This window comes from Diceros bicornis, chromosome 10 (assembly GCF_020826845.1).
Source record: "Diceros bicornis minor isolate mBicDic1 chromosome 10, mDicBic1.mat.cur, whole genome shotgun sequence".
NCBI lineage: Eukaryota > Metazoa > Chordata > Mammalia > Perissodactyla > Rhinocerotidae > Diceros > Diceros bicornis.
The window spans coordinates 23,875,961-24,020,139 of record NC_080749.1 but is presented as its reverse complement, the minus strand read 5'-3'; the positions used below and the strand labels follow the sequence as shown (position 1 = coordinate 24,020,139).

At 38.9% G+C, this 144,179-nt stretch overlaps 1 protein-coding gene and 1 long non-coding RNA gene across 5 annotated transcripts; one reads left to right on the top strand and one right to left on the bottom strand.

Annotated features, from left to right (window-relative positions):
* The first annotated feature begins 26,854 nt into the window (after positions 1-26,854).
* NXPH2 (neurexophilin 2) lies at positions 26,855-138,082 on the top strand. Of its 2 annotated transcripts, XM_058548896.1 has the most exons (3): positions 77,666-82,376; positions 83,295-83,380; positions 135,590-138,082. In XM_058548896.1, the coding sequence occupies exons 2-3, from the start codon at positions 83,375-83,377 to the stop codon at positions 136,331-136,333; spliced, it is 750 nt and encodes a 249-aa protein (XP_058404879.1). In that variant the 5' UTR covers positions 77,666-82,376; positions 83,295-83,374; the 3' UTR covers positions 136,334-138,082. The 2 variants fall into 2 exon arrangements, with proteins under 2 accessions (XP_058404878.1, XP_058404879.1); XM_058548895.1 differs by lacking the exons at positions 77,666-82,376; positions 83,295-83,380 and adding an exon at positions 26,855-27,006.
* On the bottom strand, positions 33,743-54,777 carry LOC131410695 (uncharacterized). Of its 3 annotated transcripts, none has more exons than XR_009221389.1 (4): positions 54,622-54,777; positions 46,688-46,802; positions 44,660-44,913; positions 33,743-34,224 (listed from the first exon to the last, which is right to left on the bottom strand). It is a non-coding gene; the product is annotated as an uncharacterized LOC131410695 (long non-coding RNA). The 3 variants fall into 3 exon arrangements; XR_009221388.1 differs by lacking the exon at positions 33,743-34,224 and adding an exon at positions 45,286-45,433 and having other exon boundaries at positions 41,732-44,913; XR_009221387.1 differs by lacking the exon at positions 33,743-34,224 and having other exon boundaries at positions 41,732-44,913.
* Positions 138,083-144,179: the final 6,097 nt, after the last annotated feature.

Here is a 144,179-nt window from a genome sequence, read left to right as displayed (position 1 = left end):
AGAGAGTGAGAATTGAAGTGAAATGGGTGTTTTAAAATCCCTTCCTCCAGTCCCATCAATAATCCTCTGTACGTTATCTCCTAAAAATAGCAATGTTATCAATCCAATTGAGATTAAGTAAATTAGCAAGATTATACATCATATTAAAAACTTTATATATATGGTGTCCATTCAAAGTGAACAAATAGGAGTTTAATATACGGAGTCAGAATTTTATTCATAACCTTTATTTAATTATATTACAGAATGACCAAAAGATGGGAGTATAATAGTGATTGTCTATGTTACTCATCTTATATGTACACTTTTAAAGAATAAAGTGGACAGTTTTTAAATTTACTTTCTTATGTTGCTTTTTCTAATTATATTTATTAAATTACAATTTTGCCTGTAAAATCTAATAATAAAAAAAATTAGGACTTGTATTTTGCCTGTCTGATTTATTTCATTATTCTAGTAAATCACTTTTAGTTTATTTTACAAAAGCACCTGTAAAATCGATAATGACATAAAGAAATGGAAAGACATCCCATGCACATGGATTGGAAGAACAAACATAGTTAAAATGTCTATATTACCTAAAGCAATCTACGGATTCAACGCAATCCCCATCAGAATCCCAATGACATTCTTCACGGAAATAGAAAAAAGAATACTAAAATTCATTTGGGGCAACAAAAGACCCAAATAGCTAAAGCAATCCTAAGAAAAAAGAACAAAGCTGGAGGCATCACAATCCCTGACTTCAAAACATACTACAAAGCAATAGTAATCAAACCAGCATGGTACTGGTACAAAAACAGACACGCAGATCAATGGAACAGAATTGAAAGTCCAGAAATAAAACCACACATACACAGACAGCTAATTTTCGACAAAGGAGCTAAGAACATACAATGGAGAAAAGAAAGTCTCTTCAATAAGTGGTATTGGGAAAACTGGACAGCCATATGCAAAAGAATGAAAGTGGATCATCTGCTATCGCCATTCACAAAAATTAAATCAAAATGGATCAAAGACCTGAAGGTGAGACCTGAAACTATAAAACTCATAGAAGAAAATATAGGCAACACATTATTTGACATTAGTCATAACGGAATCTTTTCAGATGCCATGCCTAGTCAGACTAGGAAAGCTAAAGAAAAAATAAACAAGTGGGACTTCATCAGATTAAAGAGCCTCTACAAGACAAACAAAACCAGGATCAAAATCAATAGACAACCCACCAGCTGGGAGAAAATATTTGCAAAACATATATCTGACAAGGGGTTAATCTCCATAATATATAAAGAACTCACACAACTGAACAACAAAAAAACAAACAACCCTATCAAAAAATGGGCAGAGGAAATGAACAGACACTTCTCCAAAGAAGATATACAGATGGCCAATAGGCACATGAAAAGGTGTTCAACATTACTAATCATCAGGGAAATGCAAATCAAAACAACACTAAGATATCACCTCATGCCCGTTAGAATGGCTATAATCGCCAAGACAAAAAACAACAAATGTTGGAGAGGATGTGGAGAAACAGGAACCCTCATACACAGCTGGTGGGAATGCAAACTGGTGCAGCCTCTATGGAAAATGGTATGGAGATTCCTCAAAAAATTAAAAATATAAATACCCTATGATCCAGCTATCCCACTACTGGGAATCTATCCAACAAACCTGAAATCAACAATCCAAAGAGGCTATGCACCCCTATGTTCATTGCAGCATTATTCACCATAGCCAAGAAGTGGAAGCAACCCAATTGTCCCTCGACTGATGATTGGATCAAGATGTGTGGGGCCAGCCCCGTGGCTTAGCGGTTAAGTGTGCATGCTCCGCTACTGGCGGCCCGGGTTCGGATCCTGGGCGCACACCGAGGCACTGCTTGTCCGGCCATGCTGAGGTGGCATCCCACATACAGCAACTAGAAGGATGTGCAGCTATGACATACAACTATCTACTGGGGCTTTGGGGGGAAAAAAAAAAAGGAGGAGGATTGGCAATAGATGTTAGCTCAGGGCCAGTCTTCCTCAGCAAAAAAAAAAAAAAAAAAAAAGAGGAGGACTGGCAGATGTTAGCTCCGGGTTGATCTTCCTCACAAAAAAAAAAAAAGAAGATGTGGTATATATATACAGTGGAATACTACTCAGCCATAAAAAAAGACAAATTGTCCCATTTGCAACAACATGCATGGACCTGGAGGGTATTATGTTAAGTGAAATAAGCCAGAAAGAGAACGACAAACACTGCATGATTTCACTCATATGTGGAATATAAACCAACCCATGGTCAGAAAGAACTATATTGTGGTTACCAGGGGCAAAGGGGGTGGGGGGTGGGCACAAGGGGTAAAGGGAGACATGTATGTGGTGATAGACAAACAAAAATGTACAACCAAAAGTTCACAATGTTATAAACTATTAAGACATCAATTAAAAAAAAAAAAGTACCTGTAATGGCTTAAGTGGGGAAAAGCTGATGCTTCACCAGAGATAATTAGAGAAATACTGCTGTTGGACATAGAAAGTGAGTTAGACCAAGAATTTTCCTGCAACAGAGTCTAATGGGCCTAACAATTAAGGTAAAGTTTATTTGCATGTGAACAAAACCAAAATAATTGTGTTTTAACAAAAATAGATCTCAAGGTCATTTCCTGGCCCCAAATGGCTGGTGCATTTCAGCTATTGCTTGCATTCTAGGCCGCTCAAATGAAGAAGTGACAAAGAACGGTTTGCCTCCCAGCTTTTATGGAGATTCCCAGATGTCTCACACAAGTTTCTGTGTATGCGTCTTTGGACAAAACCTAGTCAAACGACCAGTTACAGCAAAAGAGGACTGTCAATAATATGGGGTTCTATTACTAAGAAGAAGGGCGGCAGGGAAGAGATGTTGGGATAGGAAATTAACAATCTCTGCCACTTTAAGCGAGGTACAAATTGTACATTAACAAAATTAACATGCAATCTAAAAGCCATGAATGAAGTACAGACAAAATGCTCAGGGAGCTAAGGAGATAATTCCTTCTACTTGGAAACCCCCATCGTAAAGGAAAAGAAGGTAACACTTGCGAACACCACTATATATCAAGTACTGTGCTGGGAGAATTACACACATTACCTCCTTCTTTCCCATAACAACCCTACCAGATAGGATAGGTTTGCAAAATTACATAGTTGGTAAGTGGTAGAATCCTGATTATTAAAGAAGGGATAAGACTATTCTAGCCAAAGGGAGCATGAAAAAATGAGCAAAGATAGGAAATTGAAGGACTTGTGCACCAATGGAAACTAATTCAGTTTCTCTAGAAGACAGAGATCCTGAAAAGGGAATAAGGCTTCGGAGTTAGCCTGAGGCTGGACCATGCCTAGGATGGATACCAGCCTCCAGAATTAGAAGTTCAGTCTGTCACATGATAGGATTGTGGAAAATACCACAGATTTAAGCCTAGGAGACTAAGAGGATTGGGAATGAGAAGTAATCACTTATAAAAATAGAGAGTTGAGGAGAATGAGAGCAAATCAAGACTATGTTAGAAGACGTCTTATTCAACATGGTCCAGAACAATACTTAGTCACGTTTTAAAAGTGGTCATGGCAGGGAATTATATAATGTGATACATATATGCATTAAACATTTGTCGCAATATATATATATAAAAGGAAATAGATGCGTTATCTTTTGATATAAGGACAAAGAGTGTTAGAATTCTTCATTCTTTCTTGCATAAACTACCTCATAGTGCATCATCTATAATTTCCAGGCTTTTCATAGATCTTAATAACGTTGTGAAGCAAACTGAGTACAGAATCCTTGTAGATTTTTACAGTTCCCCCAAAAACTTTTAGACATAACTTGACACCATATTTTGGCAACTTGGTATTATTGATTCCAAAGCACTAAACTGATTTTTCATAGAAATGAGTCTTTTTCACTCTTACATTTCATCGATTACTTAGTGTCTTATTAAGTTATATAATTACAGTAATAAGTACAGCTGGCATAAACAGGTTTGGGAACCAACACAAGGGACCCCTGGTAAGTTAATGAGTCAATTGATGGGTACATAACTTCTGGGCACCTGATTAACCCTGAGATAAGTAAGTAGCACACTTGCGATCCTCAGCCAGTATACGTTTTGTAGAAAAAAATGGCGCTTGTCAGTTAATCAAGCTAGTAAGAGAGCATTTTACTATATTAGATATGAAGTATCACTATTCATTTTTTTTCTCACATTTTTCCCCCATAATTTTCCTTAAATTATTTTCAAATAGTTTCCTCAGGTAGTTTCAAGCACGTACGCAAAGTTACATTATTTCTATTCCTCAAAACTTAACCATGGGTTGTTTGTGCACTAACTCCAAAATGATATGTTCCAACCTTATTCTATCTTACAGCATGACACATTGTTAATATGCTCTTCTAGATTCATAGAATGGTTGAGTTAGAAGGATTTTAGAGATTATTAAGTTAAACACTTACATCCTCTAAATTAATGTCCAATGGAAATATGATGCAATTCACATGTGTAAATTTAAATTTTCTAGTTGTCATATTAAAAAGTTAAAAAGTATGTAGAATTAATTTTTAAATATATTATTTAACCCAATATATCCAGAATATTATCATTTCAACATGTAGGTAATACAAAAACAATTATGAATAAAACACTACATTTTTTTTGTACTAAGTCTTTGAAACCCAATGTGTATCTTACACTTACGACACATCTCAGTTCAGACTAGGCACATAGCGAGTGTTCACTGGCCACATGTGACTAGTGTCTACTGTACAGGACAGCACAGCTCTAGGTAATTTGATGTGATGACTCTCTGGTTCAGGAGTTTAAATGACTTGCCCAGGTCATCGAACCACAATTAGTCTTAGCTTAGTGCCCACTCCCCACCCCAACATCATGGGTGCTAATGTAGATTGCCAAACCTAACAGAAGTTTTACCGATCTGACGACTTACCTACTGTTGCATTTTCCTCATTATAAAATATGATCTTATTATAGAGAATGTGAAAAAAATCTAGAAATATATGTTGGAGAAAATAAAAACCACTGCTGAGAACAACCACAAATATTTTTTAAAACTATGAACAATACCACACTCATGAAAAATAATTAAATATTCTAAACATTGTTTTGAGGTTTATTCCCTTCCTTTTCTAGTCTTTGGCATTTGTTTCCATGTTCTTAAAGCTTTCTTTTTTTATTATAAGATATTCTATTTCTCTCTGCATTTAAAATGTTGTGTAATTTTTTAATCCTAGTATCAAAAGAGTAGCAGCTGTCTGAAATATCAGTTTATTAGCATGGGGGCAGAGAAGCACAACCAGGACTGGCATCATTTTTATTTAAATACTTCTAATGATCCAAAAGTAGGTCTGCCAGAGTTTTCCAGCTGTTAAGGAAGGTAGATGCCAGGTTTATGAATTCATCTATCCCAAATCAACTTATTCTTAGAGTAAAACAATTTTTTTCAATAAAATAAAATACCCTTCTTCGGGATACACTCTGAAATGTGTCACTGAGGCTGTGGCATCTTGTATTTTAAACATATTATATTCCCTATGTTTAGTTTTACATGACAACTCAACCAAGGTCTAGATATAATAGAAAGTCAGAATGTTCTACATAAGAATCACTTTCTGTAACTCGCACATAAAGAGCCAGTCTAGGCACTTATGCACGTGAATGAAGTTATGATTTAAAAATAAAGACAAAAAAGGATATAGAATGAAGAGAATCTAGAAGCACATGGTGTCTAGGAGAAAACTCAGGACATCAAATCACAGCAGAGAAATAAAAAGGAAATTAAAAAAGTGCATTAGAGGAGGTGAGGGGATAATTGAGTTATTTCCAGCTAATATCACAGAAATTAGATTGCACCTAATTGTGGCCAATCCACACGATACCAAATGCTTATGTTAACTGGCCCTTGTTGAGCTGGGGAATAACGCAGTGTACATGGAACAGTTATTGGTCATATTTGTAGGAGGGATAGAGTTCTGTTTTTCAAATGCACCCAACAATCAACAAGCAAACCACCTCCAACCGATGTGTGGTGAAGCACGCAGAGCCAAATTCTCTCACAGCCAACTACTGGCCACAATTTATCATATTTGGCTTCACATTTCTCAGTCTGTTCTGGAACGCATTTGACCTGGCTTAGATTGCGCATTTAAAGGCGATCTGTTCTGACTAGGGCTCCCCAGCCGGGCAGGAAGACTTCCTGGCATCAGGCCACGCAAAACAGGCAGCATGTCTGCATCTCTGCTCACAGACCTTCAGCAGTTGTTCTACAATGTAAATGAGGGCAGCGGAACCCTTAGAGGGAGATTTCTCCTATACGTAGAGGGTGGCTTCTAGAGTTTGAGGGGGTTGTTGTCGATAAGAGCAGTTTTAAAGGGTAATTTTTGCTACCCACGCACTTAGCTAGAAAAACAACCCCGGCACCCAAAGCTCTCTGAAATTTACCCAAAATATCCACTAGTCTTATCTCCTCATAAATATTAATATAAACCTCTTCTCGTCAAATTGGTTTATTTAATACCACCTCAATAAATGATACTATTCTAACTTTTGCATCCTAGTTTATGCTTGAAATGCCATTCCGCCACCTGCTTTGGCTCTTTAAATTCCACCTGTTTTTCAAGTTGCCTCGTCTATGAAGCCTTCTTGGGTTTCCTTAGCCTGTTTGCCCTGCCTGCATTCCAAAGGCGGCAAGAGGAGATAACACATAACTGGTGCTTTATGAATTCTCACATTGTTTTATTGTCCAAAGGCATTGACTGAACACCTGCCATGAGCCAGGCCCTAGCTGGATGCCGGAGATGCAATGGTGAGCAAACCAGAGCAGGACTCCACTTTTATGGGGCTTACAGACTTGCATGGGAGAGACACATCAACCCAATCAAACTATAGGTTTCTCTCCCCTCTGAAGTCTTAGCTATACCTCTTATTTTACACCTAGTACAGAGTATATTTTTATTTTTTGTACATATGTCTACTCTGCCCAATTAGATTTAAAATCTTTGTTTAAAAAAAACCAACAAGAACATCCATTGACCATTGCTGCAGTCCAGGTACTGTGATATGCCACTTATACATGTTCTTTCTAATCCTCACAACGATTCTGAAATTCTGGCATTATTCACCTGCTTTGCACATGAGAGATCCAAGGCCCAAGACAACCAACGCCTGGCCTGTGGTACCAGCCCAAGACCATGCACTCCTTAAGTATTTGTTGAATGAATGGTTGGTTGAGCGTGGTTGAAAACCAGAGGTAGTAATATTCTGGCAATTCATAAGTATACTATCACACCAATGGAAATTAAAAAATACATATCGGCTTATAACCTTTAAAGGTAACTATAAGAACACACAACAAACAAAACAAATTCTTGTCTCTTTTATCTCTCCAATGTTTTTAGAAGTTTAACTTTCTCTTTTTCATTTCACAAAATTCTCCATTCTTTAATATACAAATACACACTTTTATTCCTTCTCAGTGTATTTTGCCAGGATGATTTGAAGAAGTCCACCGACTGCACACAGTAACTCCAGAACATATAGTGTGTCTTGAGGGAGCCCTCAAATCCATGAGAATGTGTTTAGAGGAGATGGCTGTGACATGCCCTTCAAAGCACACATAGCATGTCATCTGATAGTGCATCGTTGTAAAGGGATCTATTCCTTTATCTTTAAATTAGAGTTTAAGGACTACTTAGGAATTAGCAGAAATCCTACCTTAAAGCCTGGTATCTGTCTTTCGTTTTATGCTGGAGTTTGATCCACCTGCAACGCTAAAAAGGAGAATCCTAAAGACTCTGTTGGGCTTCAGGCATAACAAATTCAGAAGGAAAAAAATCAACTCGCTTTATAATATAAAGCAGAGATATCTGTTTTTATTTGTTTGGGTGTTTTCTAGTTGTTTGTTTGTTTGGGGTTTTCAGGGCTGAAAAGTCATCAATAATTAGCTGGTTTTAGCAATAAGTCCCATCCTAAGGCAGTGTGGTAAGATGGAACTTCACCAGATTTAAGTCAAAGTAGGTAATGAGAATCATTTGAGAGGCAGGAAGCAGAGTTTGAGGTTGGAGAATATAGTATTCTACTTTCTGTCTTTTCCTCTAAGTGGAAAAACAACAGTTAAAATCAGACAGAAATGGTGGCAAAGGCAAGTCACTGTAGGACAGAGAACAGAAGAAGAGGAGGGAAGGTATACTGAAGTGAAGAAAATGAGAGAAAAGGCCTCATCTTCCTCATCTGTAAAATGCGGGAAATAATAGTACCAACCTCAGGACCACCACATTGCAAAACTCCAGAGGATACCCACCATTCACATCAGGACCAGCTGCGCACTGTGGCCCCAATCTCCCTCATAGAGTTTCTGCAAAGATTAAATAAGAAAATACGTTAAGTGTATAGAAGAGTGCCTGGCACATAGATCATGTTCAAAAGACTGCTGGTCATTCCATCTCCCCAGTTGTTTCTTTTCTACTGCCCAGTTGCATAGTGATCAGTTTCCCCTTTCATCCACCAATTTTCTTAGCAATTCCATTTGTTACTGAAGCCATAATTCTCCAAAATGTCTTCCCTAAGGCCTAGATCACCAAAAAATTCCCAAAGAACAGTCTAATTCCTCACTCAGATTACCTTCTCTACTGGAGTTGTGCCAATTGCTGGTCAGTGGGTTTAGAGCAATCATCCACCTAGACCTGCACTGTCCAATATGGAAGCCACTAGTGACATTCAACTATTGAGCAGTTGACACGGGGTGAGTCCAAATTGAGATGTGCTGTCAGTGTAAAATACACACTGGATTTCAAAGAAAGACTTTGCATGAAGGAAGAATGTAAAATAGCTCATTAATAATTTTTCATATTGATTAACTTTTAAAGTGATAATACTCATGATATATTATGGGTTAAATAAAATATATTATTAAATTAACTCTGCCCATGTCTTCCTTTTTTAAATGTACCTACTGGAGGGCCAGCCCCATGGCTTAGCGGTTAAGTGCCCGCGCTCCGCTGCTGGCGGCCCGGGTTCGGATCCCGGGCATGCACCCGACGCACCGCTTCTCTGGCCATGCTGAGGCTGCGTCCCACATACAGCAACTAGAAGGACGTACAGCTATCACATACAACTATCTACTGGAGCTTTGGGGGAAAATAAATAAATAAATAAAATTATAAAATAAATAAATAAATAAATGTACCTACTGGAAAATTTAAAGTGTATATGTGCCTCACATTATGTTTCTATTTGACGGCATTGGCCTAGACCTTTTTTTTAAAGACATACTAAATCGACACTTTGATAGAGTCATTTACTAAAGGTATTTGTATGCTTTCTCTCTATTCCCACTATGAACTGAGCACTCCATTTTTGTCCTGTTAATCTGAACATGCCTAGTTCAGCCTTCATCCAACTCTCAGGCCCCCCAGGAAGCCCTGACATAGCCCCCTCTCGCCAGGCTCACTCTGCTGCCCAGGGTCTCCCAACCCTGAGGGCCCAGCACAATCACTCATGTCTGGAGCTTTTCAGAACCTCTAGGGGCAGAGCCCAGGCACGTCAAGTTTTCAAATCTGCCACCCATGATTCTGAGGTGCAGCCAACTACAAATTACTGCTTTAAGGCCAAGTTCCCCAAACGTTGATGTTTGAGAGAAATATAACTGCGACACACTTGTTCAGCAGAAAAAAATATAACAGCCAGTTAGCCATTTCTGTGTTACTCCTTCACAAGTAATGGAAGAAAGAGCATGTTTACCACTGGAGGAGCCCATGCCTGTGCTGGCAGAACAATAAAAGCAGCAACACACACCAAGCCTGCTCCCTAACATCCTCAGACCAAAATGTACTGAACTCCGAAGTATCTTGCTATTTTAGTTTTTTAGGGGAAGGTGATCATTTGAATATCAAGATAGTGCACAAATTTAAGAATATAAACAGCTGATAACATTGCAAGGTAGTTGGTTTTCTTTCATACTAAATATTGAATTTTTTTATTGTTTGTTTTCCTTTCAACTTATGTCTTTTCTCCCATTACATATCCTAGTGAGCTGCTTGTTGATTTTTCAGTGGTGACTACAGACAATGATTTGGAACAAGTGCTGTTACAGCTGGGAATCAGCCAAAAACTTGTTGATTTAAGATATCTGTTTGATTTCCTAAGCCAGACCTCGCTGGTAATTTATAATAGTGCCTGCTGGTAGAATGCCCATCACGAGCTTGCAAGACTAGGGAGACTGAAAAACTAATTGCCTCCCAGTGTCACAGCTGAGGGAACTAAAATACCCCCAGCTCTTGGCATTTCAGAATCTCTCTCGAGTAGAAAAGGCAAAGATGAACCAATATTGCAAATCCAAAATGAGAAAATCAAGAATTTCTCATCCTAAAATTCTCATTTGTTCGCCAATGATTGCCCAACTCCTAGCAAAGAGTCTGGAACATAGTTTGTGCTTATGTAATATCTGTTGGATGTTGAATTAATTCATAAGTTAACTACCTCTGAGAAAATGCTCACTGATACTACAATAAACTTGGAACTTGACTATCAGTAAGACCAAAAGAAAATAATTTAAATTTATTTTTATAATAATTTATATATAATAACATTTACATGGTTCTTTTGTTGCTTAAGTTAATAAAATAGTATAGCACAGTAATTAATAGCATGGATGTGAGTGAGAATACTGGATTTGACACCAGTTAAATGTACGACTTTGGGCAAATTACTTAACCTTACTGAATTTCGTGTTTCACAATGAATATACATCAACTTCGTAATTAGAAAAATATTCATAAGTTTTAAAAGTTAAAACCGTGCTTTATGTAAAGGGCTGGGTACTTATCTCTAAAAACAGTATCTAAATATGGTAAAGTATTAGAATTACAAAAGATATAATTATGTGAAAAATGAGATATTGACCAGAAATGAAAGGACAGCATTAGAAAGGGTTTTTTTCCCCAAAAAAATAAAAAAGAAAAAAATTTAAAGAAAGAAATGTGGCCCAGTGGAAAACACCTTCCTAGAATTGCAAATGGTAACCCTAGTAATTATGTAAGTAATTATGAAGACGTCACAGATGAAAATTACTTACCTAATAAGATCTCAGCTGGGTGGAGATGAGATTCTCTGGGGCTGAGCTCAACATAGTGGGGAAATGTAAACCCACATTAAGGGGCACATCATGATGAAATGCCGGAGAGAAATAGAAAAACTTAAAGCCTCCGGGAATGCACACCATAATAAGTCACAAATAAAAAATTAAAATTCTCAACCACAACACAGTTAGCTAGAAGACAGTAGACCAATGTCTAAGTGCTGAGAAGAAATGACTTACAACTTAGACTTCTACATTCAGATAAACTATCAATGCATTGTGATGGTTAAAAGAAAAAAGACAGTTCCAGATATTCAACGTGACCAATATTTTATGTCCCACACACATTTTCTAGGAAGCTACTGGAAAACAGGCTCCATTAGTAAAGGACAGTAAACCAAGAAAAAGGAAGGCATAGCACATAGGAAAGAGGAGGACCAACACAAGAAGGAGGTGAAGCAGTTCCCAGTCTGATAGGAACGGAGATCCCAGGATGCACTCTGTACGGCAGGAGAAGAGGAAGGAACCGGAGCAGACTGGAGCAGGTCAGAAGACTCCGGGACAGACACCCTCACGAAAATGACATTGAATGACTACTCATTGTCTTTGCACAGAGAGAAGATGTAAACAATGGGGGGAAAGTGTGTGGTTGCACTGCTAATAAGTACATAGAAATTTAAACTAATAAAAATATGAGATAATTATTAATTCTAGGAAAAAACAAAATGTGTAGGAAAGAAAAAGGAATCAGGGTCTTTCACATAACTTATCTATGAAAATCATTTATAATAGTCATAATAGTGTAAAAATGGAATATGTAACCAAGGCTTTGATGTAACTATGTTAAAGGGGTAAGGAAATGAGAAATAACAAAAGAAAGCTTTAGCTTTCTCTTCCATAGTGGGAAGTCAGTAGAAAATGCCTACCATAGAAAAATTGAGGAAGGGCAATACAATCATTTTATTTAGGAAAAATGAGATGGGAAAAAATAAAAATAGAGAAAAATAGTAAAATAGAAAATAAATAAAAATAAATACCAAATGAATCAAATAAAATAGATTGGAATGGTTGATTGTGGGGATCTGGATATGTAACAGGGCCACAAGTAAGCATGAGACTACCATTTTTAATAAGAAATCTTATATAACAATAAGCTTTTTAAATTATGTGTCTCCTTGAGGGGGAAAAGAAAACTAAACTTAAAAAGAAGTAGAAGGAGAAGGAGAAGAAAGTGGAGAAGGAGTGAGCTATGTCGTTAGGAACCCCCACTGCACTGCTCTGAAAATCATGGATGAAAGTTGGTCACAAGAAGCAAAAATCATTTCCCTGCTGGTTAGAGAAGGAGACAGACCCTTCAGAAATGGCCAGTAGCTCAGCAGCTGTAATGGTCTGTGGGAAGCACAGCCACAGTGGTCACTGAAAGGAATAGAACCCAGCAGGGGACAGATGCAGAAGTTCAGGCAGTAGCTCTGAATGTGAGCAGTCAAGTCCTTTCCTACAACCTCCAGCTCCACCATAACTAGAAGAAGGGTGGACTTCTTTCTAATCAAGCTGGGCCGTATCTAAAGTGTCAATGGAAATAACACCAGTGACAGCGTTATGAAAGACTTCATAGTGCTTCTGATTAACTGGCTATAAGGACTCAGGGTAGAAAAAAAGTCCAACAGAGTGCTATGAATAAATAAATATATTTTGCCCAGAAAAATATATTTAATAAATTACAAATGGATGTTACAGGTAACTGCTTCTTGTGCGATGGTCTGAAGCGCAGTTGAAAAATTCACCCAACTTAAAATGTATCTCCCACAAGCTTGTTAGATGTTGAATGTTCGCCATTCTTCGCCCTACACATGAACTTTCTAAGGAGACATAGTGCATATAACTAGCAAGACATGGTATAGTAAGTAAGAGCCCATTAGAAGTAATCAGATTGAGGTTCAAATGTCAACTTCTCTACTTCCTTATTTTATGATCTTACAAAATGTCCTTTAAACTAAGTCTTTGCTTGTTCGTGTGAAAAACGGTATAGTAATACCAAAAAGTTAGATTGCTTTAAGGATTATGAGAAAATGTGTGTAAATCACTTAGCACTGCGTCTGGCATACAGAAAATGTTAAATAAATAATAGCTAATACTGTATTCTCAGGAAAGGATTATCAAAAAACAGGAACAAAGAAACTAATGTATGTGGCGCTCCTGGTATTCTAGAAATGCTATATGTGCTTTTATTTAAACTTCACAATTCACCCAAGGTCACAAAGATGGTAACTGGTAGAGTTTGGATTTGAATGTAGGCCTATCTAACTTCAATGGCCATGCACTTTTCACTAAAATTCCTAACCTGAATTCTGTTAGTGTGTCATCAAAGATTAACCCATCAGATCAAAATCTCTTCTCTCTTTCTCATCTCTACACATCACTTAGAAAGGAAGAGACCTATGTGGACACGAGTTAAGAGAAAATGTTTGATCAGAAGAAAGAAACAAGCAAAGCCCCAGAAAATTTGGCCCTACATAGAGGATCTAACACAGGGGACCCCCAAGTCCCAAGTGAGCTTACCCAGATGCCAAGGGAATGGGGGAGATGAAGAGGAATGTGGAGCAAATATAAGAGACAATTTAGAACCACGGAGATGAACTACATAAGCCACCATATCCAAATCTCAACACTTCCCAGGCCAAATATTTAAATGTGGAGTCATATTAGAAGTCTTAATATTTTATCATCAGTGTATCAAACATTGAAAGTTAGTTTTTTCTCATTAATCAATACTTACGTATATCAGTCATGTACACCACGTACTCTCATGTTCTGCAAAGCCTGAAAAGAACATAAATACAATCTCTACCTTCAGGGAATTTAGCAGGTGGTGCTTCTGATAAGACATTCTCAGATAAAAATGACGCTAACAATACGCCACAATGTTTAAGAAACATCTAAGGATTGGTACTCACAAGATCTACAGAAGGAACTCAGAAACCAAGATACAACTGTCAGTTGGATAAACAAGGAAAAGTTTCACTTGAGTTAAACCTTGAAAGTGAATTTGAAATAAAGGAGGAGGCAGGAATTTGGAGGAGGCAAAGGAGTGAATTAATGGACCTGAGGATACCACTGTATGTTGGAGGGGCAGTGATTTGCTTTGGCTGGAGATAAGAATCTAGGCTGAAAAGTTATTAAATATAAGGCTGGGAAGAATAGGTTGTCACTGAATGATAAAGAACTTTGAGTGTCAGGCTACCTGTGTTTGAGTTTTACTTTCTAAGAGGAAGGAGCCATTAAGGTTAAGTTTTGTTTGTTTGTTGTTTTAGTCAAGAAATGAGGATCCAAATTCCATTCCTCATCTTTTCTCCCCAGTTTGATCTATAGATTTAAAATGCAATCCCAATATAAATCCCAGAAAGCATTTTTTTGTAGATACTGACATGCTGATTCTAAAATTTACATAGAAAGGCAAAGAACTAGAATATCCAATTCTGAAATTCTGAAAAAGAAAAGAACAAAGTCAGAAGCCTCACATTACTGAATTGCAAGATTTACTCTAAGCTACAGCAATCAAGGAATGTTGTATTGTCGAAAGGATAGACATATAGCTCTATCAAACAGAATAGAGCCCAAAAATAGATGATGCAAATATAGTCAATGGATTTTTGACAAAAGTTCAAAGGTCATTCAATGGAGAAAGTCTTTTCAACAAATGGTGGTGGAATAATTGGACATCCAGGCAGAAAAAGAAGAAAAAGAATTTTGAGCCATACTTCACACTATACTTTTTTTAAAAGTGACTTAAAATGGTCATAGACTTAAAGGTGACATGTAAAAGTATAAAAAACTCTTCTAGGAGAAATCTGCATTACATTGGGTTTGTCAAAGAGTTTTTAGATACAACACCAAAAGCACAATCCATAAAAGAAAATACTAATTATCTGGACTCCCAAAATTTTAAACTTTTCCTCTATGAAATACACTTGTTGATGCAAATAATCCATAATCAATCTATAAATCAAAATTACAGTGAGCTTATTATGAGCTAGATCTCAGTACTAGCCCAGAGCCCTTCCTTCCCTAAGGGAGGAAGGCATCGAAGAAGTGGGGTGTACAGAGTGGTTGTGTACTGTCTTGGAACAAAGAGAGTACATCACATATGATAGGAATGTCCCTTTTACAATTGTCATCAGATGCTTAGCTGGTACAGCAGATCAGCGGTCAGCAGGTAGGTGGTCACAAGATGAGTGTCACAAGGTGAGCATAGCAGGCCAGTAATTAATCCTTAATTTAGTTTCCCCTATCCTAAAGGAAATGCTGATTTGGGGGAGGTTACATCCCTATCTTTAGGGACATCATTCTCGTCTTTGGGACATAGTAAATATTTAAAGCAGATGTACAATGCATGCTCAACACGCCAGGTCAGGCCCTTTTGGAAAAACAAGGTCAGACCAAATTAGTTTTAAACAAATGTCTTTCACAAATACTCCAATATATCCTATTGCTTTTCATTTATTTACCACAGTGTTAAAAGGACGAAAAGACAACCTACAGAATAGCAGAAAATATTTGTAAATCACATATCTGATAAAAAGCTTGTATTGAGAATATATAAACACTTCTCAAAGTCAATATTCAAAAAAAAAAACAATAGAAAATAGCCAAAACATTTAAAAAGACACTTACCAAAGAAGATATATGGATAGCAAATAAACACATGAAAGTATGCTCAACATCATTAGTTTTTAGGGAAATGCAAATTAAAAACACAACATGTCACTACAAACCTATTAAAATGGTTTAAGGTTTTAAAATCGGACGATATCAAATGGGGATGAGGATGTGGAGCAACGGTAACTCATACACCTCTTGTGGTAATTCAAAATGGCGCAGACACTTTGGAAAACAGTTTGTTGGTTTAAAAGAAAGAAAGATAAACATACACTTAAGATATGACCCAGTAATCCCACTACTAGGTATTCATCCAAGTGAATTGAAAAACGAATCTTCACACAACTTTATTCATACCTGCAAAAAACTAGAAAGAACCTAGACATCCTCCAACAGAAGAATGGATAAACAAACTCCCAAACATCTGTACGATGCAATATAGAAACTATCTATTGATTTGTGCAACAACATAGAGGAAACATAAAGGCATTTCGCTAAGTGAAAGAAGCCAGATCCCAAAGGCTACATATTTTTTGATGTCCAGGAAAAGGGAAACAATTGAGATGGAAAATAAGTCAGTGGTTGCAGGGTTTGGGACTGTGGGGATGTGTTGACTACAAAGGGATAGCATAAGAAAATTGTGAGGGAATTGAAACTATATGCATTTGCCAAAACCAATGAAACTATACACAATAAAGAGAGCGTTTTACTGTATGCAAAAAACAAAACAAAACAAAAAAAACCACAAACCATCCACTTCTATTCCACGCTGATTTTAATTTTCTCAAAGCACAAATATGCTAACCATAATTAAAGGATAAAATCAAATATTATAAAAGCTGATTTGTTTTTTACCAGCTCAAGTATGTAAGTCTAACCCACAACCTTTGTTCTCACTTTTTCCTTCCCCATGTTCAACACAGAGACAAAAATCCAGACACATTTGACTTTGCCCATGATCCCACTCAATCTCTCCTGTGTGCAGGAAGACATGGCTACTATGTGGTTCTCTGCGTCCCTTAAAGTATATTTTTGATCACACTAGTCCCAAAAAGGCACTTGAAAAGTTCTAAGAGAAAGATTAAGGGCTTTAAATAGTCCTTGAATAAATCAATCTGTTTAACTTTGTTTCATCTAGTGTTTCCCAAACTTGGTTGAACTCAGAATTCTTCCCTCATGTAAATATCTATTAAATTTCCTTGGAGGTGGTTTAGTAAAATATACTTTAGAAACACTTATAGATGTTGAAATATACTTTTGCACTGTGGATAATACTTAAAAGATTAATTTTGGATTCAGACAAAGTATTGAAGTCTTGAAAAATTTGAGAGATTTGAGTGAATTGTTTTTACTGCCAATTTAGAGAGTGTATGATATTCATGAAGTCTACTTATATACATATAACCCTCACAAACCTTACACAGCCTGTCCCAGAAAAGGGTCACAACTTGAAGAACCCAATTCATGCAACTAAAACTAATTTCAAAATAACTCAAGTTCTTAACTTAATTTTTTGAATACCATGAAAAGACTATATAGTCCCTGAAATATTTTTTAGAATCCTCCTTTTTCCCTTTCCACTACATTTATATACTAAAACAACTTCCAATTCTCTCTTTTTAACCACTCCTGAAACGCTCCTCCCACCCTCACTACCTCACCAAAGTCTCTTTCACTTCTGCTTCACTCCCCATGTACCCCTGAATCGCCGCCGCTGAGGTCCAAGAAGTCTGACAAGGTACTACTCCCCTTAGGGAGGAAAAGAGAGAGAAACAATCAGCAGGCCCAGGCAGAATCCTCTTTAGGCAGAGGAAGGGAAAGCCAGGAAATACTCGATGGTGATATTTATTCCATTATACACTAGAAGGGGGCATAGTCCTCCCTGAGGAAGGCATTTTAGCCACAAATGATCAGGCAATCGACATTAGGGGAACTGAGGGCCTCGGGGCTTATTGACCAGCTGTGACCGTTGTGGCCAATATTCAGCTGGCTAAATAAAAAAAGAGAGGCTACAACTTAGGGATGACGTCAGTCAAGGCTCAGTCAGGATATTCTGAGAAGCCGAATGGGAACGTGAAGGGGAACCCATGGGGTGATCTAAGGGAAGATGCCTGTGTGACCACCACTCCTGTGGATCCACATCAGGCATCCAGCGGTGGGCCTGCAGCAGTTGTTGGCAGCAGGCACAGCACTTGGGAAGAAGAGCAAGATGCAGATGGAGGAGAGCGAGGACAGCCTGGAACTACGGGGCACAAGCCGTGTCTATCTGTTACAAGTCAAAGACCTTGAGAGAGGAATGGCTGCCTGGAGCTTCAGCCTTCTACATCTGATGCAGATCTTGAGCTCTTCGGCCAATTCTAACACAGAACTATACAGGGAAAAGGATGCTGGGAAACGTGGTTCCCAGCTTGAGGGAGTTAGAGCAATCCATCACAGGCGTTATTAGTGAAATGAAAAAAATAAAACATATCTCCTTTCTGGTTGAAAACAACATTCACATGATTCAGATTTAACAAGCTTTGGGGGAGATTCCCACTCAGGCATTGTGCCAGATATTTTCTCACACACACACACACACACACACACACACACACACACACATTACATGCTGCTATTTTTTCCCATTTCTGCTGGTCACAATGAGAGAAATATGAAGAGGAGTTTGTCTGGGCATATCTGGAACTTTACTCACTGTCACAGTTGGAGACAATGTTGTGTTATGGTTAGGAGAGAAAGCTCCAGAAACTCTGGGTCCAAATCCTGGGTCCTGTCACATGAGAGCTGAGTGATCTTGGGTGAAATACTTAATTCCTCTATTCCTCAGATTTGCCATTGCAAACTTCAGATAATACCCACCTTACAAGATGGTTGTAATGATTATATGTGATAATATATGTACAGCACCTGGAGTTAAAAAAAGTAGAAAGCTCAATTTAGGAATGATTGAAAATAAGTATGAGTGAGATTCCTGCTTGTGCCTATAAATATAATTTTTAAAATATGCTATTGTTGAAACAGAATGGTTTTAAATTATACATTTTTAACTTATGTTCTCTCTTCTTCATTATCAATCAAAATGTTTATATCAATCATTATTTAATAACACACAGATAACTGAATACATTACATACATCATACAGTCCCAGAATCTAGGATATTCAATTTTTTAAATTATAATTTGAAGTAGAATACATAGGTATGAACTGACATAAATAACTCCAAATTACTGAATAAATAATTCAAAATAATTGAGTTAAAGGCAGCATAAGTTGCACTCTAATAACCTAAAAATTAAGATAGGACATTCTATTTCCCTATATATTGTTAAATCTATATGTCTGTGTGAAGTTCTTGTTAACTACAGCTTCATAATCTGGATCTCAGCCTAAGTTAATGCCAACACATTAGGCCTTTCTCTTCATTATTTCCTGATAATCAATAGTGATCTCCTGTCCTTGGTTCTTCCTTTATAACTAGTTGTCCCAAATGGGACAATTTTATTTTGCTACAATAAGTAAGATCCCGTGGCTCTGTGATCCCGTCTCCCAAATCACTTGGCATTGACTCTCAGTTACTCACTGTTTTGTGCTCCCTTCTCTTCTCTGCAGTCCTGACTAATGCATAATGTACTTCTCTGGATAATTTACAAGATGCTTATAAAGGAAAGATCCTGGCAAGTAATACGGTTTGATTAGCATAAATTGGATGAACTTGAACTCATACTGAATATTGGTTACCTGTTACCTTTCAAGTATTCTGATCAATACTCTTAGTATTGGCGTGTGCTTTTTACCTATTGAGTGCAAATGAACTAAAAAGGATTTTTTTTTAACTTCTCTGTTCTTCCTTTATGTACATGCAAAAGACACAGGATTATTGATTGATTCTGTATAGCTCATTTAAAATTTATGGCTTATTTTTATCCATCCACATTACTCAGCAAAATACAAATCAGATTTAGGCTATTCATAGTCATCCATTTCAAGGAAGGACAAGCAGACAGCTGCCCATCCATTACATTTCACTTATACTACAACTTGTATGACTCCTAATCAAGGGGTCTTCCAATCTAGAAGGCAATGAATGATCCCTAGCAGTGATACCGTTCAAAAATGCAGGTCAGTGAGTACACGTCAGTATAGGCTAAAATATATGGCATATATTCAGCCCCTAGACAACGTTATCCTTAAAAGAGCCATGACAATTCCTGAGGTTCACACTTGATGAGGCAATGCCACGTTTGGCCAGTAGATAGCACTCAAGATATTCCAATAAATGGAGAGAAGGAATCTCAGTGTGATTATTACTCTGCCAGGGTAACACTAGACAAGTTTATTTTAGATCAGTAGAGGGGGAAAATAGATGCCCCCAAATGCTTAGCAATTGAGATTTTTGTACAAACCCCAGTGGCCTCTTAACGTAAATCTATACTTTATCAGGATAGGAAAATTAGCCTACTTGTTTCCTAACACAATTTCTGTTTGAAGGCAAGGAAAGTACCACTCATTTGATACAGATTGAAATAAAACATGCAAGTAGCACTTGACTGGTAATTTGAGGTCCAGAGAGACCACAAGTGGAACATGCCAGTTCTATTTCACAAAAAGACTCAAAATGCAACACCTTGTAGGACTCATCCATCCTGCTAAAGGGCACAGTTCAAAAGCCACATGTATTTCAGAATGCAGTGTTTAAATAACTAAGAATCTGGCTGTAAACAAAAAATGAATCACAAGTGCTTGAAGTTGGTGATTGGTGCCTTGGTGTGTGAACCTACAAGTATGTGTAGCTGCTCCTACACTTTGATAAGTGATGGCTTCCATGGTGCATAAGGAGCAATTTGTTCCTTTAAAGGCAGGGAGTGGTAAAGCGACCTGCTCCTGTGGTTTTGAACCGTCTTCCCCATGCCGCAACCTCACTTCATCTGATGCAGCAAGGATGGGTCTGTGCTAAGCAAGGTGATGGGTATTAAGGTGCCGTCAAAGCAGATTCAGCAAGCCGGAGTGTGAGAAGTTAGGAGATGAGAGTCATTCAAACACCTACCACAGAAAAACTGGAGACACCTGAGAAAGGAAAGACTATGTCGAGGGAAAAAGACATCTGAAAAAGAATCCATGAAAACACTAAAGAAACAATTTCAAATTCCTTCTGCAGAAAATTGGTAGTGGTTTCAAGGTGGTCAGGCTCTTATAGAAGTCAGCTCCTAGGAGGATAGGTTTTCATTCCCTGCACTCCAGGGCCTGACCTCAAGCTTTCTACATCTGCTGCCCCCAGCCCACTTTAATGGACTTACACACTCAGGATGGCTCACCCTATATCCTGCTCAAAAATTCCTTAATTTAGCCTTAAATTGCCTGAAACTACCTTCAGCCTTTGAACTTCCTATCATGTGAGCCATTAAATGCCTTTCTGTTGTAGTTGTTTGCTTGTTTGAGTTGTGTTTGGACACTTGCAAAAAAGTGCCCTACTAATATACTGGGGAGGTGTGGGGTTCACTCCAATCTCTTTTCTTCCCAGATTTCTGTTTTCTCGCTTCCAGGAACTCTAAGCAGATTGGAAAATTTCCATTTGATTCACTAACATAGTGTTCTGTAAATGTGTTTTTCCCTCGCTGCCCCTTTCATAATCATTGTGAATCAGGCAGTAGGCATTCCACAGCTCCACCCTACCCCAGAGTAAGACTAGCACAGTCAAAAAAGCCACTGATCCTGGAGTCTAGTCTTCTGCCATGATCTGCCTGTGTGACCTTGGGAACATCACTTTCCCTCTCTGGGCTTCAGTTTCTTCATCTGTAAATTGAGAGGTTAAGAAGATGTTCCAATTCTAACCTATGGCTCTGTTCTCCTGCCTTCTCTCTATATATGAAACAACATCCAAAGCAAGTTAAATGAGTTCCTAATAATGACACCCATCATATTTGATGTTCAAGTAGAAAAGGTGATTATTCAGTCAAATAATCACACTTATATGGACAATGCATGGAAACACACATGGAAAGATGATGACAGGTTTATAAAAATCAGTCTGATTTGGTGGAGATGTAATATTAGCTCTCAGAGAGAAGCTCTGTCCTGCCTTGTCAATCTTGAGTGATGTTCTCTTCACCCAGTCACCCTGTCATCACAGGCCCCGCGGGAACCAGGCTGCCTCTCTTCCCCTCCCTCTAGCCTCTCCTCTTGACTGCTGACAGCGGCATCAACCACCAGCATGCTAACATCCAAGTGGAAAGATGGTGAAGAGATAGCGTTGTGGTCACCAAAGGTGGAGAAAAAATAATTTCACTCCAGAGGAATCCTTTGAACCTGAAGTAACTGATAAGTTTATATGATGAAATTTTATAAATCCCCCCAATCATGCCCACACCCAAATATCTACAAAGAAAATGTCCAGTTCTTTCCTGAAACACCGTGTAGAACTAAGAGTGTAAACAGGTTCCAATGAGATTCTGTTAAAGCCTTAGTGCATTCCAAATGCGGGGGCTACAGCTCTGTAGGGGAAGGGAGGGAGAGAGGGAAAGAAGAAAGGAGAAAAAGATAAATTTCTTGTAGAGCAGTACTTCTCAACCATGGCTGTATAGTGAAATCTCCTGGGTGAAAAATAACAACGCTCAAGCCCACTGTTAGAGATGCTATCCCTCATACATACATATGCATTATTCCACGTGCAATCGGGGTTGAGAGTCAATGTAATACAGAATCATATTTTATTAAATAGTGACTCAAGAATATTCAAGTCCTCAACAAGAGTGGAAACACAAAAGGATTTTAGTTGTTAAGACGTGCTGCCAAAAACCTCACCAGCTTCTTATTACGGAGGTCTAAGAGGTCCAAAGGCTTCCCGAGAATTCCCTATATCCTTGGGGTAAGTACTACCATGTTCTTGAGTCTGGAATGCCACTTCTCTGAGCCTGCACAGTAGCCCTATGCCATGTAATCCTTCTTATCGCTCACCCTTCTAAAATTATGACCAGATCAATGCTTCAGGCTCAGTACGGTCAAACCTCTTTCCCTGATAATAAGATAGACTCTGGGGCTTTTACCATCCATAGATCATTCCCACAACTCTTATTAGCTAAAGGTTCATTCATTCACTACATCAAAACTTTTATAACTGCTGGCCAGTTGAAAAATACCTGAGGCAGAATGATGAATTGGAAGGAGCAGCGCACTGAGAAACTGAAGGCCTTGAATCAAGTTTCAGATTTGCCCACGCCTCTCCACATGACATGAAGCAAGTCACATAACCTTTTAAGCTTCCGTTTCCTTAAATGTAAAGTGAGAAAATTGGTTAATATCCAAAATTGGTCTAATATCCACTGCAACTCTGAAATGCTATACTGCATATTATGTTTTTATCCACTTCCTGGTAAAGATGCTAATGAACGGTAAAGGGAGAGAAAGTAGAGAGGAGAAGCAAAAAAAGAAAGCGGGTGGTCCAGATGGGCCACAAGTTGACAAATCTGTTCTCAAAGCATTGGCCATATCCCTACAAGTTGCCTTTTTAAAAGACTACAATGGATTCATATGGCAGTAAAATTTGGTAGGTTCCACTTTCTGCTACTTGTCTATATGCAAAGACCATTTCCACTCCTCTCACACTGCAAAAACCACCCTTGCAAAATGAAAAGGCAATGATCTGATTCTCTAGTTGTTAAGTTGCCTCTAAGAGAGAAAATGGTGATGTAAAAAAAAAAAAAAAATCCTCTAATATGCCAGGAACACTTTAAAATATTCCGACATCAACTTCAGTTCACCGTTCCTTTATGATAGCTCTTGGATGCACATCTTGCCAATCTTTTCTTTCCAACTACCATGACCATCTCCTCATGTGACCTCTTCCTCAAGACCATCCTGCATGTTACCACCGCATGTATCTTTATACCACTTGATGTATGACTTTTCTACTCCCCCCAATTTTAAGATTCCTTATTTCCTGCAGATTAAACTAAACTGTTTAGCTTGATCTCTACAGTCTAGCCCATATCCCATCTTTCCTCACACTTTTCCTCAACACATTTCCTCCAGCCAGTCTGGTCCATCCCTCAATTACATCACACGAAGGCCCTCCACTCTGTCTTTGCTCATGCTGTTCCTCCCACATGGAATGGCTTTTCCTATTTTCTCTCACACAGACTAATCTTGGCCATTCTTGGAAGCTGAGCCAGCTCACATTTCACCTCTGCCATGAAGCATTCATGTTGGCCTATAATGATTTTTCCTTCCTCCAAAGGTACTAGGTAGCGCTGAAATGTATATTTGTCCGTATTGTCTACTGTATTTTGTTTCTTGCATGTTTCCTGGTTAACTGTATGTTCTGAAGGACAGAGTCAATGTATTAAACACTTCTATCTATCTTTCTCCCTTCCTTCCTCCCTCCCTTCCTTCCTTCCTTCCTTCCATTTTCCCATAGTATGTACACCAACATTTGGGGAATACAGTAAATTATCAGTAGTCACCTTATAAATGAACACAGTAATACCAGCCTTTAATCAGTGGGGTTCTTGGTGCTACTCTATTACACAGCCTGATCAACAGGATACAAAAGTTCTCTTGTGCCCCTTAGTTTTTGGCTTGGAATTTAACACACTTCAGCATGTTTCTTTGTGAGAATACTTAGTATTACTAGAACATATGTCAAGTTTCGGTTCCATTTAAAATTTTATGTATGTTTCCCAAAAGTGCAGAAAATGTCTAAGAAATATGAACAAATATAAAAAATAGAGTGAAGTATTCCAGTAATTAAATCATTTAATTATTTATTTCAATAGTGTGTTAAGTCACACACTCCTCGTTTAAGGGGCCAGTGATAACAGGATTGGAAATACTAAATCAAGAAGGGACCTCACCTTCTGGTTTTACAGATGAGTCAGCTGAGCCTCAGGAAGAGACACTGAGTCTAAGCTAGGTACTGCATCTTGCAAAGCTGTTTGTCCTCCTTCCTCTTACAGCAGTGCCTCTCCAAAAACGGGTTCCTCTATGTCTGCCAAACCCTTTTCCATTAAGTCCTTCTCATCTCCCAAAGATTGTTTGTAAAGAAAATGCAGCCCTCTCCAGGAACCTAAAGCTGGACAAGAAGATCCACCCATAGAGGTCTCTTCCAATTTTTGAAATTATCTTATTTATGATTCTAGGATAGAATAACTTTCTAGAAGTGGGTTCAAAGCCTTGATAAGGAGAGAATTTTTATGGAGGTGAGGGGTAGTTGCAGAGGGTGAGTTATAGATTTAGACATGTAAACAGTGATTCTGTTTGTTTTTAAGAGTCTGTTGCAAGGAATAGGAAGAGTCTGAGGACAAGGAGAAGGGGGACAGAGCTGGTGCATCCTTTGTCATAGGGCCCTAGAACCCCCCAGTCAGGCTTGACAAGGGGTTAGGAAGGATATATGGCCATCGCTAGCCTCTCTCCCTCCATACAGGGAACGGAGTTGTATTAGGGAGACACCCTACCTGTAGCTTCAGGAACAACACCTCTCAAAGTCACACTGGGATCCCAGAACATTCTGGAATAACTTCCTTCCCATCTGCACAATCTTGGCACACATAGTGAAAGGTAGGGTGGTACCTTGCCCTACCCAAGTCAATCCTCCTGCTCTTGGGACCCAGGAGGAAGGCTGCTCTGCTGCATGCGTGGTCCTAGACCATTCAAAGACTTACAGATTCCCCCTTCATTTCTATGTTGGGGTGGGGCATAGTAAGAGGAGGAGAAGGAAACATTTTTTTTCCCTAAAATCCCAATCCAAATGTCACTTTTTTTTGTGTTTTATATGTTAAAGACTGGAAATCAACCACAGTTCTACTCCCTTGCCTCAACATGGTTTTCTTCTAAGAGCTTTGCGTTTCTGGATGTAGGAAGTAATCTTGCCTTGCGTACCCTGTGGAAGCAGCTGCCCAGAGACTCATCCCTGGAGAAGTGACTTTATCTGTCTGGACTTTAGATTTTCCAGCTGTTCAACAAAGGGGTTGATGGATGATGTCTAAATTCTCATCCACCGTAGACCTCGTGGGAGTCTGTGAGCCCCATTGTCCTTTGATAGTTAAAGGTTAAGGATCTCTCCCATGGAGTTGTTAACATGGGGGTGAGGCTCACAGCGGCTGCAGGTTTGCAGCCTCGCCCGCCCCGGAAGATACCCCTCTCCAAGATTTCCCGAGTGGGAAGCTGCGGCGGAATCTCCTCTCTTTATGCCTCTCCTCCCGCGCCAGGGCAGGAGGTCGGCGCGGCGCAGCTCTGTCGGTCTCTTGGACACCCAGCTGTCTGTACCATCCTCCAAGCCCAATAAGCCGGGACCGTTAAACCTAGCTCGGTTTCTCACAGCCCTGCCGCTACCCCTCCTCGATGTGTCTCTCAGATCCCACTACTTTCCACCTCCAGAAATCCTTCCAGCCGCCCCAGCCACACTTTGCACCCCTTGCTTGGGGCTCTTCGAGCGAAGCGGTGCCTCGGAGTAGGGCGCTCACGCGCGCGCCCCGGGTTCCAGTCCGCCCCGCCCCAGCCTGTCTGGTTCTTAGCCCCCCACGCCCCGCCCCAGGACCCTGCAATCGCCTTCCCCTCAAACTCCCTGGGTGCTCTCCCGGCGTACTCCTTCTTGCATCCACGCAGAGGGACCACCGTCCCCCGGCCCCCTCTCCCATCTCCTCAGCAAAACGACAGGGGGTAGGTGGGCAGGGTGCCTGGCCCAGCCGAGTACCCGGACCGGCCCTCTGCTGGGCGGGGGCGGAGTAGGCCCTGGACCTCGCCGGGCTCCCGGGTGCGCTCAGCTCTACCCGGCAGCCGCACGGCGGGTCCGGATCGCTAGATCAGCCTCGCGCGGGAACCCGGCAGCACAGCGCCCGAGACGCAGTCTCCGGCCCGCGGGCCAACCCCGCGCCCACACTGACCCTGGGACGCCGGAGCCCCGGGCGTCACTGGAGCCCGGCGCGTTGTGCCAGAGCTCGAGCGGCCCCGCACGCTCCTTTTCCGGCCCGCTCCAAGGAGGGGCGCGCGGGGGCCCCAGAAGCGCCTCCCGCCTGTCCGCCCGCCCTCCCCCTTTCCCGCCCGCCCACCCGGCCCGCGCGGCGCGGCGCTGCGCTCGGATTCCGGGAGGGAAGCGCCGCGCTGTATCCCCGGCGTCCTCAGTCCTGCCCCCCGAAGTGGAGATGCGCGAGAGGCAGGCGAGGGCGCGCAGCTCGTGAGACGCCGCGCCAGCCGGCACCATGCGCCTGCGGCCGCTGCCCCTCGTGGTGGTCCCCGGCTTGCTGCAGCTGGTGAGTGCCCGGCCCGCCGCGCGCCCCACGCGCTGGGGACGCGTTTCGGCGGGAAAACCGCGCCCGTGGCCGACTCGGAAGCGGAGCCTGGGGCTACTTGGGATGTGGGGCTGGGGGCGCGCGAAGTGCAGGGAGTTTGGGGTTCCCTTAGGGGTTGGAGAAGAATCGGGGAATGGAATAGAGGGAGCTTGAGGCGGGTGAGGGGCTTAGCAAGGATTGGGACCAGGGCCGGGGTAAAGTAGGCAGGAAGTGGCCGGGAAGAAGGTGCGGGAGAAGGAAGAGGTTTGAGAAGCGGTTGAAGAGGGGACGAAGGTAGAGGGACGTGATGAGGATGGGCTGAAAGACCTGCCTCCAGCCCAGAGTTTGAGGGGCTTGATGGTTTTGATTTTTCACGTGGTATTTTGCCCAGATGCCCGGAGACACTTCTTACGAACCACTGCATCGTGCATCCTTGTTCGCGGGGCTAGTTAGTGGCGCCTTGCTGGGGGAAAACTTAGGCTGAAGACTGATTTTAGGGGCAGATTGGATTTCTCTTCGTTTTCCGTCTGGCGCTGGGGACCGAGATGGGTTTTTTTTGCCGGCGGGGTACGCAGGATGTAACTTTCACGCCCAACTCCATGTGGGATCTTCGCATGTCCCCGAAGACCTCCGCCGCCGGGTCTGGGCGGCTCAGGGGGCGCTGAGGACTATGAAGGGTATTTAGAAGGTGGTTCAGGGTTCGCCAGCGAGGCTCTAGGCGACCGTTCGCGTTGTAACTCTCATCTCTTCTCGCTTTTCCCGCGTGGCGCCACGCTCTCATTCCGAAGTATACCCGTATACCCTATGTATTGCTAGTTAATTATATTTAAGGGAGATCCCAAGTAAGACCTTCAAGACAACTTTTAAAGTAAAATTATAAAAGGGGACTGCTTTGGCTCAGTCCGCCTCTGTGATGGATTTCTTCTGCTCTCTTACACTTATCTTGATACGCTGCTATTAAGAGAGCTTTCTCCAGATGCCACGGTTTCTTTGGTCCTCATACTTCAGATATTTTTACCCCGTTAGCTGCGGGCTGTTAAGACAAGGTTAAGGAAACCAACTACTTAGAGAATGATTCCTTCCTTCCTTCCTTCCTTCCTTCCTTCCTTCCTTCCCTCCCTCCCTCCCTCCCTCCTTCCTTCCTTCCTTCCTCCCTCCCTCCCTTCTCTATTTTTGTTACTACCTTTTAGAGGGAGAGATCAAGTAACTTATGAAAGTTTCTCTGTGATACGTATGATATTGTAGAGGCAGAGGTACTTAGCAAGTTTTAAGGATGGAAGACCTTCAAAGGTCTTAGTGAAGGGGAGAAGGCACGGAAGGGCCTGTCCATTCTTGTCACAGCAGAGATTAGCTTCACCTGCACGGCGTTAACTAAGAAATTCTTCAGTGGCATCAAGAAGAAAATGCAGTGATATTCCCAAATGTCCTTGAATGAGCCAGCACATACTGGTTATATACAATACTGCATGTTAAAATAAATTTTACACCTAAAGTATTATGCATGCAACATATATGCCACATTACTCTTTGGTATCACGTGCTTTTTAAAATATTTAATCTGGATTCCAATAAAAGGTGATCTAACAAAGCAGCATTTGTATGGTGTGTGTAAGTAAAACTCTAAAAGCCTGGGGAAATCAGGTACTCAGGTAGGGTCTCCAGAGTATGTTCGTGAATCTCTTAGTTCATTAATTTAATTTTGCATTCAGTGATCATGAACTGTGTCTCTGTTTCACTGTGTTAGACTCTTAAAGATGAGGAAATATATTTGAGCATACACTGGGAAAAAGTTCTCCTATCAGCTACTATATTGGAAATGTTAGATTTTTTTTTTTTTCACACCACCATAGTCAATAGGGACTAGGAAACACATCTTGAAGGGATTCTATACCCTCCATAAGAGCTAGATTCTAATATTACAGCATGGATTGATTGATTAGTTTTTAAGAAAGCTTATGTCAAATTCTAATCTGTTTTTGGATTGTGCTTGGGTTGTAATGTTTTTTTCCTGGAGCACTTTATCATGGTAAGTGAGGTGGGAGCTGCAGCTGTGTGATAAGCCACATTCCTTACACTGCCATCTTTTTGGACAATAAAAGCCTGTTTGCATTCTCTACATTCTTAGAGCTGTTTCCAGCCTTATAGGACAAGGGGGTTAGGATGTGAAAGGAAAACAGAGTGGCTGAGCAGGGTAGACCTAAATTAAAACATCTCCCAACCCCACCACACGCCCCACCCCAGCAGGTATGCAGAAGGACAGATCAAATCAAAAGTTGGCCTTTTGGATGGCTTATGGTTTTCTTCTGCCTTTTTCAGCTGATATTGAACTTCTTTGCTAAATCCCAACAGCAAGTAGACAAAATATTTTCTAGATTTGAAAACTAGTCTTTTAATTTTCTAGGAACCATATGTACTTAGTAAATCAGCGCTTGATGGTCGGGGGGGGGGTCAAAGTTGGGTTATTGTTGGAACTTGATTTTACTTTTCCATTCACACTGCCATCCTGAAGAATACTTTTTTCAAATGCGAAATATTTAAATGAGTAGTGGGAATATTTGGGAATGTTGAAAATTTAATTTTAAGAAAATTGCTTGTTTCCTCTGAAAGCAGTCACGGGGAGTTGGGCCCAAATAAGTCACTAGCCACATAATACTTTGACAATAACTAGAATGTTTTTACTTATTTTTGCGATATTTAAAATTTTTAAGAAAACAATAAGCTGAATTGATTGATAAATATTGCAGGTAGCCTATGAAGTATGTGTATATGTGACCTGTCCTTGCCCAATTTTCCTGGCTTGTGTGCAGTGTCTTTAACAGATTTCTATACTTAATTAATAGGATTACTAGGCATTTGCAAAATTTAAATATCAATCCTGAATGTATTATTTTCTTTGAAATTCTTATTCAGCAACATATCCGTTATAAAAATATTAACAGCAGATTATTTTTTTCTGCCATCTAGCGAAGAGAAAATTAGCATTTGAAATTAATATTATAATAAAATGAGTGTTGTTTCATGACATGATACAAGGTAAAGACTTTGCCAGTTGACAACTTCTTACAGATTTGCATGATAATTTATAACTCATAATAAGTGTGAATTTTGCCTTTAAGTAAAATGCAGATTGTAAAAGATTAAATTTGAATTTAAATGGATGATCAGCTTGAGAAAAATTTAGCGATGATTTTAAAAATAAGTTTGTTACACGTTTCAACTTGCTGTTCTGATATAATGATGACTTTCTAAAAGTAAAATATAAATTAAAAGTGATGCCAGTTACCAAATTTTTAGAATCCTATAAAATCAGAATACTTCAGAATACATCAGAATACAGATGTAAGGTGTTACATTTTAAGTTCATCCTCGTTGTATAGTATGGACCCACATGCACTTATTAAAGGTATTTTTGTTTATCTTAAATTAATAATTATAATATTTGTTTAATGTGATATTCATAACATATATTTATCCCAATTCTGTATTTATAAGAAGTGATAACTCATGATAGTCTTCCATTAAAAAATCACAATTTCCCTCATATAGTTTTGATCAATAAACATCAACTCAGTGTTTCCCAGTGTAGGATCAATAGTCGTCTGTTGGCTAGATGACAATGCGGAGGAGAAAAAACACCTATATCATGGTTAAGACTTAGGGTTGGCTGGGCTTTAAAATTATCTCCTCATTAAAAGCATCATTATCTTAGAGATTTTTAAATATGAGAATTAGGATTAGACAATTAAGTGCTCTATTCCAGCCATGCACCTCCCAGTGTAAATTGTATTACCTTGGCCTATTCTGAGATTATGTTATCTGGTTCAGTTTTATATGCTTTCCACATAGGAAACTGACTCCTCTTGGGAACTTATTTTATCATTTAATAGATTTCCGAATGGAAAAGAAAAGCTTTCTTCATCTTTGTTCTGTAATGTTTTTTAATTTTCTTTTTTATTGTTTCTGATTTGTGGTCAAAATGCTAAATAAGGCAGAAAGCTTTTCTGAAAAACCTTTTAGAGGTTTTACATTGTCAGCTTAAAACGTGTAGCTCTTGTAAATCGAATGAATTAAGAAATGTTGATTTTTATAATACACTGCCCACCTTTTATCTATTAAAAAGCTAATCAATACATTTGGAATGGATTTAGTCATGTAGTAGTCACAATCAAAGACGAATATAAATGTATCACAGGTTTGTGATTTTGTAAAATCTCCAGGACTGTTTCTCACTGTTTACATATTCTGCGGACTCCTTTACCTGAAGCTTTGCTGGGTAAGATTTGAAAAAAGAATTATAGCCGCACACTCAAGTGCCTACAGTTAGGGCTGTGTCAGCGTTTCTGTAAAGAATCTCATTTGTATCTTAGCCATAAGCATTATTGCCCGTTAGAAGTTGGCATTTAATATCTTGATTTGGGAGTCAGTTATTTTAAAGCTGCTTTAAAAAATTGGCCCAAATGATTTTGAGCATTCATCCATGTGAGGTTACTTTCTAGGTATTCTTAGAGTATGCAGGATGATGATTTAACAAACTAATTTCTGTATTTTTCTTGCACAGTGGTTATAATTTAAATTATAATATGTTTAAATTATTTGAGATAATCTTTTCTCAATTAACCTGTTTATTGCACCGTTAAGATTTTGTAACACTATTTCATCATGAGTATTTTTAATTGTGCCAAATTCTGATGCTCTAGTCAGTGTTTTTATGAGTCTTTATTTACTAACAATCTATTTGACTTTGTTATTACTTGTGAAATGACCAATGGTGTTGATGACAACTCCATTCTTTATTTCAAAATCCTGCTCAAGATAAAAGGATCTAAAGCAATTTGCAGTATAGATTTTCATAGTATAGAAAGAATTCTAACATATGATTGACTGAAAACTTCCATTTTATGTTATTTTTACTTGATGAAAATCTAGATAAAAACCTTCAAATAACTGTTTGAAGATTAGTATATAATAAGGAATTCTGTTTCTTTGTAGAACTACCATTAAAAATAAAAGTTTTGTTATTTAAACCCAAAACTTGCAGGAAGTATTTTCCTTTTTCCTAGCCAGATCATTCAAAAAATTAAAATAGTTGTATTAAAATTGCCATTCTTGTAAATTTTGCCTTTCTTAGATTTATGGACCTATGGTAAGAGAATTGAGAAGTTTTATCAATTTAAACTATGGTGATGATAATGTTGTCTTAGATTTGCATATACTTACCTGTTTTCAAGTTTCTTTCACACAGTTTATCACATTCTATTCTCCTAATAAAACCACAAGAGAGAGAAGGACATTTTAAATGTTTCCATTTGTGTATTGGAGAGAACAATGCATTTGGTGTCAAAAGACTTGGGTTCTGTTTCTAAATAAATTGCACATTCAACAAATATTTACTAACTGTTTTGACCTGACTTTACCCTGATAGCAGACCTTGAGGACACAGCAGTAAAAATAGAGCTGGTTTGAGAGTGTGAGTGCGTGTGTACACACGCGTGTATATATGTGTCTTGGGAAGGTCATTTAATAGCCTCAGACCCCTCATCTGTAAAATGAAATCATTAATGATAAAGTGGATGAAAAATGATTTCTAACATCTCTTTCCTGTTTTTATATATAGTAACAGTATTTCTGGATTTTTCTTTTTATGAATTACATCTTTAGTTACTGTGCAATTTCAAATATGTCTTACGTACAAACATAATTGTTTTAAATATAAATTTTACATGAAGTTTATGCTGTTAACCACATCACAAATGATACATATATTTAATATGAGTGGATTTAAAACACTACAAGACTGATTAATGTTATCCCTGCTTATGGAAAAGGAAAATTTAGTGAAACTAGGCAAAGGGAATTGATGAGCACTTAACGTAACACGTATAATCAACAAAATCAATAAAATTTAAATTAAAATGGTGCATTCAGGACTTTATTCTCTGTATACCATTTTTAAATTGTAAATTACGAACATCTAGTCATTGCTTTAATTTAAATAGAAAGTAAATTGACTCTCAGTTAAATTCTAATTATTAAGATAAGCGACATTACAGTTTAATACTGCACTTCAACCAGAAAACTAGCGTGTGACTTTTGTACGCCTCAATAGAATCCAACCTATTTAAATCAGGAATACTTTTAACTAACTCCAAAGGTTTCAGGAGTTCAGATGTAAATGGTTTAAAGTTTTTAAAAGAAAACCAACAAAGAATTGGCACATGAGCCCTGTCAAAGACGGAGAAAATTGGTAATGGTCTTAACATTAGGAGACAAGCCAACTGAAACAGACTGACCAGTCCTGGAGTTCAGTAAACAACATAAATGTCTTTAAAATGAATCTTAACTTGGTGATATTGCTGTTTGGGGCCAAATAAAGTAGTTCTACAGTCTAAAGCAAGATTGTGCTTTTCAAGCATTGTCGTATATACTGACAATTTTAAAATCTCATCAGTTTTACTTTAAGTTACATAGCACGTGTATTTATTCACTCAAGACAGTAAGTAATTTAAGGAATAGTCCAGATTATTTGAAGAGAGAGACCACATGTGTAATTTATATGGCTGTTAAAAGTCCGTGTGATTTCTGTTCCAGAGTTCTATCCCTTGTTTGTGTGTGTAGACTTATCCAGTGAAAGTGGTTGATTGAGTATGAGAATATGCACAATATTTTGAATGGATAATGTATACAATAAGAGAATAAGGACTCTAAAGAACCATTTAACATTTGGTAGTAATGGTAACAATAATTTTTATTAATAAAGTTTTGCATTTGGATAATCCCAACAGCAGACAATTGGAATCAGCATAAGGAATGCGGCTACAGAAATGAAAAGAGAGGTGACCTTTTCAAAGGCATGTTTTCCACAGTCCTGGATTCACCTGTTGCCCCCATATTGATCACTTCCAAATTCGTACCTCAGTTCCTACCCTATTGCTCAGGCCCCCCGGCCATATCTCCATAGCTTACTGTTCATTTTGACTTGGATGTTTTACTACCAACTCACATTCAACATGTCCAAAGCCACACACGTTCTTCCTGAACCAAGTGCCTTCCAACATTCATGGATTCAGATCTTGAAGTCACCACTTCCCACTCTTTAATGTCTGGTGTCTTTGTGTTCAGACAAGTGGCTTTGTATAAACACTGCATGGTTTACAAGTTTCTTTCACGTATGTGATCTCTTGGTTCATCTTCACGTCAGCTCTGAAAGGTAAACAGAGCAAGAGTTATTGCATCCTTTTTACAGCTAAAGAAACAAAAGCATTGAAGATTTCAGAGACGGACTGTAGACCACACAAAAGGTAAAACTTGAATTGCCCACCCAGTCCAGCTCTTAGGTCACGGAAGCATCCATTTGTAGCAGAAGGTTGTGAGATCCCTCATTGACACCAAGAATCAGGGGCTTGAGGGACATTTCTAGGAAACGTCCCATTCTGCTCAGTGACCATGCTGAGGTAGAAACCTCAACTCATTCATTTTAGGAATGTTTTAAACAAGTTTGTCATAAGGTCAAACAAGTTAAACAGAACAAATGGATTCTTGGATCCTGTTCCTTAATCAGGAGTTCTGTTTATAATTTAGCCTCACAGAGTTTAGTTGCGAAGTGCTCCAGCTTTTACATAGCTTTAGGGTTAAGTTGATGGCCAAGTAATGTGGTTCCAGTTAGACTGAGCAGAGGATTTGAGAGTTTCTCTAATTTCTCAAGATCTCAATGTGTACCACTTCAGATGGAAAAAATGAACAAGACAAGAGAGAAAGTCTTTAATTTTTATTAAGGGCTACTTAATGCTGGTTTTCTAAAGGACGTGGGAATATAAGGAGCCAGTATTTGGGGGAGGCTATCTATTAGATGCTCACACTTAGGCAGAACTTTAGAGCATTCATATATAATTTTGCTTTGCTGATAGCATACTTGCTCTCTCTCCTTTTCTTACTTTTTAGCAAAATATGTTTTTTATTAGAAAGGTAATATATCATAGTGGATGTTGCTGGCTCTCCACCCAGATCCCTTTGGACCTCTTTTTAGCATTTCTATGCAACACCCCCTTCCTTTTTGGTTTCCATTCTAACACTTGGCATCTGTAACCCTATAAGTCTCCCTCAGAGGATTCCCTGGGTGTCGGATGCACCTTGCCAGAAAGCACTCAGAGCCAGATGCCAGGGTGTGAAAAGCCCACTCCCTTGCTCTGAGGTGAAACAAATACCCTGGAGTGTCCCTGTGGGAGCAGGCTGAAGCTACCCTCAAGGGGACTGTGCCTGAACTCACGCACTTCTGTGGCTTCCTCTCATCCCCTACCTGCCGCCCCACTCCTTACCAGACTTCCCAGGAAGTGCTTCATTATAAATCATTTGCTCTCAGACACTTATCTTGGCGTCTGCTTCTAAGATTTCTGTTTACGTTGTTTTTAATATTCAGAAAGTTTTAAAGTAGTCGTTCTCACCCCTGCCTGCTTTCTGCCGTCTCACACTAAGAGGTAATCACTATTAATAATTTAATGTGTGTATCTTTTCAGAAATTATGGATATGTATGCTTTTATCATATCAACACAACATTTTCTGTAATGTATTTTTAACACAGTAATATATTGTGGCCACTTTTATACAATATAGGACAACTTACATTTTTGTGGGTTCGTGGTATTTCATGGCATTGATGTGCCATAATGTATTTATTAATTAATTACATTACATACGTTAATTACAGTCTCTTATTAATTAATATTTTGATTGTTTTGAATATTTTGAATACACTTGTGAGTAGATCTATAAAGTGAATTCCTAGAATTGAAAATACTAGTTCGATGTTCAGAATGTACCATATGAATTTTGATAAATTTAAATTTTTCTCTAAATGACTACCAAAATACAGTGCCACTCAGTGTATGGGCATGCCTATATCCTTATCTGGATAGTGGTATTTTTCTTTTAACCTTTGCCAGTCTATTATAGGAAAACACCTCTTTTATAGGAAAACACATTTTGAAATGTGTTGTATATTACTTATTAGGAAGGTGAAGTGTGTTTTCATATTTAAGAACCATTTGTATTTCTTATTTTGTGAATTTCCTTTTAAATAATTTTCCATTTTTCAATTACTTTTTTTCTACAGCCTTTAAACTTTTATAGTTTCTTTTTTATATTGTTCTTGCACAATTTGTTATTTTATTATTCCTGGATTTTTTATATATTATGGGGTTGTTGTGGATACCATTCCTATGCCCGGATTTTAAAATTGTTTTTTTTGGGGGGCCGGCCCCGTGGCTTAGCGGTTAAGTGCGCGCGCTCTGCTGCTGGCGGCCCGGGTTCGGATCCCGGGCGCGCACCAACTCACTGCTTCTCCGGCCACGCTGAGGCTGCGTCCCACATGCAGCAACTAGAAGGACGTGCAGCTATGAGATACAACTATCTACTGGGGCTTTGGGGAAAAAAATAAATAAATAAAATTATAAAATTGTTTTTTGCTGGAATATAGGAAAGCTATTTATTTTAGTATATTTATGTTTGAATTAATTCTATTTCTGAACTGGATTATTAGTTCTAATAATTTTTAATTTGATTCTCATGGATTTTATGTATAGACAATTAGATTACCTGTGAATAATCTTATATTTAGCTCTTTCTATTTAACATTTATGTCTCTTAAATTAAAATTTATTCTCCTAGTGTACTGGATAGAACCTTCAGAGTATTGTTGAATACTACTGTGAAAGTGGATATTTTTTCATGTTTCAAACATTAATGTAAACTTTACTAAATATGATGTTTGCTTTTAGTTTCTGATAATCTATCTAGTTAAGAATGTACTTTTATATTCCATGTTAAAATACATTTATGTCAAGAATAGAGGTTCATTTCAAATACATTTTTAGCATTCCTCAAAAAGATCATATATTTAAAAAATGTTAACCTGTTTATGTTTCTTATTTATGAATGGGTTTCTTAGTATTAAGCTGTTTAAACAAAGTTGAATTATCTAGATTTTAATACATGGATATGTATGTTTTTATGTTGTTAGTATTTTATTTAGGAACACTGATTCTAAATTCATAAGTGAAATATAGCAAAAGTGAAACATGTCAGGTTTTGCATCAAGATTATTCTAGGATAATAATTAGGAGGACTTCTATTTTTTTCCTCTCTGTTCTGGGAGAAATTAAAATAGTTGAGAATTGTTTTTCCCTTGGAAGTTTGTTGGGAATCGTTTTAATCCATTTGAGCTTTTTCGTTTTAGGAGAGATTTTTTAATAAGTTTTTCATTTCTTTTATGGCTACTTATCCATTCAGGTTTTTTTCCAACTCTTATTGAATCCCTTTTATTAATTTTGCATTTTGCAAAATAAATGCATTTTTTGTGTGTCTTTAAATTTATTTCATAAAATTATATATGCTGTTAACCTTAATTTTTAGAAATCTCCTCCATACCTGTGAATTTACACCCTATTTTTTCCCCAAGTTTGAATTAGTTGTTTTGGAACAGTCATGGCTAGGGCACTGCCTTCATTCTCTCTTTAGGTCTGCCAGTGTAAATAGAGGCCTTCTGTGGCAGATTTCATAGTTAATTTACTAAGCGGTCCAAGCTGAATGAAGACTCGGGTTAAGGGGTGAGCGTGCAGAAAACTCCATCCCTCTTTCTGCTCCATGTAGCTGCCCTAATACCCCCTTGTGCTCCCAGCTCCTCCTGCACCAAGCTTGGTGGTGGGAAAGGGGTACTCTGGGCGGGGGGGTGGTAAACCCCGGTTTCCTGCTCAGGTGCTGTTGTCGTTTGCCCTTGCTTGGTTACTGGCTGCTCAGCACACTTACTCTTCCATTATTCTGATTCACTCTTCTTTATATCTTCTAGAGATTCTCAAATTTTGTGGACTCTTAGTGCCGTTTCCTCTTTCTAGCACCAATATGCGTTCATTCTTGTTTTGGCATTCCTAGTTCGTTTCATTTGGAATTTGAGAGTGAGGCAAGGTAAATACATTCCCTCAGCGTTCCTCATTGTGACTAGAAATCTTCTAGTCACTTTTGGCTCATCTTTCTTCATCCCTTACAATATCCATTCAGTCACAAAATCCTATGAAATTTCCTTCCAAATCCCTCTGTAAACTGTCTCTTTCTCTCCACCTGCTGCCATTTCATCACTGTGGCAGTCTCCTAGCTGGTCTACTTTATTCCAACATGAGCCTTCTAAGTTCATTCCACATGTCACAGGATCATCTTTCTTAAATTCTCCTTTGATTTACTGTGCCACTCCACGATTAAGAATGAGATTGTGACTCCCGTTTTCGTAACACGTTGAGTCTGAATTTCTCTTCCTGGTTTTCCAGCCTTAAATCTCTCATTCAATATTCATTACATTTTCTTAACTGCAAGTCTGTATTCTTAATACTCCATGAATACTTCAGAGTAAAAGGAAAGCATAGGTTTTGATGTCAGACTGACTTGGATTCCAGTGCTTTCTCTGGTGTCTTGGACAAGCCAATAATTCTACATAATTTCAGTTTCTTTCCTGATAAAATCATGGTAATTATAAGCTTTCTCATAGGTTATGATGATTATATACAAAAACATAAAATGCCTCGTACCTGGGATTAGCTTAACAAAGGTCAGTTTTCCTTTCCACCTGAACAGCTTAGGTCCTTTGTGTGCAAGCAACAGAAACTGACTCTGACAAACTTAAGCAGAGAAGAAATTCGTAAAAACAGGGCAGCTTACAGGAAAAGTTGGGGAACCAGGTGTGTCTAAAGCAGAATCAGGGATCTAGATATCAGGAAAATATCAGTTAGCTAAGATGATGAATAAATGTCAATCTTTTTTTTCTCCAGTCCTTGTTTCACTTCATTTAAGATGTTGTGTTCTGGTTGAGAGAGCCTGGTTAGCTTGCGTCACATGTCTTGGCTTGAGAAGGGTGGAACATTTTGATGAACAGTTGCACACATCCCAGGGAATCAATACTGTATGCTTCCGTTAGAGAACTTGTGATCAGCACTCCCACTTAAGGAAGAGCTCTCTGTTAGAGGAAGAGACCCAGACACCTGCAGAGAAGACCCGTTGCAGGTCTTCATACCAGTCAACATGGTCTTTCACCCATAAATAGACACAGACAACCAAAGATCACCAGATATTTAAGAGTAATCATTTGCAAAAGAAAAAGAAGGACAAAGAGAAATGAACAGAACCTACCTTGGAGGAAACAAATAATACAAGGGACAGATTTCAATTTTAAAGATTTCTAAATATTCTCAGAGATTCAAGAAGATGTTGCATCCTGAAAATAAGAGCAGCTTCTATGAAGAAAGATCAACTGGGTAATGAGAAAGAATCCTTGGAAGTGAAATATATAACTTACCAAATCAAAAAGTTGGGGAAAAGATGGAAAAAAACGGGGCTAAAGACCACGCTGGTGAACTAGAAGGTGAAGTCACGGAAATCTGCCAAGACAGAGCCAAAAGACCAAAAATGAGAAATAGGAGAAACAGTGAAGAGACACAGAGGATAAGTCCAGAAAATCCAGTGAGGAGCCCCAGAAACAGGTAACAGAGGCTGTGAGGACAGGGAACATAGTCAAAGAAACAGTGTTGAATGGGCTGATTAAAAAAAAAACATCCTGGTGAAATTTCTGAACTTGAAGGAAAAAATAGAAAATCCTAAGAGCTTTCAGAGAAACAAGATTACTGACAAAAGAAGCACATGTTTCATTAACCACACTGGTTATTAGAAGCAATGGAATAATGCCTTCAAAGTTCTGAGGGGAAAGGGATATTGAACCGATGTTCAAATTATCAATTAAATATGAAGGAGAAAGGAGGAGGAAGAAAAGAAAGAGAAAATCAGAGAAAATTTAAAATGACATTTGGGGCATGTAAGGATCTCAGGAGAGTTACCACTCACTCCATATGGAAAAATCCTCAAAGAGGTACTTCAGCAAACAAGAAAGAATATAGGACAAGGGAATGATGTGGGATACAGTGGAGTCTGAAGAGGTGAAGGAAGCTAGAGAAGGATCCGTTAGCCTCCGAGCCTGGGAAGGTGTGGGGTTCCATTTCCTTATCTGTGGTTCAGTCACACTGTGGCTCTAACAAGGAATTCTATTTAAATCATTTCAGTTTTATAAATGCTATTTATTAGTTTGCTGTGTTTGAAATGGACTTATACACAAAGCATGAATGGTTTAAGTATAGTTTAAGAATGGAATGTAACTGTAGTAAATATTAATGAACTAAAATAATATATAATAAAAATATGGAGGTAGGGAATACAAGAGGTGAAGACAGGTGAACCTGCCAGTTTCCTTATCTTTCATAGTAAGAAGTTAAGAGAAGCTGTCGAATGTTAATAAATTAAGAAATAGACCTCAAGTCTTAAAAGCTATCAAATAATAGAAGAATTAAAAATAATACAACCAACAAAAATTCAGTATGTAAATTTAATTATTTGCTGTGTGCTTTCATTTCTTCTATCATTTAAATAGATTAGGAAAATAAATTTAATATTAACATCTGGAAAAGGCATTTAGACCTTAAAATGTAATTTTCCATCTGTGCACTTCTTTTCCTGTAGTGCTTTTGACAGATATTATTACTCTGTGAATTTCAAAATGAAAGAGGTCTTTTTAGTGGCAGGAGCTGCCCAGCAGTTGTAAAGGCATGCTTATGAGGCCCTGAGTATATCTTCACTATGAGACGATGGATATGTCTATGGCATAGATTGCAGTGATGGTTTCATGAGTGTATACTTATCTCCAAACTCACTGAGTTGTATACATTAAATATGTATAGCTTTTTGTATGTCAGTCATACCTCAATAAAGTTAACAAAAAATGGGTAAGCAGAGGCTATCTGTTGGGTCATGGTATAGGGTAGAGTTTCTCCATCTCAGCACTGTTGACATCTTGGGCTGAATAATTACTTGTGTTGGGGATAGGGGTAGGGGAAAAGGGGATGTCCTGTGCCTCTGTGTAGGACATTTAGCAGCATTCCTGGTCTCTACCCACAGATGCCAGTAGCACACTCTCCCAGTTGTGACAACCAAAAATGTTTCCGGATATTGACAGATGTCCCCTGGGGAGCAAACATACCCAGATTGAGAACCACCGCTGTAGGGGATTCCTGGCTGTGAGAAGCTGAACCACAGCTGAATTTTGGCCTCTCCCAGTTAGTTTGATCCAGTGCTTTGTCTTTGAACTGTTGGGAATGGGACAGCATTTTGCATAGACCTCGTTTCTTTCTTAACCCTTTTTTCCATCTTAGGCAAACTTCCTTCAGTTCAGTTCAATTCAACCAATATTTTTTGAATGCCAACTGCCAGGTACTGTGCCCAGTGCACACATCTCTATTTGACAGATTTTCCTTTTTAAGGGAAATGAATGATCAGTGATCCCCCTATATTCTTCTCCTGGATAAGTTTTCCCACTCTAGTAGAGAGTCACACATTTCATTTTGCCTCAGGTACAGATCTTACCAGTTGTTAGGGCTGGCTCAGAGAGTTTTAGTAAAGCCTTCGAATTTCCATATTTTAGAATGCAGTAGTGAGAAAAAATTTTTTTGTAGAAGACAGCTTATAAAACAGAAAATGATAGTCATAAATAATAGTTGGTTAATAAAAATGTGAAATAAATCACACTTGACATGCGTATTTGTTACAATTAAAATATAGTGGGATTACATTCTTCAGAGTTTATCACAAACCCAGATTATCTTACGGATATTAAATAGTGCTGGAGGGCAGCACTATTGAGTGTAAAATTTGATCCTGTGTTTTTGAGATTTTAAAAAGTAGCTTAAAACTATTAAAAACTATTAAATTGAACTCTTAGGAGCTAGAATGCATTTCCTTTTGATTTAAAAATTGGGTATTTTCAGGTTCACTGAAATGTAAACTGTGAATTACTCTATTTTAATAAATGGTATGAATCACTTTCTTCTACATTGAAATGCATTTTTAATTAAGTTTCTCCTTTAAGGCAATTCTCATTTTAAAAAAATGTATCTGTGAAAGTATACTGTGAGAGTTGCATCTTGTCCCCCAGAGATAAACATGGTGATAAAAAAGTAAACAGAATCCCTCTTGGTGTTAAAATTTGAAATATAATATATTTTCATGAAATTATAGCTATGCATATATAATGACCTTACTTACTGGGATAAAGTGAGAGCCACAGTGGACCACAGCTGGGCTGTCACTCTATCCCTTTACATCGTGCAGGATGAGCCTTGGCATAGGCTCCTGTAGCCTTCAGAGTGAATGTGTTACGGACGCACTGGGCAGGCCAGAGCCTTCCTGCTCCTGCCTTTATACATCCACACATACCTGCACACAGGTAACACCCTCCTACTAAACTTTCCCCACTGCCTCAAAGTGGTATCTTTTGTTTGCTGAGGAAGAGTCACCCTGAGCTAATATCTGTTGCCAATCTTCCTCTTTTTGTTTGAGGAAGATTGTCCCTGAGCTAACGTCTGTGCCAATCTTCCTCTATTTTGTATGTGGGTCACTGCCACAGCATGACCGCCAACGAGTGGTGTAGGTCCATGCCTGGGATCCAAACCCGGGCTGCCAAAGCAGAGCATGCCGAACTTAACCACTAGGCCACAGGGCCAGCTCTAAAGTGGTATCTTTTCATTGGCAGAAGAATGTCTTGTCTCTACCTTGAAAGTTATAAACCTATATCATGCTACTGTGGCTCTCTGTACAAATGCCTAAACAAGCCATTATTTACTTAGCTTCCATCCAAGATTAATATAGGAACTGGCCACAGAAAACCATTTTTTGGTAACACTTACATTCATATTTTCATTCATTCCTTCGTTCAACAGTTTAAGTGTCTGCGTAGGCCTGGCACTATGCTAAGCTTTTCCTTAGAATCTATTCCTGGACAACAATCTTTTTTTCTGATAAATCAAGTAGCCTTATTTAAAGAATGAGAGTTTCAACTCACTGTTTCCTTTTTGACTTTTCCTACCAGGAAGAGCAGAGCTAATTTATAGCTCAGTTGCAACAAGTACCTGAACTAAACTCAATTTTCTTGAAGTTTTCTCTTCCCTTATATATAGTCCTTAATTTTGAATTCATCTACGAATGGTCCTATTATATATGACTTATATGCCTTGGAAATACTTTTTGAAAGTATTTGGGCTAAAAATTTCTTTGCCAGATGTTTTACCATTGCTGTCCTAATGTGGTCTCTTAGATGTCCTTTGCCTTTATGAATTTCTGATGCTGGTGGAGCCCTTGCACCTGCTGGGTGGAATATAAGCCAGCCCCTCGGGAAGGAGCTGCAGCCATCCTGATTACACTGCCAGTGACGCCGGAGGGAGAATGCCTCAGGTCACGAAGGTTTGCTCAGCTTTTGCAGACCTCCCCTCCAAAGCTGTGTTAAGTGCTTCTCTCTGGGCTCCTGCACCTTCTGTGCACACCTCCACCAAAGCATTTATCTCATGGCATTGTATTTGCAGGTGCACATCTTTGTATATTAACTTAAGTGGAATCTATGAACATAGAGAATGTGGATATCAATCTCGTAACACCACAGCTAACCACACAGTAGGCATCCAATAAATGCTCCAATGAAAGAATGAATGAACTGTTGAGAGAAATCACTCAGTAAGATAGGCTATGCTTCAAAGCCAATGGAAAACTACCTGTGAGGGATTACAGGGAAGAAGTTTGGATGGCAAAATAAATCTAAGCCTTTAGTCTGCTGGTTCAGTGTCACTGACCTCCTTCAGAGGTCAAAGGTGCCTGAAGCCCCTTTGTTTTGGAACTCTGGATTTATATGGGAAAAGGCCATTGGTTTTTCTTGTTCTTAATGGTATCATCATAAGGATCCTTTGGGACAAAACTTCTACACCTAGGTTAAAGTGCCGTACTAAAATACATCGACGTTTGCTCTGTCCGAGTCTCTGAAGACCAAGTCTGTTTTGTTCTATTAGGACAAGGAAAGGATATTCTCAGTAGCCAAGGAACTGGTTGATTTCATTGTTTGCCCTTTTAGAAATAAATACAAATAGCCACAAATAAAATTTGATGTTCATTTACAAACATCCACTTTATAATGTTTTATAATCTCTTCCTGTCATTATTATTGACTCATGTTTCTAATACAGTATGCCATGCTGTTGTCCTTTTTTAAATATATTGATATTTATGTAATTAGAAAAATAAAAAATTAGTATAGGAAAAAATTTTATTTCTAAAGTTGAGTCAATCATTTGATAGAAAAATACCATGAAAATAAGTATTTAGACATTCCACAATTTTAACTTGATGATCAAAATTTCTGATCTGGTTTTTAATTCTGATATTTTAGCGCTTTTCTACATTAATCTCCTTGTTTCATTTATTTATTTTTTTGTGAGGTAATAGGTTTAATTTGCTGATTTTATATACTAAGGGCTCTTTCTTAGTATAGCTTAATTTACTCTCCTTTCGAACTATAATCACCATGTATCAGATTTTTATTTAGTGTTAATTAAGGTGATTGTTTCATGATTGAGACTTGGAAAATTTCAAAGACCAGATATGGTTTTAACAATCATCACTTTACCTACCAAGTTGTAACTTTCTTATAACAACGAGGTATCCCAAACTCTCCCACATTATATATAAGTAGATGTAATGTAACAAAATGGTGCATGTAAGTAGGCGTGGCCTCACCTGAGGAACCAATCTGACTCTGTAGGGAATGGTGTCTCTTCTCATTATACTAAGCAAGCATATTTCCAGCAGATAAGGGAGCCGATCCACTTTCAGTTGAAGAGTATTATCTGCAGACAGTTATGGTTTAAGCAGGACAGAGCCCACAAGCTCCCATGTGATAAAGGCGTCCTCTCTTTATCCACAGCATCCCCATAGAGGCCGTCAGGGAAGATACTTGCATTTTCATCCAGGAACAGCTTTTCTTCCAGGTTCTGCACGACAAAAATAATAGGGTGTAATAAGCGCTTCTTGTATGTTGTATAACATTTAAGTCAGTAGAACAAAATTAACACGGTGAAGGCATTTGACCAAGGAATCAAGCAGTTGCTTTCTGTAGTATTTGGTTTTGATTTGTTTGTTTGTCTTTGGATTTATTTTGGGGAGATGTAGAACCAAAAGCAACTGTATCCAAGTTGTTATTAAATGAAATGCCTGCACTGGAAGGACAGTATTTTATGAGTGCCTGCAGAGAGCAAGAGCTGTCATCTTTGAATGCTATTAATGAGAGATTTGAAGTTTTTATTAAGAATTCTGAGATGCTAGAGGCTTCTGGGTAAACTGTGAAATCATGGAGAGAGATGTACCAGCATTGGCACGAGATCTGGTTCCTTTGGTGATGTAACAAATGTCATAGCTTGTGGACTCCCATCATCTCAAGTTGACTTTGTTGATGATATTATATAGCTCAAGGCTCTCATCTCCAGATAGCTCAGGGATAGGCTAGAGGGTACACTATAAAAGAAGCAAAAGTCATGATTTTTGTCCTCACAAAAAATATCTGCTCCCTTCTCCCACCTTCCGGACACTCAGCTTTGAAGTTGCTTAATATGCTTTCCGACAGAAACTCCTGCTAGGCTCCTTCTCTGGGGACCCATGTTGTCCTGACTATTTCCCAGTTCTGTTGGTACCATCATTCTCTAATCCAGCAAAGAAACTCTCTAGGTTTCAGTTGTGCCTGACCGTTATGCTACTCTGGATTTAACAAGCCTAATCCAGGATTTCCACCTTTATCACCCTATTCTCTCTGAAATGTGATGACGTTTGTGTATTTAGCACTACTCCTGTGACACCCTCTTTGAACACCCACAAGCACTTTAAATGGTTAGCTTTAGACACCTGGCTTTTAATTTTCTAAATCTCAGAGCTCCTAGGTTTCTCTTTAGCTGAATCTGCCAGCCACCTTTTTTATCTTCAGATAATACATACATTTGAATGCACACGATGAAACGCATTTTGCTTTAGATATGTACTTCAATCAGAATCTTTGAAAGTTAAATATTCTTATATCTGCAAGCGGCCGGAAAACCACTTTTCCAACTTTATTTTAGTGAACTTTGGGGGTGGAGGAAGATGTACTTGGGTACTAAAGCCCAAGCCAGGATCCTCCTTTCTCAGCTTCAAATGGCACAGGAAACCCCCTTCAGATTTCCAACATGCTGTCTCAGAATAGCACTCATTTCTCTGCCACAGAACATGCTTCTGCTTCTTGCTGAAAACCAACAGGAGGCACAGCAGATGTATTAGTAAATCACAGAAATTTCAAAACTATAAAGAAATACAGCCACATAACATGGAAAGGCTCTGATGCATAAATGTGACGGGGAGCGTACTGTGGCCCCTGACTACTGGGGACCTGGCCAAGAAACTCGGTGTCAAGGTTGCCCTATCGCTAGAGCAATTGACAGCCGTAGGTGATTGGTGAGACCAGGTAATACAGATCAGAGAAAATGTTTGGCATAGGAGTTAGCCATGGGCAACCAGAGAACATTTTAGAGACTGCTCTGGTGAAATAAATAATTGAGCTTAAGCAGAGCACAGGCAGCGAAGACTGCAATGACCTGGATAGGCTCAGATGGAGAGGAGGGTTGGGGCAGATGACAGCAGTAGGTCAGGAACAAAGACAAAAGCTTTAGACCTTTATGGATCTCTGGCTTCAGGTAGAGCTAGCTCCAGCACCCTGAAAATCCCCTTAGGATAGACGTTTACCTGGCAGCGGTATTGGAGGCTTCTATGTGCAGAGCCTGGTTTGGTCAGGTGGCTGCTCTTGCCCTGGATATTGGCTTGGCAAAGGGAGCTTGGGTCTTTGTCCTGAGCTTGGTTCCTGTAAAGAATTGAAATTATTATTCTCCAACATTTGGTTTCAGAAAGAAGGTCCACGTCTGGTCTGACTGAGAACTCTGTCAGCCTGTCCACTCAGTCCATGAGTCTGGTATATTAATCTAAGAAACTAGTTCTCAACTTTTAGTACCTAACAGCCTGGGAAGATTGCTAAAAGTGCAGGTTTTTGGGCCGCTGCTCAGGAGATAGACACCAGGTATTTAAGGCAGGCCCAGGATCCTGAATTTTAAGCAACACCTGAAGGGCTTCTAATGCAGGTTTTCGAGACGATTTGAGAAACGCTAGCCTAAAGAGAGCTGATTCTACTTTGTTTTAGAAAATATTCCTCTAGGGACATTATAGCTTTTAATGACAGACCATTACCTGAGGATCCTGATGGCATTTCTCCAAAGTAGGGACTTTTGTGCAGTGACCGAGATGTGGTTCCTCATACTCTCTCTGTAAAACTTCTCAGGATGTCACCATTGGTAAGCACATTCCTAACAGAGTTCTTTCTGCTTCAAAGAGCCAGGCAGAGTGCTCTTAAAACTTTAGCAGATATTGAGTATGGGGACCTACTAAGAATATGCAACAGGGAAAAAAGGAGAATAGTTTGTGGGTGAGTTTATTATTGCCCACTAGTGGTTGGGGAGTGGATAGCCCATTTATATTACTGCTGTGTCACTTACATATATGGGTACTGGTCCAATGTAGGGTTTGGGTTTGTTAATTTCCCCAGTTGTCTTTGAGAATGAACAAATTGTGGGTAAGTTTTAACTTTTTGATTTGGGAAAAAAAAAGTTTTAGAATACACTGTGAATTTGAAGCCTTTTTCAGAGTGATGGTTAACGTAAACACTTTATAGAATAGTGGCATAGGAGTCTGAGGCAGACGCTTTTGGCTAGCTGCCACAATAACCATCTACAACCTCTTTGTTCTTTGTAACATTCTAGCACAAGGTGGCGTATGAGACATAGGTATGGCCAATGGCATATGAGTAGAAATTTGCTGAGTGCTATCTCCAGGAAACCTTTTGCTTTTTTGAATAAAATAAGGATAAATTTGGCTGGAATGCCTTTTGCCCTTTGGCACTTTGTCCCCTTTTCTACCTTCCCACCTGGATTATAGACTTGTAACTAGGGGATGCAGCAGCCATCCTGTGAACATGAGGCAGCAAGCATGGGCAGATGGCTACATCTGGAGGATGGCAGAGAGGAATGATGACAAAGCCTGGGTCTCTTGTGGTTTTGTCGAGTGTCTGTGCCAGCCCTAGCCTGCCTGTCTCAGGACTTCTTGTTTTGTGAGTCCCAGCCTATTTAAGCCACTGTGGTATTTAAGCTTTTGTTATCTGAAACCACATAGTACCCTAACTGATAAGGATACTAAAATATTTTGTGAAATGTGCCACCTTAATAAAAAAAGCCATTATCAAAGACAGTTGTGAACCATTATGAAAGGAACATATTAGTTAAAAAAAAAGTAAGAAAGAAAAATCTCCTTTTGATCTTTAACAAATAGCCAGTTATTTCTCCAGGAAAAATGGGTTTATTCAGGATCAGCAAAGAATTGCAATTTGGGGTGTGCAACCATGGTGAGCAACGTGCAAGTCCCCATAGAAAAGGAAAGAGAAATGCTTTTATAGAGGGGAAGGGGAAGTTGGTAGGGCTATTGTAAAGAAAGAGTCCATTGAAGGAATTGAAAGTTCCATGTATAGTGGCTGTTGATTGGCTGAATTGTGACAGTCTCTCATTGGCTGAGTTTCACGCAGGTCAAGAAGGGGACGTCTTTCTCTTTTCTGTTGGCCTCTGCTATCAACGTGGGGCATGAGAGCTCCCCCTTTTGGCTTTCCAACTCCATTTTAGTGAGGTTTCTGTTTATTAATTTCCACATTTTCCCCTTTTGATTGAGATCTTTCTCTGAAAGCATTGCTGATCAAGAGTCAGATTTTTCCAGTTTTAGCAGACTTTTGTCCTTCGATGCCAGGAAGGACCTCTTCTGGGTGTCGTGCCACATGTCGGAGGGAAAGTGCACAGATCAGAAACCTACTGTGGCCACATTTAAGTAACAAGAAGGGGTAGAAGGGAGAACTCTCAGGCACCATTCTTTTCTCAAGTCCATATGTTAGTAAGCTCAAAGGCATTGGATATGTTATGTCATCATCAAAGGTTTGGCAGACAAACTTCCAACAGACCTGGTCCGGACATCTTGGGAAAGCTGTCTCATCAGATCCCGTCTGCTTCAACTCTGGGAAATTTTTACTTTTAAGTCACCAGATGATGTGCAGATCCAGTCTGGGTTGGGTGCATTCTTTAGGTGTGTGACGTGAATCCAAGAGTACATTCCCTGAAGTTTTGTGGCACAAGGGTTAGTTAGCAGTACCTAATAGGGGCCTTTCCAGCGAGGTTGAAGAGAGTCTTTCTGGTAGTTTCTTTTCCAATAGATGAAATCTCCAGGTTGCAAGTTGTGATGCTTAAGGTATTCATCTCCCTGGAGCACTCTGTGGGAAGATTGCTCTACCAAAACATGGTTATTTTTAATAGAAGCAGTTAGGCCTTTGCAACATTGGAGTATGTCTCCTTTATCAGCTGTGGGTCAAAAGAGGCAGGAGCCAAATGCACTGTGCATCCTGTGACTGTCTCAAAGGGTGAGAGTTTATGAGTTCCAGAGCGGGTGGATCTGAGATTTAGAAGGATCAACGGCAGTGCTTTTGGCCAAGGTATTTGGAGGGTCTCTAAAAATTTTGCCAATTGAGTCTTAATAATGCCATTAGTGCATTCAACTAAATCAGAGATTAAGAGTGGTAAGCTCAGCGAAAGTGTTGTAAAACTGGCCAAACTGTCAAAGTACCTGCCCAGTAAAATGGGGTCCTCGATCACTATGAAACTCCAGGGGAGTTCCCCAGGTATGGATCATCTTTTCCAAAAGGACCTTAGTCACAGAAGAGGCAGTAGCCTGACTGTAAACGAAGGCTTCAGTCCAGTAAGAAAACATACAGACCATGACTAACACGTATTTATATCCACGAGATGGGGGAAGTTGTATGAAATCCATTTGCTGAACCTCAAATGGTCTGTTAGCCAGTTTAAAATGTCCAGGGGCAGTACGAACAGGCTTCCCGTGTTTCTATTTTAGAAAAGTGGGGCAAATGAGGTAGGCACCTTGGGGGGCCTTGTTAATATTTCCCCACCAATATTGATTCATGAGTGCTATCATTTTTTCAGTAGACCAATGGTTAAATGCATGTACAGCAGAGCAGTTAGAAGTGGGAATTTTAGAGTCTCCGGTAAGACTCGGTTGTTATTTGGCCTGAACCAGAGCTTTCTCTTTTTATCAAACCAACAATTGTTGAATTTCCAATCTTGTTTTTCCTTTTCTGAGGCCAATTGTTGGGATTCTTCAGTCAGTTTTCTGTGTTATCATTTGGGGAAATATCCCTTTGGACCATGACAGAGGCTTGGCTGCCGTTGGTTCCTTTAAGGGCAGCATTCCTTGCAAAAGTGTCAGCAAGGTGATTTCCTTTAGCCTCCAAAGAGTCAAGTTTCTAATGCCCTGGGATCTTAATTAAAGCTGAAGCGTCAGGTAAAAGTATAGCATCTAATAATTTCTGAACAAAGGAGCCATTTTTAATTTTATTTCCACTGGAATAAGGAAGCCACATTGCTTCCACAGCATTTCAAAATCGTGAGCTACTCCGAAAGCATATAAATGTTGACAGTTTTGCCCTTGGCTAAAATACAAGCACACATAAGAGCGTATAATTCAGCCTGTTGGTCCGAAGCAGCCACAGGTAAAGGTGCTGCCTCAACAATATCAAAAGGAGTTGCAATATCATAACCAGCACAGTATTTGCTATTGTCGCCTTTAAAATAAGAACCATCAATGAACCAGGAGAAGTTGGTGTTACTCAAAGAGTTGCCTGCAGATCATCTTGAGGAGTCACGAGGTGATCCGTCTGCATTAAGCAGTCGTAAGGGACTTCATCAGTGACAGGGGAGTAGAGTAGCAGGGTTAAGGTTATTCCAGCGTAATGAGTTATGTGAGGAGCAGTTAACAAAAAGGTTTCATAGGAGGTGAAATGGCTGACTGAAAATTGTTGAGTGTGATGAGAATTCAGGAGGGCTTCTACTGCATGAGAAGTAATGGTTCTACAAAATGGTTAAAGGGGATCCCACAACCATTTTCTCAGTGGCCTTAACCAAAAGGGCAGTGGCAGTGATGGCTCTAAGGCAAGGGGAGTATCCCCATGCCACAGGGGATATAGTCCAGTTGCTGGGTATAATACCCTATGAGTCCATGGTGGTCCCCGTGTTTTTGAGTGAGTACCTCAAGGACATTCCCTTCCTTTTCATATACAAAGGAAAAAGGGAATCTGATAATTGGGATATCCAAGGACAGGTGAGTTCATCACACTCTCCTCTAAGGCCTTAAAGGCTATGTCATCCACTTCTTCTCATTAAATTGGGTTAGGGTTATTGTTCTTTAGTAAAACATACAGAGGTTTGGCCATAAGAGAGAAATTTGGAATCCAATTTTGGCAATAACCAGCTAGCCCGAGAAAATCTTGCAGTTAGCCCTTAGTTTTCAGTTTGGGGAAATTTAGGACACCATGAAGCCCATCTGGATCTAGGTGTAGCCCTTGTTCTGATATAAGATGCCCCAAGAGTTTGAGCAAACTGCAATTTCTCCTTGGTGACCTTCTGTCCCTTTAAGGTTAAAAGCTTTAGCAAGTGGATGCTGTCTTCTGTGAGGAGACTTAGGAGGGAGGAGCAAAGAAGTAAATCATTCATATATTGTAACAAAGTTGAACCCCTAGGGAACTTTATATCATCTAGATCAGCCTTCAGGATTTGTGAGAAATAAGGACTCTCTATAAAATTCTGAGGCATTACTGCCCAGGTGAACTGTTTTTCTTCCCAAGTGAGGACGAAAAGGTATTGGCTAGCTTCATCAACTGGAATGCTAAAGAATGCACTGCATGAATCAATTACAGTAAAGAATTTGCTCCCAGTGAGCATGGATGTTAGTAGTGTATGAGGATTAGGAACAACAGGGTGTTGAGGGATAATAATGTTGTTTATTGCTCAGAGGTCCAGCACAAGCCTCCACCATTGAGCCTTGGGTTTTCTCACAGGTAAAATAGGAGTATTACAGGGACTAGTGAAGGGATAATGAAGCCTTGAGCCTTGTAATCTTCTATTATGGGCTTTATACCTTGAAGGCCTTTTTCACTTATAGGATATTGATTAATTCTGGACAGAGGTTTTGCAGGATCTATTTCAATCTTGATGGGAGGGGCACTGTGAATTTTACCAATATCAGTTGAAGATTTTGCCTGTAAGGAGGGTTGTAGCTGACTCATTAGGGACAAATGATCAGTGTTTCCAGAATCAGCTCTAGTACCATCAGAGACGGAGCAAAAAAAAAATGTCAAAGGTCATTGAATTCACCTGGTTGGCTGTTTCCATGGCTACTGTCAAATTCTAGATTATTTCTCCGTTTAGGAGAAAGAAATTTTGGCATGACACTTTTCTAAGAAGTCTTGGCCCAATAATTGTACAGGGACAGAGGAACTAAGGAGAAAAGAGTGTGTGTCTCTCAAAGGACCTAAACAAAAGGGAATAGGTTCAGAGACAGAAACGTTTTGAGGTTTATTAGACATGCCCACTCTTTGAACTGTTTTAGTACTCCAGAGCAGGGGCTGCTTTATAGTAGTGGGGTTGAGCACTGACAGTGTGGCTCCAGTGTCAATTAGGACACAGGGAGATTCATCTCCAATCTGGAGAAATGCTTCTCCAGGCCAATTAAGAGAGAGGATTGGGAAGAGCCCCTACAGTTCCTTGAAGCCCGGTAATTGGGAATTTGAAGGACCTTGGAAAGACTGGTTAGAGGGCTGAAGGCGCTTGAAGTACTTAAAGTTGTAATAATCTTTTCCAGTGTCCTGGTTCTTTACAATAATAGCAGAAACGGGGAAGTTTTTTGGTTTTGTTTAGGGGCCTTCATTCGCTGGAGTTAAAGATTAAGAATTTTAGCAGTCTTTCTTTTCGGTGACTCATCTAGAGTTCAAGAGAGTTGGTTTGCCAGATTAACTAAATCTGGAGTAGACACAGTTTCCCATTCCATCCTGGTCCTTTTTACTAGAAGGGAAATGTTTTGGTTCAGCTCATTAGTAAACAGAGTTAAAAGCTACCTGGGCATGACCAAATCTGAAGGAAGACCAGCATTTTCTTTAAGAACAATCTGAAGTTGATTGTAATACTCATGAACAGGTTTGTCAGGTTTTTCTGCACAAGCCTGAATTTTGTTCCAATCAACAGGCTTTGGGAAAGCCCTAGGAATTGCCTGATGAAGTCATCTAGAAATTGCCTGAGGCTTGTCAGCCGGTTGGTCTCCTGGTTGTAATTCTAGAGATCTTTCAGGGTTTTCCCAGTTAGCAGTTTTCATCCAATGCTGGGCCTGGCCTTCACCGACAAGCGAATAAATTAGCTGATATAAGTCAGAAAAACCAGGTTGATAAATTTGAATGACTGTATTACATGCCTCAGCAAATCTGTGAGGATCTTCAGTTACTTTAGGAAAATCTTTGACTATGGCTCACAGTTCGGCTTCAGTCCAGGAGATATAAGAAATAAAGGGTTTAGCCTTTGGATCCTCAGAAGGCTTAATTTTAAAGGGACAGGTTTTGATAGGTTCAGAGGAAGAGGGTACAGGTAAAAGGGGAAGAGGTTCAGGGAAAAGGGGAAGTTCGGTGAGAGAGTTAGTATGGGGGAACTGAGGGTATAGAGGAGCTGGAGAGGATATAGAAGGGAAGGAGGAAGATGGCGCCAGAGGCAGGGCGTGAGCATGAGGAGCTAGGGGAGAGGAACATGATGGCACTAGAAGCAGAGCCTGAGACAAAGAAGCCTGAGAAGAGGAACATGAGGCTTTGGGAACCATTTTATCTTTTTTTAATTGTTTGTTTGCCTCAGTTAATCTTAAAATTTTATTTTTCAAAGAGGCAATCTTACACTTCTGATAACATTTGGAAGCCTCAAAATACCAATCGAAATAGGCATTCCATTCAATTTTGGAAATTACAGAGCTATGATTGTCCAATTTGGTTCTAAGAAAAGTAAGTTTGGGGAGTTCGAAAGTGCCCCATAATGGCCATTGGTATTCTAAATTGCCTTTGGTTCAGTCAGTCCACTTAGTTAGGAATGCACAAGAAGAAGGGCCACAGTTTTTAAACATAAAATTGGCTGGGCTCCCGGGTGGGGGGTGACTTCAAAATATTTAGATAACTGAGATCTCATTTCTCAGAGGTTGTTCTCTAGAGTAAAAGAATAATTTTCAAACAGCCTACACAGCTTGAACAGCTTGCAACTCAAACAGCTTGAACAGCTCAAACAGCCTGCAGGCTTAATACCAGCACAGTTCTAAGGGAATAGCCTAATCCTGAAGGAGTTAGGCTGACAGCTAAACACCAAAGTTCTAAGAACAGCCTATTCCTGAAGGAGTTAGGCTGAAGGCTGAAAGCACAGTTCCACTGGAATAGCCCAGTCCTAAAGGAGTTAAGCCGAAGGCTGAACAGCACAGTTCCAATGTAACAGTCTGATTCAGAAGAGTCAGGCTAAAGTGCCAACCGAGTACTCACAGACAAAACAAGGCCTTAACCAGAAAAGGATCAGGCCTTAAAATAGATCCTGAACAGAGCCTGGAGAGCCTCAAAATACAGCGAGAGTGGAAGCTCAGATCCATGAGAAAGATTTACCCTCTAACTCCAGGGTTGATGAGAAAATCAGTGAGCTCAATGGGCTCTTTTGTGGGTACCGCACCCTATTGCTTACCAGCCTCAGAATCATCAGGGGTGTTCTCTGCATCTTCACATGGGCCACCAAAATGTTGACCTTAAACAAACAGACAGCCAGTTATCTCTCCAGCAAAAATGGGTTTATTCGGGATCAGCAAAGAATAGCAATTTGGGGTCTGCAACCATGGTGAGCCACATGCAAGTCCCCAGCAGAAACGGAGAGGAAGTTGGGAGGACTGTTGTAAACAAAGAGTTTGAGATGTAGTGACTTTTCATTGGCTGAGCTTCTTGCTGGTCAAGAAGAGGAAGTCTTTCTTCTTCCTTTTGGGCTCTGCTATTGACATAGTGTGGGACAGCTCCCCCTTCTGGTCTCCTGACTCCATTTTAATAAGGTTTCTGTTTATTAATTTCCACAGTCCTTAACGACCATGCACCAGAGTCTTATGGGGTTTAGAAGGAGTTACAAGGAGTTTCAAATGGCAGTCTCTTCCTCTCCTAGCATATATGACCATAAGTTGCTTTACAACTTTAAGTGGTGACCACAAAGTGTCTCAGGACTTGAAATGGTGAGTTCTGTGTCTTTTAAGGTAGGCAGAGGAAACACTGTCTTGACATAAATGTATTGTGATTGTAAGAACTGAACTAGCTCTCATCCCCTCAGAATGGGAGACTAAGAATGGAATGTTCTGGAAACACTTTTGGGTGAACTTTTTGCTGGTGTTTTTTGGTGGAGTACAACTGGTGTAAGCTAAGTCTGTTGACTTCGGAATTCTCCAGACGTGGTAAACTAGTCAGAGAACTAGATCTACAAGTCCACAGTCTCTAATTATAAGTCTTTCCATTTTGAGAACTGGAATTTGCAAATGAAAGTATATAACTTACACCTAGGACATTTGATAGTGGGCAGGGCATGTTTCAGGCAGAAGGCTTATTTGACTTATTTGGAGTTCACAGGGCTCGATTAGGTGGAGACCGGAGTCAGGCTTAGAAACAGTATTGTCTAGGGAACTCTGGACTGGGGCACGAAATTGAACTTGAAAATTGAACTCTTCATGTTGACTAGCTGTGTGACTCTGAGCAAGTATATCACTAAACCTCAGTGTTCTTCCCTGTAAATATTATATGAACTTTAAAGTTATGCTCAGACCTAAAATTCTATGATTCTTAGTAATTTCACAAGGAGAGAGGAATATGGTCCTTTGGGTTAGAGCATATTTCAAGCAGAGGACTCCTAGGTCCCTGGATAGCTCCTGGTAATAACATTTAATATTATTGTAGATAGAACCCAGGTGATAATATTTAAAAGCAGCAACCAGCTTTTTCAAAAGAGGTACAGTCTTATTCAATTATGATTTTTCATTTTTCTGGAGTTCTCTGTCTTAAAAGGATTTTGGCCTCTTTTATGAGATTTAGTCTGTGGATTTAGGAGATAGAAATTTCCCTAAAAACTTGAGTCTATCTCAGCGTCAAACAGACTCATGCCTGATTCATCCTTGTGCCTCTCCTTTCTCTCATCACACAGCTTGTTGAAAGCCACATTGTAACAATAGTACACCTTGGGGCGCCACTCCTGTCACTCAGAAACATGATTCTGGGAGAAAGTTCATTGGTGTGTGTATTACTCAGGGTTCAGCTAGGCAAGCAGAACCAATGGGAGATCAGATAGATAGACAGACATATATACACATACGTATACACATATATATCCATCCATTCGTGTGTGTGTGTGTGTGTATACACACATACATATATACACATAAATAGATTTATTATGGGGACTTGGCCATATGCAGTTTGGGGGCTGGTTAAGCGTTTCTATAAGGCTAGTATCTCTGCATCAGATGCTGGAACTTGAAGTCCACAGGACAGGCAGTCAGGAAGACGAGATCACAAGCAGACTAGAACCAGCAATCGTGAGCTGCAGCCCCGGAACTGTGGACTGAAACCTATGTCAGCCCTCGTGAACTCTGACCTTTGTGACGAGGGTATCCCACAGAAGCCAGGGCTCTTCGGCACAGAGCCAAACACACACACCTGGCCCAGGAGGAGAGAAGGTGGAGGAGGATCCGAGGGAAGGTGCAGCGATTACAGGCCCACTTGTTGCTTCATGTCAACACAGCAGATCAACAACAACACGTGTGAGCTACAGAATGGCTGTTTCCTTCCTTCCGCCTTCCCAGTCTCTCAAGAATCTCTTTTGTGGCCTGCCTAACCTAACTTAAAAGAAAGAAGATTCTGAGAAATGTAGTTCAGCTTAGCCAAATTGACCCATTACAAAGCCAACACGGTGGGGAATATGAGGAAGTGTAAAGCGTTTTCTTGCCCCATAGAACTTAACGGCTTGCTTAAATTAGTGGAGATCTCTGTGTAAAGCACTCAGCATAATTCCTGTAAACTGCTACTTCCCTTTTCCAAGTAGCCTTATATTGTGGTGGATTTAAACCCATGTTCAGTCTTTACTGTTAGAGTCATACTGCTTATAGATGGTCACACTTCCACAAAATAAAAAAGACTGGGTCACATCACTTTTTGAGAGTTTAGTTATTAAAATGAGTGGGTCACATACCTGCTAAGTGTTGCCTCATTTGTTCATTGACCCAAAATTAAGGCTATAATTTAATAATACAATAAATTATCTTTTAATCTACTTAACTGATCTGCCAGCCTAACTAGTGGCTTTGACTCTCTCTGTCAAACATACTGACTAATCCTACAAAACACTGAGAGTGTGAGGCCATTAGATTCCTTTCTGAGCACTTTCTGAATACAGTAGAGTTGCTGCTATCGTCAGTTTTCTCTTGTACCCAACTTATTCAAGCCACCTTTAATTGTTGTTGTGATTCTGTAATTTAATTATTATTGTGAATTGATAAAAATTGATTCTGAGGAGAAACATTTTCATTTATAAAAATTTAGTTAAAAGCCTTTGAAAGATTAAATAAAGGCTAATCATTATTATTTTTTAAATTGCTGGAAAATTAGGCATGGGCAAAGCAACTGGAAAAAAGGGAAAAAAAATTTCCTAAAACTTCAGGCAGTTCTGCACCCAGATTACTTTGCAAGCGTGTTCATTTTGGGGGTACTTAAAAGAATTGACACTGGAAATCTTAGAGAAAGTGTGGTTTTTGTAAGAAATATGACCCATAACTCCCATCTTTGGGCCCATTCTCAGAGAAAAGGTCTTGGCCTTACAGTGAAAGATTGGCGTGCTTATATGTTTTGATCAAAATAAAAAATATTTATATTAAAAGTCCTAGCTAGTGCATTAAGACAAGGAAAAGAAATAAATGGTGTTCACATTAGAAAGGAATGAATAAAATTTTCTTTATTTACAGATGACGTAATTGTATAGCTAGAAAATCCTGAAGAATCAAGAACAACAAAAACTCCTGGAACTAATAAGTAGTATAGCAAAGTCTCAGGATATAAGGTTAATACACAAAAGTCAATTTCTTTGCTATATACCAACAAAGAACAATAGGAATTTGAAATTTAAAAAAAGAACGTTTGCACACCACCAAAAATAATGAAATGTTTAGGTATAAATCTAAGAAAATACATCGGGATCTATATATGAAAAGCTACAAAAACACCGATGAAGGAAAACAAGGAAGATCTAAATAAATGGAGACATATGCTATGTTCATGGATTGGAAGTCTCAATATTAAGATGTCATTTCTTCCTAACTTGATTTATAGATTCAACGCAATACCGATTAAAAACCCTAGCAAGCTATTTTGTAGATATTGACAAACTGGTCCAAAAGTTTATATGGAAAGGCAAAAAGCTAGAATAACCAACACAGAACAGAAGAAGAAAAAAGTTGGAGGACTCACACTACCCAATTTTAAGACTTACTCTTAGGCTGTAGTAATCAAGACAGTGTGGAATTGGTAAAAAGAATAGACACATAGATCAATGGAACAGAATAGAGTCCAGAAATAGACTTGCACAAATATAGTCAGCTGATCTGTGACAAAGGAGCAAAGGCAATTCAATGGAGAAAGGACAATCTCTTTAACAAGTGGTGCTGGAACAATTGGACATATATATGCAAAATATGTACCTAGATACAAACCCTACATCTTTCACAAAACTACCTCAAAATGCATCATAAACCTAAACGTAAAATGCAAAACTATAAAACTTCTAGAAGAAAACATATGAGAAAATCTAAGTGACCTTGGGTTTGTTGATAAGTTTTTAAATACAAAACCAAAAGCACAATCCGTGAAAGAAAAAATTGATAGTTTGGTCTTTATTAAATGTTAAAATTAAAAACGTCTCTGTGAAGCACTAATAGAGAATGAAAAGACAGGTCACAAACTGGAAGTAAATATTTGCTGAATACATATCAGATAAGGAACTTGTATCCAAAATATACAAAGAATTCTTAAAACTCAACAATAAAAAACAATTTAAAAACGGACAAAAGACCTGAGTCTCATCATAGAAGACATACAAATGGCAAATAAGCATATGAAAAGATGCTCAACATCATTTGTTAGGGAATTGCAAATTAAAACAGTTATGAGATACCACTACACACCAATTAAAATGCCTAAAATCCAAATAACTTTCAATACCAATTGCTGACAAGGATGTAGAGCAGCAAGAGCTCTCATTCATTGCTGATGGAAATGCAAAATAGTACAGACACTTTGGAAAACAGTTTGGCAGTTTCTTACAAAGTTAAACATAGTTTTATCATAGGATTCAGCAGTTGAGCCTCCAGGTATTTATCCAACAGATTTAAAAACCTATTTGCACACAAAAACCTGCATGCAAATGTTTATAGCACCTTTATCCATAACACCAAAAACTGGAAACACACAAGATGTGTGCAGACAGCACAAGGTGAGCAGATAAACAAACTATGGTACATCCATGTAACAGAATATTATTCAATGGTAAAAAATTTGAGTTATCAAGCTGTGAAAATGTATGGATTAATCTTAAATGCATATTACTAAGTGAAAGAAGCCAGGCTAAATGGCCACATACTTTATGATTCCAATTATATGCCAGTCTGGAAAAGGCGAAACCATAGAGGTGGTAAAAAGATCAGTGATTGCCAAGGGTTCAGGGGGCAGGGGAGGGTTTGAATGGTAAAGCACAGGAGATGTTTTAGAGCAGTGAAACTATTCTGTATGATACTGTAATGACGGATACCTGACTATGCATTTGTTAAAGCCCATACAGTTTTGCAGCACAAAGAGAAAATTATCGTCTATATAAATTAAAAAAATATATTTAGGAGGTCTAGGATTCCGGGATAGAGCGCAGAATATGACAAAACAATCTAACTGTGTTACAAATCTATGAAGAAACCTCACTGAAGAGGATGCAGAGGGGAGTTGCTGACCTAAGTAACTTTATAAATGAGTGGGGTCTGCAAAACTAAAGGCAAGATTCTATACATAAACACTGTACTCTAGTTGATAAAATTATTTCCCATAGGGGTACAGATTAACAATTCTTTTACCACTATACATCTATACTGGAATAGATCAGTTAAGGAAATGTGTGGTGAGTGGTGGGAGCTAGATTTCTCACTTTGAAATTGAAATTTACAGATAAGCAAGGAGAGGAGGCTGGAATGATCCATGTGGTAACGGATTAGAGCTGAAGACATCAGTATGAACTCATGTTTAACTTAATACAGATATAGATGGTTACACATGGGAACGTTTATAGATTTGTAGATATAGAAATATTTATAGATATAGGATAGTTAGTATACACACATGTATTTCCTTGCTTTGCCAGCTTCAAGGGCCTAGAAGCAACAACACCCCAGTAGCAATGAGCACACGTAGCAACCAGATCTTTTAGTTTCTAATACCATTTTTCAATAAAAGGGACCAGGGCTCCTTGGAGAAATGCCTGATTCTAGAACTGAGGCAAGAAATATACAACATGAGCCTGGAGCATCTTGTAGTGCCAGAGAGTAAGGAAGTGTTAAAAATAATTCTCGATGATGGGGTATGTCAAAAGGACACAAGAGCCAACTGAAAGAGCTTCCAGTGGTCAAAACTGGACAGTGTGAGAAACAAAATAAATTAGTACTGAATTATAACCCAAAGTTTAATATAAATATCTATGAGTTCTTACTGATATAAGATATTGACTTCAAAAATGGGGGAGAATAAACAAATCTCCTGTGCAGGAGAATTCCAACTGATTTATACAGATACTCCACCTTCAAGGAGGGGGACCATAACTCTCCACTTCTTAAGGTCGGGCTGCGTATAGTGACTTCCTTCCAAACAGTACTGTACGGAAAATTGAAAAAATTAATTTGTAGGGGGGAAACCTGACAAATACTACCCCAGCCAGATAATCAAAGTTAAAATCAACAGTGATGTCATGTTGATAGTATATTTCCTTGATATGATGGGATGTAAAATGACACTGTGGCTCCATAGTCTTCCTCCTAAAAACACAGTCTAGTCATGAGAAAAACATCAGACAAATCCCAGTGGAGGGACATTCCACAAAATACCTGACCAGTACTCCTAAAAACTGCTAAGGTCTTCAAAAACAAAGTCTGAGAAACTGTCACAGCCAAGAGAAGCCTAAGGAGAACTGACAACTAAATGTACTGTGCATCCTGGATGGGATCCTGGAACAGAAAAATGACATTAGGGAAAAGCTAAGGAAATCTGAACAAAGTATGGGCTTTAGTTAATAATAATGCATCAATATTGTTTTATTAGTTACAGCAAATATACCACACTGATGTAAGACGTTAAAAACAGAGGAAATCAGGTATTGGTAAACGGGACTTTGTACTATCTTCACAATTTTCTGTAAATTTAAAACTGTTCTAAAATAAAAAAGTTTCTTTAAAACAGGTTGAAGGTGTGCATGATGTATAAGGTACATGTTTCATAAAATGTCTCTTTTGAACTGGCCGAGTGCCAGGGCTAATCTCATCTGATAAGAGGTCTGCCCCTGAAACCTCTGCCATTATTCAGGACCAGCAATTCCGCTTGATACTTTACTTTTATTTTCTCATCCAGTCCCCACCACAACTCCACAGGGATAGTGTTTTTCTTCAAATTTGTGAATAAGGAGACTGATGCTGAGAGAAAATGGAGGGCTTGTCAGAATTCTATATCTAGTAAATAAGATTTGAGTGGAAAAGAAATCTTATGTGGACTTTTTCTCTTTACATTTCCTTTTCACATAGTTAGAGACAGGAGGCCTTTAAAACCATGTTGTTAGCTAGAATTAAATCATTCTTTATTGCTCTGTTCTCAAAATTTATTTTTTAATCCCTTCAGGCCTCCATTTCATAGCTTAATGTATCTTTGAGACTAAACTCAAAGTAATTTAGGCATCTCAAATATTCCTAAAGTTATCTCCCCACGATCTCAGTGATATCTGTTACTTAATTTAGAATTGAGTTTTTAGTGTTGCAGATTAAATTTAATATTTAGCATTACAATTTAAATTCAATATTCCTCATAACCTTTCAAGTAAGAATTGAAGATACCCTAGAAAGAAAAATATAGTAAAATTAATTTGAATAAAATCTAAACAGAATGAGGGGATAAATAAATACTTTAACCATAAAAGTTAATAGAGTTGTTATTATTCATCATGAAAGCTGCCACTATTTTATCTGGTGGCCAAGAAAAACAGGGAAATGTGATTAAATTATATGTCTCCTTTGAAGAGAGAAGATACCAATTTCTCAGAGAGGCAAAACTTTCCCTTGTTCCAAATTCTGAAAGAATTTATTATTTAGGGTATCTCAAGGGGGTAAAATAAAAGAACTATTCACAATAGTTTCACAGCCAATATGGTAATAAAATTTATATGGTTGTTTCTCATAAAACCTGACTAAAAGATTGAAGCCATAGTAATAAAAGGCAATTCAACACACACAGTTATTTGAGATGATATTGTAATGTAGTCCATGTATATTGTAGTATATTTCAAATTCTGATTCACTTTGAGGATATATTAGACAACCAAGAGTAGTATATGGATAGCTTCTTCCTAAAATTATCTTCTCTAAATATTATCTTTCTCATCTGGGTTTCTGTGAGTAGCTGGCCTCAGAAAGCATGGAATATTTTTGAATATGTGATCTATATTACTCCTTGATTCTTTGCACATATTTTTTTCCCAGTACCTTCTATGTCCCATGATATCCTGGTTCATTTGACAGATACCTACTCTCATGAGCATGTGTTCTAGTGGGAGAGACAGAAAACAAAGTAAATAAACCATCAGGAGACTGTCAGACAGTAAAAGTGGTGTGCAGAAAAAAAAAAACAGGGTAATGAGAAAGAGAGAGGTGGAGTCAGGGGTGAGATGAGCCAGGGGGCAAAGTTTTATAGAGAGTGGTAAGAAAAGGCCTACCTGACATGACGTTAGAGCTGAGACCAGAGTGAAATGAAGAAGCCAGACATGGGAATACCCGAGGAAAGATAATCTCTTCCCAGGAAGAGGGAACAGAAAGTGCAACGATGCCCATTTATTTCCTGTTTTATGTGTTAATGAGTTGAATAAGAACAACATTGAAATAGTAAGACATAAATTTTAAAGGAAGAATACTTAGGCTCATCCTGGTGTTATACCATTTAATGTTATCTGGTTCAGCAAGAAGCCTCCCTCTATGATGGTGGTGTTATTATAATACAGCTTTTGAAAGAGTAGTTTAGTAAAACAGGAGACTGTGTCCTTGAAAGATGTAAATAGACAGACATTTTTCTCAGAATAGTTTTCCATAAGGTGAGAAAGATTATAATGAGAATAGGCTTGCTTCTTCTAAAACAAAATGGATTAAGAGACATAAATATGCTGTTTATTAAAAATAAAATTTTTGAAAGCTGGGAATAATATTGAAATACAATATTGAAAGAACCTAACAAATTAACAGGCCTACCATTGTAAAAACTAAAATGTACAGTAATTTTAATTATACTTTTAATTTGTCTACAGGGGAATCCTCTCTGAACTAAAGGGTAAAACGAGGAAAATCACCTGTGACTGGCAATGGCAAGTCTAGATGTTTCAGAAAGAAGTAATTAAGAAAGTCTTCTTGCCTTATCTAGCAAGAGGCTTAGGACCATGGGTTTTGAAGCACACGTCCTGGAACTAGAAACCTTTACGTTATTACCCTAAGGTTGTGTCACACAGTATTCACCAAGTAGGTATATTCCCAAATTTACCACAGTTCTAAGAGCTAGTCTAGTGCCTCCCATGGGTTTATATTATATTTTTCAAAGTAACAAAGTATTTGTTAGAAAATACTTAGTGAGATAAACTCTTCATTTTACTCAGTGCAATCAACTAAGTCTTGGTTAGTTTCTTCCGTATGCTTCTTAAACAACCTAAGAATTTTTTTTCTTTCCAATTATTTTTATTATGTTCAGGGGTTGTATGTGTCTGGCCACAAAATGTTCTCACTCAATCAGGCTTGCCAGGTCCCTCAGCCGAAAGATCTGTCCTATGTCACACGATGTGAGAAGCCACGAAATAATCAATGGCAATAGAAACCACCGTTATTTAGTTTGCAATGAGGGTCTCAACACTTCTGCTCTACTCCAGCCTGTAATATTTAGATTTTTTCTTTTTTTTTGGTCGTTTTGGGTTAATGGAGCTATGCATACATCTTTTTCTTTTAATTTAATTTTTGAAGTCATATTATTGTCCAGTTGATTTGTCATTGTCCACTTGTCTGCAAGGCCTTCATAGGTAAGGATGGTGTCTTATTCGCCTTTGTGTCCCTAATATCTAAGCATAGTTCATGGCCTTGTAGCAGTGCTCAGTAAATGTTTGATGAATGAATGAATGACTAGACAGGTGAATGAGGCTCCACACTGCCGCAGCACATTTATAGCTCTGCTTGCTAGGCTAGATCTGTGATGTTGTGATATGTAGAATATAGATTTTTTTTCTTATTTCGTGAGCTTCTTTTATTTTAATATCCAAAAATGATGAATTATTTAATTCTTCATTTGTTTATGTCATTAGCTATATTTGGACTGTATATTAATGTTTAGAATTAAATTATTTGCATATATTCCAAGTTATTTTTTTTTTTTTTACTCTATGAGAGAAACTAAAAGCAGAACATGAAATGCTTCTTTTGAACATTGTAAATGGTGAACTATAAAAAGAAACATCAGAGGCTGGCTCCATGGCATAATGGTTAAGTTTGGTGTACTCCTCATCGGTGGCCTGGGTTCACAGGTTCAGGTCCTAGGCGCTGACCTACACCACTCGTCAGCCATGCTGTGCTGGGGACCCACATACAAAATAGAGGAAGATTGGCACAGATGTTAGCTAAGGGTGAATCTTCCTCAGCAAAAAAAAAGAAAAGAAAGAAAGAAACATGATTTCAATCTTCACCATGAAAAAGAATAAAATAAGAAGACCTGTATTTTGGATGCGACAAATGATTGCATTATTATTTTCCTCCTGTAGGAGCCTCATGTCACCCAAATATCACTGTGTGTTTATCACTTGTGTGTTTTCTGTTTAAGGTCAAGAGGAAAAAATGTTTAAACTGAAATGCCTTCTAATCAGTGAAATGCCTGCTATGTTATTCCCCTGTCTTTCCTGAGATTCACAGGTAATGGACTGAGTGAGTGCCCTCAGTTCCTGGTTTCAATCTGGCTTCTAAGCTTCTTTTTGAAATGAAAAAACAAAACACGCCCTTCATATAAGCAACACTCTCTGCTATTGGTTTGATTTAGATACCAGGAAGCGCTTGCACTGGTCTTAAATTAAGTTGGTGAAGGAATGTTTGCTCATTTAAATTCATCCCTTATGAGAAACTAAACTTAGACTATGGTGTTTTCATAAGAGAAATATTTCATGTCAGTCAAATTTATTATTTTGTCTTGACATTATAAACTGTATTGTTAACTATTTGTGATTTAAAATTATTGCTCTTGGGCTGGCCCAGTGGCTTAGTGGTTAAGTGCGCGCGCTCCGCTACTGGCGGCCCCGGTTCGGATCCCGGGCGCACACCGACGCACCGCTTCTCCCGTCATGCTGAGGCCACGTCCCACATACAGCAACTAGAAGGATGTGCAACTATGACATACAACTATCTACTGGGGCTTTGGGGAAAAAAAAGGAGGAGGATTGGCAATAGATGTTAGCTCAGAGCTGGTCTTCCTCAGCAAAAAGAGGAGGATTAGCACGGGTGTTAGCTCAGGGCTGATCTTCCTCATCAAAAAATAAAATAAAATAAAATTATTGCTCTTTTTTTTCCTCTGTAGTTCAAGCAGCTGTCCTCAAAACCTTGAATGTTTTTCCTGTTTTATTTTTTAAACGAAGAATTCTGCTTGGGCTAAAGAGGCAGATGAAAGACAAAATGTAGAGAAACCTCTAATTCTTGAACTTATATTAAAATCTGTGTTTTTTTTTAAATAATTTATTCTTTGACTATCTTGTATGTTCAGGATCCATTATTAGAAAATTCAAAAACATATTGATAAAGTATATAAAAGTAATTTGATGAACATAAAGGAATATGTAAAGTATTATCATTAATAATAACTTGACTAATCAAACCTGAAAATTTAGGATCGGATGAACTGATGTAAGGAATTGCAGCGTTTGGTAAGAGAAGTAGAAGTAAAAGTGAGAATTCAAAACTACTTTTCTTTCATTCTATTTTAGTATATAATCACAGAGTGCTCCTTAACCTTGCTGACCACAATGCGTAATTTTCTATTTTAAAAAAATTCCCTTCTTAGTCTGACTTCAAGTGCAATGTTTTGTATACTGACTCCTCTTATTCTTAGGTTTGCAGTAACAAGCCATCTTTGATTTCTAAAAGCAAATCCAATAGTCAGTAAGTAGAAGTGCCATTTTCACTGTTTAGATATGGCAATTTCTACTTCCTCCTGTAATAAATGCATTTTCCACAGTATATTATTGTGTGTGTGTAAATCTCAAATGCAGGCATTTTCCATTTCTAGCCCATTTCTGTCTCTTTCAGTAATACATCTTTCTAGCTGGTACATAATTTTTCTGCACCTTTTTGTTGTTTTACTGTCATTCTTGTACAACGATTGAACCGTGATGGGGAGACGGCCCAGAAAGTGTCCTCGTTGGGCAACAGGATGCCTCATTGCAGTGCTGACCTGTAGAGGATATAAATGAGGATACCGGACTAGTGTTTAATGAGCACTCACTCCCAGCACTGTGCTAAGAGCTTCACAGCAGTCCTCACAATGTCCTCTGAGATTGGTATAACTGTTTCGTTCCCGTATTACAGATGAGGAAACAGACTAGCGAGGTTAAGCAAACCTTAATGGTTCATCACCCCTCTTCCTTGCTGACACCCTGTAGTGTCACTAGCACCTAGCACAGTGCCTGGCACATAACAGCATCCATAAAACTTTGGATAGATGGATACATGAAGTAACTTACCCTGATAAATGACAAAGCTATAAAAGAATGCATGCATCTGATTCTAAACCCATTCACCTAACCTCAAAAATCATGTCAGAGAAGAGATTAAAATCATCCTAGAGAAACAAGTCCAGAAACCATGAGCCGATGATCGCAGCAAGGGGTGCCTGAGGGCGAGAGGATTAAGAGCTAGGGGAGGTGTGGAGGTAAAAACAAGTCTAAGGCAGCGTAGATGAAGGCAGTTAGCTGGAATTGGGGAAAAGAGAGTCAGTTGGTATCCGTAAATGGGTTTTATGAGAGGTTGGCATACAGTTTTGTGGTCAAGCTGAGTCGACTTGAAGAAGGGAAGGTACTTTTTCAGCCCTCCTTCTCAGGACACTGTCCCAGGAAGGATGGGCCCAGCCAGAGTTTGCCTGATTTCAGATAAAATGACCTAAAGTGTGCTGATGTGTGTCTGTGGTGAGATTTATAGCCACCTTTCTGACCCGCACTCTTCCTAGAGCTAGCCAGGGTACAGCAGGGCCTCCAACCTCACAGTGGTGCCATATTCCAGAGAGGATCTGTCAACACCACGATGGTCTCACAGCCGTGGGAGGGGCAAGGTCACAATCTGGGGCAAAGTGTACCATGTGGGGACCCCCAGCGGCCTTTGGGATTGCGTTCAGAGCTTCGGTTGGACCTTCAGTGGTCGTCTACAGTGGTCCATCCAGATAGTATCAAAGCACAGTCCCAGAGCTAGGGTATGTGCTTCTTTGACTGCTTGTCCTAATAAATCAGGCCCTCCTCAAACTCTGTGCCCAACAACAACCAGCCCCAGAACAGTCGCCATGTCAGCAAGGTTCATTAGGCATGGCCACCAATTTTCTCTCCCTGTCAGATCTCCATTAGGCTTAATAGGAATCAAATTGTCATAACCTTGTCAAGCCTGAGGATGTAGGATAAATGTGCGTGAATGTTCGTCACAGCACTGCTTATGACAGCAAATAATTAAGGACAACATAAATGTCCATCAAGAGAAGAATGCTCAGATAACTTGAGATGTATCTTCATAGTGGGGTGTTTAACCCTGGGTGGGCAGGGAATATAATGTACTTGATGAACCCCTGATTTGGGTTCGCATCTGTACATTTAAGGAGAAGCTTCTTGCAAGGTTTAAAACAAAAAGATTCCCACAAGGCCAGGCACTGCGTCTATCATATAGTCACTTGTCTTTGGTGTCTCCTGGCATGAAAATACCTTTCTTTGTAGGGAATCTACTTGGGGAAAAAAAATTAAAGGAATTATGTGGGGCCAGCCCCATGGCTTAGCAGTTGAATGTGCGCGCTCCGCTACTGGCGGCCCGGGTTCGGATCTCGGGCGCGCACCGATGCACTGCTTCTCCGGCCATGCTGAGGCGGCGTCCCACATACAGCAACTAGAAGGATGTGCAACTATGACATACAACTATCTACTGGGGCTTTGGGGAAAAAAAGGAGGAGGATTGGCAATAGATGTTAGCTCAAAGCTGGTCTTCCTCAGCAAAAAGAGGAGGATTAGCATGGATGTTAGCTCAGGGCTGATCTTCCTCACAAAAAAAAAAAATAAAAAATAAAAATAAAGGAAGTATGTGGTGGCACGGGGACCTTCTGTGGTGTAAAGACAATGCTAATACCAGAATTCCCATGTGAAATTGATGGTGGGAATTATTCAGTGATAAGGGGGTCATGGGGCTTTAAGTAAGAGAGGCCAAGGGTGAGTAGGGTGTGAGCAACAGAGAACAGTAGTCTTTTGTTGCCTTCTGATATGCTTAGTTCAACATTTTTGTTTGCAAGAGATTTTAGCTTCCTGATGATTAGAAATATCCTTACCTGTCGGGGCAGTCTTGGTCGGGCAGTCAGCTGGGCATACTGGACAGGGCTTGGTCACCAAAGCTTCCTGTTGCCCTGAGAGCTGTCACAGACTGACCCTAAACCCAGATACAGGTCGCCTTTAGTTCTCTGTGTGACTGGATCCAGGTACAATGAAGGAGCATGGAAAGACTTGGCCAATTTCTCCCCAAGGGAGGTTCATAGTTGTAGAAGTTTTATTCCCAGTTACCTGCAGGCAAAGTGAACTACCCCTTCACAGTACACAAGTGGTTCTTCTATCTAATAGCTTGTCCTTTCTTGAGGTCCCAGTGGAGAATAAGCACAGCAGATACTAGAGGAACTGGTGAGAGCCATGAAGTCTGCATAGGTTCCTGGGCCTTCTCCATCATTATGTCAAAATTGATGATACTGGAGAATTTGGTGGCTTGGCTACTATTGCATGCTTAATGTGCAGCATCCTCTTACCTTCCTAGAATGGGCCCAAGGTGCCAGCTTAGTCCAATCAAACAGCCACTCAAGGAGGAAGAAGTCACTTATGTGCTGCCACCTTCCTCATCTCCTACCCATGACTATCAGCACTACCACTAGAATCTCAGAGTCTGTGGATGGTGATTTTAACCATCTTGTGGTGTCCAGCCATGTTGTCCCATGGGAGTAGAATGTCTGTATAGTCACCAAGTGGAGTTATGACCCTTTAATCAATTTGTAATTATTAAGTATATGAAATTTAATAAATAAAACATTATAGACACAATAAAAGCACTTTCCTGCTGTCCTGGCCTCCCCATAATTCAGTTCTCCTCTTTCCCACCTCAGAGGTAATAGCTGTTCTGATATTGTAGAGTGTCTTTGCCTGGTATGTTACATACTTTAATACATATAACTAAATTTATTATAATATTTAGGACTATTCTTTGTGTTTTAAAAATGTACATGATCCATATCATACAATGAACATCCATTTGCAGCTGTTTAACCCAACATTATGTTTCCAAGATTTTTCCATTTCGATACATGTAATGTATTTTGTTTTTACTGCTGTAGTGTGTACCACTCTATAAATATACCACAGTTTATTTATCCATTCTCTTCTTGATGTGCTTTCAGAGTTCTCTGATTTTTTTCCTGCTTTTAGAAAGTATTATGTGATTAACTTCCTTGTATAAGACTTCAAATCCATAAGGAAGAGGTGCAAAGAATCCAGTTCAAAAAAAAGAAAAAAAGACAAAAGCTACACATAGGCAATACACGAAATGGAAACTTGAGTGGCCAAGATGCACTTGAAAGCATGTGCGACCTCGTTAACTATCACTAGCCAAAAGATTCTATTCTATATCCATCTGTGTGTTAGGAGATTTGAGTAGGTCGACACTCTTATGCACTACTGGTGAGAGTATAAATTGGTACAACCACTTTAGAAGGCAATTTGTTAGTATCCAGTGCAAACCCTATGACCTCCTTGGTCCCGTTTTAGGGAATGACTCTTCATGCTACTTCTCCTTTCTAGCATAAGACAAGACGCATTATTCATTCCATTTTCCCAGCAAACTAGGTGCCTGGCATGCCCAACTACATTTGTGACCAAAACAATGAGCAGGCAGTCTGAGAGGGTTCTCTGACAGTCTTGGGAGCAGCCAGAGAAGAGGGGTAGGTGAGAATCAGGCTGGCCTATCATCATTGCAGCAGCTGTAGCTGTTTCCATAGCTTTGCCAACCACACATGGGAAGGTGACAGCTGGGCGCACATTTCTGCGCTTGCACACAAAGGGCTGCATGGCTAAGGGTCCTGGACTCTCCAGGATCATATGACCACTTAATTGTCCACTGCATATGAGCATGGAGATAGGAAGAAGACTCTGGAAGCAGCAGTCTGCACTCAAAGATCCCCCACCCAACCAGGGAAGAGGTGAGCCTGAGTGGTTGGTCCTCACGGGGTGAGCCTGGAGCCAGGAAGGGCTCTGCCCCTCACTCCATGGAAGAAGCCAGACCTTAAGGACTATAGTTGTGCCCAAGAGTGACTGGGAACTACGTTCAGGTTGGTCCGTAAAGCAAGGGAGGCTCAAGAAGAGGAAGAGGTGGGGACACCTGAAGAGGGGAGACCTAGGGAAGGTGCCAGCGAGGAGTAGCAGGTTAAGGGCTTCAGTAACTGTAGAGAGGATCAGATGGACAGCTGCCCAATGCCAACACACTGGGCTAATCAAAGAAAAGATTAGTCTCAGAGGTGGTTTGGGACACTGGTAGAACAGCCAGTTTAGACAAGCCTCTAATGACTAATGTGAAACGGTAGGACCAGGACCAAAGATAGCAATAAATATCTGTCCTCCCTCTCTCCCTCTGAGAAAGCCTTTTCTTCATCCTTTTCTTTTTTAACTTTTCTTTCTTTTGACAGAAAAGAGATCCATTATTAAGCCAACCATCACTTCACAGATTATTTATCTGTACTAGTTAGAGGAAAAAACTTGTTGCCTATTTTATTTATGGAGAGAAAATTCTTTTTTTTTTTAAAAGTACATTCTATATAGTCACAACACATCCATAACATTGTATCCACTGAAAACATATAATTTTTATCATGGTCGAGTCATTCCTCTTCTAATAATGTTCATAAAGAGAGTAGGATATTTAAAGACATGGTAAGAAATAAATTAAGTAACAGGATAGCTTCAGTCATTTTTATAACAGTTTCATTGAGATATAATTCATAGACCATAAAATTCACCCTTTCAAAGTGTACAATTCAGCAGGTTTTAGTGTATTCACAGAGTTGTGCAAGCATCACTACTATCTAATTTTAGAACATTTTTACCACCCCAAAAAGAAATCCCAGACCCATTAGTAGTCACTCTCCATCTCCCTCCCTGCCCTCCAGCTTTGGACAACTCTTCATTTACTTCTGTATGGGTTTGCCTATTCTGGACATTTCATACGGATGGAATCATATAATATCTGGTTGTTTGTGACTGGCTTCTTTCACTTAGCATCATGTTTTCCAGCTTCATCCATGTTATAGCAGATTGCAGTACTTCGTCCCTTTTTATGACTGAATAATATTCCATTGATGGTCATACTACATTTTGTTTATCCGTTCACCAGTTGATGGACATTACTTTCAGTCTTTTTCAGCTAGAAGCAGATCTTGCCCAGATGACTCTGATTTCAGAGGGATACATCATGGCAAATATAAATCCATTTCTCCTTGCCTTGGGAGACCTTATTTAACTGATGCGGCCTAACTGCCTTTGTCACAAGCAGCCAAAAGAACTACTTTGACACTATTGTAACCCTCTTGAAATATATTTCCAAATATTTTCTTTTGGCGAGTTTTTTGAAACGCAAGTTACAAATATTTACTAGAAAGCATAGTCCTGCAAATAAGAATTGATCTCACTAAATATACAAATACGCACAGATTTAGAAGTGAAAATGCATGATAAAAATATTATTGCTGTTTGTGTTTGCCATGTCCAAGACCAAATAATATTTGTTACTTTGAATCACTACCATCCGTCTATTGTGATGTAATCCATTCTGTTCAAGGTCAGTCTCTATGCCTCCTGGATACCTTTGGAACTTGAGCTTCAAAAACACTTTATTGACTTTGCAAAACTTGAGTCAGGATTTCAATTTGGTCACTATTTCTTTTTCTTTGGGTTCATTGAATAAAGTTGACTTGCTCTGGGCCCAACAGCAAGAGTGGATGCCTCCAGTTTCAGCCAAGTGGTAGATTTGCTTTGCTCATCCGTGTGTCCTGCTGGTGTCTTACTCATACTCCTGTCACATTCGTACATCGTGGGATCCACCGTTGTCAGTGGACACTCATGCTGTGTTGGGAATCTTGGGAAGAAACCTTTAATCTCATTTTATCTCACTCTACAATTATACCAGAGTTTTTTGAAATGAATATTCAGCAAAAATATTAGTGAGAAAATTCCTGTCAAAAATACATTAATACTTTCCCATGAGACCCAAATTCGTCTCTTAATTATCAAAAGCAACCACCGTTTTTTTCAATATGCTTTATTGAAAAGCTTTCACTTTATCCCAGGATTCCTCAATATTTTAACTTATGTAGGTTCCAGAAAAAATCCGCATCTTCTTCAGGGCTCCAGCCGCTCATCACAGAGGAGCCCCTGAAGACAGAGTCAAGTGTTAGCTCAGAGGCATCTCACATCTGTGAGGCTGGCTGTCAGACACCCAGCTCTGAAGTTGTTGAGGATAAATAAAACAATCTGAGTTCTGAGCCCAACACTCATTATTCCTAGAATTAGTACCTTAGTAATCAACTGGTTCAATTTGAGCCAAATTTTGTTTTGATCTCTTCCATTTGGAATGCCGACAGTTGGCTAGAATTATGGGCTAATGGTGGCGTGGGGTTGACTTCGCAGGCCCACTGCATAGAGAGCAATATGTTGTCTTCTGTGGAAGGTGTGGCTGTGAATTAGCAACGGTGCATTTTACCATGGTAACATTCTCCCCTTTAATGCCCAAATCAAGTGCAATACAGGGCTTTCTCTGCTTTGGCGATCCTCTGCTTCTGTCTGTTCTGCATCTAGTTATTTATATAAGGGCAGGAAGGAAATAGAAGGAAATGTAGTTGACATTCAGTCATTCCTAGCAGCAATCCAGAATAGAATTATATGGAACCACTACAGAAATATATAATATACTAAGTACCTTGCTTTCACATCAATTTTTACTACTTTTGTTGCTTTAATCTAGATGTTTTCATGTTAAATTAGGACATTTGAGCCTAGGTTATTTCACTTTAGGACTCCAAGTAACTTATGAGTGGTACTGCTTCTCCAGATACGGAAATTAGTTAAAAGACAAGAGGTGCCATCCCCAATTAAGAAATAAGGTTATTTGTTTATCTCTTCCAGAAATCACTGGGATTTGGATCATACAATTTCAGAACTTCATTAGTGAGAAGCATGAAAAAAAAAATGGGGGATAATTTTCTATTTTTCTAGCATTCTCGAAAATCACTTCAAAGAGAAGTTAAGCAAAGGCAGCTCTCAGGGACTCTGGCCTAACATTTCTTCCCCACTGTTTTGAACTCCCCAGTGCTCCTCCCTGTCTGAGTAGCGAGTGAATGAGTATGTCCAAGCCTGTACAGACCATCCATCTCTTGGGCCCGTGGTATCCACAGCTCTGCCAGCACTGTCTTGGCCAGAGATGATACTGCCTCTGAACATCATGCTGCTGTGGACTAATTCCCCCTGTGAGCTTCACTTGTTCCCATCCACAACAATGCTGAACCGTCAACAGCATTCATGGAGAATCAGGCCAAGTTGTCAAACAAAGGTGTTTTCATTCCCTTTCTGAGATCTGTTAAGTGGATTTCTGTTTTGTTATATTTTAAAATAATTCATTTTCACCAGGAGTTGATACAATGCCTATTACTTGCCAGGAAAATCTGGAGGGGGAGGCGGGAGACAAGGGGATTGTCCCAACATGGCTCTTCACTCTAATGATCTGTTTCAAGGCATATTTTTTCCCACCCAACCCCCACTCACATCTCTACTTATATTGGCTGTTTAAAAGTACAGGAGGAATCAGGGCTTGTTTCCAACGCTACTTTAGCACAATTTGCAGTATGGCTTCATGCACATCATTTCAGATCTGTTACCTACCCTCCCTTTCCCCCTTAAGCCCCATTGTGAACTAATTCATACTGTGATCTATAAAGCAAGCAAGAGACTTTAAACTTTATAAAGTGATAAGAATTAAAATTTTGGATGATAAAAGTTATTACACATGAGTGAGTTTTTCTCTCCAAATCAAGGAAATAAATTAGGTTCCCTGCTTTGTAGCATATGTTATCCTCAGAATTGCCTTCATATAATTATAACTCTGTTTATTAAAAAGAATTATGTAACAATATGGTTGATTTATTCTGATGTGATTGGCTTAGTAACTTAATTGGACTAAGCAATATACCCAAGATAAAATTAATTTAATTAGCTGATTCATTTCAGGCTGCCTAGAACCCCTCATCACACTTTGATCTAATCTTCTGAAAAGGAGTGCAAGCAAACAAACGAAGTTCAAGAACAATTGGACACCTGTGTGGCATATTGATTAAGAGAGGAAGCAGAAAAACAGAGCACCTCCAGCCAGAAAGTTGAAAAATAATACTTTACCTCCTGCTCTTAACTCTTTTTTTCAAAGGACAGACTTTGTTAAAGACTCCTGTAGTTCTAGGGCCCTTTCTTCCTCAGTTACTAACATCTACTCCTGAGTTGCCTCTCCCTTTTCTACTGCCGTCTTGCAGGCATGGTCTCTAGCGGGTCAGGCCATTCCTGCTGTCAGGGCCCTAATGTGAAGACCTGAGCATGGGCTTGAGCCCAGCGTGGGCCGGTCTGCATGATTCTTTTCTGTAGATATAGAAAGCCATTGTGCAAACTTGTGCCATTTCACACAAGAGGATTTTAGTAAACAAATATAGATGGATGAGGGCAAAATTACCCCAGCAATTACAAAAGCAGTGTCAGTCTATACATCCAAATAATTCTAGGGTCAAGAACTACCTCTTCCCACCTTCCCACCTGCTTCTGGTTTTTTTTTTATTTTTTTTTGCTTCTCATTCTAATTAATCCTGTACAATGCCACTATATTTTATATATATGTGTGTGTGTGTGTGTGTGTATATATATGACTATGTGTATTTTTTTTGTTTCTTTACGTATACATACAGATCTTACCTCATTCTAGAAAAGGACTTGACACAGCTTCACTCCTGCTAGGTTAATCTTGCATCATGCCTTTGATCAAATGTCATTTCCCTACTTGAGGGCAGATGGCTTCTCATCAACTAATCTGCAGAGGAAAGTCACAGTTCTTGAAACTGGCATCCAAGTGCCTCTGTGACCTGCTCCCACCATGTTCCTCTGGCCTTGCTTAACGTGATCCCACTGTGGGGACCTTGTGTGGCAGGTCATTGCCATTTCCTCCGTTGGCCATTCCCTTCCTCCTCCTTTGTGCCCTCCACACCGTAGCTCATCTCATATTCTATGTCCAAAATAGTTCCTCACCACGTTTCATTGCTGTTTCCCACATGAAGCCTTTCCTAATCATTGCAGCCAGTAATTTTTTCTCCCTCTTCTGAGTGTGTGTGTGTGTGTGTGTGTGTGTGTATAAAATTTGGGTGTCAAATATGTCTGCTAGTGTCACTTACACAGGGGCTTTGGCCCTCCTTCTCTCCCCAGTTCCTCTTAGTACAGCAACCCAATATGGAATCTAAGATGGAATGTAAGATGGAATTCGATAATCACTTGTTGCATGAATGAAAGCACATTATTATTATTATTATTACTATTATTATTATTATTGTGATGGTGGTGGTGGTTGTGGTTATTATTGTTGTTATTTTGTTTTTATTATTGACACAGTGCTTTGTAGTTTCTGTCCCTTAGGCAATAAAACATTGTCCATGGAAATGGTAATTGCAATCTTATTCACCATCCTACATGGAATATGGACTTTAACCTATTGTTTTAAGAAGTTTCTCCTCTTAAAAAAAAGACCCTGCTTCCCAGGAGTTCATTAATTATTAGCACCTAGATGTCTTTCAGGGTTTGCTGACTCCAATTGTAACTGTCTAGTGAGTCTGTGAGTTGCAATCAGACAAGGTCTCTGAGGATGGTGTTATAGGTCTGTCCATCCCCAAAGAAGCTGATGAGAGACAGAATTCCCGGTTCACCCGATTCTGCCCCCTTTGATGCTGTAGCACGTGTGGCATGAGCAATAACGTATTTCCCACAAGCAGCGCTAACCGGGCAGAGCAAGCGGAGTGAATTCAGACAGTCCCCTCGGTTCGGACTCTTTGTTTCAGTGTAGTGGGATCAGAGTTGCACTGCACTGCATTGAACTTGGATACTCTGATTTCCTTTGTTGTAGGAACAAAACTGTAAAAGAGAGAAGAGAACAGAGGTGCTTCTATAATGAACATTGAAGTGATCAAGGAAATCTATACTGGACAAAAGACCCATTTATCAGTGCCATGAAAATCCTTTGAATAACCACAAAGTTTTTTTCTTAGTCTTTTATCCTTGTGGACCGAGGTAATAGGTATATCTCTAAAGGCTAGATAAAGATTTTTGCACACAATGAGGGGAAATGAAAATATGTTTTCCAAAATATAATGAGAAATAGTAATTACCATTTGGGAGTGAGTCCATTAAGTGTCATACGTTATTCCAAGTGTTTTCTTTTCATCATTTTATTTAATTATAAGAACAACCCCATGAGCTACATATCATTCCCATTTTACAGATGAAGAAAATGAGTTCTAGAAAGTAATGAAGTCAAATTTGGAGGCCCGACCTAATCCAAACTCTGCTTTCTTTCTTCTGCCCTGGACTATGTCTACATATGAGAATGAAGATGTTCTGTTTCATGAGACAATAGAGCAACTCCTTTTTGTTGATCACGAGGTTATTAACCACAAATTAAGCTGGCAATGTCTTTCAGAAGATGACATACTACGTAATGATTTAAAGAAGTGCTCCATTTATTAGTTGCCTGAAAATCATGTATTTTACAGATACTGATTAGGATACCAGAAATTTCAAGGGCTGGAGAGAGCATCCAGTTCTGACTAATCCAAACCCACTTCTCTTGACTTGAGAGAGAATGTCTCAGAGAGGCTGAGACGTTCCAGAGACAGAATGACTCTGAAATACATATTAAAATGTGTGGAGATTAGAGACATGGGAAAGTGAGAAATGAGGATACCATAATAGGATTTTTAGATCCATACCAGGATCTAAAACTTCCTACAAAAATCAGTCTCAACATTCAGGCCTTTTCTTATTCACAGGACTAACGACCTTTTAAGTCATAAAAACCAACATCTCCAAGTTCAGACATCCATTATCATGGATTTTCCAGAATAGCACCATATTTATGTTTAAACACAGCTTATTGCCGGACACAACCTCCTTTCCTGCCTGACCTCAAACTACTGACTTCACCAAGATTTTATTCTTGGCCTTCTTCTCACTTGGTAAAATCCTCTCTACCGCACCCCAGATCACCCACCCACTATCAAGACTTTAATTACCACTTACAAACTGATGACCTCTAAAGCTACATCTCTGACTTTGACCATTTTTCTGATTTCCATCTTTTTATTCTACATCTTTGTTAAGATGCTTCTGAGCTACCACAAACTCAGTTTATCCCACACACTGAATTCTCTGTCTCCTCTTATCCCTAAACACGCCTTGTTCACCATATTGCCTCCCTTTGTTAATGGTACCGTCAGCCATCCAAGCACCCAAATATAAATCCCTGGAATCATCCTGGGTGCATTTCTCCTTCACCCTACTTCCCCATCCCCATCAGCTGACCAAGTACTATTCATTCTACCTTTTCCAAATCTCCCACTGCTACTATCATCTCCCTCTAGCTTATTGCTGTCACCTTTCTAACTGGCGTTCACTCCCTCTATCCTACTGGAAGTATGTATTTACTTGTTAAGATTCAGCTCAAGCACACCGTCCTCCATAAAGCTTTTCTGGCTTGGCCATTTTTTCCTGTCTACCACCTACCACATTGAATACTTACTTTGCTTATCTCATTGCCTCTCCTTTACAGTACAGGCATGAGAGCCAAGACTGATCCCTCTTTATCTTTGTATTCCCAATGCTCAGAACATGATAGGTAGTTCAGCTTTTATTGAATTGAATATCCTCAAGCTGACTTCTGCTTCTCAGTAACTTCCATGCATTCTAGACCTACCCTTTACAACCACCCAAAATGTCTCCTTCTTCTTTTACTTGATATTTCTTCTGATATTTACAAACAGAATTCCTATTTTCCCTGAAATCTCTTTTCCTGATGTATAACTGCAAATTCTTCCACTATTCCTGACCATTCAGGACACTTCCAAATCCCAGTCAACATCTTCTGGAGACAACTCTTTTAGAATCAAGTATGAATGTCAAGATGTGGTCTGAGCTGCGTGGTACAGTAACCTCCTTTGATGGCCCAGTATGATCTGCTCCTATAATGCAGCCAGAAGTTCTGAGAGCTGTCTTAGATGTCGTATCCCCTTGTTGGCTTACTGTAGCTAGAAGACAATTAAACATACAGATATTTTTTCACATGAAATGACAGTTTCTGAAGAAAATTTTTTCAAATTTAAGTGTAAGACTTCACATTTCTCTCCATTAATTTCAACTCTTTCTATCTTGCCTTTCAAGATCTTTTTGATTCTTGGTTCTGTAATCCGACATATTAATAATCTCTCCTAACTTTGAGTTACCTGCAGATTTGATAAATGGTTTCCCTCTTGATTTATACAAAAATGAAATATGTAAATGTTCATTCAACCCCTGTGTAAAGTGATGTTCTCTCTAAATCTCTGTAACTTTCCATGCTTTCTTTCTAAGTTACCCCCACTTATCAAAATGGCCTTCTGTTTATCTTGATTTCTTTAAGTACCCTTATCACTGGATCATTCATACTAAAGAATCTCATAGAAATTTTTCAGTCAATAGAAGAATCATCTTTAAGGAAATCTCTCATTCAAATCAGTTCGTTATAGGCCATGTAGATATAGGGAATGAGAAAATTCTTAGGACATACAATATAGGTTACTTCGGTTAATTCACTTTTCTAAAGTTCTCAAAAAAAAGAGAAGAAAATGCCATGTAAGGTATGTGAAGGATTTGTGCAAGTCAAACAGGACAAGAGATGATTTAAGAGCAAGAAGTCACAGAAGCCACACAAAAAGGGGGAAATGTAGTCAATTTTAGAAGTTTATTTTGTACAATACCAAATATTTGTGATTTGCCTCAGAGTTAATCTGGAGGTTTTGGCTGTCAGTCAAATGTGCCATGACATGTATAATCAACAGCAAACCTCTACCCGTGGAGTAGGAAGAACAAGCAGTGGAACCAGGAAGAGCTGTATTGTTCAGAATTACGAAGGGCCAGTTATTAGGACTTCAGAATAAAAGGTCAAGGCTGCAAACTAGAATCAGAATACCAGCAGAAGGAACATTTAAAAGGCCCTAGGCTCAGAAAGAGATCAAAGAGATCATAGCACATGCTCATAAAGCCAAGGTGACAAGGCAGGAGAAGGGTGGCACCCGCATAGTGAAGTGAAGCTTTGAGGCACAGGAATCAGAAGGCAGGACCAACATACCTGAGAGAGCCTGAGGTTTCCCCTCATTTAGAAAGAAGTGTATAGCCTTGAGTCTGACATTGACAGATTTATAGAGGAGACCTTCTCCTGAAAAGAATCCAACTTTCACGGTTTAGCACAGTGTTCCAATTTTTTCTCCTGTCCTAACCGTGCAGATGCCCTTTAAAAGGTCCAATGGCACGTGACACTCTTCCAGTGCTGTACATGTGACAGCTCACCTGAGGAGCTTCCCAACCTCCTTCTCTTCTCTATTTTCCATGGGCCAACTTTCTCTACGGGACTCTAAAAACATTTTTGATTGTCTGAGATGATTATATCCCTAATCACTGAGCCCTCCTTCTGACACAGCGTGTGTGAGAACAGCAAACTTGGGAAGCAATGTACTCCCTAGTTTCTTATTTCCAATTTGACATACTCTGGATTTAAACCAAGATGTCTGGGAGCAATCAGCCAGTTCCTTAACCTGCTTTGCCACGTTAGTCACATTTTTCTTATTTTTGTTTCCTCTTAATTCACATACCCATCCACACCTGCCCACTCGTAGCGGCCTACGCAGACATCGTTTTCAGATTTTGGCAGAGGTGCCTACTCGCAGATCATAGGTTGAGGCAATGTATAACTCAAGAGAACAGAGAGAAATAGCTAGAAACAACTGTAAAACTTTTTAGGGAAAAAAAAAGGAGCTACTGTTTCAAAAGGAAGTGACTTTTAGGAATTGTGAAGCTGGACTTGTTAAGGCCATGCTGCCACCTCCTCCTTGTGATAGTCTGATGGCCCTGCTCACTCTGAACCAAAATGCTGATCTTGGCTGCTGGGTCTCCAGCCCTGTCCTTGGGCGCTAAGCCTCAGTCCTCTCCAAGGGTTGACCTCTCTGGTTTCTAACAGATCTATATGCAAGTTTGCTTAAATCTTTAATCTTTAGTGTCCATAGACTTCTAAAGACTCAGCTGGTATCTATGGGAGAACTTGGAAACAACACCCCCAACCAAGTGCAGACAGTGATGAGTATTTTTAGCCCACAGTTTCATCACTCCTGACTTGTACCTTAAGTTGCCAAAGGCCTGGGGAGACTATGCCAAAAAGCAGACCATTTGCCACAGTGCTCTCCTCTAGAGGATTTATTTAACATTTGTGTTTCCTTGGTCGTCGTTTCATCAGCTCCTGGATTAGAGCTGGCAAGAGCAGGTACTCAGTGAAAGTGCACTGCTTAAATTTAACCGAGCCTCTTCCTAAATCCAATCAGTTTAGTTTTAATGATTTTTTTTCAACAAGAACAGAGCAATACTGAACCCACAGTCATTTATCTATTCAACAAATATTCCACAGCCTCCTATTATGAGCACATAGAGCATGTCCTATGCAGGGTGAACAAACGAAAAGTGGTTCCTGCTCTTAAAAAGCAAGTAGTATCATGGCAGAGGCAGAAACGGAATAATGAAAATAAATACTTAAATACTGTTAAATGTTTATGGAAGCTCTGAAGGAGAAGAACAGGCACTCTAAGACAAATGAAAAGGGACAATTTATATTGGTAGTCAAAGGAGACCTCTCTAAGGAAGTGATGTCTAAGGTGAGGCTCAAAGGATGATGATAAAGAGCAGAGGAAAGAGCATTCCAGAGAGAGAAAAGAACATATGTGAAGCCTCCAAGATGGTGTTACAGATATCAGCTGCTGTGTAACAAACCACCCCAAGCTTAATGGCATAAAACAACAACCAATTTATTGTGCTCATGGGTCCTGTGGGTCAGGAATCTGGATACGCTGCAGCCAGGATAGCTTATCTCTGCTCCACGAAGTATGGGGCATCAGCTGGGAAGACTCACAGTATCTGGGTAACTTGGATGGCTAGGGGCTAAAATCAGCTGGAGTTATTATGATTTCACTCCCATGTCTGGCTCTTGCGCTAGCGTGACTCAAAAGCTAGGCTCAGCTGGGGCCAAGAACCCAAGCATCTACAAATGGCCTGTCCAGTGGCTTGGTCTTCCTCATAGCATGGTGCCTCAGGGTAGTCATATTTCTTACGTAGTGGCTCAGGGCCTCAAGAGTGAACAACAGATGATGCTTAGCCTTTTATAACCTGGCCTCAGAAGTGTTATGGGCTGAACTAGGTCCCCCAAAATTCATGTGTTGAAGTCCTATCTTCCAGTACCTCAGATTGTGACTGCATTTGGAGATAGGGCTTTTAAGGAGGTAATTAAGGTAAAATGAGATCATATGGGTGGGCCCTTCCAATATGACTGGTGTCCTTATAAGAGGAAATTAGGGCACAGACAACACAGACCAAGGGACGACCATGTGAGGACACAGTGAGAAGGCAGCTGTCTACAAACCAAGGAGAGAGGCCTCAGAAGAAACCAACCCTGCCAGCACCTTGAGCTAGGACTTCCAGGCTCCAGAATGGTAAGAAAATAAATTTCTGTTAGTTAAGCCACCTGGTCTGTGGTATTTGTTACAGCAGCCCTAGCAAACTAATACATCACATAACATCACTTCTCGATGTACTCTGTTGGTCAGAGTAGTCACAAACCCACCCAGATTCAAGCAGGGGAGATATGGACCCCACTTCTTCATGACAGGAGTATCAAAAGGAATGGGGCCATGTTTTAAAACTGCAACATGTTGGAAGGAGCTTGGCAGTTTAAGGAACTAAGGCCATTGTGGCTGAGATGTGGTGGGCAAGGCATCACGTAGGAAGAGAGAATGTCAGAAGGTAGGCAGGGATCAACTACCTGAGGACTTTTTAGCCATGGCAAAGAATTCAGATTGTGCTCTAAGCACAGCAGGAAGAATTTAGGAGGTTAATCGGGAGACTGATGTTTTGATTTATATTTTAAAAAGCAGCTGTGGGGAAGGGGACAGCGAGAAGCAGAGGGACTGATTATGATGCTAACTGAGCAGTTCAGGTGAACAAAACTATTGGCTTGGACAAGGTAGTGGCCATGAAGATAGAGAGTGATAGATGGGTACAAAACAGAATTTGAACATAAAATTGACAAGACTTGATGAAGAATTGAATGTGGGCATGGAGGGAACTGAAGGGAAGAAGGAGCACTACCAGCTTTCTGGCTTGAGAAACTAATGGTGTCATTCACTGGGGTGGGAAAAAACAAGGATATACAGATTGGGGCAGGAGGAGGAATGTAAATCTGAAGCTTTATTTTGGATACGTAAAGCATCTTTTGAACTTTCTTCAAATGGAGTTTAGCAAATCTCCCCTAAAACAATAATCCAGAAATGATTAAGAGTCCCCCTAATTATTATTTACATTTCTCTCATCTAACGCAAGCAGAGTAGAAAAACTATCTGGACCTATCAAAGACAAATGCCAAGAAGGTCACCTCCAACTTCCAAGGCCTCTACTTGCCTCCTCTTCCTCCAGTTGAAGGTGGACTCCAAGTATGCAAGTATGTACTAAAAACTGTGCTTTCAATTAAAAAATAATAATAAAAGATTAGACTTGTTTGAGTATCAATCTCACTTTATAAAAGAAGAACTATCGTTTCTTTTAAGGGGCAAATAAATCCAATTAGTCAAGGAAAATAATTGGAATAATATTAGAACTCTGTATACATCTAGAAAAGAATAGAACTCTAAGCAAAATTCAATATCAATCTCATTTTTTTATTATTTTTTTATTTTTTGGTGAGGAAGATCAGCCCTCAGCTAACATCCACGCCAATCCTCCTCTTTTTGCTGAGTAAGACCAGCCTTGAGCTAACATTTATCGCCAATCCTCCTCCTTTTTTCCCCTTTTTCTCCCCAAAGCCCCAGTAGATAGTTGTATGTCATAGTTGCACATCTTGCTAGTTGCTGTATGTGGGATGCCGCCTCAGCATGGCCAGACAAGCGGGGCGTCGGTGTGTGCCCGGGATCCGAACCTGGGCCGCCAGTAGTGGAGCACGGGCACTTAACAGCTAAGCCATGGGGCCGGCCCCTAATCTCATTTTTTTAAAGAGAAAATAACATTTTGTTTTTAAGAACAACAGGCATAATGTGTTTGCTGGTGAAATATTTAGCAAAACGCAAGGAGTGTTCTGAACATCAGGAGAAAAATGGACCCATATACAGTAATCTATGGCTTTCTCTGAAAAGCAGATAATCTTGTATAATAATTGGACCAAGATGTATAAAAATAAGTAAAGTGCTGGGGCTGGCCTGGTGGCGCAAGCGGTTAAGTGCGGGCGCTCTGCTGCGGCGGCCTGGGGTTTGCCGGTTCAGGATCCCGGGCACACACCGACGCAGCACTTGTCAAGCCATGCTGTGGCGGCGTCCCATATAAAGTGGATGAAGATGAGCATGGATGTTAGCCCAGGGCCAGTCTTCCTCAGGAAAAAAACAAAAAAAGAAGAGGATTGGCAGATGTTAGCTCAGGGCTGATCTTCCTCACACACACACAAAAAAAGTAAAGTTCTGATCTGTTTACCCTAGAAAATTAATTAGATTCATAAGATACCTTAATAACTACCAGGAAATAGCTTAAACCCTTTAACAAAACTTTGTGTCTACATGATTCCCAAGTTTAGACTGAAAAATGAAAACAGAAGTCATTAAAATGTTTTATAAAGCCACATCTGGATTTTTTACCGATTTTTCCCATTTTAATCTATAATTTTGGCTTTATTATGCATAGCTTGATGCCTAGATAATGGCAAACATTTTTATCAGAGAATAAGTGTATCTACGTTGTTGTTCTGGCAGTATTTTCATATAGGAATGTTTTATTTACACTCAACATTTATAAGCATTACTTGTGCCTTAAAGTAGAATGTGTTTCAGGTAAAAGTCTTCTGTTTGACTTCCGGTAGATTAAGCACCCTCTTATTAAAAATAATAATAGCTAATATTTATTGAGATCTTTCCATATGTTAAGTATTATGCTAAATAATTGAAATGACTTTCTTTTTAATCCAAATACTATAAGATATGTGTTATTTTTGTAATCAGAAGATTGAAAACTCAGTTTTAGAGATTGTATTAGTTGGCTAGGGCTGCTGTAAGAAAATACCACAGACTGGGTGGCTTAAACAACAGAAATTTATTTTCTCACTGTTCTGGATGCTGGAAGTCCAAGATCAAGGTGTGAGTAGGGTTGGTTTCTGGTGAGACCTTTCTTCCTGGCTTGCAAATGGCCACCTTCTCACTGTGTCCTCAATGGCCTCTCGTCGGGGCTTGCAGAGAGAGAGCTCTGGTGTCTCTTCCTCTTCTTCTAAGGACACCAGTCCTATCAGATTAGGGCCTTACTCTTATGACCTCATTTAATCTTAGTTACCTCTTTAAAGGCCTTATCTCCAAATACAGTCACATCAGGGGTTAGAGCATCAACATATGAATTTTGGGGGAACACAGTGCCATCCATAACAGAGATATTAAGAAACTTACCCAAGGTCCCTTACCCAAGAAGTATGGGAGCCAGACAGCCTGACTCTAGAGCTCTGAGCCTCCAACTACTATATAATTTTCAGTCACTTAGCCTTACATAGTAACTTCTATCTCTGTCTTCCGGAAACTTTGGCAGGGTACAGAAAACTTAGGAGTAAGTACAGTCAGCAGAAATTTATTTAGGTCAAATAACATGAAAACATGTCTCGTATACTCAACCAATAAAATCTGTGGTACTGTGTTGGAAATATTCTTTGTGTATGTATTCCTTTTTCATTTTTTCAAATTGATACAAATTAAGCAACTTACTTCAGTATGGATTGGATATTTTTAATCTGTAGAAATCCTGAGGAAAGTATAGCAGTAATAATAATAGTCCATTTCAGTAACACAATGTCTACATCTTGGTTAATAATCTAGGGGGAAATATATCAACATTATGTTAATTAAACTGCAAGTTGGCCGTACCTTGGGAGATGTTATGAATGGCACTGAGAAGAAAAAGTCAATATGCAAATAGTTAGAATATCAAGATGTAGTCAGGAAATTGTAGCACAGATGAGACAAACTCATACATCCATGGTAGAAGAATGTAAATGGAATAATGTGAATGACAGTAAATCCTAGAAGCAGGTATACTAGAACAATGATAATACTTCTTACCTGTGCGCTGGAAAATTCTTTACACACAGTGGATTCTTCAAGGCAGGAAAATAAAAAAACACAGAGACTGTCAGAGAAAGCCACTTATCATTGAATCTGAAAAATACAATTCATTATCAGAAGACTATTTTGAAATACCAAGAACAACTATATACATCGTTTGGTGGAAAAAACGTGGAATAAACTCAAGAATAGAAAACAGTGTGCCTGTAATGCCAAATATTTGCCAAATACTGTGTAACATAAGCCTATAACATCCTTTTGCCCCAATCTTGAATTAAAACAATCTGTGAAAAAAAGTTTGTGTTCATGAACTTTACCTAAAACAAGGAGACACAATTTTGCATCTGTAGATGAATGATTTGCTTTCAAAATAATCAACAAGCATTAACTGAATCAGACACTCGTATCGTATAAGAAATCATAGCTTTGTGAATTCATCTCCTTTCTCCATCCTCCCCGACAGACCTCATATCTATCCCAGATTGGGACACTAGTAAAATATGATAAAATCTGAGTTCGGAGGATGGGTAAATATGTGAGTTTGTCTTAGCTGTTTGGGGATGCAGAGTCCATTTAACACAAAGCATCAGATGAAAAATTTGAAAATCAGCTACTTAGTAAATATTTATATTGCATTACCTCAAATACCTGCTCATTTAAAAAGTTGCAGAGGTTTAAAGTAGTAGGATAAAATATTTCAATAATTAACTGGCCTCTCAACTCTTGTGTAAATGGAATAGACATAATCCATGTTTATATTGCAGACTACATTTTCAAAGCAAATACAAATTGTATTTTAATCATACTATGTCTTAGCTCATTTTTTTCACTGCTCACGTTTGTTAACACAAAAAATAGTGAGTCGTCCATAATGTGGAATGCCAGAAAAAGGGAGGGCACAGTAATAGTAGCGGCAATCATAGCAATGCTGTTGCTGGTGCAGCCTCTTCTGTTCGTGAATTGATTTTCAACTATGTGTCATCCGATTGTGTTATGAGTGCCGAGTTCCAAAGAGAGCATATAGCATAATGCCTGCTGCATAATAAGCACTCTGTGGCTATTTGTTTAATTAATCAATTATAATATTCCTCTTCTTAAGCCACTAACAGACTAATTTGGACAAGAAACACACACACACAATTATCAGTAGCGGAGTTTTGCCATTTCACCGAATCACTTTAGCACTGAAGCAGTCATGTATTATGTGCTTTCCCCAGTGAGGCTATGCTTTTCTTAAAGATAGAAATAACAATAAATGGTTTGAGGGAAAACATGGTTGGGATGAAAGGAACAGGCATCCAATAGTAAACAGTGATCTGCTGAGCTCTGCCCCACAGAGCCATGGACAATGCCACTTGCAACGTTTGCAAGAACACACACGCACGCAACCAGCCCATTGGACAGCAGTGGTTTGGTAAAGTTAGGTTTGCCATGAGTTCATTACTTGCTGCAGCCTGGTCACATACCGCAAACTCAAGACATGGAAGAAGACAGAGTCCTGGTAAATGTGATGCCTTACTCCTAAAGTTGATACAATGTTCTACTTACCTAAAGTTGTTCCTGATAAAAGTATTCATAAACCGTGAAGCCCTTGAATGGTTTAGGAGTAATGGGTGAAATCATCCAGGGGCTCAAGGAGTGTAAATACTAGCCAGTGATAGAGAAGAACATCTAAGGCAAGAGGAGAGGCCTTGGGATCTGTCCGTGCTCCTTCATGATGTGACAGCTATGAGGCTTGGGCGAGTGGTCTGGTTTCTGTTAGTCTTATGTACCACCTTGGAACAAGGGGAATAATGATAGTCAACCTGGAATGGTACTGTGAAAATTAAACCAAGGGCCAACGACCTGCCAAAGCAGAGGCCTGGAAAATGTTAGTTTCCCTTTATGATGTAAAACATAAGGGCCTTTTAGATGCCTACCCTAGGAAAGGGCCAGGTTCAGTGTTTTCCATGGAGATACAGCTAGAAAAAGCAAAATACTAAGAAAAATGAAGGCTGCACCCCTAACAGTTGGCTTAACGTGAAAACCTCACTTGGAGAAGGGACGCCTTACGGCTTACTATTGAAAACGAGATTTTAGGGACAGGTTTGAGCGAAATGGGTTAGTTTCTCTTCAAATGCTAGGTTTTCTGCTAAGTACACTTAACTATAGTTTTTCTATGCATTTTTCAGTACTTACAATGTTTAATGAATTGTTTTTTCATTGCTCCATTCTGGAACTAGATCCTCTGCCACTGTCAATGGTTGCTTTTCAAGACTTCATTACAGCTACTTGGATTGAGGCTTTGAGCCTTGAGAAACACAGTTCATTCGTTTATTTATGTTGTTTGGCTATGCTCTAATGTGAGAGCCTACAGTGAATCTCCTCAATGTTGTTCTGAGAAAGAAAATACCTTGTCTCAAGTAGTTCTTGTCTCTAGTTGCCCTGGTGATAGATAGGAAACAATGTGGAGCTTAACCTTTTCATTTCTGTTCACCCAGAAACAAGTGGTTGAGGACACGGGAGGCAAGAGACAATAGCTGAAAAAGCACTCTCTGCCACTTTTTTCCCTTTATTTTATTTTGTTCCCTCCTCCCCATGTCATTTATGGTTTGGGCATCTACTGATGAAGAGACAGCTTCCGGTGAAAAATCTAAACTGGGATCCCATTGATGTGGGGTTTCATACCATTCTTTCATTTCTTTTTACTCCCCCACCCCCACCCCGTGCCACTCTTAACTGTGTTCTGCATATGCCAAGCAGTTGGAGAGTCTACAGAACCTCAAAGGAAGGTGGAAGGGAACTCATGTTTTTGAGCAACTATCAAATTCTAGGCATTTTATTTACTTTGTTTTATTCTTACAAGATCAGCTAAAATTCCTTGAGCCAGAGATCACAGCTTGGCCATCCGTCAGCAGATCCTGTCAGCACCACCTTCTAAAAGAATCCACAATATAACCTCTCCACAACACCTCCACGTACTAGTGTAGTCTAGGCCTTCTTCATTGCTCTACTTGCCCATTACAGTGTCTCCTCACTATTGGAATGATCGCTCCTCCTGATGCCCCCTACAGTCTGTACTCAACACTGCAGCCCTAGTGATGCTCCAGCAAGTCAGATGGTAGGGCTCAGAGGGTCAGAGCCTCTACTCTGCTCATGATGGCTTCCCATCTATCTGGTCGCTCAGAGGAGAAGCTGGCCTGGACACCTACCTGTGCTTACTGGATGAGTCTCCACACTGCCTACAAATCCCACCATGGTCTGACCTGCTCCACCTCCCTGCTCTCATCTCCAACACTTTTCTGTTCCAACCACACATGCCTCCTTGATGTTCCTGCCCCCAAGCCCAGCTTGCTTCCACATCAGGGCCTTTGTACTCTCTGTTTTCTGGGCCTAGAATTATCTTTTCTCCAAACATCTTCAAAACTTACTTCCTCACTTCCTGCGAGTGCTCAAATAAGACTTATCAAGGATGCCTTCTTTGACCACCTCATATAAACAGCAGTTCTCAATTACTCTCCATCCCCTCACGCTGCTGTCTTCTTCTTTACTACACTTATCATCTTTGGGACATATTTGTTTGTTGACGTCCTGTCTGCTTCCAGTAGTATATAAATTTCGTGCGAGAGGCACTAACAGATGAGATTGAGTCTCTGAGAGAAATTGACTGATTTACCCACAGTGTAAGTGGAGCAGCTGGACTACAACCTCCAGTGTGGCTGTCTCTGCAGCCTCTGCTCTCTCTGCTAAATCAAGCAGCTGACTTTGAAGCAAAAACAGCCATATTCTATCCATTGCTGTTGTGGGTCTGCACATTCAGTAAAGACAGCATACTCCAAGTGCACTGCACTTTCACATCTACCCGCTGCGTCTAAATCCTGCAAACTTAAAGGCATTATCCACTTGCTGACTAGGTTACTCAGCCTGGGCAAGTTTAAGCCTTTGTCAGTCTTAGGTTTTCAGCAGACAGAAGAAAGGCAAGAGAGCAAGACTGAGCCTAACAAGGGATTCCTTAACTCCCATAGTTTGTGTCACCTCTCTAGCTCTTCAACATGCTCTTTTTTATTAGCTTTCTTCTGTACACATCATATCTCTCCCATTGCAACTTAAAAACACAGTCTAATGCATCTTTTGAAATAAAGTAATCTTTCTGCCTGCAGTATTACAGTAAAGCCCTACTTCCAAATTCCTCCAGTACATTCCCTGTACTGTTCCCAGGAGAGTCTTTATAAAAACATGACTCTTTATAAAAACATGAATCTTATTTTACTCCATTTTTAAAAAGAACAACTGCTATAACATGCAATCATGATTCCTTGACCTAGCATACTAGCATACAAGACCCTTTCTAATTGAATTTGTGTGCACCTCTTAGCCCTCTGCTCAGGCTTCCCCGGTCTGGCAACTTTTAATTTTACAATACAGAAGTATTTAATAATGCCCCGCACGCGTCATTCAGTTTCTCATTTAAACACTTTTTTCTACTCCAGACGCTCTAAAATATGACCATCTTTGCCCAATTTCTGTCTGTTGTACATTTCTGATTGTCATTAATATCTGGCATCTATTGAGAACCTACTGTGTGTCAGACGTCCTTTGAGGTGCTTTATATCATGCTCACAACAGCCCTACTCACAAGCATTTGTATCCGTGTTTTACAGATAAAGGGATTGAAGTTTAGAGCCCAAGCTCCCGTGACTAGACAATGGGAGAGCAGAGATCTGAGCCACTTTTTCAGCACAGCGCCAGCACGTAGAATCTTCCCACTGTGCTGGATGTCACGCATCTGCCCCTATACTTATATCTCTTCCCCAGAGCTGCAAGCCCTTCATTGGCAGAGCCTTTTCTTTCTCTTTGTAGCTACAGTGCCTCACTGACCTGGGTCATCAGTTCTGCAGTTACATAAATAGGGTTAATTGTGAAAAAGACCAGACTGGGAATTATGTCTGCACACCAACAGTCTTGGACCAGTCAGCCCTCACTCTTCTCCAGGCGGCCTTGCCCTTCACCACCCACTCAGAGCTAAGAAACGCCCGCACTTCACGCGAGTTTGTTCATTCAGTTTATGATGACTGCAGGTCTGTGAACACAGCCGTCCATGAACACATGTTTTGTTATGGTCTGTCGAGGAGGAAGTTTGCAGGCGCTTATTTTCTATTAGTGAGGATTTTGGTTTATGTTTGAAGGTGGAGTTCTCTAACATTCATTGCTTGTGTTCTTTATACAATCAGTAGGAGACCTGCTTTGCATTGTCCTTCCTGTGGTGGAAATGACCTGTGTGGATTTAACCATACTGCTTTTCTTATTTAGAAAAATTTTTTATTACAGTAATAATGTATGTTTCATGTAATCTCAAAAAAAGTCTAAAGGTATGTTTTTTGTACTGGACTGGATGATTTGAAAGTTCATATGGAAAAATAAATGCAAGAATTCTCAAGAATATAAGAGAGAGAAAGAATAATGAGGTGGGACAGGTAGTACCCGATATTGGAATTTACTTTAAAACTAAAGTAATAAAAAAAATGTTATTTGCAAAAGAAAAAGCAAATAGAGCAGTGGAATTGAATCAAATCAAGAAACCTATATAAGTAAATGTGGGAAGTTACTGTATGATAATGAGAATATTTCCATTCCATGAGAAATAGAGAGTTTATTTAATAAGTAATATTGGCATTATTTGGCTATCAAAACAAAAACAGTAATTTGAATTTTAGTAATTTGAATTTTAATAATGTTTTTAAACATTGAGTTTTAAATGAAGAAAGTAAGGAAGTAATAACACTATACTTTTATAAATTTATATTTTTTGACTTGTTACAACACATGTTAACTTTGTAATTTAAAAGTATAGAATTTATTTTAAAATCAATACATACATATTACGTATTGTATGTTATATATTCCTACCATTAAAATAATTCAGAACTTTTAAAAGTAAATACTGAAAGATTCCTTCCTTTCCCCAGTACCCTCAGTTTATAGTTTCTCCTTCCTGATATTTTTTGTGCATTTACATATACACATGCACACAGAAATATATTTTTTTACCTTAATGGAGATGACACGATATTATTTTGCAAATTCTGTGTTGGTTTATTTTTTTTTACATTAAACAGAATTGTGGACAACCTTCACAAATCTTATTTTTACCAAAGGCTGCACAATATTCCGTTATATGATTCTACTTCACTTTATTTAAATAATTCTTTATTGATAAGGGTCTAGTCATTGTATTAATATATTTTTTAAAGTCAAATCATGCAGAAGGATCAAAAATGAAAAATCAGGCCGTCTCCTACTATATTTCCAATATTCTTCGTCAGGAATAAACGCATAAAAGTTTCTGTGTTGTAGTTCTCTTGGAGTTACCATTACAGCTTAAATTATATTTTCCTCTTTTTTGCTTGTTTGTTTCAACTTTAGAGGGTAGCTATTGACTTCCTAATATGGAAACTCTACAATCTAATGAGTTTATACTATCTCCCATCTCCTCTACTTCCCTACATCTGCTGTTCTGTGACTATGATTATGTATTCCATGTTTAGTCTATAGGGTAATGCAAAGCTTTTAACCCAAATTTAAGAGGCATTAATGAGATTATGCTCTTATAAATATTTACCACAGAACCAAGTTATGCTATTGGATTTAGAGAGAAAGAAATATAATGTTTAGACACTCATCTCCAGCCACTCAAAGGACGATGCCCCAAGCAGGAAGGTCTAATGATTTCCCTTTTCATTTCCTTTGAGTTTTCTTCTCTTCTGGTAAGTCATTTCAGCTGCTACTCTTGTGGCTCATGCTGTACTCTTTTTTAATTATTTCTTTTTTGTTTGGTCTGCTGGAGGGCCTTATTGAGTAATGCTTTTGGAGAGCTTGTGAGGGTGATAGACTTTCTCAGAAGTTGTATGAGTTTTTTTTTTTTTTTTTTGGAGTTATAAGTGATTTAATGGGGATAGAGCAGGGAAGATTCACTTGATCCCCCCAAAATCCCTCTTCAATGAGCCCTGAGCAGCTAGAAAACTAGCTCAGCCAGTGAGACTTTCAGCCTCATTCAGAGGCTCAGCAGCCATCCAGAGTGAGTATGAGAGACATCTTTTTAGAGGGTGCATAACCTTTTAGAGGGAGGGGTTATGACTAAGGCTGACAGCATGCTAACTGTAAGCGAGATGCATGAGCAGAGTGGGAGAGGGGATTCAGCATCCAGTGGACGGCTCCTCAAGGGTTTGGTTGTGGACCACGTTACTTCTGCTTGGTCTTCTGCTGAGCTGGCTCTGGAATGACTGAAAGTGTTACATAAAATAATAGTTAAATGGAATTCTAAATTCATAGTCGTTATCCCAGTGAGTTTTTTGGGCAGTCTTTGTTCCTTTGAGTTTTAGTGTCCAGTCTCCTGATGGAAAATCTGCTGTTAATCTGATTCTCCTTCCATTATAACTGACCTATTTTTTTCATCTCTCTAGAAATTTTTTAAATTGCCTTTCCAGAAATTTCAACAGAGCATGTTTAAGTATAGATCTTTTTTCCATCTACCTCGCCTAGCCTCTATGAGACTTTCAGTATGAAGGATCTTATGTTTCTTCAGTCTGGAATATTTTTATTCTGTTATTTATTTTATTATTCCCCCTCTTTCCTATCTGTTCTCTTCTCTTGGAACTTCTTTTAGTAAGCTATTGAGTATCTTGGACCCATTCTCTCTATTTTTAAACTTTCTGTTTTATTTCTTGTGTCTTTTTTGTTTGCTTGGGGTTATTGGAAATTTCTTTGCTTGAGCTTCCAAATCAGTAACTTGGTTTTTAACTCTATTATAATATGTGGTGGTCCATGGAATTATTTTTATTTCAGCAATTATATTTTAATTTCCAAAAATTCTTTCTTGTTTGGTAGATGCAATAGCCTCTCTAATTTTCCTAAGGATAGTATTTAGAATTTTTAGTGTCATTTTGGATCCATTTTGTTTCCTCATATTTCTGTTGATCTTCTGCTGTCTGTTCATGTTTGTGAATTGTATCAGTTGACCTGAGATGCCATGGCATCAGTGTTGTTAAAAGTTCTTCACTTGATTCTCATGTGGGGTAAAGACCTAGGAGTGTCTCTGCTGGGTAATAGGGTAGGTGTATGATTATATACATGCTCTTTCATCTTGTTTTCTTTCATTTACTAATATCTGCTACACATTTTTCCTTATCAGTGTATAAAAAGCTCCCTCCTTTTTCAGAACTTCATAGTATTCCGTTGTGTGGATATGCCATAGTTATTCAATTATTTCTCTATTGATTTGAAACACTTGAGTTGTTTCAAATATTACAGCAAAGAATTCTTTTCTCTAATGCTGCAATGAATAATCTTATCCATCTGTCATTTTGTACATGTGCAGTTAGTTATACCTGCAAGATGAATTCTCTGAAGATAGAATGCTGGTTAAAAGTTAAATGTATTTTTATTTTTGATAAATATTGACAAATTTCCCATCAATTTTAAACATGGAGAAACAGCCCTAGCAAGGTGAGGTGACTTGATCGTAGTTACATAACAAGTTCATGCCAGTATGGGGAACAGAACCATCACCTTATGACATTCAGTCCAGTATTTCTTCCGTTATGTAACACTTCTTTCACTGTGTTCTATGAACAGGGTCTATAGCTATGCTAGGCAATTTGGTGGAACTGATCATCAGAAGCTATTCAAGATATCATGAGTCAGTGTCTGGAAAAGGACTAAATACCTACCTCTCATTCCCCATGGCCTCATTGAAATAATAAAAAAGGGATATATACATGTGAAGACAATGCAACAGTGATATAAAGATAAAGCAAGGCAAAATAAAAATGGAGTTAGCAGTGGGCCAGAAAGTTTAAGGAAATTTTGGAGACAGAAAGCAGGATAGAAAAAGCTACAACCAGAAACACCGGAGATAAAAGCAGTTCTTCTCAAGACAGCTTCCAAAGAAAGTCCAAGTACAAAGTTGGTTAGGACAAAGTCAAGAGTAGATCATCAGGCAAACAGCAAGATTTTTAAGTTAAGAACTAAATTTAGAACAGCTAGTCCAGCTACTTCCCTACCTCTCACCCCACCCCAGTATACAGAGGCTACTACATAGCTGGCATGGGAGGGTTTTCCCTTAGTATTGAAGACCTGTTCTCTAATGAATAGGTGACTGATGAGATTGGGGAAGGGTCCTAGTTAATGTACTGAGAGAGAAAAGAAACAGAGATTCAGGTAACTCTAGACTTCTCCTTCAGAGAGTGAAGGAAAATAAAGAGGAAGCAGCTCTGTCCAGGAGTAAAAACAGGAACACTCTCTACCACCAGAATAAGGCCCTTCTTCCTCGGCCACTGTGCGATTCCCAGCCTACTGTCTGCTCCCAGCCAGCATACCCTATCAGGAAGCCTACCTGTTAACACACCTAAGCACTGTCACAGATGAACTCTGCCCTCCAATTCGGGAAAGAAAGCGTTTGATAAGCCAACCTGCACCAGGGGTGTGTCACTTTGTTATAATTCATCTGGCTATGCATGTTGAATTTGTGCAATGTTATATACATCATAAAAACTCCCCAAGTAATTCTACGTTGCAGCTAGGATTGAGAAACCCTGCTCCAAACAACTGAACTGAGTAGTTGTATGTGTCTAGTATAAAATAATCTCTGCTCTTTTAAAATTGAGTTTAGAGTGAAAAATCAAATTCTAAATCTACTTAATAGATATCTTTTGTGCCAAGAGAGCTATTAGCTTATAGTCAATTATAATAAATATACAGAGACTCAAGTGAAAAACGAAATGACTGTAGTGGATCTACAATGAAATAGAATTCTTTTCAGTATGTTTGGATGAGTGTACCTAGAAGTGACAGAACATCAGTGTCTCTATCACTGATGAATAACTCATATTTTGCTTCAAATTTCACTTCCAGACTTTACATCTCCTCTTTGTCATTGGTGTTCAGGAATTTCACTGTGATGTGTCTACTCATGGAATTGCTTTACTTGTCCTCTTTAGATTATTTCTGTAGATTAATGTCATTCATCAGTTCTGAAAAATTCTCAGGCATTACCTCTTCAAATATTTTTTCTCCTCCATCCTGTCTCTTCTCTCCTTCTGAGATTCTAATTAGACATGTGCTAGAACTTTTCCTTCACTTTGTATTTTTAAACTTTTCTTTTGTATTTCCATCTTCTTATCTTTCTAAGCTGGTGATATTTTCTTCAGATCTCTCTATCCACTAATTCTCTCTTTAGCTGTATCTAAATGGCACCTTTGCCTTTTACTTCCCAATAATATTTTCAGTTTTGGAGTTTCTATTTGATTCTTTTACGAGTGTACATGGTCATTCCTGATAATTCCTTGTTTCTTGCTTGTTTTTTCGATTCCTATATTATTTTTTTAAATTGTTCACATGTAACCATTCTACATTCTGTATCTGACAATTCCAGTCTCTGCAGTCCTAGAGGGTCCAAATCTATTCCTTGTCATTTCTTCTGATTCTCACTCATGGAGTTTGCCTTTTCTTGTGCTTGATGATCTTTGATTACAAGCATTTTGGTCTTCATCTGTGGGGATCCTAAGGGGATGCTTTGCTGAGGAGAGTGTGTCTGCTTCTGTTGTGAACTAAAGGTCTGCACCAACTTGGAACCATTTGGTCCCTCTGAGAGTCACAATTCAACACAGGATTCTCAGGCTCAGCTTGTCTATGTTGTTGTTGGCCCACAGCTCAATATCTAATTTACTGCACGACTACAGGCTTAAGACCTCAGGGCAACCCTGCTCCTCCCCTCTAGTCACAGTTCAGAGCAGCTCATGGTTTGGGTTTTCATGATCATCAGAAAGCATGCCCTAACTAGGATCTTTTCTACAGCAGGAAAGTCCCTCACAACAACTCTGGTTCACCATGTTGCTAGAAGCAGTTATTGCTAGGAAATATTTTTAGCAATGTTCTGGGGAACCATGCATTAGTGTTTATTTTATTATCAAAAGTAAATGAGTATAGGAAGAAAGAATTTATTGAAGTAGGATAAACTGTAATCAGCTGGTTATCATATTAATAGAGTAAAAATAATTTCCTTTCTGATCTCTTTTGTATTAGTCCAACATCTCTTTCTAACATCTCTAATTAATTCCTAAGTTAATTTGCTTGGCCACAGTGTTTTATGGATGTTCATTAAAAAGTGTGAGAAAAATGTGCTAATAAGCCTTTTAACTAACTTCACAAGTAACTTTACTGGCTCTGTTGCACATATGTAATGCTTTCTCCGATTTTCTATGCTTCTCTGGGTAAAGGAATCGTAGAACTAATGCTAATGGACATCAACAGCTTGAAAAAAGAGTATCAGCATCTGTTTATCTATCTGTCTATATTGTATATGTTTATGCCTTTAGATATTATAATATTTGGGAAGAAGTCAGGTTGTTTTAGTACATGGTCTAATTTCTTTCAGGTGCTCGACTTTTGTTCTTGTGCTATTTTGCACAAATCTATTGAAACAAATTAGATAATTTGGTGGGAGGACATAGTGGAAGTAAAGTAATTCAAATGACTGAACACTTATCCCAGCGATGGACCTAGTTCTTCAGTACCTCACCTCTTATTTTTTATCAAGCCATTAGCAACAAAGTGTGTTATTTCTAATTTATGGGGAAGTGAACACAGCCTGCTACCTGCCTCTGTGTTTGGAAGAGTCCGGCACTCTCCTTGCACATCATCTTCAAAAATACTCCAAGGTTCTTCCTAAGGTGCTGAGAGTGGGGATGTCTTATGTTTATGTGAGAAGGGTTACTCCATTTCTAGGAATTCAAAAATATTCAGGATATGAAGATCAGCTAAATGAGGGTATATCCAGTGTCCAGTGGGGTATATGATAGGCACTTAATAAATATTTGTTGAATGAATGAAAAAATTAATGAATGACTCTTTTAAAACAGGGACCCAATAGTACAAAACTATCACACTAGTAATGATCTGATGGTGCGATTTTATTTGCTTTTTTTTTTTTTTTTTTTTTTTTTTTTTTGTGAGGAGATCAGCCCTGAGCTAACATCCGCCAATCCTCCTCCTTTTTTGCTGAGGAAGACGGCCCTGGGCTAACATCGGTGCCTATCTTCCTCCACTTTATATGGGACGCCGCCACAGCATGGCTTACCAAGCAGTGGGTCGGTGCGCGCCCGGGATCCCAACCAGCGAACCCCGGGCCGCCGCAGCGGAGCGCGCGCACTTAACCGCTTGCGCCACCGGGCCGGCCCCTATTTGCTCTTTTATTTAGCAAGCCCTCACCCCCGTCACATACATACACACACGGCAAAAGAGAGAAGCAGGGGTAGAAAATGAATTTAATTTATTCCAGTGTGAATTTGGAGGCCAGAAATAAGCAATAATTATAGTCCAAATGAGTGATCTATGCATTAAGACATGTATTTAATCTTCTACACTTTTAAAACAACAAGAAAAAAGAAAGAAGCTCTTCTCACTGATTTTTCTGGCCTATTTTTTTTCCACTAACTGTAGTTTTGTGTTTTTGTGTTCTTTTTACATAATTTGAGAGTGGTACACTGAAAAGGAACGTGCCAGTAGAAACTAAAATTTATCTTGTGAGGAGATAAAAATCAGTATCTGGAGGATTGTTTGGTAATTCACACTGAAAACAGACAGGTTCGATAAGAAACACATTGGATTCCCCTGATGGGTACATTGTGAGTCTGTGCGAAACAAAAGGCTGGGAGAGATCCCCTGTGCCCGCTGTTCTGTCCCAGTCCTATTGTCTGGGCCCATGGCCTCATCACAGAACATGCATTGTGATAGCATTTCTCTTGAGATCTTGGGCAAATGGAGATTTTCCTTGTACCAATTTTGCAATTTCTTTTGAAAAGGTTTCTAGAATTGACTTTAAGTGCAGTTAAAGCCAGTTTTTAGAAAGGGTTTTGCATTTCTCTTGTTCTTTCTTATTCATTCAGTTTCCCTCACTGAAATCAGGAGATGAATACTGAGCACACCGGATAATCCAGCACCATGCTGCAAGGCTGCAAGCGAAGTTCACTTGGTTTTTATGTTGTCTCCCTTCCTTTGCAGGCTTCCAAAGATGGCAGGGGAAAAAAATAATCTCTTACTCCCAGTGTATAAGGGTTCCTCTTCAGACCAGTTGGGTCAGCAATACAGCTGAGAAAATTCGGCATGCTCTCCTGTAACTCTGAGTCTTGCTGCTTGAATAGAGATCAGACCCCAGTCAGAAGGGCGGCAGTCAAGGGCCCAGTCCCAGTGCCAAGTAAGAGCCACCCTGCAGTGTGGAAGCAGATCTCAAATGGCCTCCCAATCCAGTTTTCTCCTAGCAAGGAGCCCCTTTGGACTTAGCAGGGACTGTTTCTCCACAGTCAACTGTGTAAGGCCTGGAAGCATTAAATAATTTATTTAAATATTTTTATCATTCGGAGCATTTTTGTGAACAATGAACGTTTAAAATGGTCTCAAGACAGTCACTAATGGTAGACATAGCTGAGAGAAGGAAGAATTGAAGGGAATTTATCACAGAATATTTACTAGGATGGTCTCTGGTTGTTCCTTTTCTCAATAATATTGGCTGAATGCCTGCTGTGAGGTAGGCCATGTAGGGTGTAGATAGACGTACAAGACATTGGCCTAGTCCTCAAGGAGTTTTCCGTTCACACCTAGAAATAAGGGCTGAGCCCAGGTACTTTTAGTGCAATGGAGTCTGTGCTCAGTGGCACAGAGTAATCAGTGCATGGTGGAACAGTCAAGTAACCCTGAGAACATAGAGAAAGGGGAAAAAAAGCTTTTCCTTCTGGGAGTTACACTAGGAAGGTACCCTCAGACACATTCACAGTGGTTGAACTTGGTCTGAGGATAAATGAAGGACAGGGTGCTGCTGCAGATTTGGGGAAAAGTAAAACTACACTCAAAGGTGCCTGAATGTCTCAAGGAGTGTGTGTGGGGTGGAGAGGAGGTGGAGTAATATTGTGGTGATTGTATTTAGGTTGTTTGGAGTAAAACTGAATCAACAGAAGGTAGTCAGCCCAGAAAGGAGGGAACACCAGAGTCCAGTGCTCATTGGCCTAAGGAGATGAGCAATTCAGACCCCGTGACAGAGGAATCCCCATTTTGGCTCATCGAGTCGGCAACTTGTTTTGATTCTACACTCACTTAATATTCTGATTATAAATTGGCTTCTAGTTTAAGTCTATCCATCAGGGAGGGACTCTTCTACTCATGTGACATACATGCTTCTATCCGTGTAGGTTACAGCTGTTATTGCAAATTAGATAATGTAATGGCGTTCTGCAATGCACACACACAACACACACACATCAGTTCCATGAGCTCAGGTAATGTGTATCCATTCCTAAGAAACAATTCAGCCCAGTATATGTTGTTCAAAGTCAGGTTCCCCACCTACCGGACTGAGGATTGGAGCCTGACTTCAGTGAGTGCCCCAAGGTGACCTGACTGAGACCATTTGGCAGCCGGGCATCTGCCCTCTTCTAGTAACACCCCAAGCTCACTGAGTGCTTTTCAGATGAAGCTAGAACATAAACCAAATGCTACAAACGGTGCAAGACCAGCAAACGGTGTACATTTCCCTTCCTGCTGGAATCATCGCGGAATCTCCATTCTTGAACAAATTGTAAAAGTTCATTAGGCAAAGAACCTTGGTGAGTGGGGACTCAAAGGCCAAGTAGTGAGACAGATGCAGAGGGACGTGCACAGGCTGGGCAGGAAGGAGCTGCTAGGAAATAGTGGGAGATAGTGTGGGAAAGGTGGGTGGGGCCATTGTGGGATGCCTGAACTGCTAGAACCGGGTGTTTGAATCATATTGAGTAGGAACCGAGGAACAGTTGAAGGGTTTAAGTAAAAGAATTTGTGCTATAAGAGATATGCTATGATTGCAGTTGACAAGATAGATTTGACCAAGGTGCAATTTAGAGGTAAAGAGACAAGTTTGGACAAGTTTGGAAACTGTCATGAGATAACTATGGCCTCAAATAGGATGGAGGCAGATGGAAGACTGAAAGGAAAGTGTGAGTGCTAGAGAAAGGGTGAGGGATATTTCTATTGAAGTGTCCATTAATTAGTCAGCCTCCTTTCTCTGGAGGCTAAGATTTTTAAATAGAATTATGCCAGTCATAAGACAGCATTGTGCAATATCAGAGTCAAAAAGAGCATCTCACTTCATTTTAATAAGTGGGGAGCTGGCGCTAGGAAGATGGCAGCAAGATGAACATTAACTCAAGAGAAGGGGAGATATCAGCATAAATGCTGAGTGGCCCTAATGAGGTCAGTCAAAGACTGAGGAGAGGGGTGGTGGGGACGCCATCTTGGATAAGTGTTGGTCCTGGGTGGTTTAGATGAGTTAGTCTGAGGTGGACTAGATTGCTTCAGCAGAGAGGGAGACGGAGAGTGAGTGAATGAAGGCCATGTTAGTGGGAGAGTCTTCGGCCTGAGGTGTAGAAAAAGAGGTCTGAGTGAGAGAGACTCCAGTGGGCAACTGTAGGTCTAGGGCTGGTAAAATGTAATAACTTATAGTAAAATTTAACTTATGGAGTCTGAGGTGGAGTAAGGATGCTGAGGATACTTGAAGGAAATTTCAAGGTAATCTCAGTTGAGCTAACCACTCTGCTTGGGTCTCAAGATAAGCTGCAAATTGGAACTCTTGTACATTGCTGGTAGGAATGTAAAGTGGTACATTCCTGTGGAAAACAGTTTGGCGGTTCCTCAGAAAGCTAAACATAGAATTACCATATGATCGAGCAATTCCATTTCTAGCTATTGAAAAAGAAGAAAGTTGAAAAGAATTGAAAACAGGGACTCAAACAGATACTTGTATACCAGTATTCATTGAAGAATTTATCACAATAGCCGAAGGTGGAAACAACCCAAGTGTCCATCAATAGATGAATGGATAAACAAAACATGGTACATACATACAATTGAATGTTATTCAGCCACAAAAAGGAATGAAGTTCTGATATGTGCTACAACATGAATCTTGAAAGCATGATGCTAAGTAAAAATAAGCCAGGCACAAAAGGACAAATATTGTATGAGTCCACTTATATAAGATATCTAGAGGAGGCAAATGAATTCGTAGAGCTAGAAGGTAGGTTACCAGGGCCTTGGGGTGAATGGGGAGTTATTGCTTAATGGTTACAGAGTTTCTGTTTCAAGTGAAAAGTTTTGGAGATACATAATGGTGATGATTGCACAACAACATGAATGTACTTAATACTGCTAAATTGTACACTTAAAAATCATTAACATGGTAAATTTTAGGTTATATATATTGTACCACAATTTTTAAATATTTTTAAAAAAGAGAAGCTACAGGGGCCAGCCCGGTGACACAGTGGTTAAGTTCTTGCGCTCCACTTCGGTGGCCCAGGGTTCACAGGTTCAGATCCCAGGTGAGGACCTACACACCACTCATCAAGCCATGCTGTGGTGGCATCCCACATACAAAATAGAGGAAGATGGGCACAGATGTTAGCTCAGGGACAGTCTTCTTCACAAATAAAAAGAGAGGCTGCAAATGCTGCTTGTAGGGTTAAGAGTGAGAGAGAACATGCAGTTTGATCCTACCAGTTCCTGAGGGGCCCTCCCTCTCCTCCTTCTCAGGGGTGCTGGGCCCCACAGCCTCCCCGTTGCCTTGAGAGGATGGAAGGGGGCGCTGTATGACCAAACTGGAATGCCTGCCCACACACATCCAGCTTCCCCCCAGTGACTCCCAGAGTGAGTCCTGTGAGGTCTGAATAGCTTCCTCATTGTTGGAATTAGCTCCATTGCCAGTCCCTGCTGCTAGAATACACATGGGGACCAGGGGAATATTGGAAGTGCTGGTTTCTGCAGCTTTTTCTTTGGTAGAATGCCAGAGAATACAGCTTTTGCTGTCATAATTGGTCTAAATTTAAATGCTCACTTGTTTTTGTTTCAAATTGGTTTGTGTGTGTGTGGACACAGCCTAGGTTTGTGGGCATAGAGTATATTTTGTCAACATGGAGAGAGTGAATCAGCGTTTTTTGTTATCTAAACCAGCCCTTGTTTTCAGTCTTGATTTCCCTGCATGTTGATAAATGTCCTCCAGCCTTTGAGTCAAGGAGAGGTTGGAATTCAACTACTTAATTGGAGGTTTTCCAGTTCACTGTAGTTAACTTTTCTACAACTTGTCTCCTTAATTTAGAACAACATTCAAAGAATAATAAGCACTGTATCTCACATGAGTTTGGACCTATTTCTAGACTGCTCTGGAGAATATTCAGAACGACGAAAAGACATTTATTGTCTTTCAAGGGTTTTCAGTGAGAGTGTGAAAGAAAAAAAAGTCGTCTCCAATTTTATTAGTGGTTTTCAGTCAAATTGCTAAATGAGGTGGTTTAATGTTTTTCAGTGAATGCAGCTTTAATTTGCATATTAAATCGCATTACATCTGCCTTCATTAATGAAATTATTTTTAGATTTAGGCAGTTAATCCAGTCTTTTGCAATATTCAAATCCTGATGTAAGAAACAGTGCTGGCTCAATTGTACGTTCAGATACTTTCTAAAACATCTTAATTTGTCCATGCTTATTCTTCTCCCAAGTTGAGGGTCACAGCTTTGGTGACAGTTGCGAAGAGGTTTACGTGAATGACGGCTGAGGGAAGTAGCAGCTGTTTTTGTTTTTGTTTTTTCCAGATAGGCCTTCCCTGCCATCCTATGCCAGAAAAAGAAGGAAAATCTCTGATTTAAACTCATTTATTAAGTGCCCTCTGTATTAGACTAAATGCAATCTTGGACGAGGCAGGCACAGCACCACACATGAGGCTCTGCTGGAAGACAGCCCTGGCATCTTGGGACAGCCAGAGTTGTGATTGCCATCACAAATTATCCCAGTGAGGAAAAAATGGAGGAAGTACCTATAGTAATCAGCTTGACTGCCCAAGGAGCCATCTGACAAGGTCAGATTTTAAAAGGGCAGACGCATGTCTTACTTATTAAATTAGCTGATGACATGAGGCGCCGGGAGTGAGGAGGGACATGTTGGCTGACAGGATTCAAAAGGATCTCAGCAGGCTAGAATGATGGGCCAAATCCACAGAGAAGAAAGTTAAAAGGTATAATTTTAAGGCCTGGCACTTGGATACAAAAAGAACACCACCACCAGAAGATAAAGGATATATGGTTAGCAAGTAAGGAAAAGTTTTAGTTAAAATAAAGTTGTGAGTCATCAATATGGCGTAAGCTTTCCAAATGTGCATAAGCTTTCCAGAATGCTTATGCAACCCTAGACTTATTAATAGACCATGGTATTTAGTAAGAGAAAGTGATAGCATAAAGCATTTGCAGGCAATGTACATAGATGTCAAGCAAATGCTCTTTAGGGTCAGACAACCATTTTTCAGATCCCATCTCCAGCTCATCGTGTAGTAGAAGCTCTTTAGGAGTGATTCATAAAAGTATAAAATGTACATTAAACTTTTTAACTTAAACTATGAATGTTAATTTTTTGACAAGTTTTTTGATGTAGGATCAAGCTTCTCCTTTGAAGGTGGAGCTGATGTTCCGCCAGTACACACTGGTATGGCCATATCTGTGGTTTGCGACTGGCTTCCATTCTCATTTGCTAGGTGTGTGTTCTGACAGTATTTGGAATATCATCCCTCTGAATATGGGTCCCCTGACTGGAGTTTTTCATTTTCTCACCTAAATAAACTCCATTCTTAATGAATTATCTAAGATTTCTAGCTTCTTATTTTTAATGGAGCAAGTACCTAAAGATGTCTTCCAGTCAGTCCAAATCTTTCTAGAATTTTTACATTTTTTCCTTTCACAGTTTTCTTTCTTTCACTTATTTCAACAGCAATATTTTGAGACTCATCTGCAACAAGTTTCTCCAAGCATTCAACTGAATTTTCATAGAAATGATAACTTTCTTTTCTCACTCATATTTCATCAGCTTACATAATATTTGATTAAATTACATAATTAAAATGACCATTATAACTGGCATAAACAGGATGGGGACAAACAGCTGTCTCACATACGACTCAAGAGAAGTGGGTAGGTGCTAGAGAGGAGTCCACTATAGTGAGGTGAGCAGCCAGTGTACCGTGAAACAGGGTCATAATCAGAGTGAAGTCACCGGGATGGTTATGGGAATTGAAGGATGGCTTATGAGTGAAGCAAGTGGAGGCATGTAGTCTAAAGAGGGGCTGATTCAGTGATACGAATGTCCTTAGCTGTGGGAAGGTTTATTATGTGGAAGATTCACTGAGTTTCTTCTCTAGGACTCCAGAGAGAGAGAACACGGACCACTGAGTAACGTTATAGGTGGACAAATTTCAGCTCATACAAGTATGAATTTTAACAGAGAATTTAAAGATGACATAGGCTCTCTTGGAAGATACTTGTCACTGGACATGTTCAAACACAGGCAGGATGACCAGCTTGGCAGTGATGGTGTAAAACAAATTTAGCATATTGTGGAGAATTCGATTAGGTAATGGTAACTTCTCAAATTGTAATCGCAATGCAGGGAAATCAGTAATTAAGGAAAATCTACTAAGAAGGACCAGGCAGAAGACACTCTTTGGGCTTTTAGATTGCCAAAATAAGGGCAGTCCTAAATGTCATCGCTTCATCTTAACTTTAAAAAACACATTTTCTCTTCAAAAGAATGATTATTGTCTCAAGATGTCTGAAATCTAACTAAGAATATATGTGTTTATATACATATATATATTCTCTTTCAGCATGAGAATGCTATATCTCAAGTCAAGGCTAAAGAAACAAAGAAATACAGATCTTATTGATATTATCGATATTTTCTGGAATAGGATTATTTTGCATCTCTACTACATGAAGATTTGTTAAATGAATTTGTTATATGAATTTAAAACGACTTACAAATCTGAAAAGAAATATATAAGGTTGATAATGCTTAATAGTGGTTACTTTGAAAAATACGATGATGGATCATACTCTGTTGAATCAAGTCCACTTGATATAGTTCTAGCTCTCAGAGTTTAGAAATCTAATAGCATAGACATTCCTTTATTTTCTTATTAGGAGACAAGACACAATAGCTGCATTATAGTAGTATTTAATTCTAGATAGCTGTCACATTTTGAGAGATATAATTTGAGCACCAGTATATCTTTGCTCCAGTCCATATTGGAGTTTTCCTCTACTTCATGGCCAGTGTGTACCCATAAATTTCCAATTTAGAAGCCCTTTAAAGCACATCTATATGGACAGGAAAAATAGCTTCCCTTCACAGGTGGTTGCACCTATCCAAATTAACTCAGACTTCTTCATGAAGTGATTCATCCCATTTGGACTCTCTAACATGAAAGGCTGATTGATCTTCAGCTGGTACTGGTTCTGCAGAACTGATTCTTTATAGTCAGGGTCTGTTCTGATTGGTGGGTGCTGACCAGCTTGCATTCTGATCGGTTTGTACCTATGCTGACCCAGTTATTAGATCTATTTAATATCACCACATTAGAATCCCCTGAGTCCCTTAATACCCAGGAGATCTCAGGCTCCACATCCCCCTCAATCTGATTTAATTGGTCTGAGGTGGCACGAGATTTCTAGGTCAGCCTTTCACAAACCATCTGCGTAAATGACCAGTCTTGTTGTTATTGTTGCTTGTTTTAATCTGATACTTTTGTCAAATGAAAAATCACATGATTGGATGTTGTTGCAATGTCACATTGCTATAAAAGTTTCTAAACACAGCAGTCTTTGTCTTGGACTGGTGACAGTGTGTAGATCATGCTTTAAGGAGCACTGGTTCTAACACAAAGCCAAAGTAATGAACCATGGGCTTAGAGAGCCTGGGTTGTTTGTCAGTCATTGCCTTCCATGGGACTTCTTATGTATCTACTTGTATTTTACACTTTCATAGCCTGAAGACATTTTTCGGTCAGGACCATTTATTATAAGAATTGGCTCACATGATTATGGATGCTGGCAAGTCCCAAGATCCGCAGAGCGAGTTGGCAAGCAGGAGACCCAGGAGGGCCAGTGGTGTAGTTCCAGTCCAAGGGCCAGCTCTCTCGAGACCCAGGAAGAGCCAATATTTCAGTTCAAGTTCGAAGGCAGGAAAAAAGCTGATGTTCCACTTAGAAGGCTGTCCGGCAGGAAGAATTCTCTCTTACTCAGGGGAGGGTCAGCCTTTTTGTTCTATTCAGGCCTTCAACTGATTGGATGAGGCCCACTCACATTATTTTTTATTTTTTATTTATTTATTTATTTATTTTTTGTGAGGAAGATCAGCCCTGAGCTAACATCCATGCTAATCCTCCTCTTTTTGCTGAGGAAGACCGGCTCTGAGCTAACATCTATTGCCAATCCTCCTCCTTTTTTTCCCCAAAGCCCCAGTAGATAGTTGTATGTCATAGTTGCACATCCTTCTAGTTGCTGTGTGTGGGATGTGGCCTCAGCATGACCGGACAAGCGGTGCGTTGGTGCCAGCCCGGGATCCGAACCCGGGCCGCCAATAGCGGAGCGTGCTCACCCCACCACTAAGCCACGGGGCTGGCCCCCCCACTCACATTAAAGAGAGCAATCTGCTTTACTCAGTCTACTGATTTAAATGCTAATCTCATTCAAAAACATTCTCATAGAAACACCTAGAATAATGTTTGACCAAATTTCTTAAGCACCCCATCACCCAGTCAAGTTGACCATAAAATTAACCGTCACACCATGACACATAGGCAAATACTAGACCTTAATCAAATATGCTATATCACAGGCATTGTCTAAGGTTCTGTGGGCCACAGGGTAACTCAGATCCAGGTTTTGCCCTCGATAGGCTCACATCGGGTATGGGCAAAGGGAATGTAGCTAGCACGCATTCAGATCATTACAATGCAATTTAGTAAGTGATGTAATAAAGTCATATCCGGAGTGAAGCTCCCAAGGGTTGCATAAGCTTGGAATGAAGCCTAATTATTTATATTTTTTAAAAAGTCTCCTTAGGGCTGGCCCCGTGGCTTGGCGGTTGAGTGCGCGCGCTCCGCTGTTGGCGGCCCGGGGTTCGGATCCCAGGCGCTTACCGACGCACCGCTTCTCCGGCCATGCTGAGGCCGCGTCCCACGTACAGCAACTAGAAGGATGTGCATCTATGACATACAACTATCTACTGGGGCTTTGGGGAAAAAAATAAATAAATAAAATTAAAAAAAAAAAAAAGGAAACAATCTGTCCTTCATTCAAAAAAAAAAAAAAGTCTCCCTAACCCACTTTGTTAAATGATAAATAGGAATAGACACATAATAGAGTCCCAATAAGTACATGTTTCTCAATTAGGAGGTGGTTTGCCATCCTTTTTTATAATAGCTGTATCACTATGCTAAGCATCCATTACCATGTACGTAAAGAATCACTCATTTGTGTCTCATTTTATTGGCCTGATTCGCATTTAGACACATCATGTCCTGAACACTGTATCCAAAGTAGACTCCTTGAGACTCCCTTAAAACAGAGAGGTAATGATAAAAGCTATTCTTACTTAAAACTTGGGGTGGTTAGAACCTGTGCTAGGGTTTAGTACTATGCCACTCAGACACCCACTAGGCTGTTAGGTAATGACCCCTAGGATCCGTCCCTCATTTGTTCTCAAGTGGCTGGAGATAGTTTGCTGTGGCACCTCTGCCTTTAAAAGGCACTGGGGACTTATTATTTTAATCCTTGTACAGCCTGATTTATCCCTTCAAACATCTGTCAGCTGTGCTTTGTCTGCAAATTGGTGCTGATGCTGCTGCTGATCTTTCAACAGCAGCTGGGAGACGTTCATTAGTTAGGCTCTCAGAGGGTGTGCATGCCTGTAATATTTTCTTTTACTAATGATCTCTGAAGCATTAAATATTATGTATCCCATATCTACAGGAAATCTTGAATTTTTATTTCCCTGCTTCTAGATTTGAAGCATTAAGTTTTACTCAATTAGTTAAATTATTAACAACCCAGTCCCTGGGTCCTGGAGATATAAAAGAAAAATGGACTTTAAGTTCCTGGGTTAAATACTTGTTATTTAACACAGGAGGGAGAACATGGCCCATTCTCTCCAGCAGATATAAATAAGAGCTGAAGCTCAATTTTTCTTAAATGATTTCCAAATTAGTTTGTCAATAGCATATCCTTGCTTTAGCTTTCATTTGCTTTACCACCCTCTACTCAGAATAGAGGAGAGGTTCGTTTGCCCTCCTAAACTTCTCTATCTCCCCTTTGGTTGGCCATTGTTAAAGCTCTTATTTGTCTGCTCAAAGATTTAAAGATCTGTCACTTTTTTTGTTCTTAGCACCTGGCGACTTACTGCTCATATGTAGACAAAGGCAGCAGCATTTAACGCCGTATTGGAGGCGTTGCAGATTCTCTGTCAAGGAGGTCGTCTGCCCCTCTGGCCTCATGGTTGCTATGCTTCCATGGTGAATTTTTTTTCCTCAGGTTAATTTATTTAGGTTATTTGGGGGTGGAGGGAATGGAGTAGGCAAGTAACTCACGAAAAATTTTGCATCTCCTGTAACTCTCCCAGTAGTGGAAACTGTGGGTGGGAGCCATGAGGTGATAGGACACTATGGGCCAACTTTATAATTTTACTCAAGTCAGGACCTGAGTCTGGAATATATTAAAAATAAAGAAAGAGCCTCTAGAAAATGATAATGTAGCCTCTGCGTTGCGGAGAATTCTCCTAACGTTCCTCCATGCTTGCCTTGCCCTACACCATAGTAACAGACCGTTCCCTGCTTCCTCTTCTCTCCTGTGATGGGCAGCCGCAGGACCTGCTCCCTACGAAAGCCAGCTCTGTGCGTGCCTGTGGGCAGCGTTCACGTAGAAGTGAAATGTTACCTAGTGAATTCCCCCAAAAGCCATAAGACAGATTCTGTAAGCAGGCCAGAGCCCTCAGTTGACTGAGGCGAGTTTCTGTAGCACATGGATGACACTGCTTTACTATTTGTACTCTAGGCCATGAGCTCTTTGAAGAAAGGATTCATATCTTATTCATCTCTCTATCTTGCTGAGATATTGAAAAGCAGCGCCACATCGCCACATAATGGAAAAGACATAGAGTATGGACTTAAACAACAGGTCTCAAACTCAGATTCTGATCTCTCCAAACCTCAATTTCTTCATCTGTACAATGCAGATAATACCCATGTGATCCAGGGACCCTAATCACCAGGCACGTAAGAAACATTCAGTGAATGGTCCGTCTTATCTCCCTTCTGCAGTCACTTGTGTGTAGTCAAGCTCAAAAAATACCACACCTCCTCTCCAGGACGTGTTTTTTCTTCCTCTTGCTCTCTTCCTTTATCCCATCCATTTTTTTATTCCTATTCTCTTTTTTTTAAATCCTTTCTGTTTTCCTTAGTTTACCTTTTTTTTCCTTTCTCTCATACTTAGACCTATAGTCTGAGAATTGTACTCAGTTCTGCCAACTAACGGGCATTCATTCCTAGGCTGGTTGATGCCATTCCAAGCTAAAGATATCATTGACCTTTATCCTAAAACAAGGAATCACCCACTCCACCCCAATTCCCACCTACTTGGGCCAGCAGATTGCAAATCCTCCAGGAATTAGATTAGTTTTGCATAATTAAAATCCTCCCAGCCTGACAACAGGACTCTTACCTGCTGTGCTTCCTATTTGATTGCTTTTGTTTTTTCCCCACAAGGTATTATCATGAATAGTTTTACAGTGGAGTCTATTTACCATATTTACAATTCTTCCTGCCTGCCTTTGTTGCTTTTCTTAAGACACAGCTCTCTACATCTCTTTCAAACTGCCTCCTTGCCAGTGCCAAGGTAACTCTTGCTGGAGGCTCCAGGGGACGAGAACAGATGTGAAATTCTCCTGCAGTTAGAAGATATCAGCACCACTGTGGTTCAACCACCAATATGAACCAACAGATAATTACAGTTTAAAATTAGTATGTTAATGAACCAGTCTTAGCAAATGTAAAGTGAAATCTCCCAGGCATTCAAGAAAGGAGCAGGAGGGAGGACGTTAACTAAGAATCCAACAGACGGATGGTCAGCAGGTGCTGATCTGATAGAGAGTTGAACGTTCCAGTTTTCATGTGCTGCACAAGGCAGGGAAAAGCCCATATTTAAAGGTGAACAGAAATGCCTAAAGAGCAGTGTCGGATTCCAATCAATCATGGATCTAAGGCTTCAGTCCAAAAACCTCAAATTAAATATCAGTGCAAAATACAGGGAAATAAATTCCTTATCCATTTAAACCTAATGTCAAGGTTCTCTTTTTCTTTTTCAGAAATTAATGGCATCATTAAATATTTATATGGCCTGATACCCACCAGTAATTGTTAGCAATATCATAAACCGTTTCAGCAAAATAGAAATGTTAGAAACCAGATGTTAGTGGGTGAAAAGATGGTTGAATTGTTAAGGTTGATTTTTAAATGTTTATAGTGCTATAGTATATAGTATTTTACTAAAGGATTGGTTGTTATACAACCTATTCAATTAAAAGAAAAGCCGTAGATAATGTTAAAAATGGTTTGAACACTAGATTAAAATGGACTATTGCACGCATCCCTGTAGCGGTAATAAAAGGAGCCAGGCTCGGTTTATTTTCCAGGGCTCACTTGCTTGGGGAACTTGGATTAGTTGCTTAAACTCTCTGTGCCCTGATCTCTCAGCTGCAAAATGAGGTTATTACCATTTGCTTTAGTGGCTTGCTGGGAAATAGGAAAAACGGAATTCAGTGATGTTCTCACACTGCACAGGCCCGAACAGGGACACGTCCAGCACATGCATGGAACGATGTTGCGTTATTACATAGAACATGCGTTGAGGGGACGTACCACGTATTAGCACACAAGCCTCAATTTATATCTTAATATATTTTGGCCTCCTGCAAGATTTGGAATTAAAGGTTGCTGTTAACAAGGAAATACACATAAACATATTTCCACAGCTGGCACTTTGCTCCCCAGGAGGAGACTGGCTGGGATCAGGTGGGATACTTGCTCACTCAAAGCTCTCAGTCTGTTCCCTGCAGACAATGGCCCCTGGTGCTAGCAGCTGTCCCACTCAGAAACTGGACACAGTGAGATCTGCCCCCACTCCCACCCCGACCTTAGGCTCACTTCCCTTCAGCTACTTAGGTCTTGAACCCTATTCGCCTGTTCTCACTGCTGCCCCTGGACCAGCTCCCATCCCAGCCACTGGATGATCCTCCTACAGGAAGTAGCTTCTAGATGACGCACAAAGCAGAGGGGAATGTCTTGCCCTCTCTTCCCCTGCTCTATTAAGGATGAGTCTTCTTAATGAACAATGCACAAGGTATCAAGTGGTAACACAGGTTGTATTGTTTCTTTACTTTCTCTATTTTCACAGCTCCACCTGGGGCCAGTCTTGATTGGATGAGGGACAGCACCTTCTATTACTCTTTTCTCCGGGGGCTAGAGGGCAGAACTTGCATTTCTGTACACACTTTTATTCCTTCTTCCCACAAAAAATTAAATCTGTATTTATTGACAACTACAAAATAGATTTGCATTCATTCCAATTTTCTCTACTTATATAGTTGAAACTTTGTTACATACTGTTGATTAACTCGGAAGGTTGCTTTATATCCTGTGTGTGTAAATATGTGTATATGTTTATGTTCATACACATTGGTACACATTTTCAATATTTTTTTCATTTCTTTTTTTTCTTTTCTTTTTTTTTTTGTGAGGAGGACCAGCCCTGAGCTAAAATCTGACGCCAATCCTCCCCTTTTTTTCTTGAGGAAGACTGGCCCTGAGCTAACATCCATGCCCATCTTCCTCTACTTTATATGGGACTCTGCCACAGCATGGCTTAACAAGCGGTGCATTGGTGCACACCCGGGATCTGAATCTGTGAACCCCGTGCCACAGCAGTGGAGCACGCGCACTTAACCGCTGCGCCACCAGGCAGCCCCAATATTTTTTTCATTTCTGTTCATTGTGATGAACACATTAACCATCATGTCCCAGGTATTATGCTAGGCATCATATATACAAATATAAATTTTTTAAATGCCTTATTGTTTACTGTCCAGGCACAGAAGTAGTTTGATTCCCAAAATTCATTACCCTTTTCAGTTTCACCAGAAACGAGACTAAATGATTCTGCCTTGGATAGCAAGATGCTTGAATGCATTAACCTTAGTCTGGACAGTAATTAGTTCCACAATTTTATTTGGGAGCTATTTTAACCTGACATTACAGAAGTAAGCATCCCTCCATGTTATTAACGTCCATATCATTTTTAAATATGTTAGTAAGCTGTTAAATAAATGTATCAAAATCACTTAATTTCTTAGAGATTTCAGTTGTTTGCAGTTCATCGTACTATAAATAACACTGTAGTGAACATCATTATGCATACATCACCGTTGGTATTTTGGAAAATTTCCTAAGGCTAGTGCTTCAGAAGTGCAATTATTACATCAAAAGGAATGAGGAATTTTAGGACTTTTTGTGTATGTTGTAAATTGCTTTCCAGAAATGCTGTACTAATTTATATTGTCTTAACAAAGTGAGGGAAATATCTTTTCCAGCAGTAGATATTCTTATTCTGAAAAAATATTTGTTGTTTTCATACATTTTATATTTGCTAATTTTTTAGTCACAAAAGCATCTGTTGTTTAATTTGTACTTGCTTAGTTAGTAATGAAGTTGAACTTTTGGTTGAATGTTAATATTATTCATTTGTATTTTCTTTAAAGAAAATTACTTTGATTATTTATCTATTAGTTTATTATTTTTATTTTGTTTTTCTTCAACAGCATGGATTGTTTATTTTTTTTAAATAGTAATGTAGATTTAATGTATAAAATGAAACACAGAAATAAGCACAAAGAAGAAAAGAAGAAACACCAAGAGTCCATTATCCTGAGATAGCCAGTTAATGTTTTGGTATATGTCCTGCCAATAATTTTTAATGTGTATGTAAATTTTTTTTTTACAAAAGTGTATCACTTTACCCTGCTTAGCAGTATTTTGTTTTTCATATTGTTATCAAATGCTCTTTATTTACATTATTTTAATGGACTCCTCATACAAATTACATTTTAATGCTTCCATTAAATTAAATATACTGTATATTTTTGCCATTATGAATGATACTATAATTAACACACTTATACATAAATCATATACATTTCTTTTAAAATTTTAATCAACTTTTAAGAGGTTTAGTTTACATGAAATAGAATTAAACTGTTTTAAGAATACAGTTCCAAGAATTTTGACAAATGTATACACGTGTATTACCACCACCACAACCAAGATATAGATAGAACTTTTCCATCACCTTGAAAACTTCTCTTAAGTCCCTTTGTGCTCAGCACCACCACCAACCCCCGGGTCAAAGGCAACCACTGATCTGCCTATACATTAGTTTTGCCTGTTGTAGAATTTCATATCAATGGAATCATACAGTGTGTATATACTTTTTTATTTTCTGAGTCAGTAGTTTGCTCCTTTCTGTGCTGAGTAGTATTCTATTGTATGAAATTATCCATTTATATTCCTCTATAGAGAACTACTTTTTCGTGTAATAGTTATATTGTTTTTATTTTCTATTTGTCCGTTATTTTCCATTTGATTATCCATTATTTAATTATCCATATTTGATTGTCCATTATTTGGACATTTGGATTGCTTTCAGTTTGGAGCTATTGTGAATAAAGCTGCTATAAATGTTTGTGTAAAAGTCTTCGTTTGGACATATATACTCATTTCTCTTGGATAAATACTCAGGAGTAAAAGTGCTGTGGCTCAGCGTAGGCATAGCCCTAACTTTATATGAAACTGCTAGACTGTTTTCCAAAGTTGTCTTTTACATTTATTTTCCCACCAGCGACGTACAAGAGTTTTAGTTAATCCGCATCTTTGCCACCATTTGATACTGTCTGTCTTTTTAATTTTAGCCGTTGTAGTGGGTATATAGTGCTATCTCATGCAGTTTTCATTTTAATATTGAGTTGAATGAGTTCTTTACTATATTCTGGATACAAAGTGTATTGTGACTATGTTTTCCCAGTCTGTCTTGTCTTTCATTTTCTTAACAGGGTCTTTCAAAGAGCAGACATTGTTAATTTTGAAAACATACAATTTTATTAGTTTTTTTCCTTTATGGTCCCTGTTTTTTATATCCTAGCTAAGAAACTTTTGCTTTGGTCAGGTCTTGAAGATTATTTCCTATTTTTTTTTCTAAAAGTCTTATAGTTTTAACTTTTACATTTAGGTCTAAAAGCCATTAGATCCAATAATTAAATAATATAATTATTATGATAATATAATTATTAGATTCGATAATTATTGTGTATGGTGTAAACGGTTTATTTTTTTCCATGTGGATATCCAGATGTTTCAGCACCATTTGTTGAAAAGACGACTCTTTCCCCATTTAATTACGTTGGCACTTTTATCAAAACTCAGTTGACCATATATATGAGTTTATTTCTGGGCTCTGTTCTGTTTCATCGATGTCTTTCCATATGTCAATACTTTTGAGCATCACTTTTGTTTTACGGAAAATTCTTAAACATGGAATATTGAGTTCAAAGGATCACAGTTTTTAAGACTATTGATTCATGTGCCTAAATTTCTCTCTAGAAAGATAGCATCTGTTTATTTTTCCAAGCACCTTCCCAACCTTCAACATTGGTTGTTGCACTTAAAAAAATCCACGCCAACTTAATTATTGGAAAATATTATGTCATTATCTTTAAATGGATATTTATCTGTTTATCACAATATTCCTTGGCTATTTGTATGTCTTTTCTTGTGAATTATATGTTTTTATCCTGTGAGTGTGTTTCCATTGTGATTTTTACCTCTTAATGATACATAAAATCTCTTTATTATAAGACTGTGAGGCTTTTTTCAATCATATTTATTCCAAACAGTTAATCCATTTGTATTTGCACTTTAACTTCATTAGTCAGGTTTCTGATATCAAGAGGTATTTAATATTTATTATTTTATTACTGAATGGACTTTCAAATCATTTTTTCACGCTCTCCAAAAAATTCTATTAGGATTTTTAGATCAAATTACGTCAAATATATACATTTATTTGGACAGAAGTGATATCTTCACACTATCCATCCTTTCCAGTAAAACACATGGTATGTTTCCATTTAGTGTACATTTCCTTTGTTTCTCGTGGTGGAGTTCTGTAAATCTACTCGTGGAAGTCCTAACATTTCTTGTTACGGCCATATCTACATAGGTTAAGCTTTGTGTTGCTACCATGAACAGCATCTTTTTTCAAATTACATTTTAACACTGTTAATATCAAAATAGAGAAAACTATTTTTGCTTATTGATCTTTTATCTAGCCACTTTGCTGGATGAGTATGAAAGTGGAATCCTTTTCAGTTGATTTCCTTGGATTTCCTATTTATACAACTTATTTTTCTTAGCGTGTAACGATAATTTAGTCATTTCATTACCAGGAGTTTTCCCAGTTATTTTTTTTTATGCTTTATTGAATTGGCCAGAACTTCTGCAACAATTTTAAATAATAATGGTGATAGTGAGTACATGATCTTAAAACCTCAAATATCATTTACAGACCATACAAAAGTATGGTAAAAATGGAATTAATTTGAGACTGGAAGAAATAGAGAGGTTGTCTGAGTTAACTCTTAGTTAGTTTATGAATTCCTCTTATAACCTCATATACTCTGCTTTAACATCTCAAGTGATGAGGGCAGAGAAATTCACAATCTGTGTTAGTTTTCTAGGGCTGCCATAACAAAGTACTGTAAACTTAAAACAACAGAAATTTATTCCCTCACAGTCTACAGGCTGCAAGTCTGAAATCAAGGGGTTGGTGAGATCATGCTCCTTCGGAAGCCCCCAGGCATTCCATGGCTGGTGGCAGCATAACTTTAATTCTGCCTCCATCTTCCGAGATTGTGCCTGTGTGTCTCTGTCTTCACATGATGTTTTATCTGTGTGTTTTTCCTTCTTTTCTTATAAAGACCTCAGTCATATTGAATAAGAGCCCACCCTAATGATCTCATCTTAACTTGATTACATCTGTAATGACCTATTTCCAAATAAGGTCACATTCCCAGGTACCAGGGGTTAGGACTTCAACATATCTTTTTGGAGGGACACAACCGGTAACACTATCATAGGAGCAGGCTGTTCTATTGGTGGGCAGTCGTCATGGTTAGAAATCCCTTCCTTTTACAAAGCCTACCTCTTATCTCCATACTGAGACCTAGAGCAAACCACTACAAATTTCACCTGACTTCTGTTGGACAGCCCTTCAGATATCCCAAAACAGCTCTCATAACTCACTGTTTAGAGATAGCCACATCTTTGATGCAAAAAAAATCAAGAAATGGCCACAATCAAGAATCTAAAAGTTATATCGCAACCACATACCACCAATACCACCAATCATGGAGGATACTTCAGAGATGCACACAGTAAAGCTGGGCTATAGAGCTTGCGAGTTCTGAACATCCTGGTCCTGATTCCCATCAGCTGTCTCAGAAGATAATCCCTAATACTGAAGACTCACATGACATCAGAGCATCTGAGTTCATCTTTATCATACCTAATCCAGCCTACTTGCAGGCGTGGACCTTACCCTACATTTTTAGCCCGACCAAAGGCTAGTAATAGAGAGAGCCCCACACTTTTGTGACAGTGTGTTGGCGAGGAAGTGGGTGATTAGCATTTATATTTTTTAACCTTCTTTTAATTGACCATGGTGGCCAGAACAGATGACCGCTCCTAAGTGTTTCAGCTATGTTGAGAGACAAAGCATGAGAAACAAATGAAATCACAGGGCAAACCATGAAAGCAAATCAAGCAAAGATATTAAAAAGGAAATAATACGGAAAAGAGGCAAGTGGGGTCTTAAGTGTTATTCTTCATTAATTCCTTGTTTGAAACTTCTTTTAAAAAGAGAGTATGCATGAAATGAAATATAACTTACATCCACTGTATATGAAGGAAAAATAAGTTTAATTTATTTGAGAGAAGCCTTTCTTGAGGTTCTGACAAGTGACTAAAGAAGCCAGGCCTCTTCTAATTGTTTTATCTGCTGCTGCTTCTGCTGTTGATGTGATTCCTTTATAAATATTACAAAGCTCCAAGTATTCTGAGGAACACACTTTTTAGAATTAGGTCATATCAAGATGAGAAGTGAGATATATTTAAAGATCAAATAAGCTATGTATAAAAACGATGTCTGTTGTGCGCATATTAAGTAAATAAAACCCAACCATCATGAATTTCACTTGCTTCCTGTTGGCCTGGCTTAACAGTGTGTGCTCAATCCTTTTCTTTTTTTAGGCTTCCATTCAGAATTAACCTTTAAGAATTCTCTCCAGGCCAAAAAGCTGCCCAATTAAGACCGAAAACAGATAGGAATTCTTACGTAGCGCCAAATAGAGAGATGGTTACTTAGCATTGGAGGAGAGTTATTGAAGCTTCTTTTAACACGTATTTTGAACATCACTGAAATATATAAATTGACCAGAGCTGTGCAGTGGCTGATGAGGAACTAGCATTGGTTCCTCGGTGATGTAAACACAACCTTGGAATCTTGTGGAAGTCATACCAATGGTCTGGACTCAGGTGATCGTCTTCAGGGGATCCCAGGGATAGGGTCTAGACTTTTCAAGAACCTGCGTCAACAAGGACTGTGAAATCCTGCAGGCAGAGTTTAGGCAGACCCCAGGGCTTTGTATGGGGTCCATAAATCATAATGACTTAAGGCCGAACCATCCAGGCTAATTGTGCAGGTCACTCCGCATACAGACAACCTCGTCTGCAAGGCAAAGTTCTCATTATCTCTCTAGCACCTGCACATTGTGGCTACTGCTCTATTTCACCTCACCAAGTTACACATGTCCTCCATGTTTTAGCTATTGACTGCATACAAAACCACCCTCAAAATTTGATGTCTTAAAGCAACAGCCATTTTATTATATCTCATGATGTTGTGGATCTGAAATTTGGACAGGGCTTAGTTGGGTGATTCTCTGGTGCATCTCCTATTAGTTTACCTCCCTGCATTCCCCACAGTTGGTATTTATTTTGTAAATGTGTTTGTCTACAAATTTTCTGTCGGTCTCCTCCACTAGTGCCACTCCACTGAGTGGCACTCACGTGTCTGGGGCCTTGGAAGGGATGGCTGGTAGTTTGGACTCAGCTGGGCTTGTTTCCCTCTCCATGTAACTTCAGAGCCTCTAAACATGGTCTCTCCAGCAGAGTAATTCGACTTCCTACCTGGCTGCTCAGATTCCAAGAGTGCATATATTAGAAAGTTATAATTTGGTCACTATAGTGAGAAATAGCTTCCCTGATGTAGAAAACATAGGAGGTAATTAGACAATTAGAGTTTGAGGAAGAGTGAGCATTCAGGCAGAGAGCAGGATTTGCTTTTAGAATGAAGATAGACTCAGGAAAACCATCAGTAGCTGTCATGCATTCTGATAAAAGACTGTCAATTAATGTCAATGAACATGTCAATCATGTTCAATCTGTGCCTGATAGAAGTGGACATGGTCATCTTCAGCTGCTGAGTAATCACATCTCAGCTCTGCTTCTATGTCTTCATTTGTATTTAATGGTCTATGGTGATACTAGAAAGAGCGCTCAACTGGGAAATATGGAGACCTCAGTTCTAGACATTTTTCTTAATTTTAAGGGCCTCAGTTTCTTAGCCTGTGTACTTTGCAGTTGGAGTATATTTGCCTCATGAAAATTCAACAGATATTTATTAAACACTTCCTACAAGTGAGACCCTCAACTTGATGCCCAAATGATCTGACCCCTGCCTACTTCTGCAGTAACACCTTGCACCCTTCCCTCTTCCCCCCACCCCAGACTAACTGCTGTCATCCAATTCTCAGAATTCACCACGCTTTATCTGCCCGTGAGGCTTCTCACACGCTGCCCCTCTGCCCAGACCACTCCTTCTGCACTGTCCCTGCAGTGAGCTCCAGCCAGTTCTCCTCATGTGAGTTGACATGTCACCTCCTCAGGACTCCCTGGCCACCCACTCTAAAGTGACCCACCCTATTCTCTGGTGCATCTCCTATTGGTTTACCTCCCTGCATTCCCTACAGTTGGTATTTATTTTGTAAATGTGTTTGTCTACAAATTTTCTGTCGGTCTCCTCCACTAGACACTATGCTCCATAAAGCGGGAGCCATGACTGTCTGATTCAGCATCGCATCCCATTGCCCACCCAATGCCTGGAACGCAGAGGTGCCCCCCCAAGATGTGTGTAGAATGCGTGTTATAGGAGACTCAAAGTAACTTGCAATCTAGTGAGAGGAGTTAAAACAAGCAGAATGTTAATGTGCCTTAAGAGAACCATGAGCAAAATTCTCTGATGGGTTTCAAGAAGAATTGAAAGAAGGTTGTAGAAGGCTACTGCATAGGAGTAAGTGGAGTGCACATTCGAAAGGCAGAAGGTGCCATTGCTGGAAGGACCTTCTTCACCATTTGAGGAGTCTGAATTTTATTCACAGTGTAATGGTACCCTGATGAGTTTGTGCAGTGGAGGGCCATGGCCTGGTTGTATAAAGGTCACTCTGGATGTTGTGCAGAGAGCAGATTGAAAGGACAAGAGTGGACACAAGGTGTTCTAAAGGTGTCTGGGAGAGAGCTCATGTTGTTGATGGAGGAGGCAGTGGAGGTAAGGAGAGGCAGACAGATTTACAATAGACTTGGGAAGAGAATATAGGAATTAGTGATGAATTAAATATGGGAGGGTGCAATCAAGGGAGGGCTCAAGAATAACTCAAGGTTCTGGGTTGAGTTACTAGTGGATGGAGATGAGCTAGATGGGAAAGATTAGGTGATGGAGGAGAATACGTTTGCAAGAGGGAAATCAGAAAGGAAATAAGCACTAATGACCTTATCATTGCATGATGGATGGACATTGTTGAAGATAAGGTCACAAAGTCTCTGGATGACTTTGCTTTCTGACCACTTCCTCCCTCTGCCACCACTTCAAGCAGCCCCATCCATTCCACTGCAAGTTCTTACATTAGGGAATGTTACCCACATGTTCTATACATCATAGTTACTCAGTAAGCACCAAAGTGAACCAAGATTAATTAACAGGCTGATTAGTTCTTGTCTTAATACTTCCCTATACATAAAGACCTAGTGAAGCACTGATTGTTCCTCCTTCCCCACTAACACATTGGGAAGATTTCCGCTGGTTATTAAGTATTCTGGCTTATATAATAGATCGTTAAATATGTCTACAAAAGCCAAATGCAGTACGGTGAGAAAGGGAGCATTTACCTATGTGATTTAGGTCCAGAACACATTTAGTCTGAAATAATTAGATCTCTCACAATACAGTAACTTATCTGAATAACTGCTTCCTTAGTCCTTTACTTTGACATGGACATTCCTGGAAAAGCTGACTGTCTCCTTGGCAATTCAGTGGATGCTATGCTAATTCTCCCCTGGATACTGGAGGACACTCTTCACAGTAATCTTTCTCTGTTTAAATAGGGTAAGCCACAGCCTCCCTTTTTCTAGGTTCCTTCCTGAATCTGACCATGCCCCTCAACCAAGCCTAACCACCCTTCTCTTATGGATCCCAGAGGCTGGGATTATGCCTGAGTCTCTAGGGCCAGAGCTGCCAGGACCCCGTCAGGAATTGTTTGTAGCATCCCACTTTGTTCCTTTCTCAAGCATGGCTCTTCTCTCCAGGTTCCCTACAAAAATCAGTTAAACTTCATGAATTTGTTCCCCAATAGTTTTAAAATATGTGGTCGTTTGGATACAGACCAGGAATGATTTTGCAATACATAAAATCTCAGGGGAAGATTTAACCAAGTCATTCAGTAAATATTGAAATGATATTGATGCTTTATGGGGGAGGGTTACACTTTTTTAGCAAAACGTTTATTAAACATGTGTACTTTATTTTAGACATTGTGCTGGGCCTTGGGAATACAGCAAAGAATAAGAAAATGTCACAGTCTTTAAGGAGTTTAGCCTAATGAAAGGAGACCAACTGGTTCAGGAGCATAATGGTGGGGGCCCAAAATGTAGGGACTGACCAAGTCCGTCAAACTGTCAAAGACACTTTGTGGGGGAGACGCTGCCATGAACTATTTTGAGACTGACATGACTACAACGATCATCTATTACCTCTGGTTTCAAATTTCACGTGTATTTTAAGATCCTTATTGCTCTCATTCAGAAGCCTATAATGGTAATTGTTACACATTTGAACTCATATATAATTGTGCATTAATAATTGGCATTGGTATCTCTTGTATATATTGAGATTCTACAAAAGCTTACTTTAGGGTAAAAAGGTTGTATTGCTCTGAAAATGTATAAACACTGCTCTAGGTAATAGGGAGCTGTTTAAAGGTTCACAATCAGATCTTAGAATATTTACTGGGCCAGATGACTGATGGGTGTGGCTTGACACGAAATGTTTGCAAGGCAGAGCCTGGGCCGCCTCCTGTGGTCTTGAACCATCTCCTCATCCCAGGACAGTCCTGTCTGACCTTTCCCAGGCCTTCTGAACCAGGTGTGGGAAGACATATTGGGGCAGAGAACGGAAGGCAGGCTACCTAGGAGATTGCCAGAGGGACAGAAGAGACTTTGATTTTGATCTTGTTTGCAAATGATTGCAGATGCCAAGAAAGAAGCCACAACCCATCTTAGCCCGGTATCAGATGACTGAAAGAAAGCTCCCAATATGTATACCTAGCTGTGCCAGTTGTCAGTAAGGTACAAAAGCTCATGGTGTTGTGCAAGCAGAACGTCAGCCCCGATAGATTGTATCAGGAAAAGTTACAGTCAGTTTGAGTTATAACAAAGAGTTCATAGCCCCCCCAAACCCCTCGCCCATTTTTTCAAAATGCCTGTCCTCATTTTTACCTGCCACTTACATTATCATGGAGGAAACATATTATGTTTTACGAAGTGCGAAACTGGAGTTGTGTACTTTTCATGATTCAGTTGAAGTGAACCTGTCTGTTAGAAAGCTAGGTAGATAGGTCTTGAACTGCAGATAAAGTCTGGGCTAACGGTGGAGCTCTGGAGCTAATATCAGCTTAAAGGTGGCAGATGAAGTTGTGGTAATGACTACTCCTTGACAGTAATAGGGTTCAGTCTTTTTTATAACACTCTGTAAATTAATTCTTTTAATAATTACAACCAACTTTTTCAAATATTATTTTAAAATGTTTTGATTTAGGCTTCATTACTCTTCTCAAATTATCATTACTTATTATTCATTTCTGTTCTCCCAACTTGTAACTCCTCACCCCCAAGCTCCACTATTTTTCTTACTTGACTACTTTATTGACTAAATTTTATTTAAGATTTAAAACATTTCCCAAAGTGGCCTAAGAGTAAAGCCTAAGGAAATAAAAAGGTGTGAAAGGTCCAGGATGTTACACACTGCCAGTCAGATTTATGTATTTGGTTTTTCTTGGGCACTTATTGTGAATCAAGCACTGTGATAATGCTGGAGGCATGAGGGAGAGCAAGACAGAGTAGCTGCCATCAAGTAATTTACAAGAGGGAGAGTCAAGTGAAAAGTAAATAATAAACAACGTGACAAGTGCAGTGATCTAAACTTTCACAGTTTACTCTGGGAGCATCATGGAGACACTTGACCCTAAATCTGAACCCGTGATAGGTCACCATCAAGTATCCCCTTATTAGGTTCTATGGAGAATATAAGAAAGCAAGAGGCATAGTTGAGTCATGAAAATAAGGTATTCACATGTGAACATAATTATTCAAATCAAAAGGCAATGTATCAGAGTTCTCCAGAGATACAGAACCAGTAGGTTAGAGAGAGAGAGAGAGAGATATCTAAGGAGCCATATTTCAAGGAATTGGTTCTTGGGATTTTGGGGGCTAGCAAGTCCCACATCCATAGGGCAGGACCCAGAAACTCTCAGGCGGGAGTTGATGCTGCAGTCTTGAGGCAGAATTTTATTTTCCTCGTGAAAACCTCAATTTTGCTTTTAAGACATTTCAACTGATTGGATGAGACCCACTCACATTATCAAGAACAATCTCCTTTACTTAGAGTCAAATTGATTGCTCTGGAGAAAACACCAAAAAGCTGACTGAACAACTTTGCCAAAGACATTAAGTGTATGACACATGGATCCAATCAACCATCTCAGCAGAAACCAGAAAGAGAAATGCGGTTATCCGGAAAAGATGTGTGGAGGGCGCTCGTGTAGATGGCTTGGGTCCCCATGAATTACACAGGAGACTGACAAGATTCTGAGAATTTCAAGCCACCAGAAATGTTGCCAGCCTGGACTGAAAGGCTCAGAGAAGGGGAAAAATGAAGAAAGAATGACTCTGCGGGCAGAGCCGTGGATGCACAGACCTGGGCGGATAAGACCTCCTTGGGCTACCGTGGTGGGGCTGCCACCCCAGCAGGCCGGGGGGACAGTGAGCTTACCCTTGCCCAGAATGATCCAGGAGCCTTCTGAGGTGGGCTTTGATGACAAACTCTGGAATGGTGAAGTGTCCTTCAAGATTTAGGGAAGAGGTCTAGAGGAAATTGACCCTGCTTTGAATTTAGATTTTACTCTTAGTAATAGCAAGATTTTTCCTTCCAGAGATTTGAACTATTATGTAACTAAGTATAATATATTTTCCTTAAAAATAATTAAGATAATATATAAAATATATATTATTTACATTACACACAGAGAGAAAATATATTAAAATATTAACAGTTGTTCTCAGACTTTAATTTCCCTCAATTTTCTGTTTCATTTTCTAGAATAAACTTCTTTTCATTTTGTAATGAGAAAAAATTTTTTATTTATAAGACAAACATTATTATATTATATTATATCATATCATATTATGTTAATCAAGGTTTTTTGGTGCGAAGTCCATTAGTGTATTAGCCTGGAAAGAGCAATGACCTGATACAAAAGACCTGATTTCTAGATTTATTGCTGCCTCTCGATACTTGGATTTTGGACCAGCCACTTAAGCTCTCTAAGGCTGTTTCCTGCCCCACACACCTCACAAAGTAGGTATAAGAATCAGATGAGATTATTTACGAAGACTCTGTAATTCTCAGTGTAAACATCAGGAATGATTATTTTAAAAATAATTTTAACACAATTGTCAGTTTCGTATACACAAGTAATATGCATTTGTACTTTTTATTAAATAGGTATTTTATACTATGGTAACTGTCACAAAACATATTTATATTGGATCATAATAAAGTGGCATATTTATGTAGGATCCTGTAAAAATCCTCAATAGACTGTGACTGTTTACATTTAAGTGAAATATCATACTGTGTATCTAAGACAGCTTGAAAAATTATTTCAAATTAACAGATGTCATGTTTGGTGAAAGAATGTAACCAATACATGCTGACATAAAAAAAAGAAAGTCAACTGATTGTAGATGTTAACTACATTTGCAAAACACCTTCACAGCAACACCTAGATGAGTGTTTGAATAACTGGGTACTGGAGCCTAACCAAGTTAACACTTAAAACTAAACATCACAGGCAGTATATGCTAATTGCCATGTTAATGGTGCCTGAAGATTGAAACATCAAATGGATTTGATGGTAAAATACAAAGCCATCCATAGACACGTGCACCTCTCCTGAGCCCTGTCTCCCGCCTTCCCGTATCCCCTGTGTTTCCTCATCCCACCTTGAAACTCTGCCTAAACTAGCATAGAAATACAATGTCTGGCATTTCCACCGTCATCTGACTGCTCTTCCTCTGTTGCAACTTTCCTTTTCAGACGCCAAGGTTTAGAGGTCAAGACACAGATTCACGTTGTCTCTCCCGGGCCATTATACCTCCGAAGTATTTATGTGTTCCTGTCATGTGAAGCTCTTCTCTCTCATTGAAAACTTGGATGGGGTTTATAAGGACACATGGGTGACAGTGGACAGTGCCACTTACCAGCCTGAGTCATTTATTCCTTAACAGTGACAGGACTGTTTCTATCTATTAGATTATCAAAAGAATACTTTGTTTGACTTTGCAAAACTTGCATTAAATGAAACTGCAATCCGCCCTTGTTTTACTCGGGAACACTCGGCCGCGTCATAACATTTAGCAGCCCCCACCACAAGGCATCTTGAACATTTGCTTCTAGCCTGTTCATAATTTGTTAAAGATCCCCCTTTATTCAGCTTGCTGATACAAAATGAAATCTAGGTTTTCTTTCACACCATGTTCCTTAAATGTTTGCAGAAATTATGGTATGTGCACACACACGTGTGTTTATACACACGATATTTCTGTGTGTCGGAGTATGTGTGTGTGTATGATTTTTTGCAGAGGTTGTGTCATTGACTTTCCAGATTACTGTCATCGGGATAAAATAAGAATTGCCATATTTAACCTTAGCAATAAAACTACTGCCAAGCATTGCAATCTAGCTTTTTGGGTCTTACTGCTAAGATTTCTGTCTTCACATTTATGTTTCCTGTTAGTTCCTGTATCAATTTAGAAAAATGTAAAGGGTAGCTATTAAAAGATATCTGGAAGGTAAAATGAATTTGCTGTTCTCAGCAGAAAGGGCATCCACTGTTTAGCTTTCTTCTCCTAAGCAATCATTTGTTTTTCAACTTGCAAAATGAATTTTGAAACAATGCCACATTATGCCACAAATTATTAATAGGTACAATTAATACATTAATATATGTTTGATTCTGTCATCTTTCATTTCCTCTATGTCGTTCCTCTTTTAATCTGCTGTGACAGTTCTGTAATGGAGCACCAGAAATATGACTTTAGGGCAAGCCGTACCGCTAATCACCAGTATAGCCTCGTATGTTGTCCAGCAGATGTGTGTTCCTGTTTTGACAACAGAGGTGATGTTCTGTAAAATTTCGTCCCAGAAAAAATGCTTTCCAAGATTCGTTTACAAGCAAAAAATTTAATGAGATGCTGAGTACGATCGTGAAAGGGTTGGGTTTTTGTTTTGTTTTGTTTTGTTTTTGTTTTCTGCTGAGGAGGTTGTCACTTTAGTTTTAACCACAGGATACAGGGAGAATTGTTGAAGCAATCCAGCTATGTAAGCTATATATAAGCAACAAAAATGAGGCTTTAGACCACCTTTCATTATGGGTTCTATAATTCTTCAGCTGTAATGGGATCGGCAAGCCTCCTCTAGATTGTATAACAGTTGTCACTTGGGAGTTCTTGGCTTAAACCAATACCCCCAGTAAAATAATTAATAGCTAGCTATATGGATTCCATCATGAATAACATTATAAACAGATCTATTAAACAAACAGTTATTCTTTCAAACTGGCACTTAACAACAGTTGTCACTCTGAAGGAACATTAATAAATGCTTCCAGAATATCCAAGGAGGGCAAGCCAGCTGCCTTTACAAAATATTTGTACAGATCTGTATCAGTTGATCTCTTGCGGCATATGCCAGTCCTGTTATTAAGAAAAAGCCAACTCTCCCAGCTTGTTACAAATCCACAAGTTCGGAGCGTTTAGCTCATTCTTCCTGATCCTGGAAAGTCATAAATTTTTTCTTTGAGGATAGAAGTCTACATATTTTTGGTGTACTATAAAATAGTTAAGAGGATGGCCTTCCTTGTTAATAGTAGGAGATCTAGTCAATCTATGCATTGTGTATTATATATATCATAGCAAATGTTTCATCGTAAACCAGTATAGGCTGTAAATATTCCATATTTAGTGTAAACAGAGAAAACTGAACATATCCTCTTGAGGTGTAGATGCCCCTTCAATATTACGAATACAGAAAAAATTTTAGTTGTTTTATTTTACCTTTCATTTAGAACATGCTTAAGTTCTTGTGAAAATCACAGACATTGGTCAGATTTGTTGTTTATTCGCATATTTTAGCACACCTGTAAACATAAAGGCATACCTACATTATTTCAGAATATTTTCTTATATTCCCAGAGCATACTTAGTTCATTATCAAGTAGCATTAATATATATTGTATTAATTATATAGAATTATAGAAAAGGTTATACTATAATTATGGCAAAGGTCTAACTGTCCCAGAACCCAAGAAATACATATATTATAAATCTTCAACAGCTCTTTGGAGTTTGAGGGTGAAAGACAAGGCCTGCCAAGGTTGTCACCTCCGAGCACTGGACCTCCAACTCGGGAATTCAGCCTGACGGAACGCTGGAGCCTGTTTATGGTTAAGAGAAGTGGATGTGTACTTTCAGTTATAAGATGAATAAGTTCTGAGGTCCAGTGCACAGCATGGTGACTATAATTGATAATATTGTATTGAATAATTGAAATTTGCTGAGAGAGTAGATCATAAGTGTTCTCACAAAAAAAAAGAGAGAACTTTGTGAGGTGATGGACGTGTTAATTAACTTGATGGTGGGAATCCTTTCACTATGTATACGTAAATCATCACGTCGTACACTTTAAATATATTACAATTTTGTTTGTCAATTATACCTCAATAAAGACGGGAAAAAATAAAAGAAAAAGAGAAAAAAATTAGCCTTTTGCTAGAAAAAATATAACTATTGTCTTATAATGTTATCACACTGTCATTCGTAATTATAAACAAATCAATATACAATTTGAAATAAGAAAAAAGGAATATAAGTATCAAGATTGATTAGTTTTCTTGTCACTAATTCGTTCGTTATCAACTATCAACTAGTGAATCTTGGGTTTCATTTCTCTCATCAGAATAAAGGTAATAATTACTCGATTCTGTTCACTCCCTGCACTGTTGCTTCCCCTGTTTAGGACTAGCACTCCTTGCTTCCCGTTAGACTGATATATATCAGTGTGAATATATTTCCAGGCCCTTATGACAACTGTAATAAAGTGAGATATTATTTAACATATGATTATTTATTTAGTGTTTCTTTTCCCTGCTCTTCTGCAAATCGTATGAAGACAGGAAGTCTGTCAGCCCTGTTCAGCAGTGTGCTCCCAGGGCCTAGGGCACAAATGCTGCCCCGGAAGGCATTCGAGAAATATGTGTTGCATCAGTGATCAAAGCGAACCCATGCATTTGTGAGCACAGTTCCGGGTCTTTTCACTTCTCCTCTGGACTATAGCACTCAGCTCCTTACATGGTCCTGCCTATAGTCCCCCCTCACCCTGATTGCTATAAGATAGAGCTACCTGGACTGATAGTGGTGTGATATATATTGAATGGAATTTGAACCCCAGAAGCTTAAGCTTTAAATGCCCTTCACTTCCTTTCTTGTATTCACTGAGTGTAGGTAAACTCCCCACCCTACTCTCCGCAGTTTAGGACCCAGCCCAACATGAAGCTACAGGGAAGAAGCGAAGCTATCATAGTAATGGATGTACAGAAAAGGGTGATCCCATAATTATGGTCCCAGATCCCAAGGAACACCAAGTAACATTCATAGTCTGCAGCATGCAGAGTACTATGAATATAGAACACTCCTTTATGAGAGTTTCTTTCATTAGCTCCTTTCCCTATGGTAAACAGGTTGACTCGCAAAGAAAGCACTGTCTAAAGGTTGGCACTGACTCACTGGGTATGTAGAATCAAGTACAATGGACTGGCTCCAAGACTGAGAAAAGGGACATTTGAATCTAATACAGTCAGCAAGTAATTCCAGCCCTATGTAAGATATTTATAGAATAAGCTTTTTATTGAGCTATGAAATATCAAAATGGGCCCAATTTTTAAGAAATGAATATTAAATAAAAATAAAATGGCAGTTATAAAAATGATGATGACAGATACATTTACAGCATGTAGTATTGCCAGAATAATTTATAAATAATGTATGATTTCTTAAACAACTCTGAGATTATTTTAGATAATTCAGTGATGCGGTAAAGAATTATGAATTGAAATGCTTGAGAGTTCCTGACTTTTTCAAAAAAATCAATCCTAAACCAAGTGCCACTGAATTAAATGTAAATTAATCTAAGCTTATGATAACAAAAGTGTATAAGCCTTGTGAGAATTCTAGAAGCAAAACTTTATAAAAACGATCTTCTTGGGGGTGGCCCAGTGGCCTAGTGGTTACATTCCCATGCTCCACTTCAGTGGCCCAGGGTTCACAGGTTCGGATCCTGGGCACGGACCTACGCACTGCTCGTCAAGCCATGCTGTGGCAGGCATCCCACATATAAAGGAGAGGAGGGTGGGCACAGATGTCAGCAAAAAGAGGAAGATTCGCAACGGATGTTAGCTCAGGGCTAATCTTCCTCACAGGAAAAAAAAAAAGGATCTTCTCTACCTAAGTCAGAAATTAAAATGAATATCAACAGTGATGTCATGTTGCTAGCATGTACCTTTGAGATGAAGTGATGAAAATGGCGGCTTATTCCTGTGTTCTTCCTCCCCAAAACCCATCACCCTAGTCTAATCATGAGAAAAATACCAGGCAAACTCAAATTGAAGGGGATTCCACAAAATGCCTAACAAGTACTCCTCAAAACGTTCAAGGTCATCAGAAACAAGGACAGACTGAAAAACCATTGCAGCCAAGACAAGCCTAAAGATTCATGATGACCAAATGTGATGTGGGATCCTAGATGAGATCCTGGAGCAGATAAGGGACATTAAGGAAAAACTAAGGAAATCTGAGTAAAGTATGGGCTTTTTTGTTCGTAATAATGTATCAATATTGGTTCATGAGTTGTAACAAGTATACCATATGTAAGAGGTTAACAATATAAGAAACTAGGCACAAGGTATATGGAAACTCTTTGTACTACACAACTTTTCTGTAAACTAAAATTATAAACAGATATAGCTGAAAAAAGGATCTTCTGATATGGTATTTGCAGAGAAGATGCTTTTTAGTTTATAAATTATTTCCATAATTCGTGACTGTTCTCACATCTGCCACTATAAAATTCATTGCAGCTTCTCTGCCTCTTGGGAAAAAATGCATTTAATTATCAGTGAAATTCAACTCCAGCTTGTTATGATGAATGATTTGAACCTGTCAGCTTTTTTTCTCCCTAAAAACAAAGGAACTGAAATGAAATGCAGTCTTCTTCCTCTGCTCCCATCCTTCCACCTGCTTCATTTAATTGATGGAGGTTTGAGCTTTTATTAATCTTTTTGAGCTCCTCTGTAAGATGCAAAAAAAGCTAATACGATATCATTGTATCTAGCTAATGTGTGTGCTTTGTGAAATGGATACACCCTGCCAAGACAGAAATTACTTAAGCTTTGATAAATGTGTTGAAATCAAGGAATGTTCAAACAGATAAAGCACAGCAATTCCTCTTTTTCGCCCTTTTTTAAACTTCATTCCGTGCTTGTGGTTAAATGTTTTTGCATTATTATTGTAATATGATGGGACAAAAGACAGCAGTGATATTAATATTAACATAAAGAGCCCCAGCAAATGCAAAGTAACCACAGGGATGCAGCCATATGTTTTGTAGATAACATCTAACAACCTCGCCTTGGCCGGAGTGGTTTGCGAACAAGTTCAGAACCACCTACAGTCCTCTCCCAGCATGTATATCAGGGAAATTGTTCAGGAATGAGGGCATCTGCCAGAGTCTTTGTACTTTCAGCTCCCTTTGCTGACTCATTTGGTAGGTTGGAATCAAAAATCCACAAACACATTTTGTTGGCAAAGAGAGCTCACCTGTGATTATGATCTCACTATTATTCAGATGCCAGCAAGACTGAAAACACGAGGAAGCATTTGATTGACGTTCTGGGGTTGAGAAGGTTGATTTCTACTCGGTCATTAATTTATCATATGGCACTGAACAAGTTGCTTGATTAACCATTAATTAATTAGTTTCCTGGAGACCTGACAGTTCATATAACCTTTTGAAGACCATTCTTGAATAGGAGGCATGGGACTATCCATTGGACCATGCAAGAACCATCAGGCATTGAATGCCTTTTGCCGGAGATTGGGCTCAGTAATTTCCATCTATTCTTTTATTTAATCCTTATAATCAACCAGCAAAGAAGATAGAGGTGAGAAAACAGGGGCTCAGGTCAAACACTTAAATGAGGGTGATGAGGTCATCACGCACCAAATCCTATGCTTTGTTCACCATGCTGCTTCCATACTGGGAGTGTATGGAGGAGTGGGAGGCAGGGTTGCGGCTCATCCAACCCCTAGTCGTCCTGATTAGGTCTCCTGGGATTAAGCTTGAGCCTTGGGGACTTAGCTCATACCACCATCCATGTAGACCTGGTGTAGGAGAGAGTGTCCTCTCAGCAGTGATGCATTTCAAAAAAGTATGCTGGGAGAAGGCTGAACAAGTTACACCAAAGAGAGAAGAGGTACAGTTGTCCGCTTTTTAAGACAACTAGAAATACATTTACCCTTTTAATTATACTCTTCTACCACTACATCATTATCTGATAGCTTGTTGAGATTTGGATTTAGATTTGGAAATCACCATTTGTGAGAACCGTCCATGTGTTTGAAAGTAATAAACAGATGAAGTTATACACAGCTTTTCTCAGCTTGGCTAATGTTCTTGTCAAAGCAAGTTAGCAATGTGATGGTCTAGGGCAAAGCAAAAAAATTAAAATATATATATGTATATGTATATCTACTTTTTAACTCAGGAACTGCCAGTGAGTGTTTTCATTGGAAGAGAGAACAATTATAGAACTGTGCTATTACTTAAATTTTATTATTTTTTTACACAGACCAATCTTAAAATCAAGGGCTCCCCCCTTGAGCAGGTTTGAACCTGAGGAGCATTGTGTTAGAATATATATTTTAGAAATCAAATTCCATTTTAAATTCTCGTATGGAGAATCTTTTCTGAAGTGTTACAGAGCCTTTCTAAAAGCAAATAATCATGTAGATTTTTTTTGCACTCATACTTCTGAGGGTGAGTCACATGTGTTGGGGTCATGTTCTGCTACAACAGAAATTATTACAAAGAAAATCTTTAGAATTTTTAAAAAGTCTCAGTAAATAGTCATTTATAATTATAATTATTATTATCATTATCATTATCCTTGAGTAATCTCAGAACCATCATAACCATAGCCCTTGAGATAAGAGGGATATCATAATGTCTATCTCATAATGAGGTCTATCATGTATTCTAAAATGCACCAATACCAGTTAACTTAAGACTGCATGATTGCAAAACTTACTTGACGTTGAAGGATGGGTTCAATGTTTATAGGTTTTCAATAATGGAAAAGTAAGGAGAATATTGGGCAAAGCAATAAATCAAGAGAAATGATCCAGGCAGAAAAAATTCAGGAAAATGTGTAATGTAAAACACACATTTTAAGAAAGAAAAAAAAAAAAGAGCATGTGGCTGCTGGTAGCAAAGAGTGTTTTCTTGTGGGTGAAAAATATTTTTTATTGGAAAATGGACCTTAGTTCTGCTAAGACAGTATTAATAGGTAGCATGGTGTATATAGGTAAGAATTGAGATTTTTTTTAAAAAGACGTTAAAAGAAGAAAAGATCAGAAGGGATTTACCCTGGGAAAGAGCGGAAGGCAGGCCAGAGTGAGGGAAGAAGCTAGGCAGTTGTATGAAATAGGGGAGTAGAGGTGAGAAAGTAAATGAGTTCTTACATACCGGAGATTCTCAGCAAGTGGAAGTTGTGTCTGTCAGCATTGACCAAGCAAGGAACATCTCATGAATACTGGAAACAGGTGAAAAATAGATAATAGACTCTGGACAACAAGAATCATAATTACAAAGAAGAGAAATTGGACTTTGCTCAGCAAGGGCTTGTTGTCTCTCCACGTGTCTTTGGCCCTCTCTCTGGAGAGAGGCCAGGACACATCACTTGGACCAGACTGCATCTCGGGTCATTATTGGAGCCAGTACTGAGCTCCATGGGCTATTACCAATTGATTTGAATGAGGTTTGTGCACATCATAATTAAGAGTGATCAAAATAGAAAGCTCTAGTTATAGTATCGGAAATACCCAGAATATTTTGAGCTAGAAATCCTGAGTAATGATCCTTCTTTTCCTGGTGAATATGCCAGCCTTTCAACACCAGGAGAGAAAAAGAAGTATCAACTCGGAATGCGTAAGCCCCTAGGAAGGGTAGTACAGATTTAGTTTCTCAAAATAGTAAGAATGTACATCATATCAATTTGCCCTTCTGCCAAACCTCGGTAATTTAAGTGAAGACAAAAGAATTTTTAAAAATACTGGAAATGAGAAAGAAAAGTCTTCAGGAAATTAATCAAAGAGGCCAATATATATTATGTACCCTCCCTCCAAAGCAAAAAAAAGAAGAAAAACCCACACATACATTGAAGTCCCTGGATTCCTACTCTAAAGTTACTTGGGGATGAGGTATAGGTGAAAATACTTTTCAGAAAGCTCTATTAGAACTTAACCTTCTAACTTTTAGGAATATATAGAAGACAGCCTCATGTTATTAACCTCTACCATGTAGTCCAGTGCAATATTTATAATCCAGACTATGTCTTTTTTTTTTCAAAATTGGATTGAAAGCAATAATTTTTGTAGTAATCTGAGACTAGTTTTACCAGGTGCTTTGCCAAGTTTGAAAGGATTGGAGAAACAGTCCACAAACACAGTCTCCCTTCCTTCCTATCCTTTTCATCACGCTGACAGCCTTCTGGAGAATCATTACAAGAGTGGTCTGCACCATTAGAGATAAGAGGCTATCTGTGTTTCCACTAGAAACCTCTGTTTTCCAGACTTTATAACTTATCCATAAATATTCACTCCAGGCAACAGTTTCATATATAATGATTCTGTCCCTCAAAATCCATATTGACTTAACTAAATGATTTTTAGAAATCATGAGGACTCACACTATGAAAGAATAAAAAGAAAAATCAAATGCAAATAAAATGCTATGTTTCAGTGGGTATGATTTGAACCAAAATACTGTGGAATCCATAAAACACATGCACGTAGCTCTTTATTAGCAATTCTATCTTTCAGGGTATAATTCAGTTGTAAATAAAATTTATTAAATCCTATACAGTGTATTAATTAATTCAAAATATATGTTTCCAATTTATTTCTGTTTCTATAAAGGCAACTAAATTTGAAATTTTATTTTTTCAACTAAAACTTTGTTAGAACTTTCTAATTCTATACGCGCTTCTTTTTGGTTACAGATTTTGAGATGGAATTATATCAAAAGCTATGAAATTATATGATATGAGCTTTTGGATATAATAATGTCCTTAATATTTCCAAATACGCTTAAGCGACTTATCAATACCTTATATTCAGATGGTTTCTAACTCCTTGGTAGAATCCTCCAGCATTCTAGAGCTGAATTCTATCTGAAAGAAAAGACCTCACAAATTTAATGTTTTTATCAAATGAGAGACCAAAATATACCACTTTCCCCGATCTGGAAGGATAGAATTGTAAAGATTAGGAAACAGAGACTGAAACCACATCAACCCATTAAAATGAAATACTCTCTTCTTAATCTCATCATTTTAATTTTTGTACTCACAGTTTTACATTGCTTGAATTCAATGCTCGTCTTATTACACTGCTGAGCCCAGCTGTGCATGTGAAATGCTATTCAGCAAGAATCAAAATAATATTGCAAGAATTTTCCTTGTGCTTTGTGGCTTTAGTGTGTGTATGCTCAAAGCCTTCCCTAAAGTTTGTTCCTCTTTCTTCTTTTACACAGCTATTTTGTGACAGTAAAAATGTGGTGCATGCCACAGAGGGGCTGGATTGGGAAGACAAAGATGCTCCAGGGACCTTGGTCGGAAACGTGGTGCACTCAAGGATCATCAATCCTCTGCGCCTGTTTGTTAAACAGTCTCCAGTCCCAAAGCCCGGACACTTGGCGTATGCGGACAGCATGGAAAACTTCTGGGATTGGCTGGCCAACATCACGGAGATTCAGGAGCCATTGGCAAGAACTAAACGGAGGCCAATAGTAAAAACAGGAAAATTTAAGAAAATGTTTGGATGGGGTGACTTCCATTCTAACATTAAAACTGTTAAACTCAACCTCCTTATCACGGGGAAAATTGTTGACCATGGAAATGGAACCTTCAGTGTTTATTTCCGACATAATTCAACAGGCCTAGGCAATGTTTCAGTGAGTTTGGTACCCCCCTCCAAAGTGGTGGAATTTGAGGTTTCCCCGCAGTCTACCTTGGAGACCAAGGAATCCAAATCTTTCAATTGTCGCATTGAGTATGAAAAAACAGATAGGGCGAAGAAGACTGCCCTGTGCAACTTTGACCCATCGAAGATCTGCTACCAGGAGCAGACTCAGAGCCACGTGTCTTGGTTGTGCTCCAAGCCCTTCAAGGTCATTTGCATTTACATTGCTTTTTACAGTGTTGATTATAAACTTGTGCAAAAGGTCTGTCCTGACTACAATTACCATAGTGAGACTCCATACTTGTCTTCTGGCTGAATCTTCCCACAGTGATAGAGACGAAGAACGAATATGTACTTAATTAGAACAACCAAGAACCAACCCATCTCTTCATGGTAAAGGATCCCTTTTGTTTCTGCCAGTGAACCTTAGTTTCCTTTAAGGTTTTCAAATTAAAAAAAAGAAAAATAAAGAAGAAACATCTTTAAATGTGAAATGTGTTTGTTTCAATCATAAGTACCCTAATCTGAAGAGTCAAACTGTTTATGAAGCATCACTTTCATGTAGGATGGCTAAGTCCTCGAAATGCTGTTGTTTCTCTAAAAGAAGCATCAATGGTAGCAACGTGTAACAAGAAAGAACCGAATTATGCATGTGATAAAGTTTGCTCTTGAAATGAGCCTGCCTTTGAAATATGTTTTGGAAGGTTACCTTAAAAATAGCAGATTCAGTAAAGTAACTGAAAAGATTGCATTTGATAGATGAATTGCATTTCTGACATTGAATTCTTTTTTTATTGCTGCCTTTTCCCCCACATCTGTGCTGTTATTGGTATGAGAGATGAAGGGGTAAAATTTGTTTCAAAACTCTTGTGAAATTACAGTGCAACCGTGAAACTAAATACATTATTATCTGAGCTCGAGTTGAGTGGAACACGATTTAAACAATTAGCCCCATGTTGGTCACCATCCTTAACATTCTCATCTGAGTAGTAATATTAGTATATCAGGAAAGCAAATCTGGATATATTATAAGTCAGTTCAACAGTAATGAAAATCATGATACTTTTAGATTCCTTTGCCAAATTCAATGCTGTGAGATTGTCAAAAATATCATAAAATCTATATAACTTATAACCTCATTCTATAATTTGAGAGTGTGATTTTATATACATGTATAAAACAACTCTGAAATTGAGAGAAAGTGATTGCTTCCTAGGCTGAATGGAAAAAAATTGAAAGTGGAGAGAGGAAGTTCCAAGACTATGGATTCATCATTTCCAGCCTCCCAGATTAAGTTCTCCTTGCATTTAGTTAATTATTTGAATGAGGGATCAAATTCTATGGAAATAGTTATATTTAAAGATTACTAATTATTATTAAGTGCTAATAACCAAGATACCTGACTCACCTGGCTTTTGCGATTACTTCCAAATTAATGTTGCTTCATAGTCAGTGCCCTTCTCATATTCTCTAAGGGGTGGACGGTCATCCTGTATCATGGAACTGGGTGATCTTTGCATTAGCACAGAGAGAGGATCTGGCTGACCAGTGAAAAGGTTTCTAGAACTTGTAAGACTCATGGAGTGGCTACTCTTTTTACAATAGAGGTTAACTTTTTTCCCCTCCTATCTGTAAAATATCAGTCCAAGTAACACATTAAATTGAGGACTGAAAGAAGACCAGTCCTAATCAACAAAAATGCTCTGACCACATTGTTCAAAAAGCCAACAGCTACATTCTCTGTTTTGCATCTCCACTCCTTTCCTTTTACTGGTGATCGCTGCACAGTGTTTGATTTTGTCTTTTGTAAAAATTGTGCTAGGCTTAGTGTGTGGTAGTACAGGCTTGAATTTTTTTCTCTGAGTTCATCAGGTGCTTTTGTAACTTTGTGGTTGGTGTGAAATATTTTAAGACATCTTTTGATTTTCATCTAGAAACAAGATTAAAATACTATTTATTGTAAAATATGTGGGAACCATACATGTATATATACTTAGAATTTTCTGTGTACAGAGAAAGAATGTGTACACATTTCTATGTAAATAAAAGGAATTTGGTAAATCTGTCACATGACTTCAGAGTTTTGTTTTGTTTTTTAAAGACTGTTTTCCTTGTTTCTTTTCCTCACAAGCATTTATTGTGTGTGTGTGTGTGTGTGTGTGTGTGTGTGTGTGATATCGACTGAACATTATGATTTTCTGTATGTACATGTTAAATAGAGCAGCTTAGAGATTATAGAGTAAAAGGATTATTCTTATAAAGCCCTTGGCATGTAACCTCACATCTAGTAAGAACTCTATAAGTGTGAGCTGCCATTATGATTGCTATTATTATTATGACAACATGAAATGCAATTTAAAACTGTCTGATGTTGGGGGCCAGCCCAGTAGCGTAGTGGTTAACTTTACACTCTCTGCTTCAGTGGCCCAGGGTTCACGGGTTCAGTTCCCAGGTGCAGACCTACACGATGCTCATCAAGCCATGCTGTGGCGGCATCTCACATACAAAATAGAGGAAGATTGGCACAGATATTAGCTCAGGGACAATCTTCATCAGCAAAAAGAGGAAGATTGGCAACAGATGTGTTAGCTCAGGGCCAATTTCCTCACCAAAAAAAAGAAAAAAAACTGTCTGATGTTCAGAAGTTGAGTGATGTAAACATTATGTCCATACAAAGAAAAAAACCCTGTAAATCAGTTTACACAATTCTTAGATTTTAGCAGGGTTTGTGGAATTTTAAAAAAATAAAATTTCCCTAGACATATTTTTTAATTGGAGTAGAACATATGCCATGTATATTTTTAAGTCATAATTTCATCTCAAAGCCTGCATGATTGTCAGTATTGGTACTTGGCACAATATAAATCAGATCTCATTTAAACATGCAAATGCACACATTTCTGCAAAACCATTTTTGCCTTTGAGTACTGCAGTTGAGGAAAAGGACATTCACATAAGTTAATTTTACATCGAATCACGAATTGTTCAAAAGTTAAAGGAAGAGACCCTCTTAAAAATGAAAATTAAACTAGTAGATTGAACACCTGAAACTAAAATAATGTTATATGTCAATTATACCTCAATAAAAAAATTTTTTTAATTTAAAAAAAAACCATTAGCAGAAATTTAATCCTCAGGGAGATGTCAAACATCTTCGCAGGGTCTCTGTAGGCCTGCTGTTTACTAGAAATCACACTAGTTTGAGACCTTTTCATTCCTCAGCAGAAACAGTCATTTTATTCAACACCACAGAATCAGAAAAGAGACCATATTTCCATAACTAAGAACAATGTCATTGCACCAGCCACAGACTGTAAAATCTGTAGAAGGGAAATGTGAGGAAGAACCTGTGGACATCACACAGCAAAGCAGCAATCAGTAAAAAAGAAACAATTTTCTTCTTACCGCTTGGTACTTGAAATTTCAACCCATTCTCACGACCTAGGATAACAGCAACAAGGAATCTGCTTCTCTGATATGACCACTCATAAGAGCACCTGGTACATATTACATTGTATTCTTTAATCTTTATTTTGCAGCACCTTTCTTCTTTACTTTATATGATCTAGAAGCTACATGCTACATTTTAGGCAAGATTGCTACATTTTAAACAATCCACAACTGGCTAATTCTGTCTCTGTTCAACACATGGTTCTGCAGGGTTGGAGCTGTCATTATGGCTGAGAGAGCCCTGCTGTTGAAAGTGTTGGCAGATCAGCAGTATTACTTGTAAGCTTGTTAGAAATGCAGAATTGCAGGTCCCACCCCAGACACACTGAATTGGAGTTTTCATTTTAACCAGATCCCCATGTGACTTGTATATACATTAAAGACTGAGGAGTACTTCCCTAGAAAGTCTGATTTAGTAAATGTGCTGTAGGGATTAAGAATCTACATCTTCAATAAGCGCCCTAGGTTATGCTGGTTCAAATGGACTTCTGACAATACTGTCAAAAAAAAAAGTTAAAAGAACAGACTTTTTAAAACTGAAAATTAAACTAATAGATTAACCAAATCAAGAAAAGCGATATTAATATATAGAAGCGTAATATTTCAAAGAGAGTGCAGCCTACATTATCTTCCAGTTCAGCCCCCTCATCTGAAAGACAAGTAAAACTGAGGCCCCATCGGAGTGAAGGACGTGCCCAGTAGGAAATGGCAAACCCAACCGAAATGCAGGTCCCGGGATCTGGTGTTACATAAGGAAGGTAAATTGAAGCAGATATTCAAGACAAAACAAAAATAATCGCAGTGAGTTTATAACAAGACATCCAGAAGCTAAAACTAAACGTGGAAATGCTCTCACTCCAAAATCTTCAGGATTGTAATTTCTCTATGAACACAAATTTTAAAAACTAAAACTATAGAATTATATCCAAAGATAAGAGTCCTTGGATATATTAGAGGTATGAATGGCTAAGAATTAACAGCGGTAGAAAACTACATTTGGCAGAGTTTTCAAGCAGTTGTAACACCTGAGAATATATTTTCAGAGAAATAGGTAAATTGTGTGGAATGCCTCAATTTCCTGGAGATCCAATTTTGTCTCTTAAAGAATCTTAAATTAATCAATTGGCCTATAAAGTAGAGGATGGAATCATGCATTTTTACTTTCAGTGAAACTATAGTTAACCCAAGTTAATCAGAATTTTCAATGAATGGAAATTTAATATCTCCAATTGTAAGAGACAAATCACAGGGAAACAAGCTCATATTAGAGATTTTTTTTCTTCACAAAAATCTTGTGGAAGGTATTCAAAGGTCATTTCATATTTACTTCGTTTCCTACCCCACACTGTGAGGTCTGCGACCCTGGGAACATACCTTCTGCTTCATTGTTAATCTTCCCTTTTCTTCTTCCAGCTCAGCTGCCTCATAAAGAGGCTGTAATCTCTTCTCAAAAAGAATGTGTTAGCTTTGTGTCCTCTATGGCACCTGGCAAAGTAGATACCTGATCAATACCTGTCACTTGATTTCTTAAAAATCTCCAGTGCAATACAGTGTTTTTTCAAGACTCACTCTACCCACGTAACATAAGAGTTACCTTGTACCATCTCCAACATGAACACGTTGTTCCAGCGGAACAAAACACCCACTGAATGTGAGCTCCCAGAGCCAGAGAAACTTAAAAGCAGGAAACAATTTTAGAAACCATGTAGAAAAAGTTTTGTTTATCAGATCAAGAATTGGAAGTCTGATGGGGTTTAACAACCTGGTTATTCTTATTGTTCTTCCTGCCTGGGTAAATCCATTCTTTCTCTTCTTTATTCCTCCAAATCATTGATGTTCCATATTAGTGATAGAGACTGTCAGCTGTCCAGCAGAACGGACCCTCCTCCTTCTCGCATTGCAATGGAAGAGTCAAGAAGGTGGCTAGCCAACTAGATTGCCTGCCCCTGCCTCTCATGCAGTGAGGTGTGGCCTTGTTGCCGAGCTACAGTTAATGGAATGTGAGAGGAAGGGATGTGTAGCCTTCCAGGAGTTGACATATAAAAGTGTGCTCATGCTTCCCCGTGCTCTTTTCCCTTTGGCTGTCTCAGATAGATATCCTGAGGGACCTGAGATGCTGCACAGTGACGGAGGCAAAGCAAGTGCCCATCTGAGTGCCTTGGAAGAGAGCCACTCAGCATTATCACCACAAGCCCACCTTGGACTGCTACATGAAAATAAACAAATATATTATTCTTTAAGTTGCTGAATTGTTACGATGGATTTGTTATTACTGCACCTTAGCATCACCTAACTAATACAAACATTGCATAAAATCTCTCTCTATTGCTCTAGCCGCTCTGATCTTTGTCTATTTGAATTGTTTCGGTCTATGCTAGGCATTGCAGTAATAATTTCATATGCACAACTTTTATCTTGCCTTACTATTTATACTCCTTCATGTGTTCTATCATCCACAAAAGAAGTAAGTTCACCCAAGCCAGAGATCTAAATTTTACACTTTTTTGAATGTCCCACGATGTCCAGATAAAACTATTGCCTTTTAAGTGACACACACATTATGTTAAGTTGCATTAAAAGAACATAGGAAGTTATTTACTTAAAAACATTTGTTTTACAAATGACCCCTATAAAATAAATGTTGAGAACTCTTAAAAGATAATAAAACAGCAATGTAAGAATCACGCTAATTCTACTTCACCTACTAAGGGAAGTCTTTATTTTTTATTAGTAATACACTTACCTGGATTCATAATTCCAAAGGTGCTAACATGGCATCCAGTGGAAGACCTCCCTCCCACCCCGTATAGCCACTCTGCTTCCCTCTCCAGGGGAAAACCACGGTATCAATTTCTTGTGTGTCCTGGCAGAGATGAATTAATATGTTTTGAAGTGTTTTAAATGATTAAAAATATTTTCAGTTTTCCAGGACGCTTCCTTTTTCGTGTATCTGGTTAGCTGAAGCATTATGATGCATTCATTTGTTATTGTTTCCTTTTTTAATTTAACAAACCACTTTCAAATGTCAATTTTTTATTTTTATTTTTTATTTTTTTGCTGAGGAATATTCACCCTGAGCTAACATCTGTGCCAATCTTCCTCTATTTTGTATGTGGGTCGCCACCACAGCATGGCTGCCAACAAGTAATGTAAGTCCAGGCCTGGGATCGGAAGCCAGGCTGCTGAAGAAGAGCACGCTGAACTTAACCACTAGGCCACAGGGCCAGCCCCTCAAAATGTTTTTAATTTAAAAATATTACCTGTAATCTCCATCACTGATAAATTAAATATATTTATTCTTACATTGTCCTTCCCATCTTTATCCATATATATGGATATGTGTGTTTACATACACATATATATGTATGTATAATTTTTATGTAGTTGCAATTATGTACAGCATGGTAATGTAATAAATATTCCATTGTATCTTATACATAAAACTTTTGACTGGAATAAAAATACACTAAGAACATTTCCTGAGTAAATCATGTGGGAAATAGTGTATGGCTCAATATGAACTCAAAAATGGAATGCCCTCAGGATTATATGAGTAATGAGATGCTCTCTAATTTCTCTCTTTCTTGTCATCCATCCTATGACAAATAGAGGTTCCACAGAATTATTCTAGTCCCTGAAACATAAGACAATTTTGCAGAACTTAGTGGGTCAGAGAGAAACCACCAATTTTAATTAAGAGGATTAAACTCAGATCCCACTCCCAAAATAATTTGGGAAGCCAACTCACTCTCGGAGCCTATGAGGCATCCAACGTGGCAAATGGGGTCTACCATTATCATAATCTTATTCCACTCACTTTCTGAAAGAACCATTCAAATCACAGTATTACAGAAGTGAAAGAGACTTTACAGGGAAAGGGAACTAATGTTTATTGATGCCTACTATGGATCCGACACCATCCTAGAAACTTTGCAAATAAGCACAGACTTGGGAGTTAGTCCAACCTGGATTTATATTTTGAATCTGCCATTTAACAGCTGTGTGACCTTGAGTCAGTTGGTCAACCTTTCTGAGCCTTAGTTTTCTCATCTGCAAAATGGAGTTATAATACCTGGCTAATAGTGGTGTCCAGGTGAAAGTAAATATCACATAGATTATGAGCAGTAAGGAATGATAAGTACCTTAAAGCATAATACTCTTTTTATTATTTTCTGGCTACCAATACTTTTATAGAATGTAGACATACCAAAGCCAGCATAAATAATTAGATTTCATTGTTTTTATTCAAAATCCCTTCCTCCAAAATTATCTGGTATATCAGTGAAAAATGTCCTTACTTATTACCAGGCTCAAAGCCATATATGCAAATAAAAAAGTAGTTGGACTTCTCAGGTGTCTTCAGAAAGATGTATACTTAAGATGGTTTTTTTCCTTTCTGTATTTGGGAGAAGTTGAAAATTTAGACACAGTGTCTTGCATAGAGGAAATCAAAGATTCTAAAAACAAGAGACAATTGACTTCATATTATAAAGCCCAGATTTCTTTTAAGTAGAGAATAGATATTGTACTAAACAAAAAAGAAAACTAATTTTACTTAGTTAATAAATGCTGTTTTTTTTTTGTTTTTTTTTGTGTGTGTGTGAGGAGGACTAGCCCTGAGCTAACATCTGATGCCAGTCCTCCTCTTTTTTTTCCTTGAGGAAAATTGGCCCTGGGCTAACATCCATGCCCATCTTCCTCTACTTTATCTG

What these genes read in the sequence shown, in the direction of transcription:
- NXPH2 (XM_058548895.1), top strand. Translation starts at nt 26,956, where the DNA reads ATGCGCCTGCGGCCGCTGCCCCTCGTGGTGGTCCCCGGCTTGCTGCAG. An exon ending in TCCCCGGCTTGCTGCAGCTG is followed by an intron (nt 27,007 to 135,589) that starts GTGAGTGCCCGG and finishes TCTTTTACACAG; the next exon opens with CTATTTTGTGACAGTAAAAA.